We start from the raw sequence: 144,179 nt of genomic DNA on the forward strand, positions 1-144,179 counted from the left end.
AAAGGTAGATATGACGTAATCATAAGTAGCAGTAAGACTTCCGACATAAACATGAACTGCGTTTACACAGCCAGCCCACTTCTGATCTTTTTCCACTAATTGGTCTTTTGATCAATCAGATCAGCTCTTTTGCCAGTAAAAGATCAGAATGGGCTGCCTGTATAAATGCACCAAGAGAGAGTATGAAGTAAGAGGTTAAACTCATTAGCATTTCTTGTCACGCAGCTGTCACGTTGCATGACGGAGTGAATTCCTGTGAGTGAATACATGCTCAGAAGCGTCACTGAATGTATCTTGAAGCCCACAGACAAGAAAATAGATTGTTAGATAAGGTTATTATTTACTGGTGAGCAAACCCTTTTAGTCAGAAATAATTGTCTTCTGTTATGAATCTCAGTAATGATTCAAAAGTATTTTTCACAAGGTGTTCAACCATTTGTCTTCTTCCCACGGGATCAACAGCCTGTATTTCCACAGTTGGGTCTGGTTTTAGGATGATTACATCTGTATCCCTTTTTGTCAGCAAAATCATTTAGATATGCTGTACACTGAGTCGACAAAACATTAGGAACATCTCTTTCCATGACAGACTGACCAGGTGAATCCAGGTGAAAGATATGATCCCTTATTGATGTCACTTGTTAAATCCACTTCAATCATTGTAGATGAAGGGGAGGAGACAGATTAAAGAAGCTTTGAGACATGAATTGTGTATGTGTGCCATTCAGAGGGTGAATGGGCAAGACAAAAGATTTAAGTGCTTTTGAACGGGGGTATGGTAGTAGGTGCCAGGCACACCGGTTTGAGTGTGTCAAGAACTGCAACGCTGCTGGGTTTTTCACTCAACAGTTTCCCATGTGTATCAAGAATGGTCCTCCACCCAAAGGACACCCAGCCAACTTGACAACTGTGGAACACGTTGGAGTCAATATGGGCCAGCATCCCTGTGGAACACTTTCGACACCTTGTAGAGTCCATGATCTGATGAATTGAAGCTGTTCTGATGGCAAAAGTGTGTGTGTGTGGGGGGGGGGGTGCAACTCAATATTAGGAAGGTGTTCCTAATGTTTTGTGCACTCAGTGTAGATTTGCAATCAATCAAATGTATTTCTAAAGCTCTTTTTACATCAGCAGATGTATCACTTCAGTTACATTCTCCAAGGACTGATCACCCATTCTGAGGTATATTAAGGCCTAGCAGTATCTGTACTATCAAACTATGTTCTAATCTGCCTTCAGGATTGGGTCTTTTCAGTTATTATTCTTTATTTAAACACCTCCTTTGATTTACGCTGTAATGAAAACTGTGAGGTATTAAAAAAAGCATGCACCCCCTCCTCCTTTTAGCATGGGCAGCAGAAAGGTAATTACACCCCAGTGGAGTGTGAAAGTCGATGGAGTTGTAGCCAGGAAATCAATCAGGCTTTAATATTAAAACAAGTCAGTCCTGCTCTAGTATCTGTTTTGAAAATGTCATATCCAGAGGCACCTTGGTGACTTTTCCCTGCCTCTATTATACTGGTTGGAAGCAATGCAATCTCAACCAGATAATGATTCTCCTATTTTTCCTATTAGACCGGCTTGATGATACCTATTTAAAATATTGTCCTGAGATGTTTACTTAGTCAATTAAAATGCAACTCCTCCGTTGCATAATTATTAGTGCCCCAACAATCTTTCGTTGACATTTTCATTTTGATCTAAGGCAGGGACCTCATGAATTTTAATGATGTCCCATGCATTTCAAAATGAGATTTTCTTTTTCTTTTTAAAAAAAAATCTGCCTCGCCTCCTTTAAAATCTGGCATTTCGTAAGTGCATTTTCCACCAGATTCTACTGATTTGTGTAAGACCTGTTTAACTTTGCAGTCATACTGCAGTTGATTTGTAATTATTATTACAATTATATTTACTATAAATCATTATGCTGGATTGTATTCTCCTTGAATTCCTGAATGGTCACAAGCAGTCAAATGTACCAGAAATAGGTGTACTTTTGACAGCCCCCGATTGCATTACAAGTTAGATATTGCCTTTAAAACTGAAGCAGCAAATTTATGCTTGGCACTCAACTGAGCATCAATTTGCTGACATTATCCCTCAAGGGTAGGTTTAAATGACCTCCAACCATTTATTCTTCAAGGGTAGGTTTAAATGACCTCCAAGCAGAGGGAAGCTGCCATGAGAACTTGATCTGTGTTGTTTTTCATCCTCGGCCTATATTCCATTGACTTCATTTTTGATTCCACACTGAAAGATTGTTAAAGGGAAACGGATGAAAGACCAAGCCTGACAAAAGCACTGATTGTGACACCTGCCAAGAACACCCAGTATTTGTCTTTTATCCATATCCTTTTGGAACTGATCATTTCTATCCATTGCTGCATGTGGACTATGGACTCAGTAGTACTGTTCTGTAGTCTTGTACTTGTTCCATTTGACTTCTAGGTGATTACTGCTATACATGGTGCTTCAGTTCTATAATCAATCAGTAATTCTGGAATGTTTCTGCTATTTCTAAAGTAATGCAACACGATTGGTAGCTACCTGGAACCAAGTGGAACATGGGGATGTTTTTTTGTTGTTGTCAATTAATCTCAGAAAACATTGAAGTGTTATTTACTATGAGATTATTAGGTCATTACCGTTTTAATAAATCGTTATTAAGTAACGTTGTAAGTAGTGGTCTGTAAAATAAAGTGTTACTGAAATTACCCTTATTAGCTGACCCATAATGCATTTAAGACAATTTACACAGACGTTTAAACAAAAAAAAATTATTCAACACTGTATTCATTTATGACACTAGTGTGGGAATGTTTGGCAGAGGATATTAGTTTTATGTCATAATAAGTCTCACAACCTTGAATCCTGAAGGCCATACATGTAAGACCAGAGTTACCATGAATCCTGAAGGTCATTACTATAAGACCAGTGTTACCATGAATCCTGAAGGTCATTACTATAAGACCAGTGTTACCATGAATCCTGAAGGTCATTACTATAAGACCAGTGTTACCATGAATCCTGAAGGTCATTACTATAAGACCAGTGTTACCATGAATCCTGAAGGCCATGGAATATAAGACCAGTGTTACCATGAATCCTGAAGGCCATCAATGTAAGACCAGTGTTACCATGAATCCTGAAGGCCATCAATATAAGACCAGTGTTACCATGAATCCTGAAGGTCATTACTATAAGACCAGTGTTACCATGAATCCTGAAGGCCATGGAATACAAGACCAGTGTTACCATGAATCCTGAAGGCCATGGAATATAAGACCAGTGTTACCATGAATCCTGAAGGCCATCAATATAAGACCAGTGTTACCATGAATCCTGAAGGCCATGGAATATAAGACCAGTGTTACCATGAATCCTGAAGGCCATGGAATATAAGACCAGTGTTACCATGAATCCTGAAGGCCATCAATATAAGACCAGTGTTACCATGAATCCTGAAGGCCATGGAATATAAGACCAGTGTTACCATGAATCCTGAAGGCCATGGAATATAAGACCAGTGTTACCATGAATCCTGAAGGCCATCAATATAAGACCAGTGTTACCATGAATCCTGAAGGCCATGGAATATAAGACCAGTGTTACCATGAATCCTGAAGGCCATGGAATATAAGACCAGTGTTACCATGAATCCTGAAGGCCATCAATATAAGACCAGTGTTACCATGAATCCTGAAGGTCATTACTATAAGACCAGTGTTACCATGAATCCTGAAGGTCATTACTATAAGACCAGTGTTACCATGAATCCTGAAGGCCATGGAATATAAGACCAGTGTTACCATGAATCCTAAAGGCCATAAATGTAAGACCAGTGTTACCATGAATCCTGAAGGCCATCAATATAAGACCAGTGTTACCATGAATCCTGAAGGTCATTACTATAAGACCAGTGTTACCATGAATCCTGAAGGCCATGGAATACAAGACCAGTGTTACCATGAATCCTGAAGGCCATGGAATATAAGACCAGTGTTACCATGAATCCTGAAGGCCATCAATATAAGACCAGTGTTACCATGAATCCTGAAGGCCATGGAATATAAGACCAGTGTTACCATGAATCCTGAAGGCCATGGAATATAAGACCAGTGTTACCATGAATCCTGAAGGCCATCAATATAAGACCAGTGTTACCATGAATCCTGAAGGCCATGGAATATAAGACCAGTGTTACCATGAATCCTGAAGGCCATGGAATATAAGACCAGTGTTACCATGAATCCTGAAGGCCATCAATATAAGACCAGTGTTACCATGAATCCTGAAGGCCATGGAATATAAGACCAGTGTTACCATGAATCCTGAAGGCCATGGAATATAAGACCAGTGTTACCATGAATCCTGAAGGCCATCAATATAAGACCAGTGTTACCATGAATCCTGAAGGCCATGGAATATTTAATTTGTTTTTCACCACCCACTCCCCTGGTTTCTCATGTGGCTGTTTCTCTCCCCTGGTTTCTCATGTGGCTGTTTTTCTCTCCCCTGGTTTCTCATGTGGCTGTTTCTCTCCCCTGGTTTCTCATGTGGCTATTTCTCTCCCCTGGTTTCTCATGTGGCTGTTTTTCTCTCCCCTGGTTTCTCAATTGGCTGTTTTTCTTTCCCCTGGTTTCTCAATTGGCTGTTTCTCTCCCCTGGTTTCTCATGTGTCTGTTTCTCTCCCCTGGTTTCTCATGTGGCTGTTTTTCTCTCCCCTGGTTTCTCAATTGGCTGTTTTTCTTTCCCCTGGTTTCTCAATTGGCTGTTTCTCTCCCCTGGTTTCTCATGTGGCTGTTTTTCTCTCCCCTGGTTTCTCATGTGGCTGTTTCTCTCCCCTGGTTTCTCATGTGGCTGTTTCTCTCCCCTGGTTTCTCATGTGGCTGTTTCTCTCCCCTGGTTTCTCATGTGGCTGTTTCTCTCCCCTGGTTTCTCATGTGGCTGTTTCTCTCCCCTGGTTTCTCATGTGGCTGTTTCTCTCCCCTGGTTTCTCATGTGGCTGTTTCTCTCCCCTGGTTTCTCATGCGTCTGTTTCTCTCCCCTGGTTTCTCATGTGTCTGTTTCTCTCCCCTGGTTTCTCATGTGGCTATTTCTCTCCCCTGGTTTCTCAATTGGCTGTTTTTCTTTCCCCTGGTTTCTCAATTGGCTGTTTCTCTCCCCTGGTTTCTCATGTGGCTGTTTCTCTCCCCTGGTTTCTCATGCGTCTGTTTCTCTCCCCTGGTTTCTAATGCGTCTGTTTCTCTCCCCTGGTTTCTCATGTGTCTGTTTCTCTCCCCTGGTTTCTCATGTGGCTGTTTCTCTCCCCTGGTTTCTCATGCGTCTGTTTCTCTCCCCTGGTTTCTCATGTGTCTGTTTCTCTCCCCTGGTTTCTCATGTGGCTATTTCTCTCCCCTGGTTTCTCAATTGGCTGTTTTTCTTTCCCCTGGTTTCTCAATTGGCTGTTTTTCTCTCCCCTGGTTTCTCATGTGGCTGTTTCTCTCCCCTGGTTTCTCATGTGGCTGTTTTTCTCTCCCCTGGTTTCTCAATTGGCTGTTTTTCTTTCCCCTGGTTTCTCAATTGGCTGTTTCTCTCCCCTGGTTTCTCATGTGGCTGTTTTTCTCTCCCCTGGTTTCTCATGTGGCTGTTTCTCTCCCCTGGTTTCTCATGTGGCTGTTTCTCTCCCCTGGTTTCTCATGTGGCTGTTTCTCTCCCCTGGTTTCTCATGTGGCTGTTTCTCTCCCCTGGTTTCTCATGTGGCTGTTTCTCTCCCCTGGTTTCTCATGTGGCTGTTTCTCTCCCCTGGTTTCTCATGTGGCTGTTTCTCTCCCCTGGTTTCTCATGTGTCTGTTTCTCTCCCCTGGTTTCTCATGTGGCTATTTCTCTCCCCTGGTTTCTCAATTGGCTGTTTTTCTTTCCCCTGGTTTCTCAATTGGCTGTTTCTCTCCCCTGGTTTCTCATGTGGCTGTTTCTCTCCCCTGGTTTCTCATGCGTCTGTTTCTCTCCCCTGGTTTCTCATGTGTCTGTTTCTCTCCCCTGGTTTCTCATGTGGCTATTTCTCTCCCCTGGTTTCTCAATTGGCTGTTTTTCTTTCCCCTGGTTTCTCAATTGGCTGTTTTTCTCTCCCCTGGTTTCTCATGTGGCTGTTTCTCTCCCCTGGTTTCTCATGCGTCTGTTTCTCTCCCCTGGTTTCTCATGTGTCTGTTTCTCTCCCCTGGTTTCTCATGTGGCTATTTCTCTCCCCTGGTTTCTCAATTGGCTGTTTTTCTTTCCCCTGGTTTCTCAATTGGCTGTTTTTCTTTCCCCTGGTTTCTCAATTGGCTGTTTTTCTCTCCCCTGGTTTCTCATGTGGCTGTTTTTCTCTCCCCTGGTTTCTCAATTGGCTGTTTTTCTTTCCCCTGGTTTCTCAATTGGCTGTTTCTCTCCCCTGGTTTCTCATGTGGCTGTTTTTCTCTCCCCTGGTTTCTCATGTGGCTGTTTCTCTCCCCTGGTTTCTCATGTGGCTGTTTCTTCCCTCTGGTTTCTCATGTGGCTGTTTTTCTCTCCCCTGGTTTCTCATGTGGCTGTTTCTCTCCCCTGGTTTCTCATGTGGCTGTTTCTTCCCTCTGGTTTCTCTTGTGGTAGTTTTTTTCCTTCTGGTTTCTGATATGGCTGTTTTTTTCCCAATGGCATGCTAACAGCATGTTTGATAGTACCAGGTGGGTGCTCCTTGTTCGGCAATGGAGGACCAATACCCACTGAGGAGAGGGTCCTATGGAGGAACTGACCGTCAGAGAAGTAGATGTGGTGCACTGATGAAGCGCTCCGGGCCTGTATGTCAGACAGTCTTCTCTCTGGCTGTGCCATCGATGCCCCCCTCCCTCCACCGAAGCTACACTGCCTTTCCAATCCAATCTGCCTCAACTCCAAGCCTTTCATCCCAATCCAAATAGAAACATTTAATCTCCATTTGTTGTTTGTTGATTTAGCTTTTTAAAATGTAACCTTTATTTAACTAGGCAAGTCAGTTAAGAACAAATTCTTATTTATAATGACGGCCTACCGGGGAACAGTGGGTTCACTGTCTTATTTAGGGGCAGAATGACAGATTTTTTTTATCTTGTCAGCTCGGGGATTCGATCCAGCAACCTTTCCGTTACTGGCCCAACTGCCGTCCCGATGCACCTTCAGATTCTTTTCTGTAATGAAATACAAGTTAAAAGGTCCAATGCAGTCTTTTTTTATATCTCAATATCAAATCATTTCTGGGTAACAATTAAGTCCCTTGCTGTGATTGTTTTCAATTAAAATGGTCAAAAAGAAACAAAAATAGCTTCATAACAAATTTCTCAAGCAAGAATGTATTTAGGACTGTGTCAGAGTATGGAGGGGAAAACTGAAAACTAGCTGTTATTGGCAGAGAGGTTTGGAACTCTTTCTTATTGGACTATTCATTAATTTACTTCCTGGTGATGTCACTAGGCAGGCCAAAACTCCATCCCACCAAAACAGGCTGAAATTTCAGGTGGTCATTTCAAACAGCTCTTACACTAAAATGACATTATCAAAATGTTCACAATTTCACAGTATAATTCCAAACTTATAGTGTGGAAATATATATAAAACACAGGACGTTATTGATTACGGTATTGATTGCACTGGTCCTTTAACAAAATTATTTTTTTATTAAAACAACATTGTTTATTAGTATCATATCCAGCCACCACAGATGTGATTGGCCAGTTGACAGTAGTTAGGGAGCTTAATGAAGCTCTATTGGCATTTTGGGGTGGCAGCGTAGCCTAGTGGTTAGAGTGTTGGACTAGTAATTGAAAGGTTGCAAGTTCAAATCCCCGAGCTGACAAGGTACAAATCTGTTCCTAGGCTGTCATTGAAAATAAGAGTTTGTCCTTAACTGACTTGCCTAGTTAAATAAATGGACTTGATAGTTTTTTTTTATTTGTCAGAAGTGGTTTCTCATGTGGCTGTTTTTAAAGGGACATTTCATATTCATTATCTCCAGCAGCACCACCCCAAAATCAACGTACAGTACCAGTCAAAAGTGTGGACACACCTACTCATTCCAGGGTTTTTCTTTTCTTTTTACTGTATTCGACAATGTAGAAAATTGTAAAAATAAAGAAAAACCCTTGAATGAGTAGGTGTGTCCAAACTTTTGACTGGTACTGTATGTGGAAATGGCGCGGTTGTATGTTTTGTAGTAAAAAAAATAAAAAAATTCAATGACATCAACCATTTAGTAATTTATTTTAAAAAAATGCACACTGACGATGCACACCGACGATGTCAACTGAAACACCTATCTTCCCATATGTTTTTTTTTTTACTACAAAACATAGAAACACGCCATTTTCACATCATGTTGATGTTGGGGTGATGCTGCAGATTATGAAAATGAAGTAGAATTTTTTTTAAATAAATTAGACTTGCGCAATGATAGTGTGTGGTCCTTTTACTACGACTCTGGAAACCATGCAGTTTATTCATCTACAGATGAAAGTACACGGTGATGAGCTTGATGCTCTTTTCGAATAAATATCGAAAGGTTCTGGTGACATGATACTTGGCTGCCGTTTGACAAATAAAAATAATCTTATTCATAATAATCTCATCATGTCGCCTATACTCACATTACACTATGAGTGCGAGCTGTTGGTTAGAGCACAGTGCCAAGACCAGAGTGGCACATTACACTACACTATGAGTGCGAGCTGTTGGTTAGAGCACAGTGCCAAGACCAGAGTGGCACATTACACTACACTATGAGTGTGAGCTGTTGGTTAGAGCACAGTGCCAAGACCAGAGTGGCACATTACACTACACTATGAGTGTGAGCTGTTGGTTAGAGCACAGTGCCAAGACCAGAGTGGCACATTACACTACACTATGAGTGTGAGCTGTTGGTTAGAGCACAGTGCCAAGACCAGAGTGGCACATTACACTACACTATGAGTGTGAGCTGTTGGTTAGAGCACAGTGCCAAGACCAGAGTGGCACATTACACTACACTATGAGTGCGAGCTGTTGGTTAGAGCACAGTGCCAAGACCAGAGTGGTACATTACACTACACTATGAGTGTGAGCTGTTGGTTAGAGCACAGTGCCAAGACCAGAGTGGCACATTACATTACACTATGAGTGTGAGCTGTTGGTTAGAGCACAGTGCCAAGACCAGAGTGGCACATTACACTACACTATGAGTGCGAGCTGTTGGTTAGAGCACAGTGCCAAGACCAGAGTGGCACATTACACTACACTATGAGTGCGAGCTGTTGGTTAGAGCACAGTGCCAAGACCAGAGTGGCACATTACATTACACTATGAGTGAGCTGTTGGTTAGAGCACAGTGCCAAGACCAGAGTGGCACATTACACTACACTATGAGTGTGAGCTGTTGGTTAGAGCACAGTGCCAAGACCAGAGTGGCACATTACATTACACTATGAGTGAGCTGTTGGTTAGAGCACAGTGCCAAGACCAGAGTGGCACATTACACTACACTATGAGTGTGAGCTGTTGGTTAGAGCACAGTGCCAAGACCAGAGTGGCACATTACACTACACTATGAGTGTGAGCTGTTGGTTAGAGCACAGTGCCAAGACCAGAGTGGCACATTACACTACACTATGAGTGAGCTGTTGGTTAGAGCACAGTGCCAAGACCAGAGTGGCACATTACACTACACTATGAGTGTGAGCTGTTGGTTAGAGCACAGTGCCAAGACCAGAGTGGCACATTACACTACACTATGAGTGAGCTGTTGGTTAGAGCACAGTGCCAAGACCAGAGTGGTACATTACACTACACAATGAGTGTGAGCTGTTGGTTAGAGCACAGTGCCAAGACCAGAGTGGCACATTACATTACACTATGAGTGTGAGCTGTTGGTTAGAGCACAGTGCCAAGACCAGAGTGGCACATTACACTACACTATGAGTGCGAGCTGTTGGTTAGAGCACAGTGCCAAGACCAGAGTGGCACATTACACTACACTATGAGTGCGAGCTGTTGGTTAGAGCACAGTGCCAAGACCAGAGTGGCACATTACATTACACTATGAGTGAGCTGTTGGTTAGAGCACAGTGCCAAGACCAGAGTGGCACATTACACTACACTATGAGTGTGAGCTGTTGGTTAGAGCACAGTGCCAAGACCAGAGTGGCACATTACACTACACTATGAGTGTGAGCTGTTGGTTAGAGCACAGTGCCAAGACCAGAGTGGCACATTACACTACACTATGAGTGTGAGCTGTTGGTTAGAGCACAGTGCCAAGACCAGAGTGGCACATTACACTACACTATGAGTGAGCTGTTGGTTAGAGCACAGTGCCAAGACCAGAGTGGCACATTACATTACACTATGAGTGAGCTGTTGGTTAGAGCACAGTGCCAAGACCAGAGTGGCACATTACACTACACTATGAGTGAGCTGTTGGTTAGAGCACAGTGCCAAGACCAGAGTGGTACATTACACTACACTATGAGTGCGAGCTGTTGGTTAGAGCACAGTGCCAAGACCAGAGTGGCACATTACACTACACTATGAGTGAGCTGTTGGTTAGAGCACAGTGCCAAGACCAGAGTGGTACATTACACTACACTATGAGTGTGAGCTGTTGGTTAGAGCACAGTGCCAAGACCAGAGTGGTACATTACATTACACTATGAGTGAGCTGTTGGTTAGAGCACAGTGCCAAGACCAGAGTGGCACATTACACTACACTATGAATGCGAGCTGTTGGTTAGAGCACAGTGCCAAGACCAGAGTGGCACATTACACTACACTATGAGTGTGAGCTGTTGGTTAGAGCACAGTGCCAAGACCAGAGTGGCACATCCGCTATATAACGCAACGCATCTAGTAACAGAACCATAAGAGAAGTGGAAAATGCGATGGAAACCTATTTAACTTGTCATTTTTATTCGGTACATGGAATTTGAAATGCAAATATATATATATATATTTTTTTTTTTATGTGCGCTACGTCATCACGCACAGCCTTTTATCCGCAACAAGTACATTTGACGGAAGCGCATCTCTGGTGGGAAAATGCATGTATTTTTTTAATGAGGATTTTAGAATATTCGCATACAATTTTTTTGTTGCCAATTGGATGGAAACCTAGCGACTGGCTTATGGCACTAATAGGCTTTGTACTTTCTTTTCACCCCATCTGCATCCAGATAGAATGCCAGATTTAATTATGGTGTAGTGTCCCCTCGTGTTTATTGTCCAGCAGTATTTTCCCTTAGTCTCTACATAAAGCTTTGAAGTATATTTCTCTCCTCCTGGAAATCGAGGGGGGGGGGGGGGGGGGGGGGAATGCATGACCTAAATTCCAAACTGTGTTTTAAAAAGAATTTGCTCCTTCTCTAAAACTTTAAAAGAGGCATGGATCAAACGTTTGTGCTATTACATCCTAGTAGATCACTCATTGGGTTTAGTGAAAACACACATTTGGATTAAAAGATTTGGATCTCAAGTATTTTTTTGCTATTTTAAATAATTGAGATTTACCACATTAACACTTTACTGGAAGTTCCTTCTTATGAAATGTTGTTGAAAACATAAAAGGTTCAACCAAAGTTAGAAAACCTAAAATAATAGAACCATATTTCTTTTGTATTGTGGTATATTTTTTTTTTGTGGTGTCATAGACTTCAAAATGAACAGTTCTTCTTTAGAAATTTCGACATGTCAACTTTCGTTAGCAGATTGTGTGATCTCTCCTGGCTAATTGCATCACCTGCAGTTGAGAAACATGGAAGGTGAAGACACTCAAGTGCACGTCGAAGAGCTCTGACAAGATGGGACGGGTACATGCCGTGTCTCTCTTCTCCCACCACCAGGGTACTGGGTCTTGAGGTGTGGGAAGTGAAGGCTTCTGTACAACTGCATCTTGTTGTGAACTCATTGAATGATGGCTGTACAGGGTGGCTCTGCGTTGTTTTCTTGAGCTATTTTTCCACGTTTTCAAAGAGCTCCTCTAAGGCGGACTTTTTGGTCTTCTTGTGACATTCTTGGGAAGAGAAAAAGGTGGTGCTTTATGCTTAAACAAAAATGGTGCTTAAGCAAGCATTGTTTTAATTCAAACTTATTGTTTAGTTGTACCTGAATTACTTCTGATCAATGCCAATAGTAGAATGGCGCTGGAGAGGATGGCTAACGTCTCATGTGCTCCTAACCAACTGTGTTATTTGTTAATTTTTTTGCATTGTTTGTAACTTATTTTGTACATAATGTTGTTGCTACCGTCTCTTATGACCGAAAATAACTTCTGGACATCAGAACAGCGATTACTCACCACGAATTGGTAGAAGTTTTTTCTTTTAACGAGTTCGACGAGTCCGACGCGAAGGATATACTGCTTTCCCGGGAACAGGCCCAAATTCCCGTCATTTGCGTGAAGAGAAGACGGAGAAAAAGGGGGCGGAGGTCGGGCTGCGTTCTGAGAATTCGTAGGTGAGCGAGTAAACCCCCACTGCCATCCGTTCTATTGGCAAACATGCAATCATTGGAAAATAAAATTGATGTCCTACGAGCAAAATGAAACTTCCAAAGTGACATTAAAAACTGTAATATCTTATGTTTCACCGAGTAGTGGCTGAACGACGACATGAACAACAGGCATTACACTGTAATGGTGCACGATATCTAAGGAAGTCTCAAGGTTTTGCTCACCTGAGGTAGAGTATCTCGTGATAAGCTGTAGACCACACTATTTTTTGTAGCTGTCTACATACCACCACAGACCGATGCTGGCATTAAGACCGCACTCAATGAGCTGTATACGGGCATAAGCAAGCAAGAAAATGCTCATCCAGAGGCGGCGCTCTTAGTGGACGGGGACTTTAATGTAGGGAAACTTAAATCCGGTTTTAGCAAATTTCCACCAGCATGTTAAATGTGCAACCAGAGGAGAAAAAAAACTCTAGACCACCTTTACTCCACACGCAGAGATACGTACAAAGCTCTCCCTCACCTTCCATTTTGGCAAATCTGACCATAATTCTATCCTCCTGATTCTGGCTTACAAGCAAAAATTAAAGCAGGAATTACCAGTGACTCAGTCAATGAAAAAGTGGTCAGATGAAGCAGATGCTAAGCTACAGGACTGTTTTGCTAGCACAGACTGGAATATGTTCTGGGATTCTTCCGGAGGCATTGAGGAGTACACAACATCAGTCATTGGCTTCATCAATAAGTGCATCGATGAAGTCGTCCCCACAGTGACTGTACATACATACCAGAAGCCATGGATAACAGGCAACATCTGCACTGAGCTAAAGGGTAGAGCTGCCGCTTTCAAGGAGCGGAACTCTAACACAGAAGCTTATAAGAAATCCTGCTTTGCCCGCTGACGAACCATCAAACAGGCAAAGTGTCAATACAGGACTAAGATTGAATCGTACTACACTGACTCCGACAGTCGTCGGATGTGGCAGGGCTTGCAAACTATTACAGACAAATCGGAGCACAGCCGAGAGCTGCCCAGTGACACGAGCCTTCCAGACGAGCCCAATTACTTCTATGCTCACTTCGAGGCAAGTAACACTGAAACATGCATGAGAGCATCAGCTGTTCTGGACGACTGTGTGATCACGCTCTGCGCAGCCGATGTGAGTAAGACCTTTAAACAGGTCAACATTCACAAGGCCGCAGGGCCAGATGGATTACCAGGATGTTTACTCCGAGCATGTGCTGACCAACTGGCAAGTGTCTTCACTGACATTTTCAACCTCTCCCTTTCTGAGTCTGTAATACCAACATGTTTCAAGCAGACCATCATAGTCCCTGTGCCCAAGAACACTAAGGTAACCTGCCTAAATGACTACCGACCCGTAGCACTCACGTCTGTGGCCATGAAGTGCTTTGAAAGGCTGGTCATGGCTCACATCAACACCATTATCCCAGAAACCCTAGACCCACTCCAATTTGCAAACCGCCCTAACAGATACACAGATGATGCAATCTCTATTGCACTCCACACTGCCTGAACAAAAGGAACACCTATGTGTGAATGCTATTCATTGACTACAGCTCAGCATTTAACACCATAGTGCCCTCAAAGCTCATCACTAAGCTAAGGATCCTGGGACTAAAAACCTCCCTCTGCAACTGGATCCTGGACTTCCTGACGAGCCTCCCCCAGGTGGTAAGGGTAGGTAACAACATATCCGCCACGCTGATCCTCAACACGGGGGCCCATCAGGGGTGAGTGCTCATTCCCCTCCTGTACTCCCTGCTCACTCATGACTGCACGGCCAGGCACGTCTCCAACACCCTCATTAATTTTGCCGATGACACAACAGTGGTAGGCCTTATCACCGACAACGAGGAGACAGCCTATAGGGAAGAGGTCAGAGACCTGGCTGTGTGGTGCCAGGACAACAACCTTTCCCTCAACGTGATCAAGACAAAGGAGATGATTGTGGACTACAGGAAAAGGAGCACACCCCTATTCTCATCGACGGGGCTGTAGTAGAGCAGGTTGAGAGCTTCAAGTTCCTTGGTGTCCACATCACCAACAAACTAACATGGTCCAAGCACACCAAGACAGTTGTGAAGAGGGCACGACAAAACCTATTCCACCTCAGGAGACTGAAAAGATTTGGCATGGGTCCTCAGATCTTCAAAAAGTTATACAGCTGCACCATCAAGAGCATCCTGACTGGTTGCATCACTGCCTGTTATGGCAACTGCTCGGCCTCCGACCGCAAGGCACTACAGAGGGTAGTACATCACTGGGGCCAAGCTTCCTGCCATCCAGGACCTCTATACAAGGTGGTGTCAGAGGAAGGCCCTAAAAATTGTCAAAGACTCCAGCCACCCTAGTCATAGACTGTTCTCTCTGCTACCGCATGGCAAGCGGTACCGGAGTGCCAAGACTAGGTCCAAGAGGCTTCTAAACAGCTTCTACCCCCAAGCCATAAGACTCCAAAACATCTAATCAAATGGCTACCCAGACCATTTGATTTGTCCACCCCTCGCCCCCTCTTTTAAACTGCTGCTACTCTGTTATTATCTATGCATAGTCGCTTTAATAACTCTACCTACATGTACATATTACCTCAATTACCTCAACTAATTAGTGCCCCCGCACATTGACTCTGTACCAATAGCCCCCAGTATATAGCCTCGCTATTGTTATTTTACTGCTGCTCTTTAATTATTTGTTACTTTTATTTGTTATTCTTATTTGAATTCATTTTTTGGTGTACATTTTTATTTTTTAACTGCATTATTGGTTAGGGGCTTGTTAGTAAGCATTTCACTGTGAGGTCTACAGTGTTGTATTTGGCTCATGTGACAAATACAGTTTGATTTGATAATACCTGAGTGCTTTAGTAAAATAAAAGACCATTCTAGAACTCTCAAAAATCCTCCATGCATTATTTTTCCAGCACATTATGCAAAAGCAAGAGATGGAACGAAAAAGAAGGCATAGAAATAAACCATGGAGGATATAATGTGAACAGCAGTAGCGGCACAAAACAGAGGGAAAAGAAAACAAATGTTAATAAATCTTAGTCTTTCTTTGAAGCAGCAGTGTACATCTGCTCGCTGAGATCCTGTTGTTAGTGAGAGAACTAGGCCACTAGAAGACTGGTTATTTGGACGACCCAATTACCTTAGGAACGGAGGACATGATAAATGCAGCCAAACAGATGGTCAAACATACTGTTGGTTTTACTCTCAGACCCTCAGGTTTTGGGTGATAAGATCAGTTGCTATACATTCAATTATTTTTATTTGTCTCAGGCCGGGATTCAAACCGTCAAAGATTAGCAACATCTCACCACATGGCGATCGAGTTTTATAATATTTACGTCCTGTTGTGGTGTAAACACAGTAGAGCCGACAAATCCACAGTCTACGTCCCAGTAACTCAGGCAGGTAAAATCCTATTTGTTTTCTATGTGTTCGCAGACAAAAGCTGGAATTGCCCTGCTGTATAACAAGGAGACCAGTAATACTTATGATGTTCGTCTGAAGCTGACTAAAGAGGTGTTGACCATACAGAAGCTGGATGTGGTTTGCACGAGAGGGTGTGACCCACAATTAAATGTAAGTACTTAAGATCTATCTTGACATTAAGGGGTCGCATGGGTGTCATAGTGGGCTTTCCTATACTTGGATTAACCAGGTACACATAACTAACCCTTTAAACTCAAACTGGTATTTGTGTGTGAATATATTTGTGTTCCTGTTACTCGGCGTTCATCGAAGGTGACCTGAAGTGACTTCAGTTCCGTTCACATTAATACCTGATGATGACGACAACTCAGCTGGCTTTTCACTTCCTGATACTGATGTCATAGCTCACGATAGCTTCAGTTGGATGTAATTGGGGACAGGAAAGATCTGACTCACATTTAGCTTTAGTATGGTCGTCAATTGTATAGCGTACATATACTGTATTGAAAATCTATAGTAATGGAAGTATCTTCTTTATGTTAGCATGGAGGCATTCTGTATCTGTCAATGTTAGGGTTTTGAGAGTGAGGATAATTGGAGGATGCACACTCAGGTGTTATCCTCCAACCTTGTTTCAACATTTCAAGATTATTTTACCAAGGTCAATTCCCATTTTTTAAAGCACAGAACTGTCGTTCTCCGAAGGCAGGCAGCTGGAGGTCTGGGCCTAAGCATCAAAGTAAGTGGTTACATTTTCATCAATAGAACATCTAAAGTGTATTGGACCTTTTATAAGAGATTCTAGACTCTGTTATAACAAACCTTAACGCAATGGTAAATCTAAGCGCAGGTGGTAGTCAGAAATATTTTTGTTGTTGTTGCTATTTTCACTATTACAATTATCAGCTGACTTGCTGGCGTTGGCGAGAAAGAGCTGGATTGTGATGAATATACAAGTTGTGGGTGTGTTGAGGCTTGGCCCTTCACTGGCCAATCAGAACGTGCTCCATGGTGAAATATGTGGTTGCTTCCACGTTGTGTATTTAGGGTCTTTTATGCATTGCCTTGGAATCAACTCCAATTCCAATGTTGATCCATTATAGTTTGTTAAATGGCTTAACAGAAATGAAATAACAGAATGTAGACCTATCTTTGTTAAATATGATTAACTTTGAACCCATTTGCTGTCCACATTGTTCTAAGCAATTGCATGTTTTCAATAGCATTCACACTGATATAGGGGCTAGGCTTACTGTAAATTAAATGATGGCTGAGAATGGACTTGCCAAACATTGTCAATATGCAAGATTAAATTCATTATTGATAAGGCCTAACAAGAGAACAAATAATTCTAATCAAATTCGAAACAAAACGAAACAACAACCTGTTTTAAATAGGCTATGTCACACTTACAGGCATCATCATTTCTCCCTGTGGACATATAACATTAATACGACTCAGACTATGGAGGGTTTTACGCACGTCCAAAACGGGACGTTCAGGTCTAAAATAATGTGGGCCTGTCTACAATACATAGATTAAAAAGGAATGTCGGCTCACTGTTTTACTCCTCTCAAACTTTATATTTTAATTAAGCTTTGGTGATTAAGATTTATTTCCAAGCGGTCTCAGGAGCCAAACCGTTTATCGACAGTCTTGACTACTTTGCAATTGCATTGGGCAGAACAAAAAAAAGAATCCTTCATTGAGAGGAGAGGAGTCTATGCTTTGTTTTCAATCAAATAAAACAAAATGGGGAAAAAGTTTCGTTTTTTCTGTTTCCAAATAAGAAGTATAACGGCACTAAAAGCACGTTTAGGCTACTCTTGTTCCATGCACATATGGGCAGTGTGCATCACGGCTGGATAGGCTGTGTTTCAGCTGTCAGAATTCATGACATAACCAACTGTGTTACCACTAAAACCAGATTTTGGTTGGTCTTAAATATCCGTCTCAGAGCTGCCAGAAATTAGCACTTTGGACACGCCTCAAATATTTCCACCCCTCCCATCTGAGCACAAGCGAGGTGACATAAGACAGGTAAACTGCCGAACCTGGTTTTTACATGACGGAATTGCTAACTAACGTGCGTTTGATACTAGTGCCGCCTTTGTCATTATGGGGTATCGTGTGTAGATTGAAAAAAACGATTTAATCCATTTTAGAATAAGGCTGTAACGTAACAAAATGTGGAAAAAGTCAAGGGGTCTGAATACTTTCTGAATGCACTATATATATAGAAATGTTACACATGTTACACATTTAAAAATGACCTTTCTCTTGTGTCTCCCAGGGGGGTGCTGAGCATAAAGTGCCTGTGGTCATTTCAAAGATGTTTAAAGATCAAGTAGGTAAGGCAGTATTGAACATTTCTACCAGTGATGTGGACTGAAACATCTGACGGTGATGTGGACTGAAACGTCTGACGGTGATGTGGACTAAAATATCTACCGGTGATGTGGACTGAAACATCTGACGGTGATGTGGACTGAAACGTCTGACGGTGATGTGGACTGAAACGTCTGACGGTGATGTGGACTGAAACGTCTGACGGTGATGTGGACTGAAACGTCTGACGGTGATGTGGACTAAAATATCTGACAGTGATGTGGACTGAAACATCGGACGGTGATGTGGACTGAAACATCTGACAGTGATGTGGACTGAAACATCTGACGGTGATGTGGACTGAAACATCCTACGGTGATGTGGACTGAAACATCGGACGGTGATGTGGACTGAAACATCGGACAGTGATGTGGACTGAAACATCTGACAGTGACGTGGACTGAAACATCGGACGGTGACGTGGACTGAAACATCGTACAGTGATGTGGACTGAAACATCGGACAGTGATGTGGACTGAAACATCCGACATGTTTAGTACCGTTATCAACGATATCAATATACAACACTTTAGGTTATGTTCCACTCATGTTTATACGTTTCTATGTCAGGTAATTATTGTATTACTACGTGGGTAACCTGAATGCAGTTGATCAACTGTACATGGAAATATGCTGACGAGGTATATAAAACAATCGTTTAATTGTAACGAATAGGAACTAGACCCATTCTGTTAGAGCCTCCCACTGCTCAGGATAACCCTGAGATTGAACCCTAAAATAGAAGGGCATCTTCTCTTTTGCCACATCCCCCAATTCCTTTCTGGTAGTGAAAGCAGAAAAGCATGCCTCTAATAAGCCAGAGAGGAACGTGCTTCTAGTAAGCCAGATAGGAACATGCTTCTAGTCACCCAGAGAGGAACATGCCTCTAATAACCCAGAGAGGAACATGCCTCTAATAAGCCAGAGAGGAACGTGCTTCTAGTCAGCCAGAGAGGAACATACTTCTAGTCACCCAGAGAGGAACATACTTCTAGTCACCCAGAGAGGAACATGCCTCAGAGGAAAGTTAACATGCTTCTAGTCTCCCAGAGAGGAACATTCTTCTAGTCACCCAGAGAGGAACATGCCTCAGAGGAAAGTTAACATGCTTCTAGTCACCCAGAGAGGAACATACTTCTAGTCACCCAGAGAGGAACATGCTTCTTGTCACCCAGAGAGGAACATGCCTCAGAGGAAAGTTAACATGCTTCTAGTCACCCAGAGAGGAACATACTTCTAGTCACCCAGAGAGGAACATGCTTCTAGTCACCCAGAGAGGAATATGCTTCTAGTCACCCGGGGCAGCCCCGAGAGGGAACATGCTTCTAGTCACCCAGAGAGGAACATGCTTCTAGTCACCCAGAGAGGAACATACTTCTAGTCACCCAGAGAGGAACATGCCTCCGAGAGGAAAGTTAACATGCTTCTAGTCACCCAGAGAGGAACATGCTTCTAGTCACCCAGAGAGGAACATGCTTCTTGTCACCCAGAGAGGAGCCAGTCCCCGGGGCATGCTTCTAGTCACCCAGAGAGGCAGCCGCACCCGGGGATGCTTCTAGTCACCCAGAGAGGAACATGCTTCTAGTCACCCAGAGAGGAACATGCTTCTTGTCACCCAGAGAGGAATATGCTTCTAGTCACCCAGAGAGGAACATGCTTCTAGTCACCCAGAGAGGAACATGCTTCTAGTCACCCAGAGAGGAACATGCTTCTAGTCACCCAGAGAGGAACATGCCTCCGAGAGGAAAGTTAACATGCTTCTTCAAAGATGAAAATCTTTTCAGCAGTTAAGAAGTTTCATTGTTTTGTTAACGCTGCTGCAAATGAGTTAATATCCCGATTAGTTCCATATTTCATGGTTTATTGTGTTCCTGAGAGCTCTGTGATGTCAGTGGAGATTAGGCAGACAGGAACATTGATATTTCCATCACATTGCCATGTATGAAATGAGTCATTATTTTGTAATGTTTTTATTAACCTTTCACACTCAACGATTGGCGCCCGCAGCATACCAAACCGGAAAGCTATTCGTTGGGGACGCTATGTTACAGGTTAGTGCACCCTCAGGTCAGAGGCGAAAGACGGAGAGATATGCTCTTTGAATTTTAATTGAGCTACCCTCTTTCACTGGAATGGGAGTTGTAATTTCACTTAGGGAACCTGAAAAGGAGCTATCTGATACTTTTATAAAATCAGTTTACATATGGAGATATTTGTATTGATTATACAACCAACAGATGAACAAACATATATTTATTCACATGACTATATGGGGTGGCAGGTAGCCTAGTGGTTAGAGGCAGGTAGCCTAGTGGTTAGAGCATTGGGCCAGTAACCAAAAGGTTGCTAGATCAAATCCCTGAGCTGACAAGGTAAAAGTCTGTCGTTCTGCTCCTGAACAAGGCAGTTAACCCACTGTTCCTAGGCAGTCATTGTAAATAAGAATTTGTTCTTAACTGACTTGCCTAGTTAAATAAATAAAAATACAAAATATGCTGGTATACAGTGAGGGAAAAAAGTGTTTGATCCCCTGCTGATTTTGTACGTTGGCCCACTGACAAAGAAATGATCAGTCTATAATTTTAATGGTAGGTTTATTTGAACAGTGAGAGACAGAATAACAACAACAAAAAATCCAGAAAAACGCATGTTGATTTGCATTTTAATAAGGGAAGTAAGTATTTGACCCCCTCTCAATCAGAAAGATTTCTGTCTCCCAGGTGTCTTTTATACAGGTAACGAGCTGAGATTAGGAGCACACTCTTAAAGGGAGTGCTCCTAATATCACCTTGTTACCTGTATAAAAGACACAGAAGCAAGCAATCAATCAATCAGGTTCCAAACTCTCCACCATGGCCAAGACCAAAGAGCTCTCCAAGGATGTCAGGGACAAGATTGTAGGCCTACACAAGGCTGGAATGGGCTACAAGACCATCGCCAAGCAGCTTGGTGAGAAGGTGACAACAGTTGGTGCGATTATTCGCAAATGGAAGAAACACAAAAGAACTGTCAATCTCCCTCGACCTGGGGCTCCATGCAAGATCTCACCTCGTGGAGTTGCAATGATCATGAGAACGGTGAGGAATCAGCCCAGAACTACACGGGAGGATCTTGTCAATGATCTCAAGGCAGCTGGGACCATAGTCACCAAGAAAACAATTGGTAACACACTACGCCGTGAAGGACTGAAATCCTGCAGCGCCCGCAAGGTCCTCCTGCTCAAGAAAGCACATATACATGCCCGTCTGAAGTTTGCCAATGAACATCTGAATAATTCAGAGTGACAACTGGGTGAAAGTGTTGTGGTCAGATGAGACCAAAATGGAGCTCTTTGGCATCAACTCAACTCGCGATGTTTGGAGGAGGAGGAATGCTGCCTATGACCCTAAGAACACCATCCCCACCGTCAAACATGGAGGTGGAAACATTATGCTTTGGGGGTGTTTTTCTGCTAAGGGGACAGGACAACTTCACCGCATCAAAGGGACGATGGACGGGGCCATGTACCGTAAAATCTTGGGTGAGAACCTCCTCCCTCAGCCAGGGCATTGAAAATGAGTCGTGGATGGGTATTCAGCATGACAATGACCCAAAACACACGGCCAAGGCAACAAAGGAGTGGCTCAAGAAGAAGCACATTAAGGTCCTGGAGTGGCCTAGCCAGTCTCCAGACCTTAATCCCAAAGAAAATCTGTGAAGGGAGCTGAAGGTTCGAGTTGCCAAACGTCAGCCTCGAAACCTTAATGACTTGGAGAAGATCTGCAAAGAGGAGTGGGACAAAATCCCTCCTGAGATGTGTGCAAACCTGGTGGCCAACTACAAGAAACGTCTGACCTCTGTGATTGCCAACAAGGGTTTTGCCACCAAGTACTAAGTCATGTTTTGCAGAGGGGTCAAATACTTATTTCCCTCATTAAAATGCAAATCATTTTATAACATTTTTGACATTCGTTTTTCTGGATTATTTTGTTGTTATTCTGTCTCTCACTGTTCAAATAAACCTACCATTAAAATTATAGACTGATCATTTCGTTGTCAGTGGGCAAACGTACAAAATCAGCAGGGGATCAAATACTTTTTTTCCCTCACTGTAGGTATGTTCTCTCATATGCAATTATCTTGTTGCCTTTGAAACACACGTCTTAGAATAAACTAGAGATTCTAGACATGGTTGTAAATTACTGAACAATATTTACAATGACACTGAACTGTCTTCATCATAGTTACAGTATACAGCACCACTCAGAAAACATGAGCACCCTGAGGTTCTCTACAGTGACTTTATCTTACATGTCCAAAAGCAAAACAAGATTGCATCTATTTGCATCACTTACATATGCCAAGGTCACTGTAATTGCCATGGAGTTGGTGTTTCATTTCTAAATGAGAGTGTTTGTTAACTTTGTTCTTCATCCTTTCTTGTTTTCTCCGTTTAGATCAACGGTATCAATGTCGAAAACTGTAGTCATGAAGAAGTTGTGAGTATAATTTATTCAGCTTCTGCACAGACGTTGTCACATATAATATTTTCCCCAGATTAAATAAAATAAATATTTTCCCTGTGATTCCGCAAAACGGAGAGATGCTTGGTCAAGTGAGCGGAGCTCTGTCATGTCATGAAGGAGACTCATTGAGTTTGTTTTGTTTTTACTTGTCTGGACTGTGACAAATCGATAAGGAGTAGATTCATCACACAAAGGCTGCACGGAAATTGAGCTCCTAGTTTAAGAGAGCTATGATTCATCATTCTCTCTCTCGCTCTCTCAACAGCTGTTCTCTTTTATCACCTCCAGAACTTCTAAGCAATTTCACTTTAAAAAATACTTAAAGCGTATAAAGCCAAGCTGTCTTAATAGTAACAGACTATAGCAAAAAGAGTAACAACTGATGTTGTTGGGAAGAAGTCGAATAAATTAATTGTAGGCAATAGCTTATGGTCGTTTTATTATTGTATCACTTTTGCAATGTCATTGGAAAATATTTAATTTGGCCTGCTGCAAAAAAAAATACAAAATACACGTATTTCTTGACTTGGCTCTGTCTGTGCCATACCAAGTGTAAATACCATCTATAAATCAGATAATGGGGTTGTCTGATCTCAGACAAAGGGTAATTACATTCCATTGTTTGCTTGTATCTTGCTAGCTTCTCACCAGCAAATGAAAGGCTGTATTTGAAGATATAGTAGTGTATGTGATTACTGAAGAGACATTACTTCAGACAGGGTTAACTGCTGATTGCATATTCTGTATTTATTTCAAGTGTTGCGCCGCGTCTGTGCGTAAGTGCTGTACAGTTACATGTACTTGTAGGTGGCTATTTTTTGTTCATCTGAGACCCCCCCCCCCCCCCCCCCCCCACCACCACCACCACCACCCCCCCTGGCAGGTTCATCTCCTGCGGACTGCTGGAGAGGAAGTCACCATCACTGTTCGGTACCTCAGGGAAGTTCCATCATTTTTAAAGCTACCATTGGGTAAGAGTTCTGAGTGGATGGACCATTACCATTACATGTGCCGTGTCGTATTCTGTACTGTAACTACGCATTCAAAAAATGGAGAGGGAAGCTCAAGTGAAGCTGTCCGTTGGTTGACTGACTCAACCAATGGCCTGAAGACATGTTCATAAGCTTTCCTTTGTCTTCCTGTGGCAGCTGATCTAACTGAGGGTTGCTGTTTTCTGTAGAGGATTGATTAGAACAGTAGCTGGGACTTCTGTGCCAACCTAATGTCATATCAGAGACCTGCATTTGTCTCTGCTGGCCTCCCTGCCTGGCCTGCAGCATGCAGGAGACAGAATGTCAGCAGGCTGGTGTATTCTGTGGTTACATTGTTAAAAACAGACCAAAAACATTCAATGTGATAACGAGGTTGGCACATAATAGCTTGGTGTCCAAAATCCTAGCAGCCATATTGCTGGCGAACTAGGAACGACTACATAATGAGTCTGGAAATGGTCCTTTGAAGTTGTCGGCATGGTGAGTCAACAATGAAGCTGTTGAGCTTTATGCTGATTGGTTGGATGAGAGAGAGGAGCTCCAATAGACCTAGTTGTATTCTTAGCTATGCTAATTCCCCACATGGTACGGGTCCCAGGCTAGGGGACCAATGCTTTTGACAAGACATACTAGCACAAGGCCCTCTTTAAATTCTCTACCGCCTGGCCAAGGGGCTCTGATACCTGAGGTGCCCAGAGAGGCAGCCGTGGTGCTCTGATACCTGAGGTACCCAGAGAGGCAGCCGTGGTGCTCTGATACCTGAGGTACCCAGAGAGGCAGCCGTGGTGCTCTGATACCTGAGGTACCCAGAGAGGCAGCCGTGGTGCTCTGATACCTGAGGTACCCAGAGAGGCAGCCGTGGTGCTCTGATACCTGAGGTACCCAGAGAGGCAGCCGTGGTGCTCTGATACCTGAGGTACCCAGAGAGGCAGCCGTGGTGCTCTGATACCTGAGGTACCCAGAGAGGCAGCCGTGGTGCTCTGATACCTGAGGTACCCAGAGAGGCAGCCGTGGTGCTCTGATACCTGAGGTACCCAGAGAGGCAGCCGTGGTGCTCTGATACCTGAGGTACCCAGAGAGGCAGCCGTGGTGCTCTGATACCTGAGGTACCCAGAGAGGCAGCCGTGGTGCTCTGATACCTGAGGTACCCAGAGAGGCAGCCGTGGTGCTCTGATACCTGAGGTACCCAGAGAGGCAGCCGTGGTGCTCTGATACCTGAGGTACCCAGAGAGGCAGCCGTGGTGCTCTGATACCTGAGGTACCCAGAGAGGCAGCCGTGGTGCTCTGATACCTGAGGTACCCAGAGAGGCAGCCGTGGTGCTCTGATACCTGAGGTACCCAGAGAGGCAGCCGTGGTGCTCTGATACCTGAGGTACCCAGAGAGGCAGCCGTGGTGCTCTGATACCTGAGGTACCCAGAGAGGCAGCCGTGGTGCTCTGATACCTGAGGTACCCAGAGAGGCAGCCGTGGTGCTCTGATACCTGAGGTACCCAGAGAGGCAGCCGTGGTGCTCTGATACCTGAGGTACCCAGAGAGGCAGATGTAGTGTTTGGTCGCTGCTTGTGTGTTTTTTAGTTTTTGTTTGTAATCTTGTCTGTTGATTCTGTTTACTGTGGCAGCACCATTTCACTTAATCACTTTCTGAGTGTATGTACTTGTGCTTGGAGAATAAAGGTGAGACTGATTCTGAGGCTGGTTTTGTGACTGAGGCTGGTTTTTTGACTGAGGCTGGTTTTGTGACTGAGGCTAGTTTTGTGACTGAGGCTGATTTTGTGACAGGCTGATTTTGTGACAGGCTGATTCTGTGACTGAGGCTGATTCTGTGACTGAGGCTGATTCTGTGACTGAGGCTGATTCTGTGACTGAGGCTGGTTTTGTGACTAAGGCTGATGTTGTGACAGGCTGATTCTGAGGATTATTCTGAGGCTGATCACATAAAGTAGTTCATGTTTCAACAATATAACATTTGCTCTCATGGTTTTCAGGCTCTCCTGTAACATCCGCTGGTCAAAGTAGCAGAGTCTCTTCACCACTATTTGACAGTGGTTTACATTTAAATGGGAATTCTAGCAACACAGTAAGTAAACCTTAATGAAATTGCATTGTTTTTCTTACATTAAATGTTCTTGTGATTCCCGTATCATGCATTAATTTCACACTAATACACAGTGACAATTTTAGAAAGCTCCCAATACCTGGTTTGTGGATTTGATGTCTGGTTTAGACTGAGGGAGGAGGTGAGGATGTAAGTTGACAGGTGTAAGGAATCCTACAGTGACCCCCCCCCCCCATAGTAAGATTAAAGCACAATGCTTGAAATAAACAAACCATTGCTACAGCCATACTCACCTCACTTGGCAGTGAGCCAATGAGGGCGATGGCAGCAAGTCAGAGTGAGCTTAGCATCACATTAGTGACATTGCCTTCCTCAGCCCTGAAGTACCGTTGCCCCTTTGTTCATAACAGCTCCAAGTTCTGTAGTAGTTGTGAGTATGACAGACTACTTTAGAGTACAGGATACTGTTGGAAACCTCATATGGAATCCCAGAGAAGATAGGTAGCCTACATGTACATTCAACTGTACATTCCATCATATATACATACACAGTGTGTGTGTACAGTTGAAGTCGGAAGTTTACATACACCTTCGCCAAATACATTAGAACTCAGTTTTTCACAATTCCTGACATTTAATCCTAGTAAAAATTCCCTGTCTTAGGTCAGTTAGGATCACCACTTTATTGTAAAAATGTGACATGTCAGAATAATAATAATAAAGAGAATGATTTATTTCAGCTTTAATTTCTTTCATCACATTCCCAGTGGGTTAGAAGTTTACATACACTCAATTAGTATTTGGTAGCATTGCCTTTAAATTGTTTAACTTGGGTCAAACATTTCGGGTAGCCTTCCACAAGCTTCCCACAATAAGTTGGGTTAATTTTGGCCCATTCCTCCTGACAGAGCTGGTGTAACTGAGTCAGGTTTGTAGGCCTCCTTGCTCACACATGCTTTTTCAGTTCTGCCCACAAATTTTCTATAGGATTGAGGTCAGGGCTTTGTGATGGCCACTCCAATACCTTGACTTTGTTATCCTTAAGCCATTTTGCCACAACTTTGGAAGTATGCTTGGGGTCATTGTCCATTTGGAAGACCCATTTGCGACCAAGCTTTAACTTCCTGACTGATGTCTTGAGATGTTGCTTCAATATGTTCACATAATTTTCCTGCCTCATGATGCCATCTATTTTGTGAAGTGCACCAATCCCTCCTGCAGCAAAGCACCCCCACAACATGATGCTGCCACCCCCGTACTTCACGGTTGGGATGGTGTTCTTCGGCTTGCAAGCATCCCCCTTTTTCCTCCAAACATAACGATGGTCATTATGGCCAAACAGTTTTATTTTTGTTTCATCAGACCAGAGGATATTTCTCCAGAAAGTACGATCTTTGTGCAGTTGCAAACCGTAGTCTGGCTTTTTTATGGCAGTTTTGGAGCAGTGGCTTCTTCCTTGCTGAGCGGCCTTTCAGGTTGTGTCGATATAGGACTAGTTTTAGTATGGATATAGATACTTTTGTGTCTGTTTCCTCCAGCATCTTCACAAGGTCCTTTGTTGTTTTTCTGGGATTAATTTGCACTTTTTGCACCTAAGTACGTTAATTTCTAGGAGACAGAACGTGTCTCCTTCCTGAGCGGTATGATGGCTGCGTGGTCCCATGTTGTTTATACTCGCGTACTATTGTTTGTACAGATGAACGTGGAACATTCAGGCGTTTGGAAATTGCTCCCAAGGATGAGCCAGACTTGTGGAGGTCTACAATCTTTTTCTGAGGTCTTGGCTGATTTCTTTAGATTTTCGCATGATGTCAAGCAAAGAGGCACTGAGTTTGAAGGTAGGCCTTGAAATACATCCACAGGTACACCTCCAATTGACTCAAATGATGTCAATTAGCCTATCAGAAGCTTCTAAAGCCATGACATAATTTTCTGGAATTTTCCAAGCTGTTTAAAGGCACAGTCAACTTAGTGTATGTAAACTTCTGACCCACTAGAATTGTTATACAGTGAATTATAAGTGAAATAATCTGTCTGTAAACAATTGTTGGAAAAATTACTTGTGTCATGCAGAAAGTAGATGTCCTATCTGACTTGCCAAAACTATAGTTTGTTAACAAGAAATTTGTGGAGTGGTTGAAAAACGAGTTTTAATGACTCCAACCTAAGGTTATGTAAACTTCCGACTTCAACTGTATATACAGTACCAGTCAAAAGTTTGGACACACCTACTCATTCAAGGGTTTTTCTTTATTTTTATTATTTTCTACCTTGTAGAGTAATAGTGAAGACATCAAGACTATGAAATAACACATATGGAGTCATGTAGTAACCAAAAAATTGTTAAACAAATCAAAATATATTTTATATTTGAGATTCCTTTGCCTTGATGACAGCTTTGCACACTCTTGGCATTCTCTCTAATTAATTAATTAAAAGTTATTTCCACAAATTAACTTTTAACAAGGCACACCTGTTAATTGAAATGCATTACAGGTGACTACCTCATGAAGCTGGTTGAGAGAATGCCAAGTGTGTGCAAAGCTGTCAAGGCAAAGAGTAGCTACTTAGTTTAACACTTTTTTGGTTACTACAGGATTCCATAAGTGTTATTTTATAGTTTTGATGTGTTCACTATTATTCTACAATGTAGGAAAATAGTAAAAAATAATTAAGAAAAACCCTTGAATGAGTAGGTGTGTCCAAACTTTTGACTGATATTGTATATCTGGACTCCGACATTGCTCATCTTAATATTTCAACATTTCTTAATTCGAATTCTTTTACTTTTAGATTTTTGTGTATTTTTGTGTATTGTTAGATATTACTGCACTTTTGGAGCTACGAACATACGTAATTATCACTAGTCAGGATATGACTCAGACGTAGACACAGGAGGCGGATAGTTTGATCCTCAGAATGTTTATTATAACAAAGGGGCAGGCAAAGGGCAGGTCTAGGGCAGGCAGAGGTTCGTAAATCCAGGTCAGAGTCAATCGGGGACAGAACGGCAGACGGGCTCAGGGTCAGGACAGGCAGAATGGTCAAAACCAAGAAGACTAGAAAATAAACCTTGAGAACAGGAGAAAACAGGAAACACGCTGATAAGACCTGACAAAACAAGACGAACTGGCAACAGACAAACAGAAAACGCAGGTATAAATACACAGGGGATAATGGGGAAAAATAGGAGACCCCTGGTGGGGTGGGGGAGGGGTGGAGACATGCACAAGACAGGTGAAACAGATCAGGGTGTGCCTGCCAGCAATAACATCTGCTAGTAGTTGGAGCCTGAGCGTAGTATTGAAACCGAGACTGTTGGTACATTATACACAAATATGTAGCTGCTTAAATATCTTCATGTAAATATACAGTACATGTAAATCATTATCTAAGAGAAATGCATGTCTTGCAGCTAGATTGAGCCTGATTTACCATCCTACATCACAGTGATCTGAATGCCCTAAAACACAGTTTTGCCAGCGTACACATTTCATTCCATGCAGATGAACATTCTTACAAAGGCCAGCTACATATTCATGTTTTGTTAACATCAGTATGAATGCCTGACTGAACATACTTTAAAAAATATATATTATTATTAACGAGTGCAGCTGATTCAATTCACAGAAATACTTCATACCCTGATAGTCTTTGAACATTAAATATTTGAGCACTGAGCTCTGTGGACTGCATTATCACTGTATTCCCATTTTATTCACATACTTATGTCACCTGTGGGATAATATACTCGGGACACATGGTTACCTACGCATAAACAAGTCAGGTTTGACTTAATGTGACACAATGGGTCAGCTGGCTGGGTTATCACAATGGGTCAGCTGGCTGGGTTATCACAATGGGTCAGCTGGCTGGGTTATCACAATGGGTCAGCTGGCTGGGTTATCACAATGGGTCAGCTGGCTGGGTTCTCTACAGTAAATTCTGAGGTTGAGAGGGCAGGTGGCTGACAAACACAATTAGCTGGCCAGTTTCCTCACACACACACACACACACACACACACACGCACACACACACACACACACACACACACACACACACACACACACACACACACACACACACACACACACACACACACACACACACACACACACACACACACACACACACAAAATAAATACTCTCCCGAGTTGAAAAACATGCAATAGGAAAAGCTGCCTTGAAGCCACAACAAACTGCTCACGTCACGTTGGATCACTGTATCAGGAGTGTTCAATTTCTGCATCCTCTGGTGTTTTTCATAGTGAGGAAGCAGGACATAGATGACATGTTTCTAGCTTGTTTGGTTTCTTCTGTAAAATGATATAATAGCGGTCAACCACCTTGGACCATGTAGACTAGATACTGAAACCCATGGTGGAGTGTCCTTTTTCTCCCTGCAACTGATGGATGTAGCTGAAACTGCTGGGGAAAAATGCTGCTCTGTAATTGCTTAGTTCACACAACAACAACAAAAAAGATTATCCCAGACAGTTTTTCCCTTTCTTTAGCATTCTTGTTTTCATGCCTGCAGGTGATTTATAATTCTCTAAGCTTGTCATCTCTTTAGGTGCCGTCAGCATTGACATGATTGACATTGTTTTCCTTTCATTGCCCCCAGGAGGTCTTCCTATTGATTAATTTACATGCCTCCAAATAATGACGCTTTGGTATTTGTTTTGCCTCCGAAATATCACAAGGTATAGAAGAGGGAATTCTACGAAGGACAAGCGTGGCAGCTTAGCTTTTGTTTCCCACGTCCTAGGTGTAAGCAGAGACCTTGTCCCTCTAGTCCGCGCTGACATCCAGATAGTATTACATTTCTTGTCATCTCTACCACTCAACTTTGAAAGTATAGTCAAGTGTAATTATTGAGCGTCTCTAACATAAATTGAACAAGGGAGAATCGTTTGCTGTGGAAAGTAGCCATGATTGGTTATAGCCTTAGGTTAGAGGGAAAGCAAATGATTTGTTCAACAATATGTGCCAGGTACTATGATTGGCAAATGGGTAAATGCCATTGTGAAATCCAACGGCATTGTAAGTTAAAGATGTGCTCACTAGGTTACCATAAGTGATCACTAATCAATAATAATGAATAGTTTATACAGTAAGTAAAAGGGGGTATCATCCTATCGAGTGCAAAATGGACTGAAAGTAGGACGTTGTTTTTAGAATTCCCTTTGAATGCACAATGATCAAAGTGACCTAGCCAGTGAATGAGAGGAGACCCCCTGAGAGGAGACCCTCACTGCCTTCTTCATTTGACCCACGTAGGATCCACCCTCGCCCTCCAAACCCTCGGCTAATGAACCAAAGTACGAGAAGCGCTGGCTGGATGCAGTGTCCCTACCCTTGTTGATGGCCCGAGCCTCCAGATACAAAGCCGTAACGGCTAAATTAAGGTAAGGTAATCCTGTGTGATGTAATTCACCTCTGAGGCGTACAGTTCACCCAGAGCTGCTGTTGGTTTTACAAGCACTTTTCATTTAGGTGAGAGGGTGTTCACTATCTATCCCCATGCATGCAAGGTCAGCGCTGCAGCAGGGCCCAGACAGTGAAGCATGATAGGAAGGTTTAACTTTAACACATTGAATTGGTTCTTCTAGAGATATAAACAACATCAAATGAATGCAGGAAATCCCTTCCTTTTTCTGCTAGATAATCAATCAAATTCAATTAAGCCCTTTTTACATCAGCTAATGTCACAAAGTGCTATTCAGAAACCCAGCCTAAAACCCCAAACAGCAAGCAATGCATATGTAGAAGCACGGTGGCTAGGAAAAACTCCCTAGAAAGGCAGGAACCTAGGAAGTGATGTAAGAGATATGGCAGTCCTCTAGAGCCCCAATGGAGCTGTTATTTTAGAAATAAACAAAGTAGTAATCAATGGATATCTTTGTTAGTTATAACTCAAATACATTATCGCTGTTAGTCACAACCTGATACCAAATGATGCATTATGGTGCTTGATTCTGTGAATTCAAAAATAAAAAATTAAATATATGAAAAGAGTGAAAGTGCTCTTTAAACATGTTTTTAATAATTATTGATACCCATAATCACACTTTTCAGGCTTAATTAATGAAGACAATATTGAGTGGACATATTTTATAAGAAGTAATTATCTGGCACTCAAAAATAATATATGAAGGTACTGCTTCAGCATATTAATGGGAAGATTTATAATAAACACAAGACAGGCTGATGCACTCAATTTCTTGATTAAAGATATTCCATTTGATGAGTTCTTTCTAATTAAGGATGAGACCTTATTAGTGTTATTGGAGTTGACAACATGGCACTAACTAACTTTGAATAAAGTTTTTACCAGGATGTGTATGTAAACATGAATCATCTGTGAACACGATCTTTCTTTCTCTCTACATCATTATCCCCACTATTAACGTTATTATCCTCATCATCTACGTCATTATGCCCACCATCTACGTCATTATGCCCACCATCTACGTCACTATGCCCACCATCTATGTCATTATCCCCACCATCTACGTCATTATGCCCACCATCTACGTCATTATCCCCACCATCTACGTCATTATCCCCACCATCTACGTCATTATCCCCACCATCTACGTCATTATGCCCACCATCTACGTCATTATCCCCACCATCTACGTCATTATGCCCACCATCTACGTCACTATGCCCACCATCTATGTCATTATCCCCACCATCTATGTCATTATGCCCACCATCTATGTCATTATGCCCACCATCTACATCATTATCCCCACCATCTATGTCATTATCCTCACCATCTATGTCACTATGCTCACCATCTGTCATTATCCCTACCATCTACAGCGAGGGAAAAAAGTATTTGATCCCCTACTGATTTTGTACTTGTGCCCACTGACAAAGAAATGATAAGTCTATAATTTTAATGGTAGGTTTATTTGAACAGTGAGAGACAGAATAACAACAAAAAAATCCAGAAAAACGCATGTCAAAAATGTTATAAAATGATTTGCATTTTAATGAGGGAAATAAGTATTTGACCCCCTCTCAATCAGAAAGATTTCTGGCTCCCAGGTGTCTTTTATACAGATAACGAGCTGAGATTAGGAGCACACTCTTAAAGGGAGTGCTCCTAATCTCAGTTTGTTACCTGTATAAAAGACACCTGTCCACAGAAGCAATCAATCAGCTTCCAAACTCTCCACCATGGCCAAGACCAAAGAGCTCTCCAAGGATGTCAGGGACAAGATTGTAGGCCTACACAAGGCTGGAATGGGCTACAAGACCATCGCCAAGCAGCTTGGTGAGAAGGTGACAACAGTTGGTGCGATTATTCGCAAATGGAAGAAACACAGAAGAACTGTCAATCTCCCTCGGCCTGGGGCTCCATGCAAGAGCTCACCTCGTGGAGTTGCAATGATCATGAGAATGGTGAGGAATCAGCCCAGAACTACACGGGAGGATCTTGTCAATGATCTCAAGGCAGCTGGGACCATAGTCACCAAGAAAACAATTGGTAACACACTACGCCGTGAAGGACTGAAATCCTGCAGCGCCCGCAAGGTCCCCCTGCTCAAGAAAGCACATATACGTGCCCGTCTGAAGTTTGCCAATGAACATCTGGATGATTCAGAAGACAACTGGATGAAAGTGTTGTGGTCAGATGAGACCAAAATGGAGCTCTTTGGCATCAACTCAACTCGCCGTGTTTGGAGGAGGAGGAATACTGCCTATGACCCCAAGAACACCATCCCCACCGTCAAACATGGAGGTGGAAACATTATGCTTTGGGGGTGTTTTTCTGCTAAGGGGACAGGACAACTTCACCGCATCAAAGGGACGATGGACGGGGCCATGTACCATCAAATCTTGGGTGAGAACCTCCTTCCCTCAGCCAGGGCATTGAAAATGGGTTGTGGATGGGTATTCCAGCATGACAATGACCCAAAACACACGGCCAAGGCAACAAAGGAGTGGCTCAAGAAGAGGCACAATAAGGTCCTGGAGTGGCCTAGCCAGTCTCCAGACCTTAATCCCATAGAAAATCTGTGGAGGGAGCTGAAGGTTCGAGTTGCCAAAAGTCAGCCTCGAAACCTTCATGACTTGGAGAAGATCTGCAAAGAGGAGTGGGACAAAATCCCTCCTGAGATGTGTGCAAACCTGGTGGCCAACTACAAGAAACGTCTGACCTCTGTGATTGCCAACAAGGGTTTTGCCTGCAAGTACTAAGTCATGTTTTGCAGAGGGGTCAAATACTTATTTCCCTCATTAAAATGCAAATCAATTTATAAAATTTTTGACATGCGTTTTTCTGGATTTTTTTGTTGTTATTCTGTCTCTCACTGTTCAAATAAACCTACCATTAAAATTATAGACTTATCATTTCTTTGTCAGTGGGCAAACGTACAAAATCAGCAGGGGATCAAATACTTTTTTCCCTCACTGTATGTCATTATCCCCACCATCTACGTCACTATCCCCACCTTCTATGTCATTATCCCCACCATCTACGTCACTATGCCTACCATATACATCATTATCCCCACCATATACATCATTATCCCCACCATATACATCATTATCCCCACCATCTACGTCACTATGCCTACCATATACATCATTATCCCCACCATATACATCATTATCCCCACCATCTACGTCATTATGCCCACCATCTACGTCATTATGCCCACCATCTACATCATTATGCCCACCATCTACGTCATTATCCCCACCTTCTATGTCATTATCCCCACCATCTACGTCACTATGCCCACCATCTACGTCACTATGCCTACCATATACATCATTATCCCCACCATCTACGTCATTATCCCCACCATCTACATCATTATCCCCATAATCTACAGTATCAGTCAAAAGTTGACACACTTTCTCATTCAGGGTTTTTTTTCTTTATTTTTACTATTTTCTACATTGTAGAATAATAGTGAAGACATTACAGATGCTGAAGTTGAGTACAGATCTCTCACATTACAGATGCTGAAGTTGAGTACAGATCTCTCACATTACAGATGCTGAAGTTGATTACAGATCTCTCACATTATAGATGCTGAAGTTGAGTACAGATCTCGCACATTATAGATGCTGAAGTTGAGTACAGATCTCTCACATTAATGATGCTGAAGTTGAGTACAGATCTCTCACATTATAGATGCTGAAGTTGAGTACAGATCTCTCACATTAATGATGCTGAAGTTGAGTACAGATCTCACATTATAGATGCTGAAGTTGAGTACAGATCTCTCACATTATAGATGCTGAAGTTGAGTACAGATCTCTCACATTATAGATGCTGAAGTTGAGTACAGATCTCTCACATTATAGATGCTGAAGTTGAGTGCCCTACGGCGTGGTTCTATTTCTATCTCCATGACTAGTAAACAGATTATGCACACTCTGCTGTTCCTGGACATACACTCTTAGAAGAAAATGTGCTGAAGGCAGAAGGTTAGAGTTGCCAAACGTCAGCCTTGAAACCTTAATGACTTGGAGAAGATCTGCAAAGAGGAGTGGGACAAAATCCCTCCTGAGATGTGTGCAAACCTGGTGGCCAACTACAAGAAACGTCTGACCTCTGTGATTGCCAACAAGGGTTTTTCCACCAAGTACTAAGTCATGTTTTGCAGAGGGGTCAAATACTTATTGCCCTCATTAAAATGCAAATCAATTTATAAAATTTTTGACATGCGTTTTTCTGGAGGGAAAAAAGTATTTGATCCTCTGCTGATTTTGTACGTTTGCCCACTGACAAAGAAATGATCAGTCTATCATTTTAATGGTAGGTTTATTTGAACAGTGGATTAGTTTCACAGCTATCCTTCTTTATCTTCTTCTTGGATTATTATCACAGCTCTCATTCTTCTTGGATTAATATCACAGCTCTCCTTCTTTATCTTGGAATAGTATCACATCCCTCCTTCCTCTTGGATTTGTATCACAGCTGTCCATTTTCTTCCTCTTGGATTAGTTTCACATCTATCCATCTTCTTCTTCTTGCATTAGTATCACAGCTATCCTTCTTCTTCTTCTTCTTGGATTAATATCACAGCTATCCTTTTTCTTCTTGGATTACTATCACATCTCTCCTTCTTGGATTAGTATCACAGCTATCCTTATTGGATTTGTATCACAGCTGTCCATCTTCTTCCTCTTGGAATAGTTTCACATCTATCCATCTTCTTCCTCTTGAATTAGTTTCACATCTATCTTATACTTCTTCTTGGATTAGTATCACATCTCTCCTTCTTGGATTACTATCACAGCTATCCTTATTTTTCTTCTTCTTGGATTGGTATCACAGCTCTCCTTCTTCTTCTTGGATCAGTATCACAGCTATCCTTCCTCTTGGATTGGTATCACAGCTATCCTTCCTCTTGGATTAGTATCACAGCTATCCTTCTTCTTGGATTAGTATCACAGCTATCCTTCCTCTTGGATTAGTATCACAGCTATCCTTCTTCTTGGATCAGTATCACAGCTATCCTTCTTCTTCTTGGATCACAGCTATCCTTCCTCTTGGATTAGTATCACAGCTATCCTTCTTCTTCCTCTTGGATTAGTATCACAGCTATCCTTCTTGCATTAGTATCACAGCTATCCTTCTTCTTGGATTATTATCACAGCTATTCTTCTTATTGGACTTGTATCACAGCTATCCATCTTCTTCTTCTTGGATTAGTATCACAGCTATCCTTCTTCTTGGATTAGTATCACAGCTCTCCTTCTTCTTGGATCAGTATCACAGCTATCCTTCTTCTTGGATCAGTATCACAGCTATCCTTCTTCTTGGATTAGTATCACAGCTATCCTTCTTCTTCTTGGATTAGTATCACAGCTATCCTTCTTCTTCTTGGACTTGTATCACAGCTATCCTTCTTCTTGGATCAGTATCACAGCTATCCTTCTTCTTGGATCAGTATCACAGCTATCCTTCTTCTTCTTGGATCAGTATCACAGCTATCCTTCTTCTTCTTGGATCAGTATCACAGCTATCCTTCTTCTTGGATTAGTATCACAGCTATCCTTCTTCTTCTTGGATCAGTATCACAGCTATCCTTCTTCTTGGATCAGTATCACAGCTATCCTTCTTCTTCTTGGATTAGTATCACAGCTATCCTTCTTCTTGGATCAGTATCACAGCTATCCTTCTTCTTGGATTAGTATCACAGCTATCCTTCTTCTTGGATTAGTATCACAGCTATCCTTCTTCTTCTTGGATCAGTATCACAGCTATCCTTCTTCTTGGATCAGTATCACAGCTATCCTTCTTCTTCTTGGATTAGTATCACAGCTATCCTTCTTCTTGGATCAGTATCACAGCTATCCTTCTTCTTCTTGGATCAGTATCACAGCTATCCTTCTTCTTGGATTAGTATCACAGCTATCCTTCTTCTTCTTGGATCAGTATCACAGCTATCCTTCTTCTTCTTGGATCAGTATCACAGCTATCCTTCTTCTTCTTGGATCAGTATCACAGCTATCCTTCTTCTTCTTGGATTAGTATCACAGCTATCCTTCTTCTTCTTGGATCAGTATCACAGCTATCCTTCTTCTTCTTGGATTAGTATCACAGCTATCCTTCTTCTTGGATTAGTATCACAGCTATCCTTCTTCTTCTTGGATCAGTATCACAGCTATCCTTCTTCTTCTTGGATTAGTATCACAGCTATCCTTCTTCTTCTTGGATCAGTATCACAGCTATCCTTCTTCTTGGATCAGTATCACAGCTATCCTTCTTCTTCCTCTTGGATTAGTATCACAGCTATCCTTCTTCTTCTTGGATCAGTATCACAGCTATCCTTCTTCTTGGATTAGTATCACAGCTATCCTTCTTCTTCTTGGATCAGTATCACAGCTATCCTTCTTCTTCTTGGATTAGTATCACAGCTATCCTTCTTCTTCTTGGATCAGTATCACAGCTATCCTTCTTCTTGGATTAGTATCACAGCTATCCTTCTTCTTCCTCTTGGATTAGTATCACAGCTATCCTTCTTGCATTAGTATCACAGCTATCCTTCTTCTTGGATTATTATCACAGCTATTCTTCTTATTGGACTTGTATCACAGCTATCCATCTTCTTCTTCTTGGATTAGTATCACAGCTATCCTTCTTCTTGGATTAGTATCACAGCTCTCCTTCTTCTTGGATCAGTATCACAGCTATCCTTCTTCTTGGATCAGTATCACAGCTATCCTTCTTCTTGGATTAGTATCACAGCTATCCTTCTTCTTCTTGGATTAGTATCACAGCTATCCTTCTTCTTCTTGGACTTGTATCACAGCTATCCTTCTTCTTGGATCAGTATCACAGCTATCCTTCTTCTTGGATCAGTATCACAGCTATCCTTCTTCTTCTTGGATCAGTATCACAGCTATCCTTCTTCTTCTTGGATCAGTATCACAGCTATCCTTCTTCTTGGATTAGTATCACAGCTATCCTTCTTCTTCTTGGATCAGTATCACAGCTATCCTTCTTCTTGGATCAGTATCACAGCTATCCTTCTTCTTCTTGGATTAGTATCACAGCTATCCTTCTTCTTGGATCAGTATCACAGCTATCCTTCTTCTTGGATTAGTATCACAGCTATCCTTCTTCTTGGATTAGTATCACAGCTATCCTTCTTCTTCTTGGATCAGTATCACAGCTATCCTTCTTCTTGGATCAGTATCACAGCTATCCTTCTTCTTCTTGGATTAGTATCACAGCTATCCTTCTTCTTGGATCAGTATCACAGCTATCCTTCTTCTTCTTGGATCAGTATCACAGCTATCCTTCTTCTTGGATTAGTATCACAGCTATCCTTCTTCTTCTTGGATCAGTATCACAGCTATCCATCTTCTTCTTGGATCAGTATCACAGCTATCCTTCTTCTTCTTGGATCAGTATCACAGCTATCCTTCTTCTTGGATCAGTATCACAGCTATCCTTCTTCTTCTTGGATTAGTATCACAGCTATCCTTCTTCTTCTTGGATTAGTATCACAGCTATCCTTCTTCTTCTTGGATTAGTATCACAGCTATCCTTCTTCTTCTTGGATCAGTATCACAGCTATCCTTCTTCTTCTTGGATTAGTATCACAGCTATCCTTCTTCTTGGATTAGTATCACAGCTATCCTTCTTCTTCTTGGATCAGTATCACAGCTATCCTTCTTCTTCTTGGATTAGTATCACAGCTATCCTTCTTCTTCTTGGATCAGTATCACAGCTATCCTTCTTCTTGGATCAGTATCACAGCTATCCTTCTTCTTCTTGGATTAGTATCACAGCTATCCTTCTTCTTCTTGGATCAGTATCACAGCTATCCTTCTTCTTCTTGGATCAGTATCACAGCTATCCTTCTTCTTGGATTAGTATCACAGCTATCCTTCTTCTTCTTGGATTAGTATCACAGCTATCCTTCTTCTTCTTGGATTAGTATCACAGCTATCCTTCTTCTTCTTGGATCAGTATCACAGCTATCCTTCTTCTTCTTGGATCAGTATCACAGCTATCCTTCTTCTTGGATCAGTATCACAGCTATCCTTCTTCTTCTTGGATTAGTATCACAGCTATCCTTCTTCTTGGATTAGTATCACAGCTATCCTTCTTCTTCTTGGATCAGTATCACAGCTATCCTTCTTCTTCTTGGATCAGTATCACAGCTATCCTTCTTCTTGGATTAGTATCACAGCTATCCTTCTTCTTCTTGGATTAGTATCACAGCTATCCTTCTTCTTGGATTAGTATCACAGCTATCCTTCTTCTTCTTGGATTAGTATCACAGGTCTCCATCTTCTTCCTCTTGGATTTCACTGCATATTCCTGGTAACTGTTATCCTGGGTGTCCACTAGGTTTTATATTTATCTCAATATACTCCATATGACTAGTTTATTTTTTATTTTATTTAACCTTTATTTAACTAGGCAAGTCAGTTAAGAACAAATTCTTATTTACAATGATGACCTACACTAGTCAACCAAGAGCCTTATTTGTTCCACTTCAGGACATGTGGCTATCACTAACAGATTGACTCCCGCAGTACTTCTTGGAGCTGACAGTGTATTCCAGACAGTTCTTCTCCTGGGTGACCACCTTTTGGAATAACCTATTCATTACTGAGCTCTTATTACATCCTGCCCCCCCCCCCCCCCCCCCCCGCGGTCCTTTTTCCTCAGTGTACTCCTCAATTCTCAACAAGAATGGAACACTGTGGACTAATGGAATTTTTATTGTGCTCTGTCACTCACAGAGACGGTCTGGGTTTTAGAGGGACCACGCTGCAGTGTGCTGATAGTTGAAGCAGAACATTCCACTCTCCAGGCAATCTCAGAAACGGGTCAAGCAGGCAGGGTATAGCTATACTGTATCCATCACTGAGCTTGCATTCCTTGAAATAACGTTATCTCGAAAGGGCTATGTGGTATATCATAATCACTCTCTTGATGTATATTCTCACTGCATGTTTCCAGTGGGATTTTATACAGGGGAATTTATCTGTGCACCCTGCCCTACACATCGAGAAGATTTGTACTTAACTTTACAATTGAGAATCCCTCAGAATTGCATGTGACTCACCAATGGGGCACCACCACTTAGTGGAACAAAGAATTATAACAAGCCCATTGATACATGCATTGTAGAGTTTTATAGGCCATTTCAACCGAAGAATCAAGGTTCCCAAAAAGATTTACCAAGAGCCAGCCCTTGCTAATTTGTAACATTGTAACCCGGATTTGTCTGAGTGGCAGGGAGAGTGGATACAAGCTCTGGTTATTTCAAACGTTGATTGCAATGCTTTCATCATTCTCTTCATTCTCCTCATGTTTCTCAACATTGTCCTACAGAACATTCTCCTCATGTTTCTCAACATTCTCCTACAGAACATTCTCCTCATGTTTCTCAACATTCACCTACAGAACATTCTCATGTTTCTCAACATTCTCCTACAGAACATTCTCCCTCATGTTTCTCAACATTCTCCTACAGAACATTCTCCTCATGTTTCTCAACATTCTCCTACAGAACACTCTTCTCATGTTTCACAACATTCTCCTACAGAACATTCTCATGTTTCTCAACATTCTCCTTCAGAACATTCTCATGTTGCTCAACATTCTCCTTCAGAACATTCTTCTCATGTTTCTCAACATTCTCCTTCAGAACATTCTCCTCATGTTTCTCAACATTCTCCTTCAGAACATTCTCCTCATGTTTCTCAACATTCTCCTTCAGAACATTCTCCTCATGTTTCTCAACATTCTCCTACAGAACATTCTCCTCATGTTTCTCAACATTCTCCTTCAGAACATTCTCCTCATGTTTCTCAACATTCTCCTACAGAACATTCTCCTCATGTTTCTCAACATTCTCCTTCAGAACATTCTCATCATGTTTCTCAACATTCTCCTACAGAACATTCTCCTCATGTTTCTCAACATTCTCCTACAGAACACTCTTCTCATGTTTCTCAACATTCTCCTACAGAACATTCTCCTCATGTTTCTCAACATTCTCCTTCAGAACATTCTCATGTTGCTCAACATTCTCCTTCAGAACATTCTCATGTTGCTCAACATTCTCCTTCAGAACATTCTCATGTTGCTCAACATTCTCCTTCAGAACATTCTCATGTTTCTCAACATTCTCCTACAGAAAATTCTCATGTTTCTCAACATTCTCCTTCAGAACATTCTCCTCATGTTTCTCAACATTCTCCTTCAGAACATTCTCCTCATGTTTCTCAACATTCTCCTTCAGAACATTCTCTTCATGTTTCTCAACATTCTCCTACAGAACATGAGCACTGCTTGGTGTCCAACACTTCATCCCAGCCTTTGGAGGATTTGCTTAACCTTTGACACTTTTATAAGATCTAAGTGATAAATGCGATTGCCTAACCATCAGAGAAAAACTGATTTGGCGTTGTTGTCATGTTCAATGCTATTTCTGTTGAATTCCTTAGACAGCTGTCTCTAAGTCTAATTTATCTTGAGCATATTTCAAATGCACAAAAATGATATGTCAAAAATCATCACATTAAATATACGTGATGAAAGGTATTCCGTACATCTGTACGCCATTTTACAGTGGCAGTGTCATTATCTGTGACATGCAACAAAAGATAATGTAACCTTCATTTGTAATTGTCTTGGTGTTCTGTTTTTTTTACTTGCTCCTGAAGTAATTTAGGTGTGCTGTAGCAATTACATATGTGACCGGTTACAGGATATGAGGCATTTGACTCCAGTTCCTACTTCACTTTAGAGCCGTAAATATATACATTCTTCAGAAATGACTTCTTAAACTTTAATGTGCCTTAATTACAAACTGGTATGTGATCTATAAATATTAATACAAATTTTGAATTATGAGCCTAGTTTAGCCAAGGAGAAAGCACTGAGCTACAGTATACAGGGAGAAAGAAAGGATCCTTCCTGGCTAGTCATGATTGGCTGAGATAATTGAGAGGTTGGACATGCCGTGAGATGAGTCCTGGTTGGCCTGTCATGTCACAGGATTCTGTTTATAAAATAATGGGGGCTTTCCTGGTCAGTATATAGATAATATTTGCTACCACAGATTTATTTAAGATATAGCTTTGGACAACTGCAAAAGTGTTACTCGAGCTCTCAAAAACATTGCTGCTCTGAATATAGCTGTGTTTTAGTAGAGAGAATACTCTCTGGAGGACAATGCCATGCTGACTGTGTTTACATGTGTGGGTGGGTGGGGCTAAGGCTTAAGAGGGTGTGAACTATTTATTTATTTTAAAAAAAAAAACTTTTATTTCACCTTTATTTAACCAGGTAGGCAAGTTGAGAACAAGTTCTCATTTACAACTGCGACCTGGTCAAGATAAAGCAAAGCAGTTCAACACATACAACAACACAGAGTTACACATGGAGTAAAACAAACATACAGTCAATAATACAGTAGAAAAATAAGTCTATACACAATGTGAATAAATGAGGTGAGATACGGGAGGTAAAGGCAAAAAAAGGCCATGGTGGCGAAGTACATACAATATAGCAAGTAAAACACTGGAATGGTAGATTTGCAGTGGAAGAAAGTGCAAAGTAAAAATGGAAATAATGGGGTGCAAAGGAGCAAAATAAATAAATAAATACAGTAGGGGAAGGGGTAGTTGTTTGGGCTAAATTATAGATGGGCTATGTACAGGAGCAGTAATCTGTGAGCTGCTCTGACAGCTGGTGCTTAAAGCTAGTGAGGGAGATAAGTGTTTCCAGTTTCAGAGATTTTTGTAGTTCGTTCCAGTCATTGGCAGCAACTATGCTGAATAGGTGTAAACACAGAAGAGCTCTCTAGGAAGTGCAACAATCTCATAAATCTTTCAAAGGGCATTTTCTCCTACTTGTTTCTTATGTGGGATAACAAGTTTCTAAAGTTTTTCAGTACCATACGTTTCCCATGTTTCCTTCAACTACAGTTTATGTCGACCATTTTGAAGCTCTGAGTCTGTACTTTTCATAAAATGTAAAAACAAAAGCATATCACTTGCATTTGATTAAAGCCTCAATAGAGACATATGGACACATATGCGATCAAATATCTGAGAATTATATTTCAAAGTAATTATTTTTTATTTCTCTATACTTTTCATTCTCTACAAAAATGTGGAGTGCGTTGTAAATATCAGTCAAAATAAAGACTAACGCTACAGAATGTGAAATCTGTTCAAGAGGTACTATGGTTAGTGAATGCAGTGGAACTGTAATGTTAATTTGCACCGTAACACTGCCTGACCTAACTTCAGTCAAAGAACAGCTTGGTAATAGCTTTTCCCCTCTGACCACATTAGTTCAAGAAGTGCTTTCAATCTACTGTACTTCTATAACCTGAGCATTCATACCCCTCCAGGTCGAACAGCTTTGAAGTCTGTGCCTTAGATGGAACGAGCACCAATATTCTACAATTTTGCACTGCAGCAGAAAGCACTGACTGGCTTCAAGCAATATCAACCAATATCAGTGATTTGACACTGGAGAATGTAAGTCCACAGTATTAACAGGTAAAAAAATTTAAAACACAGATTGATTTGATAGGATTAAGAGGTTAAGATTACTTTATTGGTCATTTGCACACAAAATCCTACCGAAATGTGATGTCCGCTTTTAACCCAACACCGCTGAAAGACATACATACATACACACACACACACACACACACACACACACACACACACACACACACACACACACACACACACACACACACACACACACACAGTGCCGTCAGAAAGTATTCAGACCCCTTGACTTATTCCAGATTTCTTTGTGTTACAGCCTGAATTCAAAATTGATTAAATATTTTTTTTGCTCACCAATCTACACACAATATCCCATAATGACAATGTGAAAACATGTTTTTAGAAATGTTTGCAAATGTATTGAAAATGAAATACAGAAATATCTAATTTACATAAGTATTCACTCCCATGAGTCAATACATGTTAGGATCACCTTTGGCAGCAATTACAGCTGTGAGTCTTTCTGGGTAAGTCTCTAAGAGCTTTTCACACCTGGATTGTACAATATTTGCACATTATTATTATTTTTTTTAATTTTCAAGCTCTTGGTTGTTGATCATGCTAGACAGCCATTTTCAAGTCTTTCCATACATTTTCAAGCCAATTTAAGTCATAACTGTAACTAGGTCACTCAGGAACATTCAATGTCTTCTTGGTAAACAACTCCAGTGTATATTTGACCTTGTATTTTAGGTTATTGTCCTGCTGAAAGGTGAATTAATCTCCCAGTGTCTGTTGGAAAGCAGACTGAACCATAGCACTTTGTTTGTATTCAGGACAAAAAGCAGTATTACTTTAGTGCCTTGTTGCAAACAGGATGCATGTTTTTGAATATTCTGTACAGGCTTCCTTCTTTTCACTCTGTTAATTAGGTTAGTATTGTGGAGTAACTACAATGTTGTTGATCCATCCTCAGTTTTCTCCTATCACAGCCATTAAACTCTCAACTGTTTTGAAGTCACCATTGGCCTTATGGTGCAATCCCTGAGCGGTTTCCTTCCTCTCCGGGACTGAGTTAGGAAGGACGCCTGTGTCTTTGTAGTGACTGGGTGTATTGATACACCATCCAAAGTGTAATTAATAACTTCACCATGTTCAAATGCATATTCAGTATCTGCTTTTTTAAATGTTTTACCCATCTACCAATAGGTGCCCTTCTTTGTGAGGCAGTGGAAAACCTCCCTGGTTTTTGTGGTTGAATCTGTGTTTGAAATTCACGGCTCGACTGAGTGATCTTACAGATAATTGTATGTGTGGGGTACAGAGATGAGGTAGTCATTCAAAAATAATGTCCATGCAACTGATTATGTGACTTGTTAAGCAAATCTTTAGTCCTGAACTGATTTAGGCTTGCCATAACAAAGGTGTTGAATACTTATTGACTCAAGACATTTCAACTTTTCATTTATAATTAATTTGTAAAAATGTAAAAAAATATATATAATTCCACTTTAAGATTGTATGAAGACCAGTGACACAACATCTAAATATAATCTATTTTAAATTCAGGCTGATACACAACAAAATGTGGAAATAGTCAAGGGGTGTGAATACATTCTGAAGGCACTGTACAGGTTTTGGGTGCCTGCCACGCTGGGAGCTGTTGTTGTAGAATTTCCCAAGGGCCAAATACTACCTTGAGATGCACACAAGTTACTCAACAGAAGATTTGTGCCGAGTGGTATTAGAATATTAAAATCCTCCTATTCCTATTAGAATATCATTACTATCATAATGCTCCTCTCCCTCTTTTCTAGAAAGAGGTATTCATGGGCATAATGAATTACTGCCTTGTAGTAATCCATCATAAATACTCACATGCTCGCTAGTGTTTAGCTATCTCATTTTCATGATCTCCTTTTGATTAGCACACTGATGATCTATCTGCCTGCCTCTCTAAAGATCCATCCATGCTGCTCTGAGCTGCACAACCACACAGCTGGTTTTTTTTTTTAAAATTCAGCCGTGCGTCACCTAATTATGGATAAGGAGTCTGATTGCTAAACGTCCAATCAGGATGTGATTGTGAGAGGAGCTTGGGGAGCAGAACTCTTTTGGCTTTTATTGTGGTGACCAACAACCTATAAATAGACTGTGACATCCTCTGGGGCCCTGACATGTTCATCAATTCAGACTTCATATGATATAGCAGCTGACTTTCAGCTTGCTTAATAGGATGTTAGTTGTTGTTGATTTGACCATGTGACAGTAATTACATTACAGCTGGTTTGACCATGTGACAGTAATGTATTACAGCTGGTTTGACCATGTGACTAATGTATTACAGCTGGTTTGACCATGTGACAGTAATGTATTAGAGCTGGTTTGACAATGTGACTAATGTATTACAGCTGGTTTGACCATGTGACAGTAATGTATTAGAGCTGGTTTGACAATGTGACAGTAATGTATTAGAGCTGGTTTGACCATGTGACAGTAATGTATTACAGCTGTTTTGACCATGTGACAGTAATGTATTAGAGCTGGTTTATAATGTATTACATGCTTTTCTTTATTGTTTTCACCTCTTACAGATGAAAATGATTAACAGATATTGCTCTCCGGATGATCAGGTATGTTCTCATGCAAGGTGCTATAACTATGTTCAACTATAACTATCTACATCTATATCTACATCTATAACTATCTACATCTATATCTACATCTATAACTATATACATCTATAACTATCTACATCTATAACTATCTACATCTATATCTACATCTATAATTATATACATCTATAACTATCTACATATATAACTATCTACATCTAACATCTATAACTATCTACATCTATAACTATCTACATCTATAACTATCTACATCTAACATCTAACTATATACAGTGAGGGAAAAAAGTATTTGATCCCCTGCTGATTTTGTACGTTTGCCCACTGACAAAGAAATGATCAGTCTATAATTTTAATGGTAGGTTTATTTGAACAGTGAGAGACCGAATAACAAAAAAAAAATCCAGAAAAACGCATGTCAAAAATGTTATAAAATTATTTGCATTTTAATGAAGGAAATAAGTATTTGACCCCTCTGCAAAAGATGACTTAGTACTTGGTGGCAAAACCCTTGTTGGCAATCAGAGGTCAGACGTTTCTTGTAGTTGGCCACCAGGTTTGCACACATCTCAGGAGGGATTTTGTCCCACTCCTCTTTGCAGATCTTCTCCAAGTCATTAAGGTTTCGAGGCTGACGTTTGGCAACTCGAACCTTCAGCTCCCTCCACAGATTTTCTATGGGATTAAGGTCTGGAGACTGGCTAGGCCACTCCAGGACCTTAATGTGCTTCTTCTTGAGCCACTCCTTTGTTGCCTTGGCCGTGTGTTTTTGGGTCATTGTCATGCTGGAATACCCATCCACCCATTCAATGCCCTGCTGAGGGAAGGAGGTTCTCACCCACGATTTGATGGTACATGGCCCCGTCCATCGTCCCTTTGATGCGGTGAAGTTGTCCTGTCCCCTTAGCAGGAAAACACCCCCAAAGCATAATGTTTCCACCTCCATGTTTGACGGTGGGGATGGTGTTCTTGGGGTCATAGGCAGCATTCCTCCTCCTCCAAACACGGCAAGTTGAGTTGATGCCAAAAAGCTCCATTTTGGTCTCATCTGACCACAACACTTTCACCCAGTTGTCCTCTGAATCATTCAGATGTTCATTGGCAGCCTTCAGACGGGCATGTATATGTGCTTTCTTGAGCAGGGGGACCTTGCGGGCGCTGCAGGATTTCAATCCTTTACGGCGTAGTGTGTTACCAATTGTTTTCTTGGTGACTATGATCCCAGCTGCCTTGAGATCATTGACAAGATCCTCCCGTGTAGTTCTGGGCTGATTCCTCACCGTTCTCATGATCATTGCAACTCCACGAGGTGACATCTTGCATGGAGCCCCAGGCCGAGGGAGATCGACAGTTCTTTTGTGTTTCTTCCATTTGCGAATAATCGCACCAACTGTTGTCACCTTCTCACCAAGCTGCTTGGCGATGGTCTTGTAGCCCATTCCAGCCTTGTGTAGGTCTACAATCTTGTCCCTGACATCCTTGGAGAGCTCTTTGGTCTTGGCCATCGTGGAGAGTTTGGAATCTGATTGATTGATTGCTTCTGTGGACAGGTGTCTTTCATACAGGTAACAAGCTGAGATTAGGAGCACTCCCTTTTTGACATGCTTTTTTCTGGATTTTTTGTTGTTATTCTGTCTCTCACTGTTCAAATAAACCTACAATTAAAATTATAGACTGATCATTTCTTTGTCAGTGGGCAAACAAACAAAATCAGCAGGGGATCAAATAATTTTTTCCCCTCACTGTACATCTATAACTATCTACATATATAACTATCTACATCTCACATCTATAACTATCTACATCTATAACTATCTACATCTATCTACATCTATAATTATCTACAACTACAACTATCTACGTCTAACACTATCTACATCTACAACTATCTACATCTATGTACATCTATAACTATCTACAACTATCTACATCTATCTCCATTTATAACTATAACTATCTACATCTAATATCTATAACTATCTACAACAATCTCCATCTATAATTATGTACAACTATAACTATCTACATCTATAACTAACTACAACTATCTACATCTATAACTATCTACAACTGTCTACATCTATAACTATCTACATCTACAACTACCTACATCTATACTTATCTACTACAATAACTATCAACAACTATCTAGATCTATAACTAACTACATCTACAACTATCTACATCTATAACTATCTACATCTATAAATATCTATAACTAACTACATCTACAACTAACTACATCTACAACTAACTACATCTACAACTAACTACATCTATAACTATCTACATCTAACATCTATAACTATCTACATCTATAAATATCTACAACTAACTACATCTACAACTAACTACATCTACAACTAACTACATCAACAACTATCTATATCTACAACTATTTACATCTATAAATATCTACAACTAACTACATCTACAACTATCAACATCTACAACTATCTACATCTACAACTATCTACATCTACAACTATCTACATCTATAACTATCTCCATTTGACATCTATAACTATCTCCATATATAACTATCTCCATCTATAACTATCTCCATCTATAACTATCTACATCTAACATCTATAACTATCTACATCTATAGATATCTATAACTATCTACATCTATCTAAATCTAACATCTATAACTATCTACATCTACAACTATCTACATCTATAACTATCTACATCTACAACTATCTACATCTACAACTATCTACATCTATAACTATCTACATCTATAACTATCTACATCTATAACTATCTAAATCTAACATCTATAACTATCTCCATCTATAACTATCTCCATCTACAACTATCTACATTTGACATCTATAACTATCTCCATCTATAACTATCTACATCTATAAATATCTACATCTAACATCTATAACTATCTACATCTATAGATATCTATAACTATCTACATCTATCTAAATCTAACATCTATGACTATCTCCATCTAACATCTATAACTATCTCCATCGATAAATATCTACATCTAAAACTATCTACATCTATAACTATCTACATCTATAAGTATCTACATCTATAAGTATCTACATCTAACATCTATAACTATCTACATCTATAGATATCTATAACTATCTCCATCTATAACTATCTACATCTATAAATATCTACATCTAACATCTATAACTATCTACATCTATAGATATCTATAACTATCTACATCTATCTAAATCTAACATCTATGACTATCTCCATCTAACATCTATAACTATCTCCATCTATAACTATCTACATCTACAACTATCTACATCTACAACTATCTATATCTAACATCTATAACTATCTACATCTATAGATATCTATAACTATCTACATCTATTTAAATCTAACATCTATAACTATCTACATCTATAACTATCTATATCTACAGCTATAACTATATACAACTATCTACATCTATCTCCATTTATAACTACAACTATCTACATCTACAACTATCTACATCTATAACTACAACTATCTATAACTACAACTATCTACATCTACAACTATCTATAACTACAACTATCTACATCTACATTTACATTTTAATTTACATTTACGTCATTTAGCAGACGCTCTTATCCAGAGCAACTTACAAATTGGTGCATTCACCTTAAGATATCCAGTGGAACAACCACTTTACAATAGTACATCTATATCTTTTTTTAACTACAACTATCTACAACTACAACTATCTACATCTACAACTATCTATAACTTCAACTATCTATAACTATAACTATCTACATCTATAACTATCTACATCTGTAACTATCTTTAACTAAGACGTATCCACTCATAGTATGCAGGTTATTTACAAATAACAAAAAAAAAAAGGCAAGAGAATGGATTACCTTGTTTCTGCAGATTGTCCACATGGGTTGGGTGTGTGAAAACCCTCAAGCTAATGATGCTGGTCCATCAAGTACCTTCAAGTTCCTGGCATTGAGAGGCCCTTCGCTCTACATCTTCAGGAGTCCTCCTGTATGAACCTCCCATTGATTTCCTCGTCATTCATTAACTGTTAAAACTTGTTTGGGATAGGGGTTCCTCTAGCGAAATGTTTCCACAACATCCGGTGAAACTGCAGAGTGCAAAATAAAAAATATATATTTTTAAAATATTTAACTTTCATACATTCACAAGTGCAATACACCAAATTAAAGCCTAACTTCTTGTTAATCTAGCCACCATGTCAGATTTCAAAAAGGCTTTATGGCGAAAGCAAACCATGCTATTATCTGAGGACAGCACCCCATCAAACAAACACATGACAATCATAATTCAACCCGCCAGGCGTGACACAAACTCAGAAATAACGATATAATTCCTGCCTTACCTTTGAAGATCTTCTTCTGTTGGCACTCCAATATGTCCCATAAACATCATAAATGGTCCTTTTGTTCGATAAATTCCGTCGTTATATCTCCAAAATGTCCATTTAGTTCCAACTCGCGCAACATGACTACAACATATCTATTAAGTTACCTGTAATCTTGATCCAAACATTTCAAACAACTTTCCTAATACAACTTTAGGTATTTGTTAACGTAAATAATCTATAAAATTTAAGACGGGATAAACTGTGTTCAATATAGGACGAAAACAAAGTGGAGCGAGCTTTCAGGTCGCGAGCCCCAACCACAACAGTACACTAGACTCGACCCTCGTTCTGAACAGCAATACTTCTTCATTACTCAAAAGAAAAACATCAACCAATTTCTAAAGACTGTTGACATCCAGTGGAAACGATAGGAACTACAAGCAAGTGCCTTAGAAATCTAGATCCACATTGAAAACTTTGTCACCTCAACAACAAAAACATTCCTGGATGGTTTGTCCTCGGGGTTTCGCCTGCCAAATAAGTTCTGTTATACTCACAGACATAATTGTAACAGTTTTAGAAATTTTAGAGTGTTTTCTATCCAATCCACAAATTATATGCATATCCTAGCCTCTGGACCTGAGTAGCAGGCAGTTTACTTTGGGCACACTTTTCATCCGGACGTGAAAATACTGCCCCCTATCCCAAACAGGTTTTAAAAGTCCAAAGACTAACAAGTTCAGCTTTTACTTAACCATGATAGCCCATACATTCTCTCTTCAGCTGGGAGCATGTCGGTGGGCTACATGCTAGCCCGTACATTCTCTCTTCAGCTGGGAGCATGTCGGTGGGCTACATGCTAGCCCGTACAGTCTCTCTTCAGCTGGGAGCATGTTGGTGGGCTACATACAGTGTATAGTTATAGTGGTTATTCTGGACCTTTTTGACACATACTCTGAACAAAAATATAAAAGCAAAGATGCAACAATTTCAAAGATTTTGCTGAGTAATAGTTCATATAAGGTACTAAGTCAATTGAAATAAATAAATTACGTTCTAATCTATGGATTTCACATGACTGGGCTGGGGCGCAGCCATGGGTGGGCCTGAGAGGTCGTAGACTTGTCTAATAATCATGCTGTTTAATCAGCTTCTTGATATGCCACACCTGTCAGGTGGATGGACTATGTTGACAAAGGATAGAATGCTCACAAACAGGGATGTAAACAAATTTGTGCTCATCATGTGAGAGAAATAAGCATTTTCTTTTTACATCTGGAATCTTTTATTTCAGCTCACGAAACAATGGACCAACACTTTACATGTTGCGTTTGTATTTTTGTTCAGTATACTTTACAATTACATCATCTATTTCTGAACTGAGTTTTGAGCTGTACCCCAAACCACCCACTAAACAAGTAATGAAACCATTTGTCTTCCCTAGTTATTTGGGTTAATAAGTTAATGCAGAGCTTCCAAATGCTGTTTATCAACCACACTGTATGTCGGCTTATTATGGTTCAGTGTATCTTACACAATGCCTATAAGATACTGTATGATTACATTTATAAAAACACAAAAAATGCACATGCACTTTTGTCCCCCCTCCCACCTTAGGTTAGTGGAACAGACTGGGGACAAGCTGAAACTATGTATACCCTCTATGAGGTTCTGTTAAAGGTTCACAAGGTATGTTCAACGTTCACATGCAGAACAAGATACCAGCACGAAATGTTACCGGAATTTGAATTATGTGCCATGTCACTTGAACCATGTCTATGTTAGATCTACACATCTCAAGTTGAGAGTTTTGCTTCCAGTCAATAAAACTGGATGACGTTTCATGTTTGGATGTGTTGCAGCTATGTGTGACAGAGGACTGTTGGATCCAGGCCAAGTTCTACCTTGGCCTCCAGCAGGATGAGGATCTGCAGGACGGAGAGCCTTTCTGTTTCAGTATCCTGGTCGGCCACGGCCAGAGTCACACCTTCAGTGTGGACATGACCTCTGACCTCGCTGTGTGGGAGAAGTCCTTCCAAAGGGCCGTCTTCATGGAGGTGCAGAGAGTAGGGGTAAGTGGAACAGCAAATTAGGTTTGTTTGGCCATGATGTGATTCTCCCCGGAGTCAAAGGTTTTGGGGGTTCTTATAAATGGTGCTGAGATACCGTATGACTGACAGTTTACACATTTTTGAAAAAGATGAGCCATCATTGTGTTATCACACTTTTTAACTGCAGCAAATACGATGCCAACGCATTACTTCAAGACATGCTTTCAATTTGATAATGTGTTCCATTTAGTGGATTATTCTAGAATTGTACATAGGGCTCTATTTTAACAAGCCTAACGCAATGGTAAATCTAAGCACTGCTTCACGTTGTGTATTTATGGTCATTTGTGTATTGCTTTGGAATCAACTCCAATTCCAATGTTAGTCCAAAACGGGACGTTCAGGTCTAAAATAATGTGGGCCTGTCTACAATACATAGATTAAAAAGGAACGTCGGCTCACTGTTTTACTCCTCTCAAACTTTATATTTTAATTAAGCTTTGGTGATTAAGATTTATTTCCAAGCGGTCTCAGGAGCCAAACCGTTTATCGACAGTCTTGACTACTTTGCAATTGCATTGGGCAGAACAAAAAAAATAATCCTTCATTGAGAGGAGAGGAGTCTATGCTTTGTTTTCAATCAAATAAAACAAAATGGGGAAAAACATTTTTTTTTTCTGTTTCTAAATAAGAAGTATAACGGCACCAAAAGCACGTTTAGGCTACTCTTGTTCCATGCACATATGGGCAGTGTGCATCACGGCTGGATAGGCTGTGTTTCAGCTGTCAGAATTCATGACATAACCAACTGTGTTACCACTAAAACCAGCTTTTGGTTGGTCTTAAATATCCATCTCAGAGCTGCCTGAAATTAGCACTTTGGATTATGTTTTTAAGGACAAACCTCAAATATGTCCAACCCTCCCATCTCTAGCATTATGGTGATGACCTCTGTTATGGTAAAGTCTGCAGTATTATGGTGATGACCTCTGTTATGGTAAAGTCTGCAGTATTATGGTGATGACCTCTGTTATGGTAAAGTCTGCAGTATTATGGTGATGACCTCTGTTATGGTAAAGTCTGCAGTATTATGGCGATGAGCTCTTGCAGAGAACGCATATTGCAGCACACCATGTTCAGGAAGTGAATAGATTACATATTTAACTGCTACTGGTCTTTTCGGGATTTAATATGAGTTTTATTTAACCTTTACCTGTATATGTGAAAGATTTGCTAAAGGTCAGACTGCATTAAATTACTAAGCTCCTCATAACAAGCGCTTAACATGGACTGAAATAGTTGCCAGTACTCATGTTGGGTGCTGTTACTGTTTACATTTAGGGATCAGGAGCTCTACAATACTTTTGAACTAATATTCTGTAAGAGGAACAGAAGCTCCAGCAGTAGAACATATGAGGTGCCGCTGCTCAGCTCCGGTGAACTCCTGCCCGAGTGAAGAACTGCTCATAATCACAGACAAAAGGTATACCCTCTTATACCTGCTACTGTCAACACAGTGGGCCTGTTACTGTCAACACAGTGAATCTTCTACTGTCAACACATTCAATCTGCTACTGTCAACACAGTGAACCTGCTACTGTCAACACAGTGAACCTGCTACTGTCAACACAGTGGGCCTCCTACTGTCAACACAGTGGGCCTTATACTGTCAACACAGTGGGCCTTCTACTGTCAACACAGTGGGCCTGCTACTGTCAACACAGTGAACCTGCTACTGTCAACACAGTGGGCCTTCTACTGTCAACACGGTGATCCTGCTACTGTCAACACGGTGAACCTGCTACTGTCAACACAGTGGGCCTGCTACTGTCAACACGGTGAACCTGCTACTGTCAACACAGTGAACCTGCTACTGTCAACACAGTGAACCTGCTACTGTCAACACAGTGGGCCTGCTACTGTCAACACAGTGATCCTGCTACTGTCAACACAGTGGGCCTGCTACTGTCAACACAGTGGGCCTGCTACTGTCAACACAGTGGGCCTTCTACTGTCAACACAGTGGGCCTGCTACTGTCAATACAGTGAACCTGCTACTGTCAACACAGTGGGCCTTCTACTGTCAACACAGTGGGCCTTCTACTGTCAACACAGTGGGCCTGCTACTGTCAACACAGTGGGCCTTCTACTGTCAACACAGTGGGCCTGCTACTGTCAACACAGTGGGCCTGCTACTGTCAAGACAGTGGCCCCCTACTGTCAACACAGTGGGCCTTCTACTGTCAACACAGTGGGCCTGCAACTGTCAACACAGTGGGCCTGCTACTGTCAACACAGTAGGCCTCCTACTGTCAACACAGTGGGCCTGCTACTGTCAACACAGTGGGCCTGCTACTGTCAACACAGTGGGCCTGCCACTGTCAACACAGTGGGCCTGCTACTGTCAACACAGTGGGCCTGCTACTGTCAACACGGTGGGCCTTCTACTGTCAACACAGTGGGCCTGCTACTGTCAACACGGTGGGCCTGCTACTGTCAACATGGTGGGCCTGCTACTGTCAACACGGTGGGTCTGCTACTGTCAACACGGTGAACCTGCTACTGTCAACACAGTGGGCCTGCTACTGTCAACACGGTGAACCTGCTACTGTCAACACAGTGGGCCTGCTACTGTCAACACAGTCGGCCTGCTACTGTCAACACAGTGGGCCTTCTACTGTCAACACAGTGGGCCTTCTACTGTCAACACAGTGAACCTGCTACTGTCAACACAGTGGGCCTGCTACTGTCAACACAGTGAACCTGCTACTGTCAACACAGTGGGCCTGCTACTGTCAACACAGTGAACCTGCTACTGTTAACACAGTGGGCCTGCTACTGTCAACACAGTGGGCCTTCTACTGTCAACACAGTGAACCTGCTATTGTCAACACAGTGGGCCTTCTACTGTCAACACAGTGAACCTGCTACTGTCAACACAGTGGGCCTGCTACTGTCAACACAGTGGGCCTGCTACTGTCAACACAGTGGGCCTGCTACTGTCAACACAGTGAACCTGCTACTGTCAACACAGTGGGCCTTCTACTGTCAACACAGTGAACCTGCTACTGTCAACACAGTGAATCTGCTACTGTCAACACAGTGAATCTGCTACTGGCAACACAGTAAACCTGCTACCGGCAACACAGTAAACCTGCTACTGTCAACACAGTGGGCCTCCTACTGTCAACACAGTGATCCTTCTACTGTCAACACAGTGGGCCTGCTACTGTCAACACAGTGATCCTTCTACGGTCAACACAGTGAACCTGCTACTGTCAACACAGTGAACCTGCTACTGTCAACACGGTGAACCTGCTACTGTCAACACAGGTGTATGCAGACTAGAGTGGTGTTGTACTGTCAGCTGTATGCAGACTAGAGTGGTGTTGTACTGTCAGCTGTATGCAGACTAGAGTGGTGTTATACTGTCAGCTGTATGCAGACTAGAGTGGTGTTGTACTGTCAGCTGTATGCAGACTAGAGTGGTGTTGTACTGTCAGCTGTATGCAGACTAGAGTGGTGTTGTACTGTCAGCTGTATGCAGACTAGAGTGGTGTTGTACTGTCAGCTGTATGCAGACTAGAGTGGTGTTGTACTGTCAGCTGTATGCAGACTAGAGTGGTGTTATACTATCAGCTGTATGCAGACTAGAGTGGTGTTGTACTGTCAGCTGTATGCAGACTAGAGTGGTGTTGTACTGTCAGCTGTATGCAGACTAGAGTGGTGTTGTACTGTCAGCTGACAAAAGTATCAATAGAGTATCTCTGATGCATATAGTTTATAACACCTTATATTTGAAAGGGATCTACAGGCAACATTCATAACACCTGACATGTATGTTTCATAACAACTTCATGAGAATTGCAGAATCCTTCATAATAACAGGCTTAGCACTGTACACATTGGACAATTGTCAAAACCTTCACAGATATGCTTCAGAATGAGATTTGATGTTTTCAGAATAACTATGCTCCCTTTTTTGAGCTCTACTCTATTCATTCACTTGAACCAAGAGTCAAAAGTATGTTAGATGTCAAGTCGGGGCCTCATCGAATGGCCGGTAGGGTTCTGTATAATTCTCCTCTTCAAAAGCAGCCAACCAAAGTAAAAGGCTAAAACACAGTTAAGCTGGAGGGCTATGATGCTCAGAACCCTTAACTACAGACATGTATAAATAATACAGAGGAAAGAACCTGTCAGAAGAGATTTAAATCACTGCAGGGCTGAAATACATTTTAAGGGCAAAGTGTGAACCCACAAAATTCCATAATTTGGTTCTGCTCAAAAAAGGTTGGCCAGACGCAAGTTCTTAAAATTCATTGGCTGTTGAGAAAATACGTCTCTTTGAAGGCAAGTATAATCCCATTATGTTCTATAGAGTGGCTTGTTTGTTCATGGATAGTTCAGCATCGTGATTCCACAGGGCTCAATTAAGTTGCCACTTAATTCTGAGGACATTCATTCCATAGGCAAGTTCTTAGCTGTACCAGCAAAAAATAAAAATTAACATATAAACTGCAGAATGAAATAGGGAATGGCCTATCAAACAAAATGAAGCCCAATGAAATGAACATTCTCTCTTAATCTTTCATAGACTGAACCCTTGAAAGCAGGAACAGATGGTCATGTCCTGTGGTGCTGATGTATCCTGTACTTCAATTGGACTGGGACTTGTTGTTTATTGTAGAATACAAAATGGAGGATACAACATGAAAATGACATAGTGGACACTACAAAAGACATAGTGGTCCTGGTACACTATGATGGACATAGTGAAGGACATAGTGTACTATGAAACAGATACTTTATATAAAAGAATGATAATAAAAAGCTTTGGATCAACTTAAATTAAACTTTGGGCAAAAAGGCAAACTCAGCGCCATCATTCATTGAATCAGATGGCTCATTTCATCACAAAACAAACTGATATTGCCAACTACTTTAATGATATTTTGAATTGGAAAGATAAGCAAACGTAGGCATGACAACAACAAATTCTGAACCTAGACATCCATGCATAACTGACCAAATTATGAAAAAGAGAACATTGTAATTTTAAATTCCGTAAAGTGAGTGTGGAAGAGGTGAAAAAATTATTGTTGTCCATCAACAACGAATGTAAAAAGCTGGTTTTTGATATAAATATGAACTTGATTGAACAAAACATGCATGTATTGTATAACATAATGTGCTAGGATTGTCATCTGATGAAGATCATCAAAGGTTAGTGCTGCATTTAGCTGTGGTTTGGGTTTATGTGACATTATATGCTAGCTTGAAAAATGGGTGTCTGATTATTTCTGGCTGGGTACTCTGCTGACATAATCTAATGTTTTGCTTTCGTTGTAAAGCCTTTTTGAAATCGGACAGTGTGGTTAGATTAACGAGAGTCTTGTCTTTAAAATGGTGTAAAATAGTCATATGTTTGAGAAATTGAAGTAATAGCATTTCTAAGGTATTTGAATAACGCGCCACGGGATTCCACTGGCTGTTACGTAGGTGGGACGAAATCGTCCCACTGGCCCTAGAGAGGTTAACAAAGAGCTGCAGTCAGTTTCAGAATGGGTGGCAAGAAATAAGTTAGGGACAGATAGAAATGTACAGAATGGTTACCTGGAGGAAAATGGGGGAGGGTCATGCTTTTTCAATTTCAGTCAAGGGTAGGGTTAGGTATTTGAAGTGCATGTGCGGAGAAGCACAATCAATCAATTAGTCAAATGTATTATTTACATCAGCTGAAGTCACAAAGTGCTTATACAGAAACCCAGCCTAAAACCCCAAACAGCAAGCAATGCAGATGTAGAAGCACGGTGGCTAGGAAAAACTCCCTAGAAAGGCCAGAACCTAGGAAGAAACCTATAGAGGAACCAGGCTATGAGGGGTGGCCAGTCCTCTTCTGGCTGTGCCGGGTGGAGATTATAACAGTACATGGCCAAGATGTTCAAACGTTCATAGATGACCAGCATAGTCAAATAATAATAATCACAGTTGTCGAGGGTGCAACAAGTCAGCACCTCAAGAGTAAATGTCAGTTGGCTTTTCATAGCCGATCATTGAGAGTATCTCTACCGCTTCTGCGGTCTCTAGAGAGTTGAAAACAGCAGGTCTGGGACAGGTAGCACGTCTGGTGAACAGGTCAGGGTTCCATAGCCACAAGCAAAAGAGTTGAAACTGGAGCAGCAACACGGCCAGGTGGACTAGGGTGGACCAGGTGGACTAGACCTCAAGGAGTCATCATGCCAGGTAGCCCTGAGGCGTGGTCCCAGGGCTCAGGTCCTCCGGGAGGGGAGCGAGAGAGAGAGAATTAGAGGGAGCACACTTAAATTCACACAGGACACAGGATATAACAGACTGACCCTAGACCTCTGACACATAAACTATTGCTGCATAAATACTGGAGGCTGAGACAGGAGGGGTCGGGAGACACTGTGGCCCTGTCCGACGAGTACCCCTGGACAGGGCCAAACAGGCAGGATACAACCCCACCCACTTTGCCAAAGCACACCCCACACACCACTAGGGAGATATCTTCAAACCACCAACTTACTACCCTGAACAAGGCTGAGTATAGCCAACAAAGATCTCCCCCACGGCACGAACCCAAGGTGGGCGCCAACCCGGACAGGAAAATCACGTCAGTTACTCAACCCATTCAAGTGATGCACCCCTTCTAGGGACGGTATGGTAGAGCACCAGTAAGCCAGTGACTCAGCCTCCGTAATAGGGTTAGAGGCAGAGAATCCCAGTGGAGAGAGGGGAACCAGCCAGGCAGAGACAGCAAGGGAAGTTTGTCGCTCCAGTGCCTTTCTGTTCACCTTCACACCCCTGGGCCAGACTACACTCAATCATAGGGCCTACTGAAGAGATGAGTCTTCAATAAAGACTTAAAGGTTGAGACCGAGTCTGCGTCTCTCACATGGATAGGTCGACCATTCCATAGAAATGGAGCTCTATAGGAGAAAGCCCTGCCTCCAGCTGTTTGCTTAGAAATTCTAGGGACAGTAAGGAGGCCTGTGTCTTGTGACCGTAGCGTATGTGTAGGTATGTACGTCAGGACCAAATTGGAAAGATAGGTGGGAGCAAGCCCATGTAACAGGAAGCCAGGCTAGCACTGGAGTAATATGATCAAATGTTTTGGTTCTAGTCACGATTCTAGCAGCCGTGTTTAGTGATTTATCCGGGTAGCCAGAAAGTAGAGCATTGCAGTAGTCTAATCTAGAAGTACAAAAGCATGGATTAGCTTTTCTGCATCATTTTTGGACAGAAAGTTTCAGATATTTGCAATGTTACGTAGATGGAAAAAAGCTGTCCTTGAAATAGTCTTGCTATGTTCGTCAAAAGAGAAATCAGGGTCCAGAGTAACGCAAAGGTCCTTCAGTTTTATTTGAGACGACTGTACAATCATCAAGATTAATTGTCAGATTCAACAGGCGATCTCTTTGTTTCTTGGGACCTAGAACTAGCATCTCTGTTTTGTTCGAGTTTAAAAGTAGAACATTTGCCGTCATCCACTTCCTTATGTCTGAAACACAGGCTTCCAGGGAGGGCAATTTTGGGGATTCACCATGTTTCATCGAAATGTACAGCTGTGTATCGTCCGCGTAGCAGTGAACGTTAACATTATACTTCTGAATGACATCATCAAGAGGTAAAATATATAGTGAAAACAATAGTGGTCCTAAAATGGAACCTTGAGGAACACTGAAATTGACAGTTGATTTGTCAGAGGATAAACCGTCCACAGAGACAAAGTTACATTTCTAAGATAGCTGCCGGGAAATAAATAAATAAAAATATGTAAATGTAAATAAATGAATAAATAAAACTAGGCTGCATTACACTACAATGGATATTCCAACCTTGAGGCCTGGCCTGCTCTGCTCTTGCTAATCAAAAACTGTGTGTGCTGCCTAACCACAGGCTGTGCTGTTTAGTGCTACGGTGGCAGTTCAGGAGGAAAGTCAAAGGTTTATTCTGAAAATAATTTTGGCTTCGGCCTTGCGCGTGGACAAGCTTAGTGCCTACTGTATGTTCTGTTCAGTTGGAGAAGGAGAGCGCGAAGATGAGAAGGAGGACCAGAGGTCAACTTTGATCGCTTGCTACTACTATAATTGATTTTAATAAAAACAATATATTTCATTCCCATGATATATTTATCAGAGTTATTGACCTCACAATAATTCAGATTGAGTCATTTACATTGTGGTGCTGAAAGTAGAAATTCAAGTAGGCATATCTCATTTCAACAGTCTTCATTTTAATTAGACTTTACTAACAAGAGCGCTTTGTGTTGAGCCTATTTCTTCCTGTTTAAGAAATAAGAGGTAGACCTATCTCTTTGACAAACGAAATTAGGCTACAGGCTGCTATATCCATAGTTTTGTCGGTCAATTCCTCCACCCACCATGCACTCTTTAAATAGCCTACCTCCATGTCAATTAAGGTAGAACCAAAACTCCAATTGAGGGGGTATGACAGGGTATGCCATAGGCCTACCTTTTGTTAAAGAAAATGTCAAATATCATAAGCCTACCCTAAGTTAGCTTAAGATTTTGAAGAAAATAAAATGGATCTGGTTATATAAAGTGATCTATAACAGCGCTTTGGTCCTCAATGCTTTATGCTAGAAACAAACAGCAAAGTACCCTGGAAAGACGTGACTGATGCATTATGGGAATATCATTGTTTTATTTCCTTGATATTCAGAGGTGGAGCTACAACCATCTATAGCCAAGGAGACAAAAACATTGACTTTGTTTGGGAAATAATCTAATTCTGTCACTATCAATTGATTAAGCGATTCACTTTCTGTACAATAGAAGACGTTTAAACCCAGACAGCTTTCAGGGAAACATGTGTGATCTTCTCTCGTTGGGTTAAGCCACAGAAGAAGAGTAGCCAGCATTTAAAGCTTGCATTTTTCTGCATCGGTAGGCCTACTCTGTCTGGGGTGGAAAGATAGGCCTAACTTTTGAAAGTACCATACTCAGATTCCTAATGATGTCTCAGATTTTATTATATCCCAACAGGGACAGTTTCGTTGCAAACAAGACACACCGATTTGGCATTAGAGAAATATGATCAGATGAACACATAGGTCTATCTCTCTGTCCATTCTTAGCCTGTAATTTCAGTCATTTGTGTGGTATTAAAAAACAATTCAGTTTATAAAAAGGCATTTTTTTCTCGGACCAGCAAATACAATAATAGATTCATGCAATGCTTTTACTATAAAGGAGCTCTTTCTACCTCTACTCTTGTCTACGGTGGTCTGCAAACTCACAATCTTCTGGCCCTGTGCGCTATCAACATTTCTGCGTTGACATGTAATTCTGACAGGACGAAGAACAGTATCTAAAACTGCATATCCCAAGCTCTGGTCTGTCCAAGAAGTGAGGGTAAACGGTATGCATGTTCTCTGCTATCCTCTTTGTTTTAATTATTATTTTGGGTATGGGGGGGGGGGGTCATTTGGTTTTTTCAAGCGTTCATGGAGGTTTAGGTCAAATATATTTTCCCTGTAAGCCTTATTATAAATAACATTCACTCCCTTAATCCTAAAATTTCTAAAACTAAAAGCATTGTATTTGGGACAAATCATTCACTAAACCCTAAACCTCAACTAAATATTTTTTATGAATGGTCATGAAATTAAGTAAATTGAGAAGACTAAAATGCTTGGAGTAACCCTGGATTGTAAATTGTCATGGTCAAAACATATAGCTAAGACGGCAGGTAGCCTAGTGGTTAGAGCATTGGGCCAGTAACCGAAAGGTTGCTGGATCGAATCCCTGAGCAGACAAGGTAAAATCGTTCTGCCCCTGAGCAAGGCAGTTGGTTAAGGCAGCCCCCCGCACCTCTCTGATTCAGAGGGGTTGGGTTAAATGCAGACACATTTCTGTTGTACAACTGACTAGGTATCATCCTTTCCCTAAGATGATGGAGAGGTCTGTCCATGATAAAGCGCTGCTCTGCCTTCTTAATAAGGCAGGTCCTACAGGCCCTATTTTTGTCTTACCTGGACTACTGTCCAGGCGTGTGGTCAAGTGCCACAAAGAGGGATTTAGGAAAATTACAATTGGTCCAGTACAGAGCAGCAGGGCTGGCCCTTAAATGTACACGGAGAGCTAACATTAATATTATATGCATGTAGAGGAGAGATTGAATTAATCACTACTTGTTTTTGAGAGAGGTATTGACATGCTGAATGCATTGAGCTGTCTGTTTAAACTACTAGCACACAGCTCAGACACCCATGCATACCCCACAAGACATGCCACGAGAGGTCTCTTCACAATCCCCAAGTCCAGAACAGACTATGGGAGGCGCACAGTACTACATAGAGCCATGACTACATGGAACTCTATTCCACATCAAGTAACAGATACAAGCAGTAGAATCAGATAAAAAAATATAAAAATACACCTTATGGAACAGCGGGGACTGAATAGACACACACACACAATAACATACGCACTATTCACTTACGTACACATGGTTTTTGTGTTGTACATATGTGGTAGTAGAGTAGTGGCCTGAGGGTACACACTTAATGTGTTGTGAAATCTGTTGTGAAATCTGTTTTTTTAAGTGCTTTCAGAATGTGTTCATACCCCTTGACCTATTCCGCATTTTGTTGTGTTACAGCCTGAATTGAAAATGTATTACATAGATTTCTCTCACCCATCTGCACATAATTCCCCATAATGGCAAAGTGAAATCATGTTTTTACAAATTTTGTCAAATGTATTTCAAATGAAATACAGAAAAATTGAATTTACATAAGTATTCACACCCCTGAGTCAATGCTTTGTAGAAGCACCTTTGGCAGCGATTACAGCTGTGAGTCTTTGTAGGTAAGTCTAAGAGCTGTGCACCTGGATTGTACAATATTTACCCATTATTCTTTTCAAAATTCTTCAAGTTCTGTCAAATTGGTTGTTTATCATTGCTAGACAACCATGTTAAGGTTTTGCCATATATTGGTAAGCAACTCCAGTGTAGATTTTGCCTCGTGTTTTAGGTTATTGTCCTGCTGAAAGAATAATTCATCTCCTAGTGTCTGGTGTAAAGCAGACTGGACCAGGTTTTCCTCTAGGAACCTGAATGCCTGAATGCTTGGCTCCATTCAGTATTTTTTTTATCCTGAAAAACTCCCCAGTCCTTAATGATTACAAGCATACCTATAACATGATGCAGCCACCACTATGCTTGAAAATATGGAGAGTGGAACTCAGTAATGTGTTGAATTGGATTTGCCCCAAACATAACACATTGTATTCAGGACAAAAAGTGCATTACTTTGCCACATGATTTGCAGTATTACTTTAGTGCCTTATTAGAATATTTGTATTATGTATAGGCTTCCTTCTTTTCACTCTGTTAATTAGGTTAGTATTGTGGAGTAACTACAATGTTGTTGATCCATCCTCAGTTTTCCCCTATCACAGCCATTAAACTCTAACTGTTTTAATGTCACAATTGTATGTGTGGGGTACAGAGATATGAGGCAGTCATTCAAAAATCATGTTAAACACTATTATTGCACAGAGTGAGTACATGTAACTTATTATGTGACTTGTTAACTTCTATGGGCTAGTCCCACCTGCTGGACACACTATTCAACAGCCAGTGAAATAGCATGGCGCGAAATACAAAAATCTCATAATTTCCTTTTCTCAAACAATCAACTATTTTACACCATTTTAAAGATAAACCTCTCGTTAATCTAACCACATTGTCCGATTTCAAAAAGTCTTTACGGCGAAAGCATAAAATTTGATTATGTTAGGACATAAACTTCACAAGAAAAACCACACAGCCATTTTCCAAGCAAGGACATGCATCACAAAAAACAAAAATACAGCTAAAATATTCACTAACCTTTGATGATCTTCATCAGATGGCACTCATAGGACTTCATGTTACACAATACATGTATGTTTTGCTCGATAAAGTTCATATTTATATCCAAAAACCCCATTTTACATTGGCGCGTGATGTTCAGAAAATGTATTCCCACCAAAACTTCCAGTGAATGAGCACATCAATTTACAAAAATACTCATCATAAACGTTGATAAAATTTACAACAGTTATTGAAAGAATTATAGATATACTTCTCCTTAATGCAACCGCTGTGTCAGATTTTAAAATAGCTTTACGGAGAAAGCACATTTTTCAATATTCTGAGTACATAGCTCAACCATCAAAGCAAGCTATACAGATACCCGCCAAGTTCTGGGGTCAACTAAACTCAGAATTAGTATTATAAATATTCTCTTACCTTTGCTGATCTTCGTCAGAATGCACTCCCAGGACTCCTACTTCCACAAGAAATGTTCTTTTTGTTTGAAATACTCCATATTTATGTCCAAACACCTCCGTTTTGTTCGTGCGTTCAGATCACTATCCAAAGGCATAACGCGCAAGCGTAAATCCAGACACGAAAAGTCAAATAGTTCCATTATCGTTCGTAGAAACATGTCAAACGTTGTTTACAATCAATCCTTAGGGTCTTTTTAATATAAAACGTCGATAATATTCCAACCGGACAATAGCGTATTCATTACAGAGTAAAAAGAAGGAGCGGCGCGCCAAATGTGCCCGCGCAGTAAACAACTCACTGGTCTCAGGCAGTCCACTCATTGACTGAGCTCCTATTTTCTGCCCAGTAACAGGAGAAGGATGAAACACATTTCTAAAAGCTGTTGACAGCCAATGGAAGCCTTAGGGAGTGCAACATGACCCCACAGACACTGTAGTTTCGATAGGGATTCAAAAGAAGAACTACAATTCTCAGATTTCCCACTTCCTGGTTGGATTTTTCCCAGGTTTTTGCCTGCCATATGAGTTTTGTTATACTCACAGACATCATTCAAAAGGTTTTATAAAACTTCAGAGTGTTTTCTATCCAAATCTACTAATAATATGCAAATATTTGACTCTGGGCCCAAGTATTAGGCAGTTTACTCTGGGCACGCTTTTCATCCGAAAATGAAAATACTGCCCCCATACCTTAAAAAGTTAAGCAATTTTTACTCCTGAACTCGTTCAGGCTTCCCATAACAAAGGGGTTGAATACTTATTGATTCAAGACATGTCAGCTTTTAATTTTTAATGAATGTGTAAAAATGTAAACAGTGACACAAAATCTAAATGTAATCAATTTCAAATTATGGCTGTAAACACAACCAAAATGTGGAAAAAGTGAAGGAGTCTGAATACTTTCTGAAGGCACTGTAACTGCCTTCATTTTGCTGGACCCCAGGAAGAGTAGCTGCTGCCTTGGCAGGAACTAATGGGGAACTAATGGCTGCTGCCTTGGCAGGAACTAATGGGGATCCATAATAAATACAAATAGTGTTTTATTTTTTTTACACTACGAAGGACATAGGGGGACAAGTTAAATCTCCAAAATGATCAAGTATTGTTGTCCATGTCTCCATAGAAACAAATAGACGATCTGTATTCTCTGAGGGAGCCTAGTGCTGAACATTATCCTGAGGTGTTAACAGCTGATACAGTGAGCCTAGTCTGAACATTATCCTGAGGTGTTAACAGCTGATACAGTGAGCCTAGTCTGAACATTATCCTGAGGTGTTAACAGCTGATACAGTGAGCCTAGTCTGAACATTATCCTGCTTTAAATAAACTTGAAATAAACATTAGTGAGGACAAACCTAACTGGACTGTTTGTCCCTCAGTTTTACTCATTTTATTTTGTATGGGGCTAGGTGTTGGTGTTTTCACATCAAACTTGGACAGGGTCATACTATTTATTTATTCACTGTATAATGTAGAGTAGAACCACAGCGCTAACCGTAACTGTGGTATGGAAATTTTCTGAAACCACTGCATGTCGTATTATCCCAATCCCTGTTGTGGAAAGTCTCCAATTAGCAATGTGTAGTCTCTATTTACCATGTTACAGCAACCTCTCACACAACGTGACTAAGTAAATCTGTCCTCATGCAGGTTTCTTTTCATGGCAACTCAATTTCAGGTTGGAGAATCTTTTTTTTTTTTTTTAACATCAGGACACTCTGGGGCTGTAGAGTCCCACTGCATTCACTACTCACTGTAGTAAATGATTAAAAACAGCAGGCTCCCACCAGCCTCATGAGATGGGGGGAACAAGCAGTACCTGAAACTCACAAGAAAAAGTGTCTGAAACACCAAGGAGAAGTAGGCATCCTGGTGTCTTTATACTGGTCACTAAGAAGCCTCCCGGTGTCTTTAGACTGGTCACTAAGGAGCCTCCTGGTGTCTTTATACTGGTCACTAAGCAGCCTCCTGGTGTCTTTACACTGGTCACTAAGAAGCCTCCTGGTGTCTTTATACTGGTCACTAAGGAGCCTCCTGGTGTCTTTAGACTGGTCACTAAGCAGCCTCCTGGTGTCTTTATACTGGTCACTAAGAAGCCTCCCGGTGTCTTTAGACTGGTCACTAAGAAGCCTCCTGGTGTCTTTATACTGGTCACTAAGCAGCCTCCTGGTGTCTTTAGACTGGTCACTAAGGAGCCTCCTGGTGTCTTTAGACTGGTCACTAAGGAGCCTCCTGGTGTCTTTAGACTGGTCACTAAGGAGCCTCCTGGTGTCTTTAGACTGGTCACTAAGGAGCCTCCTGGTGTCTTTAGACTGGTCACTAAGGAGCCTCCTGGTGTCTTTAGACTGGTCACTAAGGAGCCTCCTGGTGTCTTTACACTGGTCACTAAGGAGCCTCCTGGTGTCTTTATACTGGTCACTAAGCAGCCTCCTGGTGTCTTTAGACTGGTCACTAAGAAGCCTCCTGGTGTCTTTAGACTGGTCACTAAGCAGCCTCCTGGTGTCTTTAGACTGGTCACTAAGGAGCCTCCTGGTGTCTTTATACTGGTCACTAAGCAGCCTCCTGGTGTCTTTAGACTGGTCACTAAGAAGCCTCCTGGTGTCTTTAGACTGGTCACTAAGCAGCCTCCTGGTGTCTTTAGACTGGTCACTAAGGAGCCTCCTGGTGTCTTTAGACTGGTCACTAAGGAGCCTCCTGGTGTCTTTAGACTGGTCACTAAGGAGCCTCCTGGTGTCTTTAGACTGGTCACTAAGGAGCCTCCTGGTGTCTTTATACTGGTCACTAAGCAGCCTCCTGGTGTCTTTAGACTGGTCACTAAGCAGCCTCCTGGTGTCTTTATACTGGTCACTAAGGAGCCTCCCGGTGTCTTTATACTGGTCACTAAGGAGCCTCCTGCTGTCTTTATACTGGTCACTAAGGAGCCTCCCGGTGTCTTTAGACTGGTCACTAAGGAGCCTCCTGGTGTCTTTATACTGGTCACTAAGGAGCCTCCTGGTGTCTTTACACTGGTCACTAAGGAGCCTCCTGGTGTCTTTATACTGGTCACTAAGGAGCCTCCTGGTGTCTTTATACTGGTCACTAAGGAACCTCCTGGTGTCTTTACACTGGTCACTAAGGAGCCTCCTGGTGTCTTTAGACTGGTCACTAAGGAGCCTCCTGGTGTCTTTATACTGGTCACTAAGGAACCTCCTGGTGTCTTTACACTGGTCACTAAGGAGCCTCCTGGTGTCTTTATACTGGTCACTAAGGAGCCTCCTGGTGTCTTTATACTGGTCACTAAGGAGCCTCCCGGTGTCTTTAGACTGGTCACTAAGAAGCCTCCCGGTGTCTTTATACTGGTCACTAAGGAGCCTCCCGGTGTCTTTATACTGGTCACTAAGGAGCCTCCCGGTGTCTTTATACTGGTCACTAAGGAGCCTCCTGGTGTCTTTATACTGGTCACTAAGGAGCCTCCTGGTGTCTTTAGACTGGTCACTAAGGAGCCTCCTGGTGTCTTTATACTGGTCACTAAGGAGCCTCCTGGTGTCTTTATACTGGTCACTAAGAAGCCTCCTGGTGTCTTTAGACTGGTCACTAAGGAGCCTCCTGGTGTCTTTAGACTGGTCACTAAGGAGCCTCCTGGTGTCTTTAGACTGGTCACTAAGGAGCCTCCTGGTGTCTTTAGACTGGTCACTAAGAAGCCTCCTGGTGTCTTTATACTGGTCACTAAGGAGCCTCCTGGTGTCTTTAGACTGGTCACTAAGGAGCCTCCTGGTGTCTTTATACTGGTCACTAAGGAGCCTCCTGGTGTCTTTATACTGGTCACTAAGGAGCCTCCTGGTGTCTTTAGACTGGTCACTAAGGAGCCTCCTGGTGTCTTTAGACTGGTCACTAAGGAGCCTCCTGGTGTCTTTAGACTGGTCACTAAGGAGCCTCCTGGTGTCTTTATACTGGTCACTAAGGAGCCTCCCGGTGTCTTTATACTGGTCACTAAGGAGCCTCCTGCTGTCTTTATACTGGTCACTAAGGAGCCTCCCGGTGTCTTTATACTGGTCACTAAGGAGCCAACCGGTGTCTTTAGACTGGTCACTAAGCAGCCTCCTGGTGTCTTTAGACTGGTCACTAAGGAGCCTCCTGGTGTCTTTAGACTGGTCACTAAGAAGCCTCCTGGTGTCTTTATACTGGTCACTAAGGAGCCTCCTGGTGTCTTTAGACTGGTCACTAAGGAGCCTCCTGGTGTCTTTAGACTGGTCACTAAGCAGCCTCCTGGTGTCTTTATACTGGTCACTAAGGAGCCTCCTGGTGTCTTTAGACTGGTCACTAAGGAGCCTCCCGGTGTCTTTAGACTGGTCACTAAGGAGCCTCCTGCTGTCTTTATACTGGTCACTAAGGAGCCTCCTGGTGTCTTTAGACTGGTCACTAAGGAGCCTCCCGGTGTCTTTAGACTGGTCACTAAGGAGCCTCCTGGTGTCTTTATACTGGTCACTAAGGAGCCTCCCGGTGTCTTTAGACTGGTCACTAAGGAGCCTCCCGGTGTCTTTATACTGGTCACTAAGGAGCCTCCTGGTGTCTTTAGACTGGTCACTAAGCAGCCTCCTGGTGTCTTTATACTGGTCACTAAGGAGCCTCCTGCTGTCTTTAGACTGGTCACTAAGGAGCATCCTGGTGTCTTTAGACTGGTCACTAAGGAGCCTCCTGGTGTCTTTATACTGGTCACTAAGGAGCCTCCTGGTGTCTTTATACTGGTCACTAAGGAGCCTCCTGCTGTCTTTATACTGGTCACTAAGGAGCCTCCTGCTGTCTTTATACTGGTCACTAAGGAGCCTCCTGGTGTCTTTATACTGGTCACTAAGCAGCCTCCTGGTGTCTTTATACTGGTCACTAAGCAGCCTCCTGGTGTCTTTAGACTGGTCACTAAGGAGCCTCCTGGTGTCTTTATACTGGTCACTAAGGAGCCTCCTGGTGTCTTTATACTGGTCACTAAGGAGCCTCCTGCTGTCTTTATACTGGTTAAATTCTGTTTGTGTGGCCTTCATTAGCTGAAGAACTGAACCATGAAGGATAGCGATGCTTCACAGAGCCACAACACAGAGCCACAACACAGAGCCACAAGCATTAGTTCCAGTATGAGCTACATTGGGCACAGATGACAGTTCAATGTCTAATTTGGATATACAGTTGGTTGAGTTATCAACTCATGTGACTTCAACGTGAAATCAACAAAACATTTCACCATGTCATTGGATTTAGATAAAAAATTGGGTGAAAAAAAATAAATAAGGAAATGCCCTAATGGTGATTACTTTTTGCAAATCCAATCAGTTTTCCAGGTTGATTCAACATCACAGATTTTATTCTCGTTGAAATGACGTGGGAAATGAGGTTGATTCAACCAGTTTAGTTTTTTTTTGCCCAGTGGGTCCTCACACATCACTGCTTTCAATAAGACTGTGAAAAGCATTGTGTCACACATTTGGTTGTTCATGTTAGGGCAGTAAATGGAAGGCTACGAGGTAGCCACAGATATATTTTATTTTGTTCTTGCATTTCATATCGAGTTGGTATGATCAGTACAGCCAAACTATGACTAACAATGCAGAACTAGTTCAGAATTATTCTCAAATGACACAATCAAAATTTCTACCCAGCATAGTGGATTGAACACTACTGTAACAATACCAGGACTAAATAAATGGATAGCCTATTTCAGCAATGCATGATAAAAAAAAAATGCTGTTTGTTGAACCCTTGAGTGGGTGGGTGTCCAATTCTGTAATTATTCAAAGCATTTTCTTGGATGTCATTCATTTCACAATAAACCATAGACTATACTCTGACCCTGACAGCAGTTCCTAAGCTTTCACCCAGAATACATTAACAGAATCCTAATTGCTCCCTTTGTAAACCACCCACCTAAGATGCCCCTCACTAGAAACACAATGAAAATGCACATTATTTCAACTTTTGTTCAGTAACCCCATCTTCAGATACCCTCTGATTTCCAGAATGAAACGTTTTAGTATGAGATGTTTAAAATAGACTGACATATTTATTCTCTTTTCCTGAAGTAATATACAGTCTGTGTTGAAATGTGTGATTGTTCTCTAAATAAAGCTCTGTCTCTCAACAGTCAAAGACCTACATGTGCAGCAGCCAGGGTAAAGTACTGTGTTTGACCATAGACTTTGCATCTGGCTTCACTTGTTCTGAGAGCTCCTCAAAGGTGAGTCATTGTTCATTCACTATTCTAAATGAAAGTTCAACAGGCTATACAGTAAGGGGATATTGTCCATGCTAGACTGGTTAATTCCTTCTGTTTACCGATTGGTCAAAATAATGAACCCTTACTATATTCTTCAATGTTATCCCCTGTAGAATATATTATGGAGATACAAATTCTCTCAACTGAAAGGCTCCTCTGATGATGGGAAAACAAGGGTGAAACTCCTCTTCAAGAATGCTGAAAACAAACAGATAGAGATGAAGGTGACGCTGCATATGACATCAACTCAACTTCCATTGCAGTGGCCTCTCTGAAGAGAGTATTGATAGATGTCAGAATGTTTCAATACTGTGGTCACATATTACAATAGTATTGATAGACGGCAAAATGTTAGAATACTGTGGTCACATATTAAAATGGAACTGACAGCGTTTTAACGACTTTGCAGATATGAAACAAACAGAAAATCAAAATAATCAAAAAATATCAAATGTCCAGTTTATGCTACAAAAACAACTTTACAAGAGGTTTTTATTAAATAGGTTATATTTCACTCAATTCTATGACGTACAGTAAGGCATCAGGGCGGCAGGTAGCCTAGTGGTTAGAGCGTTGGGCCAGTAACCAAAAGGTTGCTAGATCGAGTCCCCGAGCTGACAAGGTAAAACTGTTATTCTGCCCCTGAACAAGGTATTCCTAGGCTGTCATTGTATATAAGAATTTGTTCTTAACTGACTTGCCAAGTTAAATAAATAAAAATAATATTGTTGGCAGAATAGATGGATGCAGTTCAATGCATGATTAATACAATTCACCAATACATTTCTTGGTAACCCAACAAATATTGCTATCAGGTTGTAAATCACAGCTGATCTGGTACATTGCTTTCTGCCTCCATTCAGGATGCACTGTTTCAGTTTCAATGACTAAATATTCTGGACAAAAACTGACAAACGTAACTAAGGCTTGGAATGTCAATACAGTCAAACTAGCAAGAGCAATGATCACAGGTCATTCAAAACGTGGCTAATAGCCTAGCGTATCTATTTATGTAGCAAGCTAAAAAACACAGAGCCTAACGTTAGCTAGTTAGCTAGCTGCTAGGAGGATGTCATGACATTTGAGGAGTGGTTGAGTGACTGACTTGTTCCCCTCATTTCGTTTTTCGGTGGCTACAACTAAAGATGCCGGTGTCATTTGGTTAGCTAGCAAGACATATGACTTGCTTTTCTAGCTAGCTAGCTATGCTGAACTTGAACGACTGTTATCCAGTTTGCATATCTCTTGTGTTCGTCAATTCACTCTGGTTTTGTACTCTGATTTCAGAGTGTGCCAGAGAGCAGTTGATGAGGGGCAACACCAGCTCAATATGACCGGTGTCAGTAAACGCAGTTGGTAAAAACAGTAATGAAATAGTTTCCAACAGCTCAGTTAGTCACTAACATGTAAACAGCCTAGGGTGATTTAAAAATGGTCAGAGTCAGGTGTCTGGAAGTAGTTAGCAAGCTAGCCAACTTCAGCCAGCCTCATATCAACCCTACTCCTCGGCCAGACCGTCCACTGTCAATAGTGCATTTGCAGGCAAGCTGCAGAAGGACCCATCGTTTATCAGTGCAATTGTAACGGGACAACTCGCTGAAAATGTTTGTTTGAGAGGGTTTATCTGATGTTCCCTCGTTAGATTTTTTAGCTCACCTCACTCTGGCTAGCATTATATGTTGATCTTGTTGTTGATGTGCATAATTGAGGGAGAGAGAACCTATATTTTCATGGTTGTTTAATCAATAGTGCTGTAAGAGGACTCCCGTTTGATTTACATATTTGCAGAAATCCATTCAGGTGTATTTTATGGCTTTTGGAGAATGCTTTATAAAGATTTAAAGTTGCGCTGTTGCACCTGCCTGTAAACCTCCAGTCCAGTTATAAGTTAATGATGTCAGGCCCTTGTGGCAAATGGCTTGTTTGCATAAAGGCCTACTGTAGCTCTGTTTGGCTATGGTGCCACCGTCTGCGTAGACTCCGGTCCTGGAGGAGAGATGTTTTGATTAGGTTGTATGTACTGCACTGTCTATTAATTGTCCAAAACGCAAGGCCGCTTTCCAGAGAATTTTCACAAATGCCTTTCTCTACTGTACATCATTCACAAACATTCTATGAATTTATGAAAACTGAATAATGACCATGTCTAAATGCTTGCTGGTCAGAAAATGTAAAAAGATTTTTTTTTTAAAAGCAGTCATATTCTTTCTGAGGGTGTATAGGAGCAGATTTGAATAAGATTCCATGTTGATAAAATGCTGTCAGTTCCACTTTAAAATGGTATTGATAGGGAGAAGAATGTTTTGAATACTGTAGATATATTCAAATTGGCTTTTGCTACCTCATCAATATATAGAACTAAAATATTTCTGGTAAATTCCATGTGGGGAACAAGTAAAGGCTGTTGTTGTTGTTATTGTTATTAGGATGAGTGGCTATTTGTTACAAAAGTAATTGTGACATTTTAATGTATGCAAACATTATGTAAATATTATGCAAACTGTTAAGAATATTTCTCACAATTTGTATTCCGGGTTTTTCTTTCCATTGCAGGAGCTGGAGTTTGGCAATCTGACAGCAGTCCTCCATTGTATTTCTTCTTTTATGGCTGCCAAAGTGGCTTCTGTGGACCCTGTCTTTGTCAAGTGTCAAAGCATCTCTGGAAAGTACATGAGTTAGACACTTCCTGGTGTTGTCATGTACATTTTAGTCACATAAGCTGATCGACTATTTTATGCACATTCAAATGATATGTATATCTTGTTCCTGTTATTTTTGTAAGGCTCTTATTAAATAAGAAAAAAAATATATATAAAAAAAACATATCTGACTGGAAGTAAAGGATATTTATATTTGCATTAATTGGTTGGTATTGACATTTGAGTATGAATATGCTAAACATTGTTTCATTTTGTCCATGTAGAAAAACATCTGTCACAAAAATGGTTTCTATGTTTGTTAATGTGTATAGACACTGCACAGTTTTCAATTCATGCGTAGATGCAAGATAACTTAAAAGCAGAACCGATAAAAACAGAACTGTTGTACTGTACTAATCAACACACATGCAAACATTTGGGAATGTGTATTCTGCTGGGCTATACGATCTCTGGTTATTCACTTATTCCATAACTTCAGCATGACTACAGATGCCGTGGCTGCAGCATGATTTTGGGGAAAAGAGTGTATGAAGAATGTGTGTTGAGGCCCACAAATGCAGGGCTTGGGGCAGGCTTTCATGACCCCAGAGGGTGTTTTAGTTTGTATTTCAGTGTATACAGTCACTGCTAGTCACTGATATGCTCCTTTTACCAAACGGTGGCAGGATTAACACTGGGGAAGAAGATGTAGACTTATTGTAGCAGTGATATATCAGTGTATCTGTCAGGTGATTTAAAATGTTACTTTCTAAAGTTAAATCAACATTTGTTTTACGTTTTGTAGTCCTTTACTTTGTATGTAGCCATGCATTGACAGTCATTACAAAGCTTACAAATATATAAATGTTTATATTTATATTCCATCAGCCTCTTGTTTTCTTTTCTATTCCAAAATAAATCTAGAATCATTCCTCCTTATTGTTAAATGTTCTTTTATTGTATTCCTAGCACTACCTGATGTGTTCACAGCTATGGTAAAATATATGCAGAATAACAAGTCAATATTGTTGATTTGCTGGGGAACATAAGACATGAAGAGTCTTGAAGAGGGTAACAAGCAAATTGAGACAATTGACATAAAAAAAACTCTTCAATTATACAGCAATAATATTTTGCAACTAACTTTCATGTCCCATTCTTAGACCCAAAATGTGTTTATTGGGCTTACTTGCCATTTTGGTTTTCCTAATTGGAGGATTGGAGGTATTCTACCCCCTGCCTGTAGCTTGGCTTTGATGCCTGAAGTGACCATATCCTTCCACTTAACAGAAGTCTCTGCCTGCTTGGTAATGTTATGCAGTTTCATCAGCCGTTTGTCAAGTATGGAGCTTAAATACCTTGCTCAATCTACCAGGAAGCATGCCACCCACTCTTGACGACAGGCAACAGTAAGCTCTGAATGCTAACTGAAGCATTCTGATTAGGGGCTTCTGAGGGCGGCTCCAGGAGCACTTATTCCATGAAATCCTGAAGCCTGTTTTAGAGAATTGGAAAACAGGTCATTGTAGTGTTAAATTAAGCCAATTACAAATGACAGTGTGAGAGGGCAGAAGCACAGGGACGGCAGCAGCAGTATGAAAAACACTTTAACAGAATTACTGTCCGAAAGAAACGCATAACTTAGACACGTAGTTATCCACTAAAGTGTAATGAAAACTGCCTGACCAAGAGTCCAACCTTGCAACGAGATAAATTACTATCAAACCAGCACGACTACTGGGAATAAACAGTGTCATTCACTACGATGCAAACAATACCTATAGGCCTTCCATTAAATGACATTTCCATACGATTATACATTTACATTGTCTTCAGAAAGTATTTACACCTCTTAACGTGTTACACACTTTGTTGTGTCACAGCTTGAATTTAAAAAAATGGATGAAATAGATTCTCACCAATTTACACGCAATATCCCATAATGACAAAGTGAAAACATGTTTGTAGAAATGTTTGCAAATTTATTGAGAATGAAATACCGAAATATCTAATTGACATAAGTATTCACACACCTGAGTTAATACATGTTAGAATTACCTTTGGCAGCTATTACAGCTGTGAGTCTTTCTGGGTCCAGGTTTAGCAAAGAGGAAGGGACCTACCTGAATCTGTCCAATAAAAACACTAGTTTGTGTTGCAAAACAGAACATTTTTGAACTGTTTGGAGTAATGATTACACCCCTATGTGCAATGAAACTAGCAAGCTAATGTTAAATAGGAAGTTTTCGCCCAACAGCAAGTAACCATGTAGCTGTTCGAAAAGTTATAACTTCTAGTCATAGCTACTAATGCATGTAGAGTTGTGGCCAAAAACATTGGCACCCTTGCAGTTTTTTCAAATCACTCACAATTTTCCCTAAAAATAAGTTGAAATTTAACAAATTATTTGGTCTTCACAATTCTTTATTTCACTGTTAATATTACAGAACCTTTGTTTTTGATTGAGAACTTAATATATCTATTTAAATCAGAAAATAAACAGAAATGGCATTGACAAAATGATTGACACCCTAGGCAATATTTGGTCACAGCCTTTGGTCAAAATAACAGCAATCAAGCGCTTCCTATAACCATCAATGAGCTTCCTGCACCTCTGTACTGGCAGTTTGGCCCACTCCTCTTGCACAAACTGCTCCAGTTCTCCCAGATATGAAGGATGCCTTCTCTTAACTGCTGTTTTCAGATCTCTCCACAAGTTTGCAATGGAATTTAGATCTGGACTCATTGCTGGCCACTTCAGAACAGTCCAACGTTTGGTCTTGAACCGTTCCTGGGTGCTTTTTGAAGTGTGTATGGGGTCATTGTCCTGCTGGAAGACCCATGACCTTCGACGGAGACCCAGCTTTCTGACACTGGGTCTGACATTGTGCTCCAAAATACCTTGGTATTCACCTGATTTCATGATGCCATGCAGACGTTCAAGGCACCCAGTGCCAGAGGCAGCAAAGCAACCCCAAAACATCACTCAACCTCCATGTTTGACTGTAGTGAAGGTGTTCTTTTCTGTGAAAGCTTCATTTTGTTTTCTGTAAACATAGAGATGATGTGCTTTATCAAAAAGCTATAATTTGGTCTCATCTGTCCACAGGACATTCTCCCAGAAGGATTTTGGTATGTTCAGGTGTGTTTTGGTCGGGCTTTCTTATGTATTTTTCTCAGCAGTGGGGTCCTCCCGGGTCTCCTACCATATAACCCCCTTTCATTGAGTTGGCGATGGATGGTGCGAGTTGAAACTGTCGTACCTTGTGTCTGAAGGTCAGGTTGAATCTGTGTGGTAGTTGACCTAGGTGCTTTCTCCACCATTCGAACAATTCTTTGCTGCAAACTTCCATCAAGTTTTGTCTTGCGGCCACGTCCAGTGAGGCTGGCTACAGTGGCATCGGCCTTAAACTTCTTGATAACATTGCATACGGTGGAAACAGGAACATCAAGGTCTCTGGAGATGGACTTGTAGTCTTGAGATTGTCCATGCTTGGCTACAATCTTGTCTCTGACCTCCTCAGATAATTACCTGTTTTGTCCATGCTCATTTGGTACACACAGTGACACAAAACAGGAGAATGGGTCCTTTTTCTCTATTCAAACTGGTTCAATACGTGATTTTTATACTGCAGTCACCTTCAACTCAGCACAGGTGAGTTCAATTCCAAAGTATATGAGAATCACTTTAAACAATGCCACTTTAAATAATGGCACTTTAATAATGTTCCATATCTTACATTATTCGTATTACATGTATATATTGTATTTTATACCATCTACTGCACTTTGCCTATGCCGCTTGGCCATCGCTCATCCATATACTTATATGTACATATTCTCATTCACCCCTTTAGATTTGTGTGTGTTAGGTAGTTGTTGGGGAATTGTTAGATTACTTGTTAGATTTGTGTGTATTAGTTAGCTGTTGGGAAATTGTTAGATTACTTGTTAGATATTACTGCACTGTTTGGAACTAGAAGCACAAGCATTTTGCTACACTCGTATTAACATCTGCTAAACACGTGTATGTGACCAATAAAATTTGATTTAATTTGAAATCTCATTATTTCTAACTGCTTCTAGAAGGTGCCAGTAATATTGTCCTGGCCATTTTAGGATTTCTTTGTGGAATTAGCTAAGATTGAGTAAATTATTCAGAAGACATACATGTGGAAACCAAAATATGTTTTAATTTCAACAGTTTTCTGGAAGAAATTGTGAATTATTCGATGTACGATTAAATGGTCATGATAATTTTTTTAAGGAGAACAAAAAATATATATTTTTTTCGCTATTCACCATCTTCCATGTTGTTTTGTTGTCTACTTGAGATGTAGCTAGCTATCAAAACTTGCAGCCCCCTTCTTCCAATGGATTGTGGCTGTGATATTCCAGAAAAGTGTGCTGCGAATTCTACTAGATGAAAAGCCGAAATGAGTATAACATCCTGGCATTAACGCCATATTCGATTTTCAATTTCAAAATTTCACAAAACGTTCTGTATTCGCTGTGGACGCGTCACGTGTGATTGCGTTGTTTTCCGCTATTGTTTCATTTGGGGTAGAGCCTCTCCATATGTAATTGATAACTGATTATCAGCTGTTGTCAAAGCCGAAATGAGTATGAAATCCTGGCATTTAAAGTATACTCAATTTTCAAAATATCACATACTATAAAATTCTATTTTTTTTGCATGCTCAAACGGCCTACTGTTTAGGACGCAAGTATGGGCATTCGGACATGGTCAGTACCTAAATGTTATTACTCTATAAATATAGGATGGTACCTTTCTTATTTGTAGAATGCTAGTAATTCTTCTTGCTCAAAGACATAATGAGGACAAGGTAATCTTACTCTGAGTCAGAAAGGGACTTTCCCATATCTTTTTCCTAGCTCACATAAGCAAGGCTTGACTTTGATGCATAATTCAATGGCAAGGCATGCATGGTGAGGTACACGGAAGAATACATTATTTCTCTTTTTGAAATGCCTCTCTGTCCTCAAAATGCGTAGGCAAAGCAGGCAACGTGTGCAGCTAAAAGGAAAACATGTCTTGAAGTGTTACTGCAACCTAGTCAACCAAGTATAAGTGAACCTCTTATAATGCCAGTCACTGTGATACCAGACCAACAGGTAGGGTTTATCCTTGCCAACAGGCGATAAGAGTATTCTCTGAGCAAAACTTGTCAGCATTGGGTGTGGCTGAAATAGCCGAATCCACTAATTTGAAAGGGTGTCCACATACTTTTGGTCATGTAATATATATATATTACATGACCAAAAGTATGTGGACACCCTTTCAAATTAGTGGATTCCGCCATTTCAGCCACACCCATATGTGTGTGTGTGTGTGTGTGTGTGTGTGTGTGTGTGTGTGTGTGTGTGTGTGTGTGTGTGTGTGTGTGTGTGTGTGTGTGTGTGTGTGTGTGTGTGTGTGTGTGTGTGTGTGTGTGTGTGTGTGTGTGTGTGTGTGTAGTGTGTATTGATCGATTGCAGCTATAGCGTGACTCCTTGAAATACTTGTCAGGGCGTATTTTCATTAATCAGAATAGTTACTAGGAGTTATTCTTTCATGTCAGGCATGAAATAATAATCTCTCATCACATTAAGATCATGGTGGATTGTCTGGTGCTTAGTTAAACATAGTCAACATTGAAAAGGGAAAACTATTTTGGTCAGTTTTGATCTATTTATGAGAGTCATTTTCAGTACGTTCAGGTATGAACAAACCATGGCTGGTAATTTCAACCTGATTGAATATGCCATTGTATCCTGGGTAATCCTCATGAGGTTTTTCAGTGATAAAGCCAGAACCTCCTCTCTGTTTTTTTTCAGGGGTTGTTGTTTCTATTGATTATTTTATTACATGTGCATGATTCAATTATATGCATGCACATACTCTATATATTTAACTAGGCAAGTCAGTTAAGAACAAATTCTTATTTACAGTGATGGCCTACCAGGGAACTGTGGGTTAACTGCCTTGTTCAGGAGCAGAATAACATATTTTTTACCTTGTCAGCTCGAGGATTCGATCCAGCAACCTTTCGTTTACTAGCCCAACGCTCAAACCACTAGGCTACCTGCTATGTATAGTTTGTGTCTATTTACCACCCAAGAACCTTGATAATGATATAATACTATGGATTACCTGAATGGGGGAATTTGACTTTATTCTGTAGATTAGACTGCTCTCTGTAGATTAGACTGCTCTCTGTAGATTAGACTGCTCTCTGTAGATTAGACTGCTCTCTGTAGATTAGACTGCTCTCTGTAGATTAGACTGCTCTCTGTAGATTAGACTGTTCTCTGTAGATTAGACTGCTCTCTGTAGATTAGACTGCTCTCTGTAGATTAGACTGCTCTCTGTAGATTAGACTGCTCTCTGTAGATTAGACTGTTCTCTGTAGATTAGACTGCTCTCTGTAGATTAGACTGCTCTCTGTAGATTAGACTGCTCTCTGTAGATTAGACTGCTCTCTGTAGATTAGACTGCTCTCTGTAGATTAGACTGTTCTCTGTAGATTAGACTGCTCTCTGTAGATTAGACTGCTCTCTGTAGATTAGACTGCTCTCTGTAGATTAGACTGCTCTCTGTAGATTAGACTGTTCTCTGTAGATTAGACTGCTCTCTGTAGATTAGACTGTTCTCTGTAGATTAGACTGCTCTCTGTAGATTAGACTGCTCTCTGTAGATTAGACTGCTCTCTGTAGATTAGACTGTTCTCTGTAGATTAGACTGCTCTCTGTAGATTAGACTGCTCTCTGTAGATTAGACTGCTCTCTGTAGATTCAAGCCCAAACATCAACTTCTACATGGCCAACGGCTCCCTCCTCATGTTTATTTTCTATTGCAATGTGTTTCAGAGATATACTCTTATCAGGGGGAAAATTATATTTATTAGGGCATATAAAACGTTTATTTTTATTTTTTTAACATCTATACGTAGAAGATTAAAATCCCAAGTAAAAGCCTGGCGAGAGCGGCATGTGAGTGCTCTTTCTAAAGCCCATTACGACAGCTGTATTGGCTGAGGGAGATTACATCTACAGTATTTCTGGTTCCATATCACATCACACTGGACTGGGTTCAATATCTACTTTCCCCTCCACGGAATGTCATGATTGCCTTTTGAGGATAAGATCAATGTCAATTCAAGTCATACACTCGGGGTAAACGAGAGAGAGAGAGAGAGAGAGAGAGAGAGAGAGAGAGAGTGACATGGTTACTAATTATCTTCTCCTGCTCACCCACCTTAGGTGCCATTCAAAAGGTATATTGACCCTTCCTTAGATGCTTTACAGGAGATAATGTAAACGGGCCCAGAACAGAACGTCACTGCTCGTGTCCCTTTCTTATTTGCCAAATAACTACAGAGATTTTGTGTCACAATACTATAAGCTTTCTCATTTTAATAATATTGTCTTCCTTTATGTGTACATTTTCTGACAATTTGTATATAATCGGAGCGTTCTCTATAACTTGGTTTGTTAGCTTCCAAGTCCTCTGTTTGACTCTTCCATCATTTGACTCTGTTTGACTCTTCCATCATTTGACTGTTTGACTCTTCCATCATTTGACTCTGTTTGACTCTTCCATCATTTGACTCTGTTTGACTCATCCATCATTTGACTCTGTTTGACTCTTCCATCATTTGACTCTGTTTGACTCTTCCATCATTTGACTCTGTTTGACTCTTCCATCATTTGACTCATTCATCATTTGACTCTGTTTGACTCTTCCATCATTTGACTCTGTTTGACTCTTCCATCATTTGACTTACAAGTCCTCTGTTTGACTCTTCCATCATTTGACAATTGGGGATGGCTTATTTCCTCATTTCAAGAAAGCCTTGAGATGGTTGACACAGCATCATATCACAGCAGGACAGAGAAAATGAACCCATTCATAATTTGTGTATATCCACGGGAGAGTGCTCCTAGATAATAAAAAAATATATGTTTTTTTTAAAGAACGATGGGTCCACTTTTTCACATTATCTGCCAATTGCTCTGAATCACACACTCCAGTCCCCAATGCAGCTGTTTACATTTCCCAGGCAGCAGAGCCTGAGACCCAAGAGACTTCCAGAGCTGCAGAGGTCTTGACACAACTCGATTTATTCTAAACCACAGAGCCAGCCGGAGACAGAAAAGCCCCCTTGTTGTATCAGGTATATATGGTCATATTTCACTTCAACCGTTATCACACTATATATGAATAATTTAGGCTATGCTATTTGCTTGCAATAACAGCACAAAGGGCATGTCCAGTCTGTGGATATAGTCAGATAGCCCACACATACAGTATCTCATTAACTTAGATTGAGACAATTATTGGCACGACAAAGAGATGCAGAATCCAAACATAACTAATAGTTAAATGTGTGTATATATATATATATATATATATATATATATCTGCAATATTATTGAATTGCAAATGGTTGCACTGCACATGCCTAATTAGAGATCTGTTTCAGACTATTTGCATTAGTGAACTCTGTGCTGTCACTTCTCAAGAGCTCCTTCTATTGGAGGACATGGCACTGATTGCAGACCTGTCAGGCTCTTCCTTCACCCGTCCACCCAGTGGTCTGTCACATCGACTCCAACAAGTACCGCTCCTATTCTTGTGTGTGCAATAATAGGTATCTAGTACATTGTTAATATATACACTGAACGAAAATATAAACACAACATGTAAAGTGTTGGTCCCATGTTTCATGAGCTGAAACAAAAGATCCCAGAAACATTCCATATGCACAAACAGCTTATTTCTCTCAAATTGTGTACACAAATTTGTTTACATCCCTGTTAGTGAGCATTTCTCCTTTGCCAAGATAATCTATCCACCAGACAGGTGTGGCATATCAAGAAGCTGATTAGGGAGCGTGCAATTGGCATGCTGACTGCAGGAATGTCCACCAGAGCTGTTTCTAGAGAATTGAATGTTCATTTCTCTACCATAAGCCACCTCCAATGTCGTTTTAGAAAACTTGGCAGTAAGTCCGACCGGCCTCACAACCGCAGACCACGTTTATGGCATCGTGTAGGCGAGTGGTTTGCTGATGTCAATGTTGTGAACAGAGTGCCCTATGGTGGCAGTGGGATTATGGTATGGGCAGGCATAAGCCACGGACAATGAACACAATTTGAATGCATAGAGATACTGTGACGAGATCTTTAGGCCCATTGTCGTACCATTCATCTGCTGCCATCACCTCATGTTTTAGCATTATAATGCCCAGCCTCATGTTGCAAGGATCTGTACACAATTCCCGGAAGCTGAAAATGTCCCTGTTCTTCCATGGCCTGCATACTCACCAGACATGTCACCCATTGAGCATGTTTGGGATGCTCTGGATCGATGTGTACGACACCGTGTTCCAATTCCCGCCAATATCCAGCAACTGTGCACAGTCATTGAAGAGGAGATGGACAACATTCCACAGGCCACAACCAACAGCCTGATCAACTCTATGTGAAGGAAATGTGTCACACTGCATGAGGCAAATGGTGGTCACACCAGATACTGACTGGTTTTCTGATCCACGCCCTAAATGTTTTTATAAGGTATCTGTGACCAACAGATGCATATCTGTATTCCCAGTCATGTGAAATCCATAGATTAGGGCCTACTTATGAACTGTAACTCAGTAAAATCTTTGAAATTGTTACATGTTGCGTTAATAGTTTTTGTTCAGCATAGTTTCATTCAGTCTGATTGCAATGAACAGCCACGTACACATGAGGTTTGTTTATACGTATATGCCCACACTGAACCACAGGGGACACTTCTCAAAATAGGCTAGAAGAGTGGGTTGATTTTCCTTCATATATATAAAAAAATAACTGTAGGATCGGATGTTATTTTAAGTAACTAGAAATTGAACTCAGAATTCTCGTCCCACAAACAAACACAAACACACGCACAAACACATATAGCTCTTTTCTGTTCATTTCCACCCAATTCCTCTCAAAACTCCCACCATGCACTATAATTAATTTATTTGGAGATGGCATACACAGCTGTTTTAAATTATGGGATATTTTGACATATTTTAAACATATTTTTGGGGCACAGCCAACAGCGCCTTGGCCAGATGGCTTCAGGCAGAACAGGGCTGGAACCATGGTCAAATATACAACGGCTTCACACTTCCCCGGTAATCTCTAAAGTGTGAGACTGCAGGTGCATCACGTTTTCATTATTATAATTTTTTTTTTACTCTACAATAGGATTTTATTTGTTTGTTCAGTGTTATCTGCTTTCTATGAAAAACAGTGTACATACAGTGCATTTTAATAACTACAGAATTATGTTAGTAAATGATATAGACAACACGCATGCTGCATTTGTATTCATTGGGCAAGTAGCAGAGATATTGACTATTTCCAGTGTTAGGAAGTAGTGTACTACATGTATTTCAACTAGTAATTCAACTACATTTTACAGTACATTGTCGGTAGTTGAACTAAAATCTAGGTCGTGTTTTCAGTAGTTAACTACTGTTTTACTATGTTTTTTGCAAAACAGGCAATCATTTCCTTTCTGTTTTAGCATCAGACTAATTTTCACTTCAGACATAGCTGTTGTCTAAAGTATTATTTTATTATATGAGCCAAAGTTATATGTTCTTGCAATTTGTAGTCTGAGTATTTCTATTTTTAGGAGAACATGTTAATATGGGGTTTTTTTTTGCCAAGAGGAAGATCTGATTTGCATTCGTATTTGCATTTCAGATATTTTCAGCTGGCTTATTTCATATTATCATCACACTTAAACTGGATTTTTTTTTAAATGGAGAAATGCATCACTAAATATGCAATACATTGTGTACATAACTTGCACAGTGTTTGACCCACTAAATTGAACCCATCATGTATTTGTCTGTATTACAACATGTTTACTGCGATTCTGAAGCTACTGTATATCCCTTTTTTTCCAGAGAGGTTGGGAAGTTGCCATAACAGCCTTGTAGTCTTTGACCATTCATTGAAATCGATAACCTCTGTTTCGATAAGGGGATGGGGGTGGGGGCTATGGCCATTCTTGCAGTGTGATTCAAGCTATCGATTCATTCATTATCCTGTAGGTGTAACGGTCGTCTGAAGGTGAAGAAGTGGACCAAAGCGCAGCGTGGTAAGTGCTCATGGTTATTTATTTTCAAGAAACACTCAAACAAAATAACAAAAGGGAAAAATGAAAATGCACAGTTCCGTCAGGCACATACGCTAAACAGAAAATAACCTCCCACAAAACTCAGGTGGAAAACAGGCTGCCTAAGTATGATTCCCAATCAGAGACAACGATAGACAGCTGCCTCTGATTGGGAACCACACCCGGCAAAAAAACTAAGAAATAGAAAACATAGATATTCCCATCCGAGTCACACACTGACCTAACCAAACATAGAGAATAAATAAGATATCTAAGGTCAGGGCGTGACAGTACCCCCCCCCCCCCCCCCCCCCAAAGGTGTGGACTCCGGCCGCAAACCTGAACCTATAGGGGAGGGTCCAGGTGGGCATCTCCTCTTGGTGGAGGCTCTGGTGCGGGACGCCGATCCCCCTCCGCTTGGGGCTCCTCCCACTTTCGTGGAACCGGACTGTGGATCGTCGGCTGAGGCTCCGAACCCTGGATCGTCGCCGGAGGAACCGGACCGTAGATCGTCGTCGGAGGCTCCGAACTGCCGATCGTCGCTGGAGACTCCGGATCGTCGCTGGAGACTCCGGATCGTCGCTGGAGACTCCGGATCGTCGCTGGAGACTCCGGACTGCGGACTGTCGCTGGAGACTCCGGACTGCGGACCGTCGCTGGAGACTGCGAACCGTCGCTGGAGACTCCGGACTGCGGACCGTCGCTGGAGACTGCGGACCGTCGCTGGAGACTCCGGACTGCGGACCGTCGCTGGAGACTCCGGACCGTCGCTGGAGACTCCGGACTGCGGACCGTCGCTGCAGACTCCGGACTGCGGACCGTCGCTGGAGACTCCGGACTGCGGACCATCGCTGGAGACTCCGGACTGGGGATCGTCGCTGCAGGCTCTGGACTGGGGACCGTCGCTGGAAGCTTCATGCCATGGATTATCACTGGAGGCTCCGGGCCATGGATTATCACTGGAGGCTCCGGGTCATGGATTATCACTGGAGGCTCCGGGCCATGGATTATCACTGGAGGCTCCGGGCCATGGATTATCACTGGAGGCTCCGGGCCATGGATCATCCCTACAGGCTCCGGGCCATGGATCATCCCTACAGGCTCTGGGCCATGGATCATCCCTACAGGTTCCGGGCCATGGATCATCACTGGAGGCTTTGTGCCATGGATCATCACTGGAGGCTTTGTGCCATGGATTATCACTGGAGGCTTCGTGCCATGGATTATCACTGGAGGCTTTGTGCCATAGATCATCCCTACAGGCTCCGGGCCATGGATCATCCCTACAGGCTCCGGGTCCTGGATCATCACTGGAGGCTTCGTGCCATGGATCATCACTGGAGGCTTCGGACCATGGATCATCACTGGAGGCTTCGTACGTGGAGCCGGAACAGGTCTCACCGGACTGGGGAGACGCACTGGAGACCGGGTGCGCGGAGCTGGCACAGGATATACTGGGCCGTGGAGGCGCACTGGAGGTCTGGAGCGCAGGGCTGGCACAACCCGTCCTGGCTGGATGCTCACTTTAGCCCGGCAAGTGCGGGGCGCTGGCACAGGACGAACTGGGCTGTGAAAGCGCACTGGCGACACAGTGCGTAGAGCTGGCGCAGGATATCCTGGACCGAGGAGACGCACCGGAGACCAGGAGCGCTGAGCCGGCACAATTCGTCCTGGCTGAATGCTCACTTTAGCCCGGCAAATGCGGGGAGCCGGCAACGAGCGCACCGGGCTGTGAATGCGCACCGGAGATATGGTGCGCATCACCGCATAACACGGTGCCTGACTGGTCACACGCTCCCCACGGTAAGCACAGGGAGTTGGCTCAGGTCTCAACCCTGACTCCGCCAATCTCCCCGTGTGCCCCCCCCAAAACAATTTGGGGGCTGCCTCTCGGGCTTCCGTTGTTACCGTGCTAGTTCCTCATAGCGTTGCCGTTCCTCCTTTGCTGCCACTATCTCCTCCCTTGGACAGCGATATTCCCCAGTCCGAGTCCAGGGCCCTTTGCCATCCAGGATCTCCTCCCATGTCCAACTCTCCTGGCCACACTGCTTGGTCCGTCTTTGGTGGGAGGTTCTGTAACGGTCGTCTGAAGGTGAAGAAGTGGACCAAAGCGCAGCGGGGTAAGTGCTCATGGTTATTTATTTTCAAGAAACACTCAAACAAAATAACAAAAGGGAAAAACGAAAACGCACAGTTCCGTCAGGCACATACGCTAAACATCAAATAACCTCCCACAAAACTCAGGTGGAAAACAGGCTGCCTAAGTATGATTCCCGATCAGAGACAACGATAGACAGCTGCCTCTGATTGGGAACCACACCCGGCAAAAAAAAAACAAAGAAATAGAAAACATAGATATTCCCACTCTAGTCACACCCTGACCTAACTAAACATAGAGAATAAATAAGATCTCTAAAGGTCAGGGTGTGACAGTAGGAGGACAAGATTAGAATGAAACAAACACACAGTACATAGACAATGACATATCGTTCACTCCTCAAAGCACAAACAGAATGTGCTGAAATGCAGTAAGTTAGCTGATCCGACCCCGGGTGCTACAGCGTCAACAAATTAACTCAATCACGTATTTCCTGGAAGCAACCACTGTACTGTATATGACCACACCCCATATTTACAGAGTGACCTTCGAGACCTAAGGAGCTCTGACGGTCGGTTGGCTGTCAACACCCTAACTGCCTTTTGTCTCCAACACCCCGTCCCCATGCTTCCAAGATCCAGGGGATCCCCAGAGGGAAAGGGTGGATAGTTTCCTGGCTGGGGACAGCAGGATAAAGGAGGTTCTGCCCTGGGCGGCTTTACACGCGCTGTGGACGAGGGAAGACAATAGAATTGCAGAGGCCTTGAAGACCGTCAACCTACACTGGAGCTCAGAAATCATACAGTGGCAAGAAAAAGTATGTGAACTCTTTGGAATTACCTGGATTTCTGCATAAATTGGTCATCAAATTTGATCTGATCTTCATCTAAGTCACAACAATAGATAAACATAGTGTGCATAAACTAATAACACACAAATTGTTCTATTTTTCTTGTTTATATTGAATACATAATTTAAACATTCACAGTGTAGGTTGGAAAAAGTATGTGAACCCCTAGTCTCCAGCTAGCCTGGAGTCCAATCAATGAGACAGATTGGAGATGTTGGTTAGAGCTGCCTTGCCCTATAAAAAACTCACAGAATTTGAGTTTGCTATTCACAAGAAGCATTGCCTGAAATGAACCATGCCGTCGACCAAAAGAGATCTCAGAACTAAGATTAAGAATTATTGACTTGATTAAAGCTGGAAAATGTTACAAAAGTATCACTAAAAGCCTCGATGTTCATCAGTCCACGGTAAGACAAATTGTCTATAAATGGAGAAAGTTCAGCACTGTTGCTGCTCTCCCTAGGAGTGGCCGTCCTGCAAAGATGACTGCAAGAGCACAGTGCAGAATGCTCAATGAGGTTAAGAAGAATCCTAGAGTGTCAGCTAAAGACTTACAGAAATCTCTGGAACATGCTAACATCTCTGTTGACGAGTCTACGATACGTAAAACACAAAACAAGAATGGTGCTAATGGGAGGGCACCACGGAAGAAGCCACTGCTGTCCAAAAAAAACATTGCTGCACGTCTGAAGTTTGCAAAAGTGCACCTGGATGTTCCACAGAGCTACTGGCAAAATATTCTGTGGACAGATTAAACTGAAGTTGAGTTGTTTGGAAGGAAGGAACACACAACATTATGTGTGGAGAAAAAAAGGCACAGCACAGCACACCAACATCAAAACCTCATCCCAACTGTAAAGTATGGTGGAGGGAGCATCATGGTTTGGGGCTGCTTTGCTGCCTCAGGGCCTGGACAACTTGCTATCATCGACGGAAAAATGAATTCCCAAGATTATCAAGACATTTTGCAGGAGAATATTAGGCTATCTGTCCGCCAATTGAAGCTCAACAGAAGTTGGGTGATGCAACAGGACAACGACCCAAAACACAGAAGTAAATCCACAACAGAATGGCTTCAACAGAAGAAAATGCTCCTTCCAGAGTGGCCCAGTCAGAGTCCTGACCTCAACCTGATTGAGATGCTGTGGCATGACCTCAAGACAGCAGTTCACACCAGACATCCCAAGAATATTGCTGAACTGAAACAGTTTTGTAAACAGGAATGGTCCAAAATTCCTCTTGACCGTTGTGCAGGTCTGATCCGCAACTACAGAAAAAGTTTGGTTGAGGTTATTGCTGCCCAAGGAGGGTCAACCAGTTATTAAATCCAAGGGTTCACATACTTTTCCCACCCTGCACTGTGAATGTTTACACGGTGTGTTCAATAAAGACATGAAAACGTATAATTGTTTGTGTTATTAGTTTAAGCAGACGCTGTGTGTCTACTGTTGTGACCTAGATGAAGATAATATCACATGTTATGACCAATTTATGCAGAAATCCAGTTAATTCCAAAGAGTTCACATCCTTTTTCTTGCAACTGTATATCAACAGGCCCACACGATCATTGGCGCTGTACACCAGGCAAGACCTACTGTACACCAGGCAAGACCTACTGTAACCAGGCAAGTCCTACTGTACACCAGGCAAGACCTACTGTACACCAGGCAAGACCTACTGTACACCAGGCAAGTCCTACTGTACACCAGGCAAGTCCTACTGTACACCAGGCAAGTCCGACTGTGCACCAGGCAAGTCCTACTGTACACCAGGCAAGTCCGACTGTGCACCAGGCAAGTCCGACTGTGCACCAGGCAAGTCCTACTGTGCACCAGGCAAGTCCTACTTTGCACCAGGCAAGTCCTACTGTGCACCAGGCAAGACCTACTGTACACCAGGCAAGACTTACTGTACACCAGGCAAGTCCTACTGTGCACCAGGCAAGTCCTACTGTGCACCAGGCAAGACCTACTGTACACCAGGCAAGTCCTACTGTACCCCAAGAAAGTCCTACTGTACACAATGGAAAGTCCTAATCTACCCCAAGAAAGTCCTACTGTACACAATGGAAAGTCCTACTGTACACATTGGAAAGTCCTACTGTACCCCGTTTTTAATATGATATTTGTGTGAGTGACTAACATAATCAATGAAAAAACATTTTCCCTGTCGAGATGTGAGGATAACATTATAACCCTCATGGTGTATGCTTTACTGCTCAGGAATCCCTCTGACCACAGGGACAGGAAAGTATAAAGATTAAAAGCTTCCAGGTAGACTATTAAATACTTTCAGCTATCCCAGCTGGAACAAAGCAGCATTACAGTGGTTAAAGAAGGATCTGTAAGGCCAAGCGTCGCCCAGCCATTCTTACATTTAAATGTATTAAGAGAGAAGATGATTGGAGAGAGGCTAAAGGAGTAAACCAACCAGAGTACAGTTGTTTCAACAAAGTATTTTGAAGACTTGATTTTCTATAGATGATTAAAGTGTCTGTCTTGTCAAAAGTGAAGAGAGCAAGGCTGCACACACGTACAGTACTGCAATGTGCCCTCCACTGTCTCTGTATGTGATATGTGTTGAGATTCTGGTGGTGTGCCAAGCCCTTTATAAATAGTGATGAGGCCAGATACAATTTTCTGAGGTGAACCACAGGGGAACAAATTAACAATCATATCCAATCTCCAAATTCAGGATATCGCAAAATACTATCTCAGTGGAATATTTTCTGTTGAATATATATATATATATATATATATATATATATATATATATATATATATATATATATATATATATATATATATATATGTGTGCACCCTATCCTAGAATAACTTGCTAAGGATATCTGGCAGAGCCATTATCAACTGATCTTAGGTTAACCTGTTCCACCAGACTACTGGAAATACACTTTTTGTATGGCATGGACATAGAAACTTGTAGATTGCAACAACAACAAAGATTTTGTTCCCAGAACCATTGAAAGGCTTTTGATCATTACATTGGTCCCTACGATCCAACTACAGAGCCCTCAGCCTCCAATGTTGGCCATGCCACTGTTCCCTCCGTTCTCAAGAGACTCAACAAGAGCTTCCAGGAACACTCCTCTTTGGATCTGCATAAGACTTTCTTCAGTCCTTGGAGACTCGTCAAAGAGGGTCTGTATTATCTTATGATGCATACTCTTGGAACTAATTGGGTGGACTGTTGCATACTAAACACTTACATATGTAAATATGTATATATATATATATATAAATAATAAGAAGAATCTGCTTTGGTCAGCTCCAGCAATACTTTGTAGAAAGTATCAGGTCAACAAATTATTTTTTGGATAGAAATCAAATCAATTCTAAGGAGAGTGTAAAAACCCCACTTTAAGTTGTACTTTTACATGCATCTTAATTTCATTTCATGGGAACACCGTGGCATTGGATATAATATACAGTATATACAGATATAAAACATATAGATAGATATAGTCATCACATACAGTACATGCTTAATAACAGTGGCCACATTACCGGATATACATCATGATGTTTTCTACAGCACGTATTCCCCACCTATAGTTAATTACCTAAATAGGTAACACTTTACGTTTAAGGGAAATTTCAGAATATTTCAAACTTCATATTCATCATCTCCAGCACCATCCCAACATCAACATGATGTTAAAATTGGAACGTTTCTATGTTTTGTAGTAAAAAATATAAACATTAAATCATCAACCGATTTAGTAGATCATTATGAAATCAAATTTGTGTTTAGCAGATGTTAATGCGGGTGGAAGGAGACAGGGCCACAGTGTCCAACCATCCCCCTTGTCTCAGCCTCCAGTATCTATGGTGCAATAGTTTATGTGCTGTGGGGACAGGGTCAGTCTGTCCTGTATGGTGTAATTCTCCTATCTAATCTGGCGTCCTGTGTGAATTTAAGTATGCTCCCTCTAATTCTCCCTCTCTCTCCCCAGACCTGCTGTTTTCAACCCTCTCCCTCTCTCTCTATCCCTCCCTCTCTCTCCCTCTCTTCCGCACCTCGACCTCTGAATGCTCGGCTATGAAAAGCCAACAGACATTTACTCCTGAGGTGCTAACCGGTTGCATCCTCTATAACCACTGTGATTATTATACAGGTCCATTATCAGTGTAGTCAAGATATCTATACCCCCCTCAGGCTCGTTCGGTGGAGGAGATTTCCGTGGGCTGTACTCGGCCTTGTCTCAGGGTAGTAAGTTGGTGATCTGATGATATACCTCTAGTGATGTGGGGTTATATCCTGCCTGGTTGGCCCTGTCTGGGGGTATCGTCAGACAGGGCCACAGTGTCCAACGATCCCCCTTGTCTCAGCCTCCAGTATCTATGCTGCAATAGTTTATGTGCTGTGGGGACAGGGTCAGTCTGTCCTGTATGGTGTAATTCTCCTATCTAATCTGGCATCCTGTGTGAATTTAAGTATGCTCCCTCTCTCTCTCCCCGGACCTGCTGTTTTCGACCCTCTCTCTCCCTCTCCCTCTCTCTCTCTCTCCCTCTCTTCCGCACCTGCTGTCTCGACCTCTGAATGCTCGCCTATGAAAAGCCAACTGACATTTACTGCTGAGGTGCTGACCTGTTGCACCCTCTACAACCACTGTGATTATTTTTTGACCCTGCTTGTCATCTATGGACTTTTGAACATCTTGAAGAACGATCTGGCCTTAATGGCCATGTACTCTTATAATCTCCACCCGGCACAGCCAGAAGAGGACTGGCCACCCCTCAGAGCCTGGTTCCTGTCTTCGGTTTCTTCCTAGGTTCCTGCCTTTGTAGGGAGTTTTTCCTAGCCACTGTGCTTCTACATCTGCCTTGCTTGCTCTTCTGTGTTTTAGGCTGGGTTTCTGTATAAGCACTTTGTGACATCTGCTGATGTAAAAAGGGCTTTATAAATACATTAGATTTGATGAATGTAGCCTCTGAAATCTATAAATAGATGTACCTTACTACAGTTCACACGGGGTCTCCTTCAAAGTACTGTTTTGTACTGTTAGTATTGTTCATATGATATTGTTAAACTGGCAGAGAATTGACACTGTTATTTGGTATTTAAAAAAGGAATAACGCACAAGTCAAGTACATCATTATGTGGAGCTGATCCAGAAAACATTACTGAACATTCAAAGTGATGTCTAACTATAATAGTCATAGCAATTTCTCAGTGATTATTAGTAGACTGAATGATTTAGCCTCTCTGATATGTATTTTACTGCAATGAAAGGGACTTGTCATATTCACACAAGAAGCTCTGCTGGAAACTTACATGACTAAACTAGAAATCATTTGATTGGACGTTTTTTTTTTGTGTGGAGAATATTGTGTTTATAGTGGAAAGTGTATTGTTGTCATCTTTCTACCTCGATGAAAGATGGAATAGAGCCAGTCCTCTGATGTCTGTTGGGGACGCCGGCGGCTGTCGTGACCCCAGACAACCTGCTGACAGAGGAGCTGACAGAGAGACGGGTGGTTCTTACTGTCCCACGGGGCTGGGACTTGGCTGCACTCAATCTGCAGAGGGGACGTGATCATGGACTACCAGGTCAGTGTTACCCATAATCACAAGTTATTAATTTGGACTTTCATTTAAACAAATCTAATTGAAATTTAACCAAATTCAAAAACTATGAATCACTCTGCACTTGTCCACTGTTATTAAGGCATGTTTTTGTCATCTAGTAAGCGGGCATAATGAAAATACACTATAATTATGTTCCAGACTGGAGGAAGTTCTGGTGGACTTGACTGAAGAGAGAATCAAGACGATTTCAGAGAAGTTGTAAAGAATGCAAATGTTGTTGGAAAGATAATGGACCTGTATAGACATCCTGACTACACTGATTATGGACCTGTATAGACATCCTGACTACACTGATAATGGACCTGTATAGACATCCTGACTACACGGATAATGGACCTGTATAGACATCCTGACTACACTGATAATGGACCTGTATAGACATCCTGACTACACTGATAATGGACCTGTATAGACATCCTGACTACACGGATAATGGACCTGTATAGAAATCCTGACTACACTGATAATGGACCTGTATAGACATCCTGACTACACGGATAATGGACCTGTATAGACATCCTGACTACACGGATAATGGACCTGTATAGAAATCCTGACTATACGGATAATGGACCTGTATAGACATCCTGACTACACGGATAATGGACCTGTATAGACATCCTGACTACACGGATAATGGACCTGTATAGAAATCCTGACTATACGGATAATGGACCTGTATAGACATCCTGACTACACGGATAATGGACCTGTATAGACATCCTGACTACACGGATAATGGACCTGTATAGACATCCTGACTACAATGATAATGGACCTGTATAGACATCCTGACTACACGGATAATGGACCTGTATAGACATCCTGACTACACGGATAATGGACCTGTATAGACATCCTGACTACACGGATAATGGACCTGTATAGACATCCTGACTACAATGATAATGGACCTGTATAGACATCCTGACTACACGGATAATGGACCTGTATAGACATCCTGACTACACGGATAATGGACCTGTATAGACATCCTGACTACACGGATAATGGACCTGTATAGACATCCTGACTACAATGATAATGGACCTGTATAGACATCCTGACTACACGGATAATGGACCTGTATAGACATCCTGACTACACGGATAATGGACCTGTATAGAAATCCTGACTACACGGATAATGGACCTGTATAGACATCCTGACTACACAGATAATGGACCTGTATAGACATCCTGACTACACAGATAATGGACCTGTATAGACATCCTGACTACACGGATAATGGACCTGTATAGACATCCTGACTACACGGATAATGGACCTGTATAGACATCCTGACTACACGGATAATGGACCTGTATAGACATCCTGTCAACATTGATTGCTGGCTGGGAGGACTGGTAGAGGAACAGATGAAGATGATTTGAGACGGAGACAGGTGAGCTTTCGAAACACATTTACAGACTACATGGAAAGACATAGAGTAAACCCACACAGCACTTTGGAAGGTAACGGGTATAGGATACACTGTTGAAGTATTGTGCTAGTATATGGCTGCGTGGAGCCGTATTACATTTACATTTGAGTTATTTAGCAGACGCTCTTATCCAGTAGTGAATGGTCTCGTGTGGCTCAGTTGGTAGAGCATGGTGTTTGCAACGCCAGGGTTGTGGGTTTGATTCCCATGGGTGACCAGTACAGAGAAAAAAATGTATGAAATGTATGCATTCACTACTGTAAGTTGCTCTGGATAACAGTGTCTGCTAAATGACTAAAATGTCAAATGTAATGCATACATTTCATGCATCTTTTATTTTATTTCTTTACTGTATCTGTATCTGACTATATTGGACTGGTGGGACAGGTTGTGGTTGGGCAGTGAAGGTGTGTTTACACAGAGGTTTGAACTTCTAAGGCACTCTCTTGTCTCATGTCATCTGTAACAAAAGTGAAGTGAACGAGGCCCCCTCTTGACCCCTTCAGATTTGGGAAATACCCAGAGTTTTTTTTATTTTCTTCGTGTGATAATATGCCATCAATGAGCTTGGGAGGCCTGAAGAAAGGAGCCTAGCCCATTCATTCTCTTTCATTTATGTGTTTGTATTTAAATGTCGGTGGTGCTAAACATTGGCAGTTAAGTGGCCCCACCCCCATCCATTCTTAAACCCAATAAAAACAAACGTTCTTAGTTTTTTTTGTACACGGTCGAATTAGAATGCACAGGACTGAATGAGAGAAAACAGACAGGCTGCAAGCGTGAACGGCGTCACAGCTCGTCAAATTAGAAAGCAAGTCCATTTTTGGCGTGTCCACCCAGATTAATGCTGGTATAATAAGCAAGTCATTGCTTGGGTCATTTGTAGAAAAGGAATGAGAGGAATTGTTATGATTTTCTTTATGCTAAGTAGACTAAAGATGTAATTTAAAAGGTATTGGGAAGTAAGCTAAGGTTTTTCAGGGCTTCATCTTATAGCTACAGGGCTCCTGATATCTCCAGGAATGATTAGCATCATTTTAGACTTTTATTGCCTAGTACTGTTTTTTTTGCTAGCTAGGGCCTGTCTTTCTGTTAGCCTACTTGGTGTGTGAACTGCTGACTGTTATTAAAGGGCAATTTGCGACTGTTGTTGTTTTGGTAATCAGTGGCTGTATTGGAGGGGGAGTGGTTTCTCCTCTCCTAGGCAACCAGCAATTAAGGGGAGTGGTTTCTCCTCTCCTAGGCAACCAGCAATTAAGGGGAGTGGTTTCCCCTCTCCTAGCCAATCAGTAATTAGTACAGGGAGGTGTGCTCTTCACTTTTGGAAGGCAATTAGTATTAGTACTTCAGTCTCCCCTGTTTTCTCAGTGGCAGTTGTAAGCGGCGGTCTCGTCGCTGAAACAAAGACGGTTCAGCAGAGTTGTTGGAGGATGAAGAGAAAGGAAGGCTCCACTCTCTCACTTGAGTGTCCTACCTAGTTATTTTAGTATCTCATTTTGCTCTTTTGTAGCCTTGTCAACTGTGTGTTTTCTATACCAGTTCGCTCCTCTCCCTGTAGGCTTTAGAAGACGCTCCCCGCCCCTTGACTGCAACCCTTCTAATTTAGTGTACCCTGAGCGCCCAACCCATGTGGAATTCCTGGTCTCTGACGGTGTTTGAAACTGCCGATCGGCGGTCAAGAATGCAGAGTTCATCTCAGCCTATGCTACCCTTCAGTCCCTTGAATTTTTGGCCCTGACGTAGACCTGGCTCACGCCAGCGAACACTGCTACTCCAGCTGCTCGCTCTTCATCTGACTACGTTTTTTTTTTTATCTCATAGTCCGAGAGCATCTGGTCATCACAGTGGTGTCACAGGTCTACTCATTTCTCTTAAGTGATTTTCTATTTTCTCCCTCTCTCACTTGTCCATCTGCTCATTTGAATTCCATGCTGTCACTGTCACTTGGCCACTCAAGTTTAACATTATCATCTATCGCCCACCAGGTGTCCTTAGAGTTCCTCAATGAGCTTGACACCTTGACAAGCAAATTTCTTGGCAATGGCTCACTTGTCTTCTTGGGGACTTTGACATCTGCCTTAGAGAAAGTTGGAAAGAAATTCATCGGTCTGCTCCTTGCCTCTTTCGACCTCACCCTTTCCCAGGCAGACAATACGCTACTAATCTCACTGCAACCCCCCCTCCAGGGCTCTGATCACTATATACTATCTGTGTACACACTACTGTTCAAAAGTTTGGGGTCACTTAGAAATGTCTTATTTTTTTATTTTTATTAAAATAACATTGATCAGAAATATAGTGTAGACATTGTTAATGTTGTAAATGACTTCACCAAGTTCATCATTTAAAAAACCCTTTAGAAAACCCTTTTGCAATTATGTTGTCCTGATTTAAAAAAGAGATAAAAACTGGCCTTCTTTAGACTAGCCTTCATTTCTTAGAAGAATAATAGACTGACGAGTTTCACAAGAAAGTTCTTTGTTTCTGGTCATTTTGAGCCTGTAATTGAACCCACAAATGCTGATGCTCCAGATACTCAACTAGTCTAAAGAAGGTTTTATTGCTTCTTTAATCAGGACAACAGTTTTCAGTTGTGCTAAGATAATTACAAAAGGGTTTTCTAATGATCAATTAGCCATTTTAAAATGATAAACTTGGACTGGCTAACACAATGTGCCATTGGAACACAGGAGTGATGGTTGCTGATAATGGGCCTCTGTACGCCTACGTAGATATACCCCCCAAAATATCTGTCGTTTCCAGCTACATTAGTCATTTACAACATTACAATGTCTACACTGTGTTTCTGATCAATTTGATGTTATTTTAATGGACAAAAAATGTGCTTTTCTTTGAAAAACAAGGACATTTTTAAGTGAACTTTTGAACGGTAGTGTGTGTGTGTGTGTGTGTGTGTGTGTGTGTGTGTGTGTGTGTGTGTGTGTGTGTGTGTGTGTGTGTGTGTGTGTGGTGTGTGTGTGTGTGTGTGTGTGTGTGTGTGTGTACTTTCCCCCTTTTTAATTTGATCTACTTTTGCATATTTTTCATACTAAATATCAGATCTTCAACCAAAACCTAATATTAGATAAAGGGAACCTGAGTTTACCAATAACAAAAAATGTATACATATTTTATTAACAAAGTTATGAAATACCCAATTGCTGTGTGAAAAAGTAATTGCCCCCTTACACTCAATAACTGGTTTAGCTGGAATGACTGCAAACAAATGCTTCCTGTAGTTGTTGATCAGTCTCTCATGTTGCTGTGGAGGAATTTTGGCCCACTCTTGCATGCAGGACTGCTTCAACTCAGTGACATTTCCTTGGGTTTTCAAGCATGAACTGCTCATTTCAAGTCCTGCCACAACATCTCAATTAGGATTAGTTCTGGACTTTGACTAGGCCATTCCAAAACTTTAAATGTGTTGCTTTTTAACCATTTTCTTGTAAACTTGATTGTGTGTTTTGGATCATTCTCTTGCTGCATAACCCAGCTGTGCTTCAGCTCACAGACGGATGGCCTGACATTCTCAAGTAGAATTCTCTGATACAGAGCAGAATTCCTGGTTCCTTCTATTAAGGCAAGTCGTCCAGGTCCTGAGGCAGCAAAGCATCCCCAAACCATCCCACTAGCACCACCATGCTTGACCGTTGGTACTGTGAAATGCAGTGTTTGGTTTTCGCCAGACATAATGGGACCCATCTCATCCAAAAAGTTGACTCAAGTTTGCCAAAAAGCGCCTGGAAGAATGTTCTATGGACAGATGAGTCAAAGGTATAACTTTCTGGATGAGTATAACTCATCCCTGACCACGTCCCCTCCGACTTCAAAATGTCCCGAGTCGGTCCCCTCCTCAAGAAGCCAACAATCAACTCCTCTGATGTCAAAAACTACAGACCGGTATCTCTTTCTTTTCTTTCCAAAACACTTGAGCGCGCCGTCGCTGAATAACTCTCTCGCTATCTCTCAGAACCATCTTGTTGACCCTAACCAGTGAGGCTTCAAGACAGGTCACTCAACCGAAACTGCTCTGCTCTGTGTCACTGAGGCTCTCTGCACTGCCAAAGCTGTCTCTCTCGCTCTGTTCTCATCCTCCTAGATATATCCACTGCCTTCGACAGTGTGAACCTTCAGATCCTCCACCCTCCCTCTCAGTGGTGGGCGTCCCAGGCTCTGCACACTCTTGGATTGCATCCTACCTGGCAGGCCGCTCCTACCAGGTGACTTGGAGACAATCTGTTTCTGCAGCAAGGACTCTCACTATTGGTGTCCCCCAGGGCTCAGTTCTAGGCCCTCTCCTTTTCTCTCTATACACCAAGTCACTCGGCTCCATCATATCCTCACATGGTCTCTCCTATCATTGCTATGAAGATGACACTCAATTACTTTTCTCCTTCCATCCGCCTCTGACACCCAGGTGGCGACATGCATCTTTGCGTGCCTGGCAGATATCTCAGCTTGAATGTCGGCCCACCACCTCAAGCTCAATCTCGACAAGACGGAGATACTCTTCCTCCTGGGGAAAGTCTGCCAGCTCCAAGACCTCTCCATCAAGGTTGAGAACTCCAGTGTCCCCCTCCCAGAGTGCAAAAAGCCTTGATATGACCTTGGACAATACCATGTCGTTCTCTGCAAACATCAATGCAGTGACTCGCTCCTGCAGGTTCATGCTCTACAACACCCATTGAGTACAACCCTTCACACAGGAAGTGGTGCAGGTCCTAATCCAGGTGCTTTTCATCTCTTATCTGGACTACTGCAACTCTCTGTTGGCTGGGCTCCCCGCATCAAACCCCTGCAACTTATCCAGAACGCTGCAGCCCGCCTGGTGTTAAAAGGACTTCCATGTCACCCCACTCCTCTGCACACTCCACTGTCTTCCAGTCGAAGCTCGTATCCACTACAAGACCATGGTAGCCACTAGCCTATGGAGCAGCAAGAGGAACTGCCCCTCCCTACCTTCAGGCTATGCACAAACCCTACACCTCAACTTGAGCACTCCATTCTGCCACCTCTGGTCTCCTGACCCTCCCACCCATACGGGAGGGCAGCTCCCACTCAGCCCAGTCCAAGCTCTTCTCTGTTCTGCCACCACAATGGTAGAAACAGCTTCTCTGAGTCCCAGCCCATCTTCCGAAAACATCTAAAACCCTACCACTTCAGAGTTAAAAAATAAATAATCCCACATGTTGCACCACCTACTTTGTCCTCCCCATTACTAGCTCTGACCTTGCTGATAGTACGCACATTTTCCTTAATAACGTGACTGTGATTATGTGGTTGTCCCACATTTAGCTATCTTAAGATGAATGCACTTAACTGTAAGTCATTCTGGGTAAGAGCGTCTGCTAAATGACGTAAGATGTAAATGGGTTACATATTTTAAAACAATCGCAGCATCTACATGTTTACTGTGGCTCCCTTTAGGACATATAAGATGAGTCCAAAAAGGAAGGCACAACAATCATTCACATGGGTTACATAGCGAACGTAACAAATACAACTGTTTTATTAGGGATTCTCATTACACTGTGTAGCGTATACCAACTTAATTGTATGTGAATTGATGCCGTCTTTCCGTGTGATGTTTTTTTGGCTTTACGGTGAAAATAGCAACTGTATTTTTCCAAGTAGAGTTGAGGTACTGTAGTATGGGTAGTTCCAGCACCTTGTATGCTGGTTCTACTATATATTGTACATGGCTACAGTATGATATTTCAGTAGGGTTTTATGTTTACATTATAAATAATAGTAGGGATTGTTCTCGTTCCCATCATTGCATGGAAACATTTTATGACACTTTTTGTGTGAAATAATCTCTCACTTAAATTTCAGCACAGGAAAAATTGCGATTTTGTATTTTGTTCCACATCTGAAGAATTAGTCGCTTTGTATTCATGCAACCATGGTTATAGCTTAAAGGGTTAAGCTGAAATAATCTGCACTGGGAATGGCTGGAGCACACAACCCCCTCAGTGTAGAGCTAGGTGACCCCCCCCCCCCCCCCCCCCCCCCCCCTTCGTCATGTGATTCTCCCTGGCACTTATGCATTTAAGGTGGGCTTCACACTCAAAGCATGATATTATTAACCATGCCAAAAGCCCAAGCATATGGTTTACGATTGAAAATATGAAGAATTCCATGCAAACTAATGCATGATGGGTAATCTCTGAACAACTGGACCATTCCTCTGCACCAGAATCACTTAATTTCAATCAGAAGTCGAGTTGAAGTGAGACAGAATACCAGTAGTGAGAGGAAATCAGTCTTCCATACAATCCAAAATATTCCATGATGGAATCATGGATAATACCAACTGAAAATCTAACACACATAGTTCCATCTGTCTCACCCTGCATGAACATCAGTATAAAATAGCACTGTGTAATCTTGCTTTGGTTCTTAACTGCTCCCCAGTGCTATACTCTTAGAGCAACACCATTGTGGGAGAAAAGTGTTCGAGCACATCAGTGTCTCCTGCCGTCACGATGTGGGACCCTGCATGATTAATTACTTTAGGAAATACACATTGAATACACATTGCATTTCCTGTTTACTTTCAGTCAACACCAGATGAGATCAGATGAGAAGCAAGAGATCCTCCATTAACAACTCTTTTTGTTGTTGTTCTGTGTTTCTTGTACAATTTTAACTATATAATTGTCCCACTCCAATATCCATCTATTTCATTTCAATGTATTGACATAAAGTAAAACCAAGATATGTAAAAAGTTGGTGGATCGCTATTCAAAATGACCTAGCTGTAATTGCTGTCAAACGTGCGTCACTAGACAGTAAAAGATGCTTCCGCTTCGATGCAAGTGCTGTTCTTGGTACTGCCCAAAGAAGATATGCAGTAGGGCTTGTGTGTGTGAGAGAGAGAGTGTTAATGTACAGTAGTAATGAGTCTTCTATCATTGGATCAAGTTCGCCCTAATGTTTACGACTCGGACTGATATGCTGTTTAAGCCACGGACGACTCACAACCCTGTAAAACCAGCTTGGTGTCAGATTACCACGTAACCAGGGCAGTTTGTCGAGATATATTGAGCTTGCTTTGGGACATTCAGTGCCTGGGTAGACATTCCAATCCTCAACAAGCAAGATGTTACTGGCATACAGCAGGAAAATTATCTTTGAATCAAAATTCTTCCTCTGACACTTTGTATCCCTCATTTTACTTAAGTACGTGCATTATTTTGGCAGTTACTGGTGTGTAATTTCAAACAATTACAAAGTCTTTATTGCTTGGTGGAGAGAGGAGGACCAAGTGTACCGTGACATCATAGATATGTAGAGATGGGTGACACAGCTGGTGTCTTCCAGCAAAGTTAAGTTGGACACACCACAAGTAAGGTGGTACAATTTTAATTTAGCTTGAACGTTGAACAAACTTTTAGTGTTTAATTAAAAACAAACAATAATCAAGTAAGTTTTCAGTGTGAGTCAAATGATTGGCTACAAGCGATGATTTTAATGTATTTGTTTGTTAAATATATTTCTGTGAGGTGGTGGTACAGCTGAAGTCTGAAGTTTACATACACTTAGGTTGGAGTCATTAAAAGTTGTTTTTCAACCACTCCACACATTTCTTGTAAACTATAGTTTTGGAAAGTCGGTTAGAACATCTACTTTGTGCATGACACAAGTAATTTTCCCAACAATTGTTTACAGACAGATTATTTCACTTATAATTCACTGTATCACAATTCCAGTGGGTCAGAAGTTTACATACACTAAGTTGACTGTGCCTCTAAACAGCTTGGAAAATTCCAGAAAATGATGTCATGGCTTTAGAAGTTTCTGATAAGCTAATTGACATCATTTGAGTCAATTGGAGGTGTACCTGTGGATGCATTTGAAGGCCTACCTTCAAACTCAGTGTCTCTTTGCTTGACATCATGGGAAAATCAAAAGAAATCAGCCAAGACCTCAGCCAAGACCTGGTAGACCTCCACAAGTCTGGTTCATCCTTGGGAGCAATTTCCAAACGCCTGAAGGTACCACGTTCATCTGTATAAACAATAGTATGCAAGTATAAACACCATGGGTGTCATGCCCTGACCATAGAGAGCATTTTATTCTCTATGTTGGTTAGGTCAGGGTGTGACTAGGGTGGGTTACCGAGGTTGTTTTATGTCTATGTTGGCCTGTTATGGTTCCCAATCAGAGGCAGCTGTTAATCGTTGTCTCTGATTGGGGATCATATTTAGGCAGCCATTTCCCCACTGGTTTTTGTGGGATCTTATTTTGAGTTAGTGCATGCTGCACCTCTTATGTTACGGTTTGTAGTTTGTTTCCTTTTAGTTTTGTAAGTTTCACAAAAATAAAGATGTGGAACTCAGAGCACGCTGCGCCTTGGTCCGTCTCTCCACACAACCGTGACAGAAGATCCCACCACAACAGGACCAAGCAGCGTGCCCAGGAGGAGATGCCATCCTGGACTTACTATGAGATCGTGGAGAGAATATCCTGGACTTGGGAGGAAGTCTAGGCAAGATATGAAAGCCTGCCGTTGAAGCAGACGCAAGGAGAGAAGGGAGGACAGCGACGATGCCGGGGTTCGCGGCCACAAAGACAGCCCAATTATTCTTTGGGGGGGGGGCACACGGGGTGGTCGGCGGAGCCGAGGAATGAGCTAGAGACCGTCAGGGAGTCGAAGGAGGAACTCAATGAAAGATTCCGGAGAGAGGTGGTGGAGATGAGAGTGCTGCAGCGTGGGCGTGATGAGGAGCGTGACACCAGTCCGGTGTCATCTGCACCGCTTTCACGCATCTGGCCTCCAGTGCGCCTCCCCAGTCCGGATCGTCCTGTGTCTCCTACACGCACTCGCCTTGAGGTGTGTGTCACCGTTCCGGTACAATTTGTGCCAGTTCTACGCACCAGGTCTCCAGTGCACCTCCACAGCCCAGTACGTTCTGTGCCAGCTCCCCGCACTCGCCGTGCAGTGTGTCATCTGTCTGGGACAATTTGTGCCGGCTCTACGCACCAGACCTCCAGTATGCCTCCACAGACCGGTAGATCCTGTGCCTGCTCCCCGCACACGCCCTGAAGAGCGTGTCACCAGTCCAGAGACTCTGGCGACGGTCCCCGGTCCGGAGCCTCCGGCGACGGTCCATGGTCCGGAGCTTCCAGGCACGGCGCCCAGTCCTGCTCCATGGCAGGAGTCTTCCTCTGCAACAGTGCCCAGTCCAGGCACAGTGCCCAGTCCAGCTCCATGGCCGGAGCCTTCCTCTGTGCCGGTGCCCAGTCCAGCTCCAAGGCTAGAGCATTATTCTGCACCGATGCCCAGTCCAGGCACGGTGCCCAGTCCCGCTCCAAGGCCGGAGCCTTACTCTGCGCCGGTGCCCAGTCCAGGCACGGCGGCCAACTCCGCTCCATGGCCAGAGCCTTCCTCTGCGCCGAGGCCCAGTTCGGGCACGGCATTCTATCCGGCTCCATGGCCGGACCTGTGGTCTGGGCGGGGCCAAATGCTGGCGGATCCACACGCGGAGTGGGTACTTCTTCCCGCACCGGAGCCGCCACCGACCCTAAATGCCCACCCGGACCCTCCCCTATTGAGTCAGGTTTTGCGGCCGATTTTCTGCACCTTTGGGGGGGGGGGGGGCTGTCACACCCTGACCATAGAAAGCCTTTTATTCTCTATGATGGTTAGGTCAGGGTGTGACTTGGGTGGGTTATCTAGGTTGTTTTATGTCTATGTTGGCCTGGTATGGTTCCCAATCAGAGGCAGCTGGAACATCAGTATAATATAGCACTGTGTAATCTTGCCTTGGTTCTTAACTGCCCCCCAGTGGTATACTCTAAGAACAACACCATTGTGGGAGAAAAGTGTTCGAGCACAGCACAGTGTCTCCTGCCGTCACTTTGTGGGACCCTGCATGATTAATTGCTTTAGGAAATACACATTGAATACACATTGCATTTCCTGTTTACTTTCAGTCAACACCAGATGAGATGAGAAGCAAGAGATCCTCCATTAACAACAACTATTTTTTTTCTTCTTCTGTGTTTGTTGTACAATTTTAACTATATAATTGTCCCACTCCAATATCCATGTATTTCATTTCAATGTATTGACATAAAGTAAAACCAAGATATGTAAAAAGTTGGTGGATCGCTATTCAAAATGACCTAGCTGTAATTGCTGTCAAACGTGTGTCACTAGACAGTAAAAGATGGTTCCGCTTCAATGCAAGTGCTGTTCTTGGTACTGCCCAAAGAAGATATGCAGTAGGGCTTGTGTGTGAGAGAGAGAGTGTTAATATACAGTAGTAATGAGTCTTCTACCATTGGATCAAGTTCGCCCTAATGTTTACGACTTGGACTGATATGCTGTTGAAGCCACGGACGACTCACAACCCTGTAAAACCAGCTTGGTGTCAGATTGCCACGTAACCAGGGCAGTTTGTCAAGTTATATTGAGCTTGCTTTGGGACATTCATTGCCTGGGTAGACATTCCAATCCTCAACAAGCAAGATGTTACTGGCATACAGCAGGAAAATTATCTTTGAATCAAAATTCTTCCTCTGACACTTTGTATCCCTCATTTTACTTAAGTACGTGCATTATTTTGGCAGTTACTGGTGTATAATTTCAAACAAATACAAAGTCTTTATTGCTTGGTGGAGATAAGAGGATCAAGTGTACTGTGACATCATAGATATGTAGAGATGGATGACACAGCTGGTGTCTTCCAGCAAAGTTAAGTTGGACACACCACAAGTTACACCCTGTAACGTGGTACAATTTTAATTTAGCTTGAACGTTGAACAAACTTTTAGTGTTTAATTAAAAACAAACAATAATCAAGTAAGTTTTCAGTGTGAGTCAAATGATTGGCTACAAGTGAAGATATTAATGTATTTGTTGGTTAAATATATTTCTGTGAGGTGGTGGTACAGCTGAAGTCTGAAGTTTACATACACTAAGGTTGGAGTCATTAAAACTTGCTGTTCAACCACTCCACATATTTCTTGTAAACTATAGTTTTGGAAAGTCGGTTAGAACATCTACTTTGTGCATGACACAAGTAATTTTCCAAACAATTGTTTACAGACAGATTATTTCATTTATAATGCACTGAATCACAATTCCAGTGGGTCAGAAGTTTACATACACTAAGTTGACTGTGCCTTTTAAACAGCTTGGAAAATTCCAGAAAATGATGTCATGGCTTTAGAAGTTTCTGATAAGCTAATTTCCAAAATGCCTGAAGGTACCACGTTCATCTGTACAAACAATAGTACGCAAGTATAAACACCATGGGACCACACAGCCATCATACCGCTCAGGAAGGAGGCGTGTTCTGTCTCCTAGAGATGAACGTACTTTGGTCGAAAAGTGCAAAGCAATCCCAGAAAAACAGCAAAGAACCTTGTGAAGATGCTGGAGGAAACAGGTACAAAAGTATCTTTATCCACACTAAAACGAGTCCTATATTGATATAACCTGAAAGGCTGCTCAGCAAGGAAGAAGCCACTGCTCCAAAACCGCCATAAAAAAAGCCAGACTACAGTTTGCAACTGCACATGGGGACAAAGATCATACTTTTTGGAGAAATGTCCTCTGGTCTGATGAAACAAAAATATAACTGTTTGGCCATAATGACCATCGTTATGTTTGGAGGAAAAGGGAAGGCTTGCAAGCCAAAGAACACCATCCCAACCGTGAAGCACGGAGGTGGCAGCATCATGTTGTGGGGGTGCTTTGCTGCAGGAGGGACTGGTGCACTTCACAAAATAGATGGCATCATGAGGATGGAAAATTATGTGAATATATTGAAGCAACATCTCAAGACATCAGTCAGGAAGTTAAAGCTTGGTCACAAATGGGTCTTCCAAATGGACAATGACCACAAGCATACTTCCAAAGTTGTGGCAAAATGGCTTAAGGACAACAAAGTCAAAGTATTGGAGTGGCCATCACAAAGCCCTGACCTCAATCCTATGGAAAGTTTGTGGGCAGAACTGAAAAAGTGTGTGTGAGCAAGGAGGCCTACAAACCTGACTCAGTTACACCAGCTCTGTCAGGAGGAATGGGCCAAAATTCACCCAACTTATTGTGGGAAGCTTGTGGAAGGCTACCCGAAACGTTTGACCCAAGTTAAACAATTTAAAGGCAATGCTACCAAATACTAATTGAGTGCATGCAAACTTCTGACCCACTGGGAATGTGATGAAAGAAATAAAAGCTGAAATAAATCATTCTCTCTACTATTATTCTGACATTTCACATTCTTAAAATAAAGTGGTGATCCTAACTGACCTAAGACAGGGAATTTATACTAGGATTAAATGTCAGGAATTGTGAAAAACTGACTTTAATGTATTTGGCTAAGAGGTATGTAAACTTCCGACTTGTAAATATACTGTATACTATATATATGTTGAAAAGACCTTGGAGATTTCGTGGGTGTTATTGCTTTGGTTAAACAGATCCACCAAAACACTTTCTAAAAATAATGAAAAATCAAATATTTGTAATTTAACAGTTTGAATGATAATACAATAACCTGCTGCAACACAACAATAATAAACTAGCACCACACTAGAAACTAGCTAGAAACTAGCACCACACTAGAAACTAGCACCACACTAGAAACTAGCTAGAAACTAGCACCGCACTAGAAACTAGCACCACACTACAAATTGGCACCACACGACAAACTAGCACCACACTGGAAACTAGCTAGAAAATAGCACCACACTAGAAACTAGCACTACACTAGAACCTAGCACCACACTGGAAACTAGCTAGAAAATAGCACGACACTAGAAACTAGCTAGAAAATAGCACCACACTGGAAACTAGCTAGAAAATAGCACCACACTGGAAACTAGCTAGAAAATAGCACCACACTAGAAACTAGCACTACACTAGAACCTAGCACCACACTGGAAACTAGCTAGAAAATAGCACCACACTAGAAACTAGCACTACACTAGAACCTAGCACCACACTAGAACCTAGCACCACACTGGAAACAAGCACCTCACTGGAAACTAGCACCTCACTGGAAACTAGCACCACACTTGAAATTAGCACCACACTTGAAATTAGCTAGAAACTAGCACCACCCTAATAACTAGCACCACAATGGAAACTAGCACCACACTAGATACTAGCACCTCACTAGAAACCTGCACCACACTAGAAACTAACTAGAAACTAGCACCACACTTGAAACTAGCACCACACTATAAAACTAGCACCACACAATAAACTAGCACCACACTACAAACTAGCTCCACACTAGAAACTATCTAGAAACTAGCACCACACTAGAAACTATCTAGAAACTAGCACCACACTAGAAACTAGCTAGAAACTAGCACCACACTAGAAAATAGCACCTCACCAGAAACTAGCAGCACCATAGAAACTAGCACCTCACTAGATACTAGCACCTCACTAGATACTAGCTAGAAACTAGCACCTCACAGGAAACTAGCAGCACACTAGAAACTAACACCTCACTAGAAACTAGCGCCACACTAGAAACTGTCTAGAAACTAGCACCATTCAGGAAACTAGCACCACACTAGAAACTAGCAGCACCATAGAAACTAGCACCTCACTAGATACTAGCACCACCCTAGAAACTAGCTAGAAATTAGCACCACACTAGAAACTAGCACCTAACTAGAAACTAGCACCACCCTAAAACTAGCATCACACTGTAAACTAGCACAATACAAGAGACTAGCACCACCCTAGGAACTAGCACCACACTAGAAACTAGCGACACACAGGAAACTAGCTAGAAACTAGCACCACACTAGAAACTAACTAGAAACTAGCACAACACTAGAAACTAGCACCACACTAGAACTTATCTAGAAACTAGCACCACACTGGAAACTAGCTAGAAAATAGCACCACACTAGAAACTAGCACCACACTAGAAACTAGCACCACACTGGAAACTAGCTAGAAACGAGCACCACACTAGAAACTAGCTAGAAACTAGCACTACACTAGAACATAGCACCACACTGGAAACAAGCACAACACTAGAAACTAGCACCTCACTGGAAACTAGCACCACACTACAAATTAGCACCACACTAGAAATTAGCTAGAAACTAGCACCACCCTAATAACTAGCACCACACTGGAAACTAGCACCACACTAGATACTAGCACCTCACTAGAAACCTGCACCACAATAGAAACTAGCACCACACTACAAACTATCTAGAAACTAGCAACACACTAGAAACTAGCTAGAAACTAGCACCACACTAGAAAATAGCACCTCACCAGAAACTAGCAGCACCATAGAAACTAGCACCTCACTAGATACTAGCACCACACTAGATACTAGCACCACACTAGAAACTAGCTAGAAACTAGCACCACACTATAAACTAGCATCACACTAGAAACTAGCGCCACAAAGGAAACTAGCTAGAAACTAGCACCTCAATAGAAACGAACACCTCACTGGAAACTAGCACCACACTAGAACTTATCTAGAAACTAGCCCCACACTAGAAACTAACACCACACTAGAACTTATCTAGAAACTAGCACCACACTAGAAACTAGCACCACACTAGAACTTATGTAGAAACTAGCATCACACTGGAAACTAGCTAGAAAATAGCACCACACAGGAAACTAGCACCACACTAGAAACTAGCGCCACAAAGGAAACTAGCTAGAAACTAGCACCTCAATAGAAACGAACACCTCACTGGAAACTAGCACCACACTAGAAAATATCTAGAAACTAGCACCATACAGGAAACTAGCACCACACTAGCACAACACTAGAAACTAGCACAACACTAGAAACTAGCACCACACAAGAAACTAGCATCACACTGGAAACTAGCACCACCCTGGAAACTAGCACCACCCTAGAAACTAGCACCACCCTAGAAACTAGCACCACCCTGGAAACTAGCACCACACTAAAAACTAGCACCACAGTAGAATCTAGCGCCACAAAGGAAACTAGCTAGAAACTAGCACCTCAATAGAAACGAACACCTCACTAGAAACTAGTGCAACACTATAAATGAGCGCCACCCTAGAAACGTTCTAGAAACTAGCACCACACTAGAAACTAGCACCACACTAGAAACTTGCACCACACTAGAAACTTGCACCACCCTAGATACTAGCACCACACTGGAAACGAGCACCACACTAGAAACTAACACCTCACTAGAAACTAGCGCCACACTAGAAACTAGCGCCACCCTAGAAACTATCTAGAAACTAGCACCACACCAGAAACTAGCTACAAACTAGCACCACACTAGAAACTATTTAGAAACTAGCACCACACTAGAAACTATCTAGAAACTTGCACCACACTAGAAACTAGCACCAACCTAGAAACTAGCACCACACGGAAAACTAGCACCACACTGGAATCTAGCTAGAAACTAGCACCAAACTGGAAACTAGCACCACACTAGAAACTAGCACCACACTGGAAACTAACTAGAAACTAGCACCACACTGGAAACTAGCTAGAAAATAGCACCACACTAGAAACTAGCACCTCACTGGAACTAGAACCACACTTGAAATTAGCACCACACTAGAAATTAGCTAGAAACTAGCACCACCCTAATAACTAGCACCACACTGGAAACTAGCACCACACTAGATACTAGCTAGATACTAGCACCTCACTAGAAACCTGCACCACACTCGAAACTAGCTAGAAACTAGCACCAGACTAGAAAATAGCACCACACTAGAAAATAGCACCACACAATAAACTAGCACCACACTAGAAACTATCTAGAAACTAGCACCACACTAGAAACTAGCTAGAAACTAGCACCACACTAGAAACTAGCACCTCACCAGAAACTAGCAGCACCATAGAAACTAGCACCTCACTAGATACTAGCACCTCACTAGATACTAGCACCACACTAGAAACTAGCTAGAAACTAGCATCACATTGGAAACTAGCACAACACTAGAGACTAGCACCACCATAAAAACTAGCACCACACCAGAAACTAGCGCCACAAAGGAAACTAGCTAGAAACTAGCACCTCAATAGAAACGAACACCTCACTGGAAACTAGCACCACACTAGAAACTAGCACCACACTAGAAACTGGCACCACACTAGAAACTGTCTAGAAACTAGCACCACACTAGAAACTATCTAGAAACTAACACCACACTAGAAACTGGCACCACACTGGAAACTAGCACAACACTGGAAACAATCACCTCACTAGAAACTAGCACCCCACTAGAAACTAGCACCACCCTAGAAACTAGCACCACACTAGAAACTAGCACCATGCTGGAAAATAGCACCACACTGGAAAATAGCACCACACTGGAAAATAGCACCACACTGGAAACTAGCACCACACAGGAAACTAGCACCACACTTGAAACTTGCTAGAAACTAGCACCACCCTAGAAACTAGCACCACACTAGAAACTGCCACCACACTAGAAACTGTCTAGAAACTAGCACCACACTAGAAACTATCTAGAAACTAGCAATACACTAGAAACGATCACCACACTAGAAACTAGCACCACGCTGGAAAATAGCACCACACTGGAAAATAGCACCACACTAGAAACTAGCACCACACTAGAAACTAGCACCACACTGGAAACTAGCACCACACTGGAAACTAGCACCACACTTGAAACTTGCTAGAAACTAGCACCACCCTAGAAACTAGCACCACACTAGAAACTGCCACCACACTAGAAACTGTCTAGAAACTAGCACCACACTAGAAACTATCTAGAAACTAGCAATACACTAGAAACGATCACCACACTAGAAACTAGCACCACACTGGAAACTAGCACATCACTAGAAACTAGCACCCCACTAGAAACTAGCACCACCCTAAAAACTAACACCACGCTGGAAACTAACACCACGCTGGAAACTAACACCACGCTGGAAACTAGCACCACACTAGAAACTAGCACCACGCTAGAAACTAGCACCACACTAGAAACTAACAACACCCTAGAAACTAGCACCACACTAGAAACTAGCACCACAGTAGAAACAAGCTAGAAACTAGCACCACACTAGAAACTAGCACCACCCTAGCAACTAGCACCACCCTAGCAACTAGCACCACCCTATAAACTAGCACCACACTAGAAACTTGTACCACCCTAGAAAGAAGCACCACCCTAGAAACTAACACCACCCTTGAAACTAGCACCACCCTAGAAACTAGCACCACACTGGAAACTAGCAACATACTGGAATCTAACTAGAAACTAGCACCAAACAGGAAACTAGCACCACACTAGAAACTAGCACCACACTGGAAACTAGCACCTCACTAGAAACTAGCACCTCACTAGAAACTAACATCTCACTAGAAATTAGCTCCTCACTAGAAACTAGCATCTCACTAGAAATTAGTACCAAACTAGAAAATAGCTAGAAACTAGCACCACACTAGAAACTAGTACCAAACTAGAAAATAGCTAGAAACTAGCACCACACTAGGAACTAGCACCAAACTGGAAATAAGCACTACACTACAAATTAGTACAAAACTAGAAAAAAGCTAGAAACTAGCACCACCCTAGAAATTAGCACAACCCTAGAAACCAGCTAGAAACTAGCACCTCACTAGAAACTAGCACCACACTAGAAACTAGCACCACACTAGAAACTAGCACCACACTGGAAACTAGCACCACACTAGAAACTAGCACCACACTGGAAACTAGCACCTCACTAGAAACTAACATCTCACTAGAAACTACTACCACACTATAAACTAGCTAGAAACTAGCACCACACTAGAAACTAGCACCACACTAGAAATTAGCTCCTCACTAGAAACTAGCATCTCACTAGAAATTAGTACCAAACTAGAAAATAGCTAGAAACTAGCACCACACTAGAAACTAGCACCACACTAGAAACTAGTACCAAACTAGAAAATAGCTAGAAACTAGCACCACACTAGGAACTAGCACCAAACTGGAAATAAGCACTACACTACAAACTAGTACCAAACTAGAAAAAAGCTAGAAATTAGCACAACCCTAGAAACCAGCTAGAAACTAGCACCACACTAGAAACTAGCACCACACTAGAAACTCGCACCACCCTAGAAACCAGCTAGAAACTAGCACCTCACTAGAAACTAGCACCACCCTAGAAACAAGCACCACACTGGAAACAAGCACCACACTAGAAACTAGCACCACACTAGAAACTAGCTAGAAACTATCACCACACTTGAAACTAGCATCACACTAGAAACTAGCACCACACTGGAAACTAGCACCACACTAGAAACTTGCTAGAAACTAGCACCACACTAGAAACTAGCACCACACTAGAAACTGGCACCACACTAGACACTGGCACCACACTAGAAACTGGCACCACACTAGAAACTGTCTAGAAAATAGCACCACACTAGAAACTAGCACCACACTAGAAACTAGCACCACACTAGAAACTAGCACCTAACTAGAAACTAGCACCACACTAGAAACTATCTAGAAACTAACACCACACTAGAAACTGGCACCACACTGGAAACTAGCACCACACTGGAAACTAGCACAACACTAGAAACTAGCACCAAACTAGAAAATAGCACCACACTAGAAAATAGCACCACACTGGAAAATAGCACCACACTGGAAAATAGCACCACACTGGAAAATAGCACCACACTGGAAACTAGCACCACACTGGAAACTAGCACCACACTGGAAACTAGCACCACACTAGAAACTTGCTAGAAACTAGCACCACACTGGAAACTAGCACCACACTGGAAACTAGCACCACACTAGAAACTTGCTAGAAACTAGCACCACACTGGAAAATAGCACCACACTGGAAAATAGCACCACACTGGAAACTAGCACCACACTGGAAACTAGCACCACACTGGAAACTAGCACCACACTAGAAACTTGCTAGAAACTAGCACCACACTGGAAACTAGCACCACACTGGAAACTAGCACCACACTAGAAACTTGCTAGAAACTAGCACCACACTAGAAACTGCCACCACACTAGAAACTGTCTAGAAACTAGCACCACACTAGAAACTATCTAGAAACTAACACCACACTAGAAACTGCCACCACACTAGAAACTGTCTAGAAACTAGCACCACACTAGAAACTAGCACAAAACTGGAAACTAGCACGTCACAAGAAACTAGCACCCCACTAGAAACTAGCACCACCCTAGAAACTAGCACCACCCTGGAAACTAGCACCACGCTGGAAACTAGCACCACGCTGGAAACTAGCACCACACTAGAAACTAGCACCACACTAGAAACTAGCACCACGCTAGAAACTAGCACCACACTAGAAACTAGCAACACCCTAGAAACTAGCACCACACTAGAAACTAGCACCACAGTAGAAACAAGCTAGAAACTAGCACCACAGTAGAAACTAGCACCACCCTAGAAACTAGCACCACCCTAGAAACTAGCACCACACTAGAAACTTGTACCACCCTAGAAAGAAGCACCACCCTAGAAACTAACACCACCCTTGAAACTAGCACCACCCTAGAAACTAGCACCACAATGGAAAGTAGCACCACACTGGAAACTAGCACCACACTAGAAACTAGCACCACACTGGAAACTAGAACCTCACTAGAAACTAGCACCTCAGTAGAAACTAACATCTCACTAGAAACTAGCACCACACTAGAAACTAGCACAAAACTGGAAACTAGCACGTCACTAGAAACTAGCACCCCACTAGAAACTAGCACCACCCTAGAAACTAGCACCACCCTAGAAACTAGCACCACGCTGGAAACTAGCACCACGCTGGAAACTAGCACCACACTAGAAACTAGCACCACACTAGAAACTAGCACCACGCTAGAAACTAGCACCACACTAGAAACTAGCACCACCCTAGAAACTAGCACCACGCTAGAAACTAGCACCACAGTAGAAACAAGCTAGAAACTAGCACCACAGTAGAAACTAGCACCACCCTAGAAACTAGCACCACCCTAGAAACTAGCACCACACTAGAAACTTGTACCACCCTAGAAACTAACACCACCCTTGAAACTAGCACCACCCTAGAAACTAGCACCACAATGGAAACTAGCACCACACTGGAAACTAGCACCACACTAGAAACTAGCACCACACTGGAAACTAGAACCTCACTAGAAACTAGCACCTCAGTAGAAACTAACATCTCACTAGAAACTAGTACCACACTATAAACTAGCTAGAAACTAGCACCTCACTAGAAATTAGTACCAAACTAGAAAATAGCATGAAACTAGCACCACACTAGAAACTAGCACCACACTAGAAATTAGCTCCTCACTAGAAATTAGCTCCTCACTAGAAACTAGCATCTCACTAGAAACAAGTACCACACTGTAAACTAGCTAGAAACTAGCACCTCACTAGAAATTAGTACCAAACTAGAATATAGCTAGAAACTAGCATCACACTATAAACTAGCACCACACTAGAAACTAGTACCAAACTAGAAAATAGCTAGAAACCTGCACCACACTAGAAACTAGCACCAAACTGGAAATAAGCACTATACTACAAACTAGTACCAAACTAGAAAAAAGCTAGAAACTAGCACCACCCTAGAAACTAGCACCACACTAGAAACTAGCACCACACTAGAAACTTGCACCACACTAGAAACTTTCACCACACTAGAAACTTGCACCACACTAGAAACTAGCACCACCCTTGAAACTAGCACCACCATAGAAACTAGCACCACCCTAGAAACCAGCTAGAAACTAGCACCACACTAGAAACTAGCACCACACTGGAAACTAGAACCTCACTAGAAACTAGCACCTCAGTAGAAACTAACATCTCACTAGAAACTAGCACCACACTAGAAACTAGCACAAAACTGGAAACTAGCACGTCACTAGAAACTAGCACCCCACTAGAAACTAGCACCACCCTAGAAACTAGCACCACCCTAGAAACTAGCACCACGCTGGAAACTAGCACCACGCTGGAAACTAGCACCACACTAGAAACTAGCACCACACTAGAAACTAGCACCACGCTAGAAACTAGCACCACACTAGAAACTAGCACCACCCTAGAAACTAGCACCACGCTAGAAACTAGCACCACAGTAGAAACAAGCTAGAAACTAGCACCACAGTAGAAACTAGCACCACCCTAGAAACTAGCACCACCCTAGAAACTAGCACCACACTAGAAACTTGTACCACCCTAGAAAGAAGCACCACCCTAGAAACTAACACCACCCTTGAAACTAGCACCACCCTAGAAACTAGCACCACAATGGAAACTAGCACCACACTGGAAACTAGCACCACACTAGAAACTAGCACCACACTGGAAACTAGAACCTCACTAGAAACTAGCACCTCAGTAGAAACTAACATCTCACTAGAAACTAGTACCACACTATAAACTAGCTAGAAACTAGCACCTCACTAGAAATTAGTACCAAACTAGAAAATAGCATGAAACTAGCACCACACAAGAAACTAGCACCACACTAGAAATTAGCTCCTCACTAGAAATTAGCTCCTCACTAGAAACTAGCATCTCACTAGAAACAAGTACCACACTGTAAACTAGCTAGAAACTAGCACCTCACTAGAAATTAGTACCAAACTAGAATATAGCTAGAAACTAGCATCACACTATAAACTAGCACCACACTAGAAACTAGTACCAAACTAGAAAATAGCTAGAAACCTGCACCACACTAGAAACTAGCACAAACTGGAAATAAGCACTATACTACAAACTAGTACCAAACTAGAAAAAAGCTAGAAACTAGCACCACCCTAGAAACTAGCACCACACTAGAAACTAGCACCACACTAGAAACTAGCACCACACTAGAAACTTTCACCACACTAGAAACTTGCACCACACTAGAAACTAGCACCACCCTTGAAACTAGCACCACCATAGAAACTAGCACCACCCTAGAAACCAGCTAGAAACTAGCACCACACTAGAAACTAGCACCACACTAGAAACTGGCACCACACTAGAAACTAGCACCACCCTAGAAACTAGCACCACCCTAGAAACTAGCACCACCCTAGAAACTAGCACCACCCTTGAAACTAGCACCACACTAGAAACTAGCACCACCGTCGAAACCAGCTAGAAACTAGCACCACCCTAGAAACTAGCACCTCACTAGAAACTAGCACCCCACTAGAAACTAGCACCACCCTAGAAACTAGCACCACCCTAGAAACTAGCACCACACTAGAAACTAGCACCACACTAGAAACTAGCACCTCTCTAGAAACTAGCTAGAAACTAGCACCACACTGGAAACTAGCACCACACTAGAAACTAGCACCACACTGGAAACAAGCACCACACTACAAACTAGTACCAAACTAGAAAAAAGCTAGAAACTAGCACCAACCTAGAAACTTGCACCACACTAGAAACTAGCACCACACTGGAAACTAGCACCACACTGGAAACTAGCACCACACTGGAAACTAGCACCACACTAGAAACTAGCACCAACCTGGAAACTAGCACCCCACTAGAAACTAGCACCCCACTAGAAACTAGCACCACCTTAGAAACTAGCACCACCCTAGAAACTAGCACCACACTAGAAACTAGCACCACACTAGAAACTAGCACCACACTAGAAACTAGCTAGAAACTAGCACCACACTGGAAACTAGCACCACAGTAGAAACTACCACCACAATGGAAACAAGCACCACACTACAAACTAGTACCAAACTAGAAAAAAGCTAGAAACTAGCACCAACCTAGAAACTAGCACCACACTAGAAACTAGCACCACACTGGAAACTAGCACCACACTGGAAACTAGCACCACACTGGAAACTAGCACCACACTGGAAACTAGCACCACACTGGAATCTAGCTAGAAACTAGCACCACACTAGAAACTAGCACCACACTAGAAACTAGCACCACACTGGAAACTAGCACCTCACTAAAAACTAGCACCTCACTAGAAACTAGCACCTCACTAAAAACTAGCACCTCACTAGAAACTAGCACCTCACTAAAAACTAGCACCACACTAGAAACTAGCACCACACTGGAAAATAGCACCTCACTAGAAATTAGTACCAAACTAGAAAATAGCATGAAACAAGCACCACACTAGAAACTAGCACCACACTGGAAACAAGCACCACACTACAAACTAGTACCAAACTAGAAAATAGCTAGAAACTAGCACATTTACATTTACGTCATTTAGCAGACGCTCTTATCCAGAGCGACTTACAAATTGGTGCATTCACCTTATGATATCCAGTGGAACAACCACTTTACAATAGTACATCTATATCTTTTGGGGGGGCTAGAAACTAGCACCAGACTAGAAACTAGCACCACACTGGAAACTAGCACCAAACTAGAAACTAGCACCACACTAGAAACTAGCACCACACTAGAAACTAGCACCAGACTAGAAACTAGCACCAGACTAGAAACTAGCACCACACTGGAAACTAGCACCACACTAGAAACTAGCACCACACTAGAAACTAGCACCAGACTAGAAACTAGCACCAGACTAGAAACTAGCACCAGACTAGAAACTAGCACCACGCTAGAAACTAGCACCACACTAGAAACAAGCACCACACTGGAAACAAGCACCACACTAGAAACTAGCACCACACTAGAAACTAGCTAGAAACTATCACCACACTTGAAACTAGCATCACACTAGAAACTAGCACCACACTGGAAACTAGCACCACACTAGAAACTTGCTAGAAACTAGCACCACACTAGAAACTAGCACCACACTAGAAACTGGCACCACACTAGAAACTGGCACCACACTAGAAACTGGCACCACACTAGAAACTGTCTAGAAAATAGCACCACACTAGAAACTAGCACCACACTAGAAACTATCTAGAAACTAACACCTCACTAGAAACTAGCACCCCACTAGAAACTAGCACCACCCTAGAAACTAGCACCACCCTAGAAACTAGCACCACACTAGAAACTAGCACCACACTAGAAACTAGCACCTCTCTAGAAACTAGCTAGAAACTAGCACCACACTGGAAACTAGCACCACACTAGAAACTAGCACCACACTGGAAACAAGCACCACACTACAAACTAGTACCAAACTAGAAAAAAGCTAGAAACTAGCACCAACCTAGAAACTTGCACCACACTAGAAACTAGCACCACCCATGAAACTAGCACCACCCTAGAAACTCGCACCACCCTAGAAACCAGCTAGAAACTAGCACCTCACTAGAAACTAGCACCACCCTAGAAACAAGCACCACACTGGAAACAAGCACCACACTAGAAACTAGCACCACACTAGAAACTAGCTAGAAACTATCACCACACTTGAAACTAGCATCACACTAGAAACTAGCACCACACTGGAAACTAGCACCACACTAGAAACTTGCTAGAAACTAGCACCACACTAGAAACTAGCACCACACTAGAAACTGGCACCACACTAGACACTGGCACCACACTAGAAACTGGCACCACACTAGAAACTGGCACCACACTAGAAACTGTCTAGAAAATAGCACCACACTAGAAACTAGCACCACACTAGAAACTAGCACCTAACTAGAAACTAGCACCACACTAGAAACTATCTAGAAACTAACACCACACTAGAAACTGGCACCACACTGGAAACTAGCACCACACTGGAAACTAGCACAACACTAGAAACTAGCACCAAACTAGAAAATAGCACCACACTAGAAAATAGCACCACACTGGAAAATAGCACCACACTGGAAAATAGCACCACACTGGAAAATAGCACCACACTGGAAACTAGCACCACACTGGAAACTAGCACCACACTAGAAACTTGCTAGAAACTAGCACCACACTAGAAACTGCCACCACACTAGAAACTAGTCACCACACTAGAAACTAGCACCACACTAGAAAACTACACCTCACTAGAAACTAGCACCACACTAGAAACTAGCCACCTCACTAGAAACTAGCACCTCACTAGAAACTAGCACCACACTAGAAACTAGCACCACACTGGAAACTAGCACCTCCACTAGAAATAGCACCACCCTAGAAACTAGCACCACGCTAGAAACTAGCACCACAGTAGAAACAAGCTAGAAACTAGCACCACAGTAGAAACTAGCACCACCCTAGAAACTAGCACCACCCTAGAAACTAGCACCACACTAGAAACTTGTACCACCCTAGAAAGAAGCACCACCCTAGAAACTAACACCACCCTTGAAACTAGCACCACCCTAGAAACTAGCACCACAATGGAAACTAGCACCACACTGGAAACTAGCACCACACTAGAAACTAGCACCACACTGGAAACTAGCACCACACTGGAAACTAGCACAACACTAGAAACTAGCACCAAACTAGAAAATAGCACCACACTAGAAAATAGCACCACACTGGAAAATAGCACCACACTGGAAAATAGCACCACACTGGAAAATAGCACCACACTGGAAACTAGCACCACACTAGAAACTAGCACCACACTAGAAACTAGCACCACGCTAGAAACTAGCACCACACTAGAAACTAGCACCACCCTAGAAACTAGCACCACGCTAGAAACTAGCACCACAGTAGAAACAAGCTAGAAACTAGCACCACAGTAGAAACTAGCACCACCCTAGAAACTAGCACCACCCTAGAAACTAGCACCACACTAGAAACTTGTACCACCCTAGAAAGAAGCACCACCCTAGAAACTAACACCACCCTTGAAACTAGCACCACCCTAGAAACTAGCACCACAATGGAAACTAGCACCACACTGGAAACTAGCACCACACTAGAAACTAGCACCACACTGGAAACTAGAACCTCACTAGAAACTAGCACCTCAGTAGAAACTAACATCTCACTAGAAACTAGTACCACACTATAAACTAGCTAGAAACTAGCACCTCACTAGAAATTAGTACCAAACTAGAAAATAGCATGAAACTAGCACCACACTAGAAACTAGCACCACACTAGAAATTAGCTCCTCACTAGAAATTAGCTCCTCACTAGAAACTAGCATCTCACTAGAAACAAGTACCACACTGTAAACTAGCTAGAAACTAGCACCTCACTAGAAATTAGTACCAAACTAGAATATAGCTAGAAACTAGCATCACACTATAAACTAGCACCACACTAGAAACTAGTACCAAACTAGAAAATAGCTCGAAACCTGCACCACACTAGAAACTAGCACCAAACTGGAAATAAGCACTATACTACAAACTAGTACCAAACTAGAAAAAAGCTAGAAACTAGCACCACCCTAGAAACTAGCACCACACTAGAAACTGGCACCACACTAGAAACTGGCACCACACTAGAAACTGTCTAGAAAATAGCACCACACTAGAAACTAGCACCACACTAGAAACTAGCACCTAACTAGAAACTAGCACCACACTAGAAACTATCTAGAAACTAACACCACACTAGAAACTGGCACCACACTGGAAACTAGCACCACACTGGAAACTAGCACAACACTAGAAACTAGCACCAAACTAGAAAATAGCACCACACTAGAAAATAGCACCACACTGGAAAATAGCACCACACTGGAAAATAGCACCACACTGGAAAATAGCACCACACTGGAAACTAGCACCACACTGGAAACTAGCACCACACTGGAAACTAGCACCACACTAGAAACTTGCTAGAAACTAGCACCACACTAGAAACTGCCACCACACTAGAAACTGTCTAGAAACTAGCACCACACTAGAAACTATCTAGAAACTAACACCACACTAGAAACTGCCACCACACTAGAAACTGTCTAGAAACTAGCACCACACTAGAAACTAGCACAAAACTGGAAACTAGCACTCCACTAGAAACTAGCACCACCCTAGAAACTAGCACCACCCTAGAAACTAGCACCACGCTGGAAACTAGCACCACGCTGGAAACTAGCACCACACTAGAAACTAGCACCACACCAGAAACTAGCACCACGCTAGAAACTAGCACCACACTAGAAACTAGCAACACCCTAGAAACTAGCACCACACTAGAAACTAGCACCACAGTAGAAACAAGCTAGAAACTAGCACCACAGTAGAAACTAGCACCACCCTAGAAACTAGCACCACCCTAGAAACTAGCACCACACTAGAAACTTGTACCACCCTAGAAAGAAGCACCACCCTAGAAACTAACACCACCCTTGAAACTAGCACCACCCTAGAAACTAGCACCACAATGGAAACTAGCACCACACTGGAAACTAGCACCACACTAGAAACTAGCACCACACTGGAAACTAGAACCTCACTAGAAACTAGCACCTCAGTAGAAACTAACATCTCACTAGAAACTAGCACCACACTAGAAACTAGCACAAAACTGGAAACTAGCACGTCACTAGAAACTAGCACCCCACTAGAAACTAGCACCACCCTAGAAACTAGCACCACCCTAGAAACTAGCACCACGCTGGAAACTAGCACCACGCTGGAAACTAGCACCACACTAGAAACTAGCACCACACTAGAAACTAGCACCACGCTAGAAACTAGCACCACACTAGAAACTAGCACCACCCTAGAAACTAGCACCACGCTAGAAACTAGCACCACAGTAGAAACAAGCTAGAAACTAGCACCACAGTAGAAACTAGCACCAGCATCTCACTAGAAACTAGCACCACACTGGAAACTAGCACCACACTGGAAACTAGCACCTCACTAGAAACTAGTACCAAACTAGAACATCAGCTAGAAACTAGCATCTCACTAGAAACTAGCACCACACTAGAAACTAGTACCAAACTAGAAACTAGCTCGAAACCTAGCACGTCACTAGAAACTAGCACCCCACTAGAAACTAGCACCACCCTAGAAACTAGCACCACCCTAGAAACTAGCACCACGCTGGAAACTAGCACCACGCTGGAAACTAGCACCACACTAGAAACTAGCACCACACTAGAAACTAGCACCACGCTAGAAACTAGCACCACACTAGAAACTAGCACCACCCTAGAAACTAGCACCACGCTAGAAACTAGCACCACAGTAGAAACAAGCTAGAAACTAGCACCACAGTAGAAACTAGCACCACCCTAGAAACTAGCACCACCCTAGAAACTAGCACCACACTAGAAACTTGTACCACCCTAGAAAGAAGCACCACCCTAGAAACTAACACCACCCTTGAAACTAGCACCACCCTAGAAACTAGCACCACAATGGAAACTAGCACCACACTGGAAACTAGCACCACACTAGAAACTAGCACCACACTGGAAACTAGAACCTCACTAGAAACTAGCACCTCAGTAGAAACTAACATCTCACTAGAAACTAGTACCACACTATAAACTAGCTAGAAACTAGCACCTCACTAGAAATTAGTACCAAACTAGAAAATAGCATGAAACTAGCACCACACTAGAAACTAGCACCACACTAGAAATTAGCTCCTCACTAGAAATTAGCTCCTCACTAGAAACTAGCATCTCACTAGAAACAAGTACCACACTGTAAACTAGCTAGAAACTAGCACCTCACTAGAAATTAGTACCAAACTAGAATATAGCTAGAAACTAGCATCACACTATAAACTAGCACCACACTAGAAACTAGTACCAAACTAGAAAATAGCTCGAAACCTGCACCACACTAGAAACTAGCACCAAACTGGAAATAAGCACTATACTACAAACTAGTACCAAACTAGAAAAAAGCTAGAAACTAGCACCACCCTAGCACGACCCTAGAAACTAGCACCACACTGGAAACTAGCACCACACTGGAAACTAGCACCACACTGGAAACTAGCACCACACTAGAAACTAGCACCAACCTGGAAACTAGCACCCCACTAGAAACTAGCACCCCACTAGAAACTAGCACCACCCTAGAAACTAGCACCACCCTAGAAACTAGCACCACACTAGAAACTAGCACCACACTAGAAACTAGCACCACACTAGAAACTAGCTAGAAACTAGCACCACACTGGAAACTAGCACCACAGTAGAAACTACCACCACAATGGAAACAAGCACCACACTACAAACTAGTACCAAACTAGAAAAAAGCTAGAAACTAGCACCAACCTAGAAACTAGCACCACACTAGAAACTAGCACCACACTGGAAACTAGCACCACACTGGAAACTAGCACCACACTGGAAACTAGCACCACACTGGAATCTAGCTAGAAACTAGCACCACACTAGAAACTAGCACCACACTAGAAACTAGCACCACACTGGAAACTAGCACCTCACTAAAAACTAGCACCTCACTAGAAACTAGCACCTCACTAAAAACTAGCACCTCACTAGAAACTAGCACCTCACTAAAAACTAGCACCACACTAGAAACTAGCACCACACTGGAAAATAGCACCTCACTAGAAATTAGTACCAAACTAGAAAATAGCATGAAACAAGCACCACACTAGAAACTAGCACCACACTGGAAACAAGCACCACACTACAAACTAGTACCAAACTAGAAAATAGCTAGAAACTAGCACATTTACATTTACGTCATTTAGCAGACGCTCTTATCCAGAGCGACTTACAAATTGGTGCATTCACCTTATGATATCCAGTGGAACAACCACTTTACAATAGTACATCTATATCTTTTGGGGGGGCTAGAAACTAGCACCAGACTAGAAACTAGCACCACACTGGAAACTAGCACCAAACTAGAAACTAGCACCACACTAGAAACTAGCACCACACTAGAAACTAGCACCAGACTAGAAACTAGCACCAGACTAGAAACTAGCACCACACTGGAAACTAGCACCACACTAGAAACTAGCACCACACTAGAAACTAGCACCAGACTAGAAACTAGCACCAGACTAGAAACTAGCACCAGACTAGAAACTAGCACCACGCTAGAAACTAGCACCACACTAGAAACAAGCACCACACTGGAAACAAGCACCACACTAGAAACTAGCACCACACTAGAAACTAGCTAGAAACTATCACCACACTTGAAACTAGCATCACACTAGAAACTAGCACCACACTGGAAACTAGCACCACACTAGAAACTTGCTAGAAACTAGCACCACACTAGAAACTAGCACCACACTAGAAACTGGCACCACACTAGAAACTGGCACCACACTAGAAACTGGCACCACACTAGAAACTGTCTAGAAAATAGCACCACACTAGAAACTAGCACCACACTAGAAACTATCTAGAAACTAACACCTCACTAGAAACTAGCACCCCACTAGAAACTAGCACCACCCTAGAAACTAGCACCACCCTAGAAACTAGCACCACACTAGAAACTAGCACCACACTAGAAACTAGCACCTCTCTAGAAACTAGCTAGAAACTAGCACCACACTGGAAACTAGCACCACACTAGAAACTAGCACCACACTGGAAACAAGCACCACACTACAAACTAGTACCAAACTAGAAAAAAGCTAGAAACTAGCACCAACCTAGAAACTTGCACCACACTAGAAACTAGCACCACCCATGAAACTAGCACCACCCTAGAAACTCGCACCACCCTAGAAACCAGCTAGAAACTAGCACCTCACTAGAAACTAGCACCACCCTAGAAACAAGCACCACACTGGAAACAAGCACCACACTAGAAACTAGCACCACACTAGAAACTAGCTAGAAACTATCACCACACTTGAAACTAGCATCACACTAGAAACTAGCACCACACTGGAAACTAGCACCACACTAGAAACTTGCTAGAAACTAGCACCACACTAGAAACTAGCACCACACTAGAAACTGGCACCACACTAGACACTGGCACCACACTAGAAACTGGCACCACACTAGAAACTGGCACCACACTAGAAACTGTCTAGAAAATAGCACCACACTAGAAACTAGCACCACACTAGAAACTAGCACCTAACTAGAAACTAGCACCACACTAGAAACTATCTAGAAACTAACACCACACTAGAAACTGGCACCACACTGGAAACTAGCACCACACTGGAAACTAGCACAACACTAGAAACTAGCACCAAACTAGAAAATAGCACCACACTAGAAAATAGCACCACACTGGAAAATAGCACCACACTGGAAAATAGCACCACACTGGAAAATAGCACCACACTGGAAACTAGCACCACACTGGAAACTAGCACCACACTGGAAACTAGCACCACACTAGAAACTTGCTAGAAACTAGCACCACACTAGAAACTGCCACCACACTAGAAACTGTCTAGAAACTAGCACCACACTAGAAACTATCTAGAAACTAACACCACACTAGAAACTGCCACCACACTAGAAACTGTCTAGAAACTAGCACCACACTAGAAACTAGCACAAAACTGGAAAATAGCACGTCACTAGAAACTAGCACCCCACTAGAAACTAGCACCACCCTAGAAACTAGCACCACCCTAGAAACTAGCACCACGCTGGAAACTAGCACCACGCTGGAAACTAGCACCACACTAGAAACTAGCACCACGCTAGAAACTAGCACCACGCTAGAAACTAGCACCACACTAGAAACTAGCACCACGCTAGAAACTAGCACCACACTAGAAACTAGCACCACCCTAGAAACTAGCACCACGCTAGAAACTAGCACCACAGTAGAAACAAGCTAGAAACTAGCACCACAGTAGAAACTAGCATCACCCTAGAAACTAGCACCACCCTAGAAACTAGCACCACACTAGAAACTTGTACCACCCTAGAAAGAAGCACCACCCTAGAAACTAACACCACCCTTGAAACTAGCACCACCCTAGAAACTAGCACCACAATGGAAACTAGCACCACACTGGAAACTAGCACCACTACTAGAAACTAGCACCACACTAGGAAACTAGAACCTCACTAGAAACTAGCACCTCAGTAGAAACTAGCATCTCACACTAGAAACTAGCACCACACTGGAAACAAGCACCACACTACAAACTAGTACCAAACTAGAAAAAAGCTAGAAACTAGCACCAACCTAGAAACTAGCACCACACTAGAAACTAGCACCACACTGGAAACTAGCACCACACTGGAAACTAGCACCACACTGGAAACTAGCACCACACTAGAAACTAGCACCAACCTGGAAACTAGCACCCCACTAGAAACTAGCACCCCACTAGAAACTAGCACCACCCTAGAAACTAGCACCACACTAGAAACTAGCACCACACTAGAAACTAGCACCACACTAGAAACTAGCTAGAAACTAGCACCACACTGGAAACTAGCACCACAGTAGAAACTACCACCACAATGGAAACAAGCACCACACTACAAACTAGTACCAAACTAGAAAAAAGCTAGAAACTAGCACCAACCTAGAAACTAGCACCACACTAGAAACTAGCACCACACTGGAAACTAGCACCACACTGGAAACTAGCACCACACTGGAAACTAGCACCACACTGGAATCTAGCTAGAAACTAGCACCACACTAGAAACTAGCACCACACTAGAAACTAGCACCACACTGGAAACTAGCACCTCACTAAAAACTAGCACCTCACTAGAAACTAGCACCTCACTAAAAACTAGCACCTCACTAGAAACTAGCACCTCACTAAAAACTAGCACCACACTAGAAACTAGCACCACACTGGAAAATAGCACCTCACTAGAAATTAGTACCAAACTAGAAAATAGCATGAAACAAGCACCACACTAGAAACTAGCACCACACTGGAAACAAGCACCACACTACAAACTAGTACCAAACTAGAAAATAGCTAGAAACTAGCACATTTACATTTACGTCATTTAGCAGACGCTCTTATCCAGAGCGACTTACAAATTGGTGCATTCACCTTATGATATCCAGTGGAACAACCACTTTACAATAGTACATCTATATCTTTTGGGGGGGCTAGAAACTAGCACCAGACTAGAAACTAGCACCACACTGGAAACTAGCACCACACTAGAAACTAGCACCACACTAGAAACTAGCACCACACTAGAAACTAGCACCAGACTAGAAACTAGCACCAGACTAGAAACTAGCACCACACTGGAAACTAGCACCACACTAGAAACTAGCACCACACTAGAAACTAGCACCAGACTAGAAACTAGCACCAGACTAGAAACTAGCACCAGACTAGAAACTAGCACCACGCTAGAAACTAGCACCACGCTAGAAACTAGCACCACAGTAGAAACAAGCTAGAAACTAGCACCACAGTAGAAACTAGCACCACCCTAGAAACTAGCACCACCCTAGAAACTAGCACCACACTAGAAACTTGTACCACCCTAGAAAGAAGCACCACCCTAGAAACTAACACCACCCTTGAAACTAGCACCACCCTAGAAACTAGCACCACAATGGAAACTAGCACCACACTGGAAACTAGCACCACACTAGAAACTAGCTAGAAACTATCACCACACTTGAAACTAGCATCACACTAGAAACTAGCACCACACTGGAAACTAGCACCACACTAGAAACTTGCTAGAAACTAGCACCACACTAGAAACTAGCACCACACTAGAAACTGGCACCACACTAGACACTGGCACCACACTAGAAACTGGCACCACACTAGAAACTGGCACCACACTAGAAACTGTCTAGAAAATAGCACCACACTAGAAACTAGCACCACACTAGAAACTAGCACCTAACTAGAAACTAGCACCACACTAGAAACTATCTAGAAACTAACACCACACTAGAAACTGGCACCACACTGGAAACTAGCACCACACTGGAAACTAGCACAACACTAGAAACTAGCACCAAACTAGAAAATAGCACCACACTAGAAAATAGCACCACACTGGAAAATAGCACCACACTGGAAAATAGCACCACACTGGAAAATAGCACCACACTGGAAACTAGCACCACACTGGAAACTAGCACCACACTAGAAACTTGCTAGAAACTAGCACCACACTAGAAACTGCCACCACACTAGAAACTGTCTAGAAACTAGCACCACACTAGAAACTATCTAGAAACTAACACCACACTAGAAACTGCCACCACACTAGAAACTGTCTAGAAACTAGCACCACACTAGAAACTAGCACAAAACTGGAAAATAGCACGTCACTAGAAACTAGCACCCCACTAGAAACTAGCACCACCCTAGAAACTAGCACCACCCTAGAAACTAGCACCACGCTGGAAACTAGCACCACGCTGGAAACTAGCACCACACTAGAAACTAGCACCACACTAGAAACTAGCACCACGCTAGAAACTAGCACCACACTAGAAACTAGCACCACGCTAGAAACTAGCACCACACTAGAAACTAGCACCACCCTAGAAACTAGCACCACGCTAGAAACTAGCACCACAGTAGAAACAAGCTAGAAACTAGCACCACAGTAGAAACTAGCATCACCCTAGAAACTAGCACCACCCTAGAAACTAGCACCACACTAGAAACTTGTACCACCCTAGAAAGAAGCACCACCCTAGAAACTAACACCACCCTTGAAACTAGCACCACCCTAGAAACTAGCACCACAATGGAAACTAGCACCACACTGGAAACTAGCACCACACTAGAAACTAGCACCACACTGGAAACTAGAACCTCACTAGAAACTAGCACCTCAGTAGAAACTAACATCTCACTAGAAACTAGTACCACACTATAAACTAGCTAGAAACTAGCACCTCACTAGAAATTAGTACCAAACTAGAAAATAGCATGAAACTAGCACCACACTAGAAACTAGCACCACACTAGAAATTAGCTCCTCACTAGAAATTAGCTCCTCACTAGAAACTAGCATCTCACTAGAAACAAGTACCACACTGTAAACTAGCTAGAAACTAGCACCTCACTAGAAATTAGTACCAAACTAGAATATAGCTAGAAACTAGCATCACACTATAAACTAGCACCACACTAGAAACTAGTACCAAACTAGAAAATAGCTCGAAACCTGCACCACACTAGAAACTAGCACCAAACTGGAAATAAGCACTATACTACAAACTAGTACCAAACTAGAAAAAAGCTAGAAACTAGCACCACCCTAGAAACTAGCACCACACTAGAAACTGGCACCACACTAGAAACTGGCACCACACTAGAAACTGTCTAGAAAATAGCACCACACTAGAAACTAGCACCACACTAGAAACTAGCACCTAACTAGAAACTAGCACCACACTAGAAACTATCTAGAAACTAACACCACACTAGAAACTGGCACCACACTGGAAACTAGCACCACACTGGAAACTAGCACAACACTAGAAACTAGCACCAAACTAGAAAATAGCACCACACTAGAAAATAGCATCACACTGGAAAATAGCACCACACTGGAAAATAGCACCACACTGGAAAATAGCACCACACTGGAAACTAGCACCACACTGGAAACTAGCACCACACTGGAAACTAGCACCACACTAGAAACTTGCTAGAAACTAGCACCACACTAGAAACTGCCACCACACTAGAAACTGTCTAGAAACTAGCACCACACTAGAAACTATCTAGAAACTAACACCACACTAGAAACTGCCACCACACTAGAAACTGTCTAGAAACTAGCACCACACTAGAAACTAGCACAAAACTGGAAACTAGCACGTCACTAGAAACTAGCACCCCACTAGAAACTAGCACCACCCTAGAAACTAGCACCACGCTGGAAACTAGCACCACGCTGGAAACTAGCACCACGCTGGAAACTAGCACCACACTAGAAACTAGCACCACACCAGAAACTAGCACCACGCTAGAAACTAGCACCACACTAGAAACTAGCAACACCCTAGAAACTAGCACCACACTAGAAACTAGCACCACAGTAGAAACAAGCTAGAAACTAGCACCACAGTAGAAACTAGCACCACCCTAGAAACTAGCACCACCCTAGAAACTAGCACCACACTAGAAACTTGTACCACCCTAGAAAGAAGCACCACCCTAGAAACTAACACCACCCTTGAAACTAGCACCACCCTAGAAACTAGCACCACAATGGAAACTAGCACCACACTGGAAACTAGCACCACACTAGAAACTAGCACCACACTGGAAACTAGAACCTCACTAGAAACCTAGAAACTAGCACCACACTAGAAACTAGCACCACACTAGAAACTAGCACCACACTGGAAACTAGCACCTCACTAAAAACTAGCACCTCACTAGAAACTAGCACCTCACTAAAATCTAGCACCTCACTAGAAACTAGCACCTCACTAAAAACTAGCACCACACTAGAAACTAGCACCACATAGCACCACCCTAGAAACTAGCACCACAATGGAAACTAGCACCACACTGGAAACTAGCACCACACTAGAAACTAGCACCACACTGGAAACTAGAACCTCACAAGAAACTAGCACCTCAGTAGAAACTAACATCTCACTAGAAACTAGTACCACACTATAAACTAGCTAGAAACTAGCACCTCACTAGAAATTAGTACCAAACTAGAAAATAGCATGAAACTAGCACCACACTAGAAACTAGCACCACACTAGAAATTAGCTCCTCACTAGAAATTAGCTCCTCACTAGAAACTAGCATCTCACTAGAAACAAGTACCACACTGTAAACTAGCTAGAAACTAGCACCTCACTAGAAATTAGTACCAAACTAGAATATAGCTAGAAACTAGCATCACACTATAAACTAGCACCACACTAGAAACTAGTACCAAACTAGAAAATAGCTCGAAACCTGCACCACACTAGAAACTAGCACCAAACTGGAAATAAGCACTATACTACAAACTAGTACCAAACTAGAAAAAAGCTAGAAACTAGCACCACCCTAGAAACTAGCACCACACTAGAAACTGGCACCACACTAGAAACTGGCACCACACTAGAAACTGTCTAGAAAATAGCACCACACTAGAAACTAGCACCACACTAGAAACTAGCACCTAACTAGAAACTAGCACCACACTAGAAACTATCTAGAAACTAACACCACACTAGAAACTGGCACCACACTGGAAACTAGCACCACACTGGAAACTAGCACAACACTAGAAACTAGCACCAAACTAGAAAATAGCACCACACTAGAAAATAGCACCACACTGGAAAATAGCACCACACTGGAAAATAGCACCACACTGGAAAATAGCACCACACTGGAAACTAGCACCACACTGGAAACTAGCACCACACTAGAAACTTGCTAGAAACTAGCACCACACTAGAAACTGCCACCACACTAGAAACTGTCTAGAAACTAGCACCACACTAGAAACTATCTAGAAACTAACACCACACTAGAAACTGCCACCACACTAGAAACTGTCTAGAAACTAGCACCACACTAGAAACTAGCACAAAACTGGAAACTAGCACTCCACTAGAAACTAGCACCACCCTAGAAACTAGCACCACCCTAGAAACTAGCACCACGCTGGAAACTAGCACCACGCTGGAAACTAGCACCACACTAGAAACTAGCACCACACCAGAAACTAGCACCACGCTAGAAACTAGCACCACACTAGAAACTAGCAACACCCTAGAAACTAGCACCACACTAGAAACTAGCACCACAGTAGAAACAAGCTAGAAACTAGCACCACAGTAGAAACTAGCACCACCCTAGAAACTAGCACCACCCTAGAAACTAGCACCACACTAGAAACTTGTACCACCCTAGAAAGAAGCACCACCCTAGAAACTAACACCACCCTTGAAACTAGCACCACCCTAGAAACTAGCACCACAATGGAAACTAGCACCACACTGGAAACTAGCACCACACTAGAAACTAGCACCACACTGGAAACTAGAACCTCACTAGAAACTAGCACCTCAGTAGAAACTAACATCTCACTAGAAACTAGCACCACACTAGAAACTAGCACAAAACTGGAAACTAGCACGTCACTAGAAACTAGCACCCCACTAGAAACTAGCACCACCCTAGAAACTAGCACCACCCTAGAAACTAGCACCACGCTGGAAACTAGCACCACGCTGGAAACTAGCACCACACTAGAAACTAGCACCACACTAGAAACTAGCACCACGCTAGAAACTAGCACCACACTAGAAACTAGCACCACCCTAGAAACTAGCACCACGCTAGAAACTAGCACCACAGTAGAAACAAGCTAGAAACTAGCACCACAGTAGAAACTAGCACCACCCTAGAAACTAGCACCACCCTAGAAACTAGCACCACACTAGAAACTTGTACCACCCTAGAAAGAAGCACCACCCTAGAAACTAACACCACCCTTGAAACTAGCACCACCCTAGAAACTAGCACCACAATGGAAACTAGCACCACACTGGAAACTAGCACCACACTAGAAACTAGCACCACACTGGAAACTAGAACCTCACTAGAAACTAGCACCTCAGTAGAAACTAACATCTCACTAGAAACTAGTACCACACTATAAACTAGCTAGAAACTAGCACCTCACTAGAAATTAGTACCAAACTAGAAAATAGCATGAAACTAGCACCACACTAGAAACTAGCACCACACTAGAAATTAGCTCCTCACTAGAAATTAGCTCCTCACTAGAAACTAGCATCTCACTAGAAACAAGTACCACACTGTAAACTAGCTAGAAACTAGCACCTCACTAGAAATTAGTACCAAACTAGAATATAGCTAGAAACTAGCATCACACTATAAACTAGCACCACACTAGAAACTAGTACCAAACTAGAAAATAGCTCGAAACCTGCACCACACTAGAAACTAGCACCAAACTGGAAATAAGCACTATACTACAAACTAGTACCAAACTAGAAAAAAGCTAGAAACTAGCACCACCCTAGAAACTAGCACCACACTAGAAACTGGCACCACACTAGAAACTGGCACCACACTAGAAACTGTCTAGAAAATAGCACCACACTAGAAACTAGCACCACACTAGAAACTAGCACCTAACTAGAAACTAGCACCACACTAGAAACTATCTAGAAACTAACACCACACTAGAAACTGGCACCACACTGGAAACTAGCACCACACTGGAAACTAGCACAACACTAGAAACTAGCACCAAACTAGAAAATAGCACCACACTAGAAAATAGCACCACACTGGAAAATAGCACCACACTGGAAAATAGCACCACACTGGAAAATAGCACCACACTGGAAACTAGCACCACACTGGAAACTAGCACCACACTAGAAACTTGCTAGAAACTAGCACCACACTAGAAACTGCCACCACACTAGAAACTGTCTAGAAACTAGCACCACACTAGAAACTATCTAGAAACTAACACCACACTAGAAACTGCCACCACACTAGAAACTGTCTAGAAACTAGCACCACACTAGAAACTAGCACAAAACTGGAAACTAGCACGTCACTAGAAACTAGCACCCCACTAGAAACTAGCACCACCCTAGAAACTAGCACCACCCTAGAAACTAGCACCACGCTGGAAACTAGCACCACGCTGGAAACTAGCACCACACTAGAAACTAGCACCACACTAGAAACTAGCACCACGCTAGAAACTAGCACCACACTAGAAACTAGCACCACCCTAGAAACTAACACCACCCTTGAAACTAGCACCACCCTAGAAACTAGCACCACAATGGAAACTAGCACCACACTGGAAACTAGCACCACACTAGAAACTAGCACCACACTGGAAACTAGAACCTCACTAGAAACTAGCACCTCAGTAGAAACTAACATTTCACTAGAAACTAGTACCACACTATAAACTATCTAGAAACTAGCACCTCACTAGAAATTAGTACCAAACTAGAAAATAGCATGAAACTAGCACCACACTAGAAACTAGCACCACACTAGAAATTAGCTCCTCACTAGAAATTAGCTCCTCACTAGAAACTAGCATCTCACTAGAAACAAGTACCACACTGTAAACTAGCTAGAAACTAGCACCTCACTAGAAATTAGTACCAAACTAGAATATAGCTAGAAACTAGCATCACACTATAAACTAGCACCACACTAGAAACTAGTACCAAAATAGAAAATAGCTAGAAACCAGCACCACACTAGAAACTAGCACCAAACTGGAAATAAGCACCACCCTAGAAACCAGCTAGAAACTAGCACCACACTAGAAACTTGCACCACACTAGAAACTAGCACCACCCTTGAAACTAGCACCACCCTAGAAACTAGCACCACCCTAGAAACCAGCTAGAAACTAGCACCACACTAGAAACTAGCACCACACTAGAAACTGGCACCACACTAGAAACTAGCACCACCCTAGAAACTAGCACCACCCTAGAAACTAGCACCACCCTTGAAACTAGCACCACACTAGAAACTAGCACCACCGTCGAAACCAGCTAGAAACTAGCACCACTCTAGAAACTAGCACCTCACTAGAAACTAGCACCCCACTAGAAACTAGCACCACCCTAGAAACTAGCACCACACTAGAAACTAGCACCACACTAGAAACTAGCACCTCTCTAGAAACTAGCTAGAAACTAGCACCACACTGGAAACTAGCACCACACTAGAAACTAGCACCACACTAGAAACTTGCACCACACTAGAAACTAGCACCACACTGGAAACTAGCACCACACTGGAAACTAGCACCACACTGGAAACTAGCACCACACTAGAAACTAGCACCACACTGGAAACTAGCACCCCACTAGAAACTAGCACCCCACTAGAAACTAGCACCACCCTAGAAACTAGCACCACCCTAGAAACTAGCACCACACTAGAAACTAGCTAGAAACTAGCACCACACTGGAAACTAGCACCACACTAGAAACTAGCACCACACTGGAAACAAGCACCACACTACAAACTAGTACCAAACTAGAAAAAAGCTAGAAACTAGCACCAACCTAGAAACTAGCACCACACTAGAAACTAGCACCACACTGGAAACTAGCACCACACTGGAAACTAGCACCACACTGGAAACTAGCACCACACTGGAATCTAGCTAGAAACTAGCACCACACTAGAAACTAGCACCACACTAGAAACTAGCACCACACTGGAAACTAGCACCTCACTAAAAACTAGCACCTCACTAGAAACTAGCACCTCACTAAAAACTAGCACCTCACTAGAAACTAGCACCTCACTAAAAACTAGCACCACACTAGAAACTAGCACCACACTGGAAAATAGCACCTCACTAGAAATTAGTACCAAACTAGAAAATAGCATGAAACAAGCACCACACTAGAAACTAGCACCACACTGGAAACAAGCACCACACTACAAACTAGTACCAAACTAGAAAATAGCTAGAAACAAGCACATTTACATTTACGTCATTTAGCAGACGCTCTTATCCAGAGCGACTTACAAATTGGTGCATTCACCTTATGATATCCAGTGGAACAACCACTTTACAATAGTACATCTATATCTTTTGGGGGGGGGCTAGAAACTAGCACCAGACTAGAAACTAGCACCACACTGGAAACTAGCACCACACTAGAAAATAGCACCACACTAGAAACTAGCACCACACTAGAAACTAGCACCAGACTAGAAACTAGCACCAGACTAGAAACTAGCACCACACTGGAAACTAGCACCACACTAGAAACTAGCACCACACTAGAAACTAGCACCACACTAGAAACTAGCACCAGACTAGAAACTAGCACCAGACTAGAAACTAGCACCACGCTAGAAACTAGCACCACACTAGAAACTAGCAACACCCTAGAAACTAGCACCACACTAGAAACTAGCACCACAGTAGAAACAAGCTAGAAACTAGCACCACAGTAGAAACTAGCACCACCCTAGAAACTAGCACCACCCTAGAAACTAGATCCACACTAGAAACTTGTACCACCCTAGAAAGAAGCACCACCCTAGAAACTAACACCACCCTTGAAACTAGCACCACCCTAGAAACTAGCACCACAATGGAAACTAGCACCACACTGGAAACTAGCACCACACTAGAAACTAGCACCACACTGGAAACTAGAACCTCACTAGAAACTAGCACCTCAGTAGAAACTAACATCTCACTAGAAACTAGTACCACACTATAAACTAGCTAGAAACTAGCACCTCACTAGAAATTAGTACCAAACTAGAAAATAGCATGAAACTAGCACCACACTAGAAACTAGCACCACACTAGAAATTAGCTCCTCACTAGAAATTAGCTCCTCACTAGAAACTAGCATCTCACTAGAAACAAGTACCACACTGTAAACTAGCTAGAAACTAGCACCTCACTAGAAATTAGTACCAAACTAGAATATAGCTAGAAACTAGCATCACACTATAAACTAGCACCACACTAGAAACTAGTACCAAACTAGAAAATAGCTAGAAACCAGCACCACACTAGAAACTAGCACCAAACTGGAAATAAGCACTATACTACAAACTAGTACCAAACTAGAAAAAAGCTAGAAACTAGCACCACCCTAGAAACTAGCACCACACTAGAAACTAGCACCATACTAGAAACTAGCACCACACTAGAAACTTTCACCACACTAGAAACTTGCACCACACTAGAAACTAGCACCACCCTTGAAACTAGCACCACCCTAGAAACCAGCTAGAAACTAGCACCACACTAGAAACTAGCACCACACTAGAAACTGGCACCACACTAGAAACTAGCACCACCCTAGAAACTAGCACCACCCTAGAAACTAGCACCACCCTAGAAACTAGCACCACCCTTGAAACTAGCACCACACTAGAAACTAGCAACACCGTCGAAACCAGCTAGAAACTAGCACCACTCTAGAAACTAGCACCTCACTAGAAACTAGCACCCCACTAGAAACTAGCACCACCCTAGAAACTAGCACCACCCTAGAAACTAGCACCACACTAGAAACTAGCACCACACTAGAAACTAGCACCTCTCTAGAAACTAGCTAGAAACTAGCACCACACTGGAAACTAGCACCACACTAGAAACTAGCACCACACTGGAAACAAGCACCACACTACAAACTAGTACCAAACTAGAAAAAAGCTAGAAACTAGCACCAACCTAGAAACTTGCACCACACTAGAAACTAGCACCACACTGGAAACTAGCACCACACTGGAAACTAGCACCACACTGGAAACTAGCACCACACTGGAAACTAGCACCCCACTAGAAACTAGCACCCCACTAGAAACTAGCACCACCCTAGAAACTAGCACCACCCTAGAAACTAGCACCACACTAGAAACTAGCACCACACTAGAAACTAGCACCACACTAGAAACTAGCTAGAAACTAGCACCACACTGGAAACTAGCACCACACTAGAAACTAGCACCACACTGGAAACAAGCACCACACTACAAACTAGTACCAAACTAGAAAAAAGCTAGAAACTAGCACCAACCTAGAAACTAGCACCACACTAGAAACTAGCACCACACTGGAAACTAGCACCACACTGGAAACTAGCACCACACTGGAATCTAGCTAGAAACTAGCACCACACTAGAAACTAGCACCACACTAGAAACTAGCACCACACTGGAAACTAGCACCTCACTAAAAACTAAACCCTCACTAGAAACTAGCACCTCACTAAAAACTAGCACCTCACTAGAAACTAGCACCTCACTAAAAACTAGCACCACACTAGAAACTAGCACCACACTGGAAAATAGCACCTCACTAGAAATTAGTACCAAACTAGAAAATAGCATGAAACAAGCACCACACTAGAAACTAGCACCACACTGGAAACAAGCACCACACTACAAACTAGTACCAAACTAGAAAATAGCTAGAAACTAGCACATTTACATTTACGTCATTTAGCAGACGCTCTTATCCAGAGCGACTTACAAATTGGTGCATTCACCTTATGATATCCAGTGGAACAACCACTTTACAATAGTACATCTATATCTTTTGGGGGGGGCTAGAAACTAGCACCAGACTAGAAACTAGCACCACACTGGAAACTAGCACCACACTAGAAACTAGCACCACACTAGAAACTAGCACCAGACTAGAAACTAGCACCAGACTAGAAACTACCACCACACTGGAAACTAGCACCACACTAGAAACTAGCACCACACTAGAAACTAGCACCACACTAGAAACTAGCACCAGACTAGAAACTAGCACCAGACTAGAAACTAGCACCACGCTAGAAACTAGCACCACACTAGAAACAAGCACCACACTGGAAACAAGCACCACACTAGAAACTAGCACCACACTAGAAACTAGCTAGAAACTATCACCACACTTGAAACTAGCATCACACTAGAAACTAGCACCACACTGGAAACTAGCACCACACTAGAAACTTGCTAGAAACTAGCACCACACTAGAAACTAGCACCACACTAGAAACTGGCACCACACTAGACACTGGCACCACACTAGAAACTGGCACCACACTAGAAACTGGCACCACACTAGAAAATAGCACTACACTGGAAAATAACAACACACTGGAAAATAGCACCACACTGGAAACTAGCACCACACTGGAAACTAGCACCACACTGGAAACTAGCACCACACTGGAAACTAGCACCACACTAGAAACTTGCTAGAAACTAGCACCACACTAGAAACTGCCACCACACTAGAAACTGTCTAGAAACTAGCACCACACTAGAAACTATCTAGAAACTAACACCACACTAGAAACTGCCACCACACTAGAAACTGTCTAGAAACTAGCACCACACTAGAAACTAGCACAAAACTGGAAACTAGCACGTCACTAGAAACTAGCACCCCACTAGAAACTAGCACCACCCTAGAAACTAGCACCACCCTAGAAACTAGCACCACGCTGGAAACTAGCACCACACTGGAAACTAGCACCACACTAGAAACTAGCACCACCCTAGAAACTAGCACCACACTAGAAACTAGCACCACAGTAGAAACAAGCTAGAAACTAGCACCACAGTAGAAACTAGCACCACCCTAGAAACTAGCACCACCCTAGAAACTAGCACCACACTAGAAACTTGTACCACCCTAGAAAGAAGCACCACCCTAGAAACTAACACCACCCTTGAAACTAGCACCACCCTAGAAACTAGCACCACACTAGAAAATAGCACCACACTAGAAACTAGCACCAGACTAGAAACTAGCACCAGACTAGAAACTAGCACCACGCTAGAAACTAGCACCACACTAGAAACAAGCACCACACTGGAAACAAGCACCACACTAGAAACTAGCACCACACTAGAAACTAGCTAGAAACTATCACCACACTTGAAACTAGCATCACACTAGAAACTAGCACCACACTGGAAACTAGCACCACACTAGAAACTTGCTAGAAACTAGCACCACACTAGAAACTAGCACCACACTAGAAACTGGCACCACACTAGACACTGGCACCACACTAGAAACTGGCACCACACTAGAAACTGGCACCACACTAGAAACTGTCTAGAAAATAGCACCACACTAGAAACTAGCACCATACTAGAAACTAGCACCTAACTAGAAACTAGCACCACACTATAAACTATCTAGAAACTAACACCACACTAGAAACTGGCACCACACTGGAAACTAGCACCACACTGGAAACTAGCACAACACTAGAAACTAGCACCAAACTAGAAAATAGCACCACACTAGAAAATAGCACCACACTGGAAAATAGCACCACACTGGAAAATAGCACCACACTGGAAAATAGCACCACACTGGAAACTAGCACCACACTGGAAACTAGCACCACACTGGAAACTAGCACCACACTAGAAACTTGCTAGAAACTAGCACCACACTAGAAACTGCCACCACACTAGAAACTGTCTAGAAACTAGCACCACACTAGAAACTATCTAGAAACTAACACCACACTAGAAACTGCCACCACACTAGAAACTGTCTAGAAACTAGCACCACACTAGAAACTAGTACAAAACTGGAAACTAGCACGTCACTAGAAACTAGCACCCCACTAGAAACTAGCACCACCCTAGAAACTAGCACCACCCTAGAAACTAGCACCACGCTGGAAACTAGCACCACGCTGGAAACTAGCACCACACTAGAAACTAGCACCACACTAGAAACTAGCACCACGCTAGAAACTAGCACCACACTAGAAACTAGCAACACCCTAGAAACTAGCACCACACTAGAAACTAGCACCACAGTAGAAACAAGCTAGAAACTAGCACCACAGTAGAAACTAGCACCACCCTAGAAACTAGCACCACCCTAGAAACTAGCACCACACTAGAAACTTGTACCACCCTAGAAAGAAGCACCACCCTAGAAACTAACACCACCCTTGAAACTAGCACCACCCTAGAAACTAGCACCACAATGGAAACTAGCACCACACTGGAAACTAGCACCACACTAGAAACTAGCACCACACTGGAAACTAGAACCTCACTAGAAACTAGCACCTCAGTAGAAACTAGCACCACCCTAGAAACCAGCTAGAAACTAGCACCACACTAGAAACTAGCACCACACTAGAAACTGGCACCACACTAGAAACTAGCACCACCCTAGAAACTAGCACCACCCTAGAAACTAGCACCACCCTAGAAACTAGCACCACCCTTGAAACTAGCACCACACTAGAAACTAGCACCACCGTCGAAACCAGCTAGAAACTAGCACCACTCTAGAAACTAGCACCTCACTAGAAACTAGCACCCCACTAGAAACTAGCACCACCCTAGAAACTAGCACCACCCTAGAAACTAGCACCACACTAGAAACTAGCACCACACTAGAAACTAGCACCTCTCTAGAAACTAGCTAGAAACTAGCACCACACTGGAAACTAGCACCACACTAGAAACTAGCACCACACTGGAAACAAGCACCACACTACAAACTAGTACCAAACTAGAAAAAAGCTAGAAACTAGCACCAACCTAGAAACTTGCACCACACTAGAAACTAGCACCACACTGGAAACTAGCACCACACTGGAAACTAGCACCACACTGGAAACTAGCACCACACTGGAAACAAGCACCACACTACAAACTAGTACCAAACTAGAAAAAAGCTACAAACTAGCACCAACCTAGAAACTAGCACCACACTAGAAACTAGCACCACACTGGAAACTAGCACCAACCTAGAAACTAGCACCACACTATAAACTAGCACCACACTAGAAACTAGCACCACACTAGAAACTAGCACCACACTAGAAACTAGCACCAACCTAGAAACTAGCACCACACTAGAAACTAGCACCACACTAGAAACTAGCACCACACTAGAAACTAGCACCACACTGGAAACTAGCACCACACTGGAATCTAGCTAGAAACTAGCACCACACTAGAAACTAGCACCACACTAGAAACTAGCACCACACTGGAAACTAGCACCTCACTAAAAACTAGCACCTCACTAGAAACTAGCACCTCACTAAATACTAGCACCTCACTAGAAACTAGAACCTCACTAAAAACTAGCACCACACTAGAAACTAGCACCACACTGGAAAATAGCACCTCACTAGAAATTAGTACCAAACTAGAAAATAGCATGAAACAAGCACCACACTAGAAACTAGCACCACACTGGAAACAAGCACCACACTACAAACTAGTACCAAACTAGAAAATAGCTAGAAACTAGCACATTTACATTTACGTCATTTAGCAGACGCTCTTATCCAGAGCGACTTACAAATTGGTGCATTCACCTTATGATATCCAGTGGAACAACCACTTTACAATAGTACATCTATATCTTTTGGGGGGGCTAGAAACTAGCACCACACTAGAAACTAGCACCACACTAGAAACTAGCACCACACTAGAAACTAGCACCAGACTAGAAACTAGCACCACACTGGAAACTAGCACCACGCTAGAAACTGGCACCACGCTGGAAACTAGCACCACATTGGAAACTAGCACAACACTGGAAACTAGCACCTCACTGGAAACTGGCACCTCACTAGAAACTAGCAACACCCTAGAAACTAGCACCCCACTAGAAACTAGCACCACACTAGAAACTAGCACCACACTGGAAACTAGCACCACACTGGAAACTAGCACCACATTGGAAACTAGCACCACACTAGAAACTAGCACCACACTGGAAACTAGCACCACACTAGAACAGAGGTTTGAAAACCATTCTCCAGATAATGTTAATGTTTATGTAGATGTTAAAACCTTGTAATGTTACACTTGAATGTTCATGAATTTTAATGAATGTTGTCATCAAGTACAATGTGTTATACCTGTTAATCATGTTATGCTACTTATTCATCTCTTCCCATGCTCTACAGTAAGTACCTATCATGTTAAAACGTTTCCATAAGTTTTTGGACACTTGTTTGTAAATGAGTGTTAGTAATAAGCTCTATTTCTGTTTTAAATAGCATCTATTTTTATGAGCCTCCCCAAGACACACCTTATGTTAAGCATGGCCTTCTCACATAGTCACATCCTAGTCTGGGCTTAGAGGCCACTATGGCAACCACTCTGTTATGAAAGCTATTACAAGATACATTTTCAAATATCTGGCAAGTGACTCAGAGTGACATTTGGGCTGTCACACCACACAATAGTTTGTTTTAGTCACTTGGCTCTACTGAACAATAGAAATGTATTTATTTTCTTATCCTGGGTCTTTTTTTCCTATTAATGTAGTACATTTTTTCAGCATTGTCAGAGAAACAGGATTCCCTCTTCGGGACACGCCAAAACTCATGCATCCCTTCTTAAATGCTGTGAGGACTATTACTAAAGTTAGCTTTTGTATGGTTTTAAAGATTTGAAAATTGTGATTTTAACCTGTGATTTGCCCCAGCATACAAAGAAAATGTTCATTTATAAAATACATAAAACTGACATGACATAAAATAAATTGCAATAGAGGTCTGTTTGGGTGACGTGAGCTCTGGGTCTTAAAATCCTCCTCCCTCACAGCCTAAGAGTTTTTTAAATGTTTTATTTCACCTTTATCTAACCAGATAGGCCAGTTGAGAACAAGTTCTCATTAACAACTGCGACCTGGCCAAGTTAAAGCAAAGCAGTGCGACAAAAACAA

General features: G+C 42.2%; 1 protein-coding gene across 1 annotated transcript; it reads left to right on the plus strand.

The window, feature by feature from the left end:
- Window positions 1-11,805: 11,805 nt before the first annotated feature.
- Window positions 11,806-74,941, plus strand: LOC106606698 (gamma-2-syntrophin). The gene is made up of 17 exons (XM_082957486.1): window positions 11,806-11,835; window positions 15,916-16,053; window positions 16,586-16,642; window positions 18,197-18,254; window positions 20,299-20,342; window positions 22,728-22,769; window positions 23,680-23,767; window positions 25,774-25,865; window positions 31,126-31,253; window positions 43,713-43,842; window positions 46,416-46,454; window positions 50,343-50,459; window positions 52,417-52,488; window positions 52,662-52,871; window positions 71,289-71,381; window positions 71,534-71,644; window positions 73,974-74,941. Exons 1-17 carry the CDS (start codon window positions 11,806-11,808, stop codon window positions 74,097-74,099), a joined length of 1,575 nt encoding a protein of 524 aa, XP_082813612.1. The 3' UTR covers window positions 74,100-74,941.
- The last annotated feature ends 69,238 nt before the right edge of the window (window positions 74,942-144,179 follow it).

This window comes from Salmo salar, chromosome 01 (assembly GCF_965601325.2).
Source record: "Salmo salar chromosome 01, fSalSal1, whole genome shotgun sequence".
Classification (NCBI taxonomy): Eukaryota; Metazoa; Chordata; class Actinopteri; order Salmoniformes; family Salmonidae; genus Salmo; species Salmo salar.

Coding starts and splice junctions, on each gene's coding strand:
- LOC106606698 (XM_082957486.1), top strand. CDS start 11,806: ATGCCGTGTCTCTCTTCTCCCACCACCAGG. Junction 11,836..15,915: donor TCTCTTCTCCCACCACCAGG/GTACTGGGTCTT, acceptor ATGTGTTCGCAG/ACAAAAGCTGGAATTGCCCT. Junction 52,872..71,288: donor TGGAGGTGCAGAGAGTAGGG/GTAAGTGGAACA, acceptor GTCTCTCAACAG/TCAAAGACCTACATGTGCAG.